This window comes from Lissotriton helveticus, chromosome 12 (genome assembly GCF_964261635.1).
Source record: "Lissotriton helveticus chromosome 12, aLisHel1.1, whole genome shotgun sequence".
NCBI classification, from domain to species: domain Eukaryota; kingdom Metazoa; phylum Chordata; class Amphibia; order Caudata; family Salamandridae; genus Lissotriton; species Lissotriton helveticus.
The window spans coordinates 884,706,069-884,850,247 of record NC_136073.1 but is presented as its reverse complement, the minus strand read 5'-3'; the positions used below and the strand labels follow the sequence as shown (position 1 = coordinate 884,850,247).

Here is a 144,179-nt window from a genome sequence, read left to right as displayed (position 1 = left end):
GACCATCTAGTTCCCAAGCATTACGGTGGAAGCATATTCCTTTCATGCGTTTTTATGACTAGGGGGAGGACACTGCTGAGGCAGCTGCCTCCGCTCGAAGGTGATTCTGCCGTGCCGATCTATTGTTTCAGCCTCGCACGTGCTGGGATCAAGCCCTTTTAAGTTACGATTACGCATCCAATATTATCCTCACACTCTCTCTTCCCTGTTGTCTGACTTCCTTGCAGCTGTTCTTGTCTTTTCCTCTTGCTTATTTACAACTCAAGTGGAATGTACCTAATGGTGGGAAGATGTGCTTTTACAGTTGGAACTGGTGATGTTAATGTAATTATGTTCCGGGGTTCTGAATACATGAAAGCGATCCTTTTGAATTTTACTGTGGGAACTGAGCTGTAACCTTTTGCTTACATATTGTGCAATGACAAGATCTTGTATAAAAGAGAGCGACCCACAAATGCAATTTGAAGCAGACTCTTGGAACCTACACTCTGTTGTACTTCCCATGACTTTTGCATCCCTGCAGTAATAAACGCTGATCTTTGACGCCGAAGGAAGTCTCCCGTGTCTCTGTCTTTAGTGCGCCAGAACAGGTATCCCACGAAGGTTTTAGGTGTTGTTCCCTGGCACCACTGGGCCTTAAATAGCCTAGTCCTTCAGTTGGCGCCCCACGTGGGGCGACATCGGCGGTACCGGTCCAAAGCCTGACGATTGTGAGGAACTTCGTGTGAAATCTCCGAGGAAAAGGTGCACCCCGCTTCATCGATCCTGTTGTCGAAATAAGTGGTCCGAAGATTTTTCCCGCGAAGATTCCCGCCTCCTGACGGCTGCGACGGACTGATGCCCTGACTGTCGACCTGTTTTCTACGCCATAGAATCATGTTCCAACAACATCTGAATGATCTGATGAGAATCGAGATTGACTCCGACTTCGACTAGTTCTTGCCTACATGAGGGCAAAAGGAGCGTCTGAGGTTCCGTGAAAATCGTTACGACGTTTTGGGCATCTGAGGTTCCGTGAAAATCGTTACGACGTTTTGGGCATCGCCGAATATGGACGAGTGTGGTATCTATGAACCGTAAATGACGAGTTTAGTAAGTGTACGCGGTTTCGTCATGCTACTCAGAAGAGTTCGTCTCATTTACAGGTTTCTCCAATGAACCCTCGGGTTCCATTTTAGATACGGCATCCATTTTGTTCCTTGCCCTCACGTAGTCAGCGAACAGGCAACTGCCCGCATCGTGACCCTCTAGTTCCCAAGCATTACGGTGGAAGCATATTCCTTTCATGCGTTTTTATGACTAGGGGGAGGACACTGCTGAGGCAGCTGCCTCCGCTCGAAGGTGATTCTGCCGTGCCGATCTTTTGTTTCAGCCTCGCACGTGCTGGGATCAAGCCCTTTTAAGTTACGATTACGCATCCAATATTATCCTCACACTCTCTCTTCCCTGTTGTCTGACTTCCTTGCAGCTGTTCTTGTCTTTTCCTCTTGCTTATTTACAACTCAAGTGGAATGTACCTAATGGTGGGAAGATGTGCTTTTACAGTTGGAACTGGTGATGTTAATGTAATTATGTTCCGGGGTTCTGAATACATGAAAGTGATCCTTTTGAATTTTACTGTGGGAACTGAGCTGTAACCTTTTGCTTACATATTGTGCAATGACAAGATCTTGTATAAAAGAGAGCGACCCACAAATGCAATTTGAAGCAGACTCTTGGAACCTACACTCTGTTGTACTTCCCATGACTTTTGCATCCCTGCAGTAATAAACGCTGATCTTTGACGCCGAAGGAAGTCTCCCGTGTCTCTGTCTTTAGTGCGCCAGAACAGGTATCCCACGAAGGTTTTAGGTGTTGTTCCCTGGCACCACTGGGCCTTAAATAGCCTAGTCCTTCACTGCAGACTCAGAACCAGGTGCCACCCCAACCGCGACCAGCCGAGGGTAAGCTTTTCTGACCCCCAAAGACACCCCTACACCCGGCGCCCTGCGGGCCCCTGTGATTCCCTTTGGGGTACCTACCTGTGCTCCAAGATCACAAATTACCTCTCGAAGTGCTGGTCGCCCCTGGAGAGTCACTGTCCCTGAGCCTGCAGCCTTTGTTCCTTTGTCAAGATCCTCACTGGATAACATTGAGCGCCCGACGGCTCAAAAGCACCCTGCACCCAGCCGCCCGAGTGCCGCTGGCTGTGACCTCTCTGTCCTATCTTACTTCCGCCCTTGCCCTGAGCAAGTGACCAGGAGCCCAGCTCCCAGAGCCGCGTGGCCCGCTAGCCAGCCGACACCAACCGAAGGCCCCCCTTCCCTCATTGGATAACATTGGGCCTACCTACCTCTGCACCCGGCCGCCCCTGTGCCGCTGGGACTGAACTAACTGTCCTCACCTGACCCTGGGGGACCCCTGAGTCTACGCCCAGAACCCTAACTTCACCAACCAAGTACTCACCTGGAAACCGGTAATTCACTTACCTGCCATTGGATAATATTGACCCATTTTGACTGTGAAGTTTTGAAAACTGAAAATATTCCTATAAAATCAGCCAAAGTCCGAATTCGAAAATACTCCCCTGTGATCAGGGGAGAAGTCAGTACTGTACCTTTCAGCCCAGCACTGAACCGCAAAAGTAATCCCTAGCGGGTTTACGAGTAACCTGCATTTTCTCCATAGAGACCCATTGTCTGCTTTTCTATGAAATTTCTTCTTAGTGTCTACTTTTGAAAACTGCAAATATTCTTTAAAAATTGTATGAAATACTGAAACGTAATTACCTACCTGTTTTGAGTTAAGCCCCCAGTGCTGGCCCTAGGAGACTAGTGCTGGGTTACAAAAGTAACGCGATCGTACTTTGCCTGTAACCTGAATTTCCTCCCATTGGATAACATTGTCAGAATCACCTTGAAAAGTTTCTAAGTGTGAACTTTTAAAACAGCTTTATATTCAGGAAAATTCATCACAGTAACTAAAACGTTTTTGCTAATCTGGTTTCAGCTTAGACCCCAGGACTGAATCTAAGATCTAGTCCTGGAACTATCAAAGTAATCCATAAAGTAATCAACTGTACTTTCCTATGAAAAACCCATTGAGCTCAATGCTAGAGTTTGTTTCAGAACTGTGTTGCTTATTATCTATCCTGTATTTATTGTGTGTACAAACTTATTGCTCCTCGAAGTATTTACATGAGAGTACTCGTACCTTGAAAAGTATGTTTTTATAACTGTTGGTTCTAAAAATAAAACAACAATATCTGAGGATATAACAACAATTGGCCTGGAGTTCAGTTCTTGAGTGTGTGAAACCTTTTGCTGACTGAATGTATACAACAAATGCTTTACACTGTCCTCTGGTACTGCCTTACTGCTCGACCAAGCTACCACTTTGGAGAGTAATGTCAGTTCTGACTTTAACCTCTGTTATACCGCTGGGGTTGGTGGACTCTGTACACACTGTACTTCCTTCTAGTCCAGTATATACAGAGCCACTTTCTCACACCTGTGGTTTATGATTAAAGAACTTTATCTTCTTCTGAGTTTCTACTCCACACCATGTCCCTGGTGTAAGTCTTGGACTGTCTCGTTTCACTATTATGAGGTTGGACATTCCTAAGGGAAAGTCCTTGGTGTATTTGTGGTTCATCAGCGAGGTAAATATTCAGGATATCAAGGGTGAAAGCCCCTCATTGTTACAATCTGAGGTCAGCATGCCCTGAGTGCCCTGTTCACACTCACAATCAATCACAAATGGCATTATGTTGGACCTCATGTAGAGTTTGATGGACAGGATAGATACTATGTCCACCAAACTGGTAGTCCACCGGTTCTGTTTACATTTAAGTGGACCATCATGTCTCCACCAGTGGTGTCCATGTTTGTTCTGATGGTGGAAGTCTTACACCATTGACCGAACGTACTGTGGACCAGGGATATATGACGTTACAATGCATACATTTACATCGCTGTACATTACATCGTTATAATGACTTGCGTTGGAGGGCGCTGGACTTAGGAGTAGTATAATTTACTATTCCAACTCCAGTCTATGTACAGTAGGGAAGGTGTTTGATAGTAAATTATACTATTTCTTGTCCTAGAGCGCCATCCAGCGCAAGTCGTTGTAATGACTTGGGTTTTAAAAACCGCAATGTAATGGCATCGCGAAGTAATCCCCGCGTTGTAAACTATGTTTCCTGTGGACTAGTGGTGTAAGTACATCAGACTATTCAAACTATTTATGGTGAATGTTCTAAGATACCTTTTTTCTGTTAAGACCCCTGAGCAGAGTGTGGTAGTTCCAAACAGAAAATTAAATTCCTTCATCCCTGGGGGAGAAATCCTAGTGTGTCGGGCTCACTAGTGCTTTGTTGTAGTAAAACACACACCCACTTTGGGAGTTTGTTTGTGTACAACAACAAAAAGCTTGCTAAGTGGCCGTATGAAGCATGGTGACATCTTACCAAAACTTTCAATGCTTTTAAGGGCGTAGAGAACGCTGCAGGACTATTGGAGATCTCTAAATATGGATGGCTGTAGTGCAAGAGGGCAGTGGGGTATATCCCTCTGCTGTTGTGGTGCAATGGAATAAAGCCCATCGGAGTCTAAATGACCACCTTACCTTTGTTTTCACTGCTATGAATGCACAGACCTCAGTTCTTTACCGAACTACAGTGTCTCTTATTTTATGTTTTTTTTATCACCAAGAAGACATTCAATGCTCAACAACAACTGTTGACACTTGCCCTGTAGGCTTGGTAACACCATCCAACCCCTGACCACAAGACATATCAACAACATCATGATCCTGCTGTACCACCCAGTTGATGAAACACTTTGATTCACTGGCCCCTTACCTGGGAATTGTTATTGAATCCTTCTTTGCTTAAAGCAATTTGGCCCACTCGCCTTCTGGATTCTTAGCATTCCAGGTTTTACGCACCCACACAAACAAACGTAGCTGCTAATTAACAGAAACTACTGTTTGCTCAAGACCTCACCTATTCAGCCAAGCTGATTCTGTTCGGCTTTTCGATAGAGCTGATCATAGTATACATTTAACCCATCTTTTAACCTATCCAGGCCATTGTGTGGCCTTCCTTGAGTTGACACAGCTTTTATCCAATCACACAGAACAGATCAAGCTTGGCAACTTTGTCTCCAAAATCCTTCTTTAACTGCAGAGCCCATAGAGGGCATCCTTATCTACACTCATGCTAGAAAATAATATGATGCTCCAGAGACCCAAGCAAGGATATGCAACTCTATTTTCAGCTCTACGTGAGTGTTGTCCAAGGCTGAGTTCTGTGACAAGCAATCTGAATCCTTTGGGAGTGAGATCCAATGAGCAACAAATGTGCACTCCTGGGTACTGGGAGTGCTTCAAGGAATGAATGAAATGCATTATCTTATAGTGGCCAGTGCTGATCTTTATCAGATTTCTTGTTCTTTTACCTGCAGATTATTTCCAAATCCTTATTAACATCACAATGGGTCAATTCTTGGGGCTATACAACAGTTACATATGCAGAAAAAAGATGACACGTTTTCTGTTCTGTAGCCTGATATGTCCTCAGGCCTTATCAAGGCAGTGCCCTAAACTTAAGTCAGGTACCTCAGCTCTATTGTAGTACCATCTCAATGTCACACAGAGGAAAGCCATTGCCCGAGACTTGGTTTTCCCACATGAAATGTGTGGTATTCTTTGAGCTGAGTGTAGGAGCACTCAGTGAGAATGTGATTATGTGAGGGTAACAGCACAAAGGTGAAAAACATAGATATCTAGGAACACTCAGGAGTATTTGGCAGTGAAGTAGCTGAGGTGTTTTCTTGGCAATAAAGCTAATACAGTAAACCAATCCTGGCTTAGGTATATTCTTGGAAACCCTTCCATTCATCCTTTATATGAAATCCACTCTAGCTGTAAGTGAGACAAGCTTGGTAAATAAATACCACAGTGACACGTTTAAACCACTAGTGAAAAGAATGTTGCAGTCACTGGCGTAACATAAGGCCCAAACATGAAGGACCAGCTGAGACAGGGTCTCAGGCCCCCACACATGAAGCACCAGCTGAGATGGGGTCTCAGGCCCCCACACATGAAGAACCAGTTGAGAAGGGGTCTCAGGCCCCCACACATGAAGGACCAGCTGAGACAGGGTCTCAGGCCCCCACACATGAAGCACCAGCTGAGATGGGGTCTCAGGCCCCCACACATGAAGAACCAGCTGAGATGGGGTCTCAGGCCCCCACACATGAAGAACCAGTTGAGAAGGGGTCTGAGGCCCCCACACATGAAGGACCAGCTGAGATGGGGTCTCGGGCCCCCACACATGAAGGACCAGCTGAGACGGGGTCTCGGGCCCCCACACACATGAAGCACCAGCTGAGAAGGGGTCTCGGACCCCACACATGAAGCACCAGCTGAGACGGGAACCCGGGCCCCCACACATATGAAGGACCAGCTGAGACGGGGTCTCGGGCCCCCACACATGAAGGACCAGCTGAGACGGGGTCTCGGCCCCCACACATGAAGGACCAGCTGAGACGGGTCTCGGGCCCCCACACATGAAGGACCAGCTGAGACGGGGTCTCGACCCCCACACATGAAGGACCAGCTGAGACGGGGTCTCGGGCCCCCACACATGAAGGACCAGCTGAGACGGGGTCTCGGGCCCCCCCACATGAAGGACCAGCTGAGACGGGGTCTCAGGCCCCCACACATGAAGGACCAGCTGAGACGGGGTCTCGGGCCCCCACACATGAAGCACCAGCTGAGATGGGGTCTCAGGCCCCCACACATGAAGAACCAGTTGAGAAGGGGTCTCGGGCCCCCACACATGAAGAACCAGTTGAGAAGGGGTCTGAGGCCCCCACACATGAAGGACCAGCTGAGATGGGGTCTCAGGCCCCCACACATGAAGGACCAGCTGAGACGGGGTCTCCGGCCCCCACACATGAAGCACCAGCTGAGACGGGGTCTCGGGCCCCCACATGTGAAGGACCAGCTGAGACGGGGTCTCGGGCCCCCACACATGAAGGACCAGCTGAGACGGGGTCTCGGGACCCCACACATGAAGAACCAGTTGAGAAGGGGTCTGGGGCCCCCACACATGAAGGACCAGCTGAGATGGGGTCTCAGGCCCCCACACATGAAGGATCAGCTGAGACGGGGTCTCCGGCCCCCACACATGAAGCACCAGCTGAGACGGGGTCTCGGGCCCCCACATGTGAAGGACCAGCTGAGACGGGGTCTCGGGCCCCCACACATGAAGCACCAGCTGAGGCGGGGTCTCGGGCCCCCACACATGAAGCACCAGCTGAGGCGGGGTCTCGGGCCCCCACACATGAAGGACCAGCTGAGACGGGGTCTCGGGCCCCCACACACGAAGGACCAGCTGAGAAGGGGTCTCGGGCCCCCACACACATGAAGCACCAGCTGAGACGGGGTCTCGGCCCCCACACATGAAGGACCAGCAGAGACAGGGTCTCGGGCCCCCACACATGAAGGACCAGCAGAGACGGGGTCTCGGGCCCCCACACATGAAGGACCAGCTGAGGCGGGGTCTCGGGCCCCCACACACGAAGGACCAGCTGAGACGGGGTCTGAGGCCCCCACACATGAAGGACCAGCAGAGACGGGGTCTCGGGCCCCCACACACATGAAGGACCAGCTGAGACGGGGTCTCGGGCCCCCACACACATGAAGGACCAGCTGAGAGGGGGTCTCGGGCCCCCACACATGAAGCACCAGCTGAGACGGGGTCTCCGGCCCCCACACACATGAAGGACCAGCTGAGGCGGGGTCTCGGGCCCCCACATATGAAGGACCAGCTGAGACGGGGTCTCGGGCCCCCACATATGAAGGACCAGCTGAGACGGGGTCTGAGGCCCCCACACATGAAGGACCAGCTGAGACGGGGTCTGAGGCCCCCACACATGAAGGACCCGCTGAGATGGGGTCTCGGGCCCCCACACATGAAGGACCAGCTGAGACGGGGTCTCGGGCCCCCACACATGAAGGACCAGCTGAGACGGGGTCTCAGGCCCCCACACACATGAAGGATCAGCTGAGACGGGGTCTCGGGCCCCCCACACATGAAGGACCAGCTGAGACGGGGTCTCGGGCCCCCACACATGAAGCACCAGCTGAGACGGGGTCTCGGGCCCCCACACATGACGGACCAGCTGAGACGGGGTCTCAGGCCCCCACACACATGAAGGACCAGCTGAGACGGGGTCTCGGGCCTCCACACACATGAAGGACCAGCTGAGATGGGGTCTGAGGCCCCCACACATGAAGGACCAGCTGAGACGGGGTCTCGGGCCTCCACACACATGAAGCACCAGCTGAGACGGGGTCTCGGGCCCCCACATGTGAAGGACCAGCTGAGACGGGGTCTCGGGCCCCCACACACATGAAGGACCAGCTGAGACGGGGTCTCGGGCCCCCACACACATGAAGGACCAGCTGAGAGGGGGTCTCGGGCCCCCACACATGAAGCACCAGCTGAGACGGGGTCTCCGGCCCCCACACACATGAAGGACCAGCTGAGGCGGGGTCTCGGGCCCCCACATATGAAGGACCAGCTGAGACGGGGTCTCGGGCCCCCACATATGAAGGACCAGCTGAGACGGGGTCTGAGGCCCCCACACATGAAGGACCAGCTGAGACGGGGTCTGAGGCCCCCACACATGAAGGACCCGCTGAGATGGGGTCTCGGGCCCCCACACATGAAGGACCAGCTGAGACGGGGTCTCAGGCCCCCACACACATGAAGGATCAGCTGAGACGGGGTCTCGGGCCCCCCACACATGAAGGACCAGCTGAGACGGGGTCTCGGGCCCCCACACATGAAGCACCAGCTGAGACGGGGTCTCGGGCCCCCACACATGAAGGACCAGCTGAGACGGGGTCTCAGGCCCCCACACACATGAAGGACCAGCTGAGACGGGGTCTCGGGCCCCCACACATGAAGGACCAGCTGAGACGGGGTCTCAGGCCCCCACACACATGAAGGACCAGCTGAGACGGGGTCTCGGGCCCCCACACATGAAGCACCAGCTGAGGCGGGGTCTCGGCCCCCACACATGAAGCACCAGCTGAGACGGGGTCTCGGGCCCCCACACACGAAGCACCAGCTGAGGCGGGGTCTCGGGCCCCCACACATGAAGGACCAGCTGAGACGGGGTCTCCGGCCCCCACACACATGAAGGACCAGCTGAGACGGGTTCTCGGGCCCCCACACATGAAGGACCAGCTGAGACGGGGTCTCAGGACCCCCCACATATGAAGGACCAGCTGAGACGGGGGCTGAGGCTGGTGTTTAACCACTGCTATAATTGAGGGGCAGCATGCCCATCACTTCCCTGAACCCTGGTGTCACTGCACATGCTACTGTAATGTAATTTACAGGACTCCAAGTTCCTCATTCTAGTCGTCTTTCCATCTCACCTTCCTATGTTTACCCCGCTCTCCACTCTTCTGCTTTATCCATTAATTATTCCCTCTCTCTCCCCTTCCTCAGCTTCTCTCTTCTCCCTCTTGCATCTCCCTCTCATCCCCATCCCCTTCCTCCCTTCTCTCCTTATTCCTGGTTCCTTCCTCTTGCCCATGTTACTCATCTTATCTCTTTTCTTTTGCTCACTCAAACTTACTTCTTTCTCCCATTCCATCACCTTTCCCCCACCCCTTCTTTCACCCTCTCCTTTTCTTTCATCCATTTCCTCTCTTCTCCAGTGTTACCTTGTTCTTCACTCCCTCTCTACCCCTCCCCCTGAAAAGTAACTTCAGCTAAGCCCTGGCATGCACTGTGTCTGAAAAACAAAAACAACATATCATTAGGTGGTGCAGAACAGACTGAGCCCCCTCTCCCCTCTGGGCTGCACCGGCTGCACCAATGATAGCTGCACCCCTGAAACTGCCCCTGCAACTGCCCCTCTTTCAGTAGTCCATGTAGGGTCCCCCTAAGATTTGATTCCAAGTAGAAGTGGGTGAGCCACTGAAAGCTCGAGCCAGGGTCGAACCCGGAAGCCTGGCTCTGGATCAGCTCGTGGTCCTGTTGGAACCTGGAGCCCATAAGGAGCCGAGCCTGCGGGTGTCTTGTGCCCCCCTCGCCCCCTACCCATAATATGACATTACAGCCAGACCTGCAGACTTTGGAACTGGGGAACTAGTTGGATTCTTGGCGTCAGCTCAACATGCTGTGATTTTGAGCCAGTAACTTAATCTCCCTGTGCTGCCAACACTAATGTGATCTGGTGCAATGTAACTGGTGCTCACCTAAGTGCTCCAATGCCTTAGGATCAGGTAGAAACTAACAGCTTTACATTTAAAGGAAATAGAAATAGATACCCATTAAGTGGCTGATTTGTAACTTGTGAAACCAGAAAACCTGGATAAATCTCAGACCACTTAAATTGTGTGAACCTAGGCAAATATTTTATTTCAGCAAAACTCATTTTTCTTGACTATTGTATAATAAAGCACTTTCTAAAATGTGAGGTCAGAATACTAATTTTACAATGCAGAACAAGCTGAGGGTGCAAAAAACCAGCGCGAGAAACACAACGTGACAAAGTCTGCCCTCTCGCAGATCTCCGCGGAATCTTGCAGGGTTTTTATACAATGCTGCAGAATTCCTCGAAGTGAAGCACTGCGAGTTCCGTCCACCCCTACGGGCAGATTAGCAGGGATGCACCAGTTATTTTGTGTGACGTAAAAAAAAACTTGCGCCACCATGGATGCGCCGCATTTACAATGCAAAAGACACACAATTGATGGACGGAAAGCACAACGAATCAAAACATTCACCCCCAGTCAAGAGATCTGGGTTAAATCCATCATTCCTTTGCTCACCATGCCACCCTAGTTTAGACCTGGCCATATGCAAATCAGTCTTGACCCTGTGCCTCATGGGAACAGTCCAGCCTGAACTGCCAAGCCAGGTCCTTCCTGGACCGGAAACAAGCAACCTGCTTTGGATCGCTTCCAAGGTTCGCACCAATATGTTTTGGTTCTGATGGATCTATTTTCAAGCTGGCCTGTGGTGAAAGTGTTGGATAGTACTGATACTGATGTGGTTTTAAAGTTTCTTGATGACATTTTTGTTTCTGAAGCGATACAAAAAGGGATGATGGACGGAGAGCTTGAGTCCCTTGCTCACTTTGCCACTGGATTCAAGCAAGCCGGGCTGAAGACGGCTGGAATGCCAGAAACCGGTCCTCGGGAGCTTGTTTCCGGTCCAGGGAAGGCATGGCTTGGCAGTTTGGGCTTGACTGTTCCCATGAGGCAAAGGGTCAGACTGATTTGCATATAGCCATGTCTGAACTGGGGTGGCAGAGTGGGCAAAAGAACGGTGATGGATCAAACCCAGATCTTTTGACTGGGTGCGAGTGTTTGATTGGTTCTGATGCTCCGTCCATCACCACCTCCTTTTGTACCATTTTTGTTTCTGAAGGCATTCCTGCGTGCTTGTTGAGTGATAATGGTGTTCAATTTCTCTCCAAAAAGGCCAAGATTTACTTTGAAAAGCTGGGCATCAGACATAGGACTACATCTCTATACAATTCCTGTGGAAATGGTATGGTGGAACGGTTTAACAGGATGTTAAAGGGCACCATCCAGTTAGCTGTGAGTGCTAGTGAAGACTGGATCACTCAGATTGGAAAGATGGTTTGGGTTTTTGGTGTCACTAAATCTGAAGCCACGGGGTGACCACCTTTCTTGATAATGCGGGGGCACAGACCTAGGTCCAAATTCCATCCTGAGTGGTTATTTGCATCTGGTGTGGAACAATGGTCAAGAGAAGAAGTAGGGAATAGAATGGAGAGTATGCATGACAAAAGCAAGAAGTATTTTGATGGTAAACATGGTGTGAAACCACCCCAGATTGGTAATGGTGATTGGGTAAGCGATAAAAAACCTGAATTTGTAAGTAAGTGGAAGTTGTGGAAGTCTGACAGAATGCTGTTAGGCTTAGAAACGTGAAAGTTTGGAATTTAAAGAGAGTGGCCAAATGTGGTAATGTGGAGGAAGGTGAGGATGCCAGTAGTAATTTCGAATGGATGGATGATGGTGAAGCCAAGGGGTCTTCTAATAGTCATAGTGATGATCCACTTACTGCTCCTAACTCTGCCGCGAGGGAGATAACTCATTCTTGCCACTGGAGTTAGTAATGAGGTTATTCCTGACACCAACCAGGATTTTGCTAAAAAAATTGTAAGAGGAAGGAAGGCTTTGGCTTGGCTGAAGGACATTGTGGTGAGCAATTCATAACCTTAAATACAATATATGGAATGAGCAATTTATTTATTAACTGCATTTTTATTCGCGATTTCAGTAGTTATTCAATTGCATTGCAACTGTTTTTTTAATTTATTTTTTTTATTATTATTATTTTCCTTGTTAAAGGAGGGGGGAATGTTGTGTGTTACTTAGTTACCAAGAATGCTTTGTTAGCAGCATTGCTGGAATGTTTGTATTGAAGAGGAAGGAGGTTGATGGATCAGTGGGTGGAAGGACGCCAATGGAGCAGGTGGTGTCCTCCTGTGCTCCTCAGCAATAAAGGCTTTTACCTCAATCTGCATCCAGTGCCTTATTTAACCTACACCCATGCTCATTGCCCTCACAATATATATACAGGCACCGTGAAGAGGGACCACCTGCAGATTGCCCCATGAAGGGGGAGGGTCCCTGTGTCAGCCCCCCTCCTCCCTGCACACTGCCCTCCTGTGTCTCTGTTTCACTCCCTCTTTCTCTTGTTCCCTTCCTACCCCTCCCCCACTCATAAGTTTCATTTCTCTTCTGTTACCGCAAGAGTTTCACTTCTGCCTCCTGGCCTTTCAGTCGCTTGAATGAAAACACCTCGACCCCGGAACAGGTTTTTCCAGCCGCTCCCCTGCTCCCTCCTGCCGGAGACCAGAGGACTGGCTTCTGGCCACAGGGAGAGGGGCAGCCGCAGCATCACTGTGTCCCGTTAGGCCCTCTCATTCATTCATCCATCCATCCATCCATCCATCCATCCATCCATCTCTCTATCCATCTATCTATCTATCTATCTATCTATCTATCTATCTATCTATCTATCTATCTATCTATCTATCTATCTATCTATCTATCTATCTATCTATCTATCTATCTATCTATCCATCCATCCATCCATCCATCCATCCATCCATCCATCCAGGGCACACGTCCTAAAAAACAGAGGTGGGGGGACTAACCTAGTTAAGCAGTATGCAAAATGACAACACTGCGCGCAACATCATGGTGTGCGACATCACGGCGCATAACATCACACATGGCATCACAGGAATTTGCATCATAGAAAGTGGCATTACAAGCCACGACTTAACAGGAAGTGGCATTACAAGCCACGACTTAACAGGAAGTGGCATCACAAGAAGTGACATCATCCCTCATGTTTAGCAGGTCTATCATGTGTACCTTTGAGCACATTGCGCGGATAATAGCTCTGCGAGCTATGGAAGATGATATGTGACCTACACCTTGCAATCCCCCAGTTTTATGTAATACATCCTGTATATTCAATCACAAATGTATATAATTGATTTTTACATGTAATATGCACGTGTTTATGTAAAGCGCTCTGACACCCTGCATTCTGTGTCTCTGTTTCACTCCTTCTTTCTCTTGTTCCCTTCCTACCCCTCCCCCACCCTTAAGTTTCCTTTCACTCCTGTTACCGCAAGAGTTTCACTTCTGCCTCCTGCCCTTTCAGTGCTTGAATGAAACCGCCTGGACCCCGCAACAGGTTTTTCAAGCCGCTCCCCTGCTTCCTCCTGCCGGAGACCGGAGGACTGGCTTCTGGCCACAGGACAGCATCACTGTGTGAGGCCCTGTCCTTTATCTATCTATCTATCTATCTATCTATCTATCTATCTATCTATCTATCTATCTATCTATCTATCTATCTATCTATCTATCTATCTATCTATCTATCTATCTATCTATCTATCTATCCATCCATCCATCCATCCATCCATCCATCCATCCATCCATCCATCCATCCATCCATCCATCCATCCATCCATCCATCCATCCATCCATCCATCCATCCATCCATCCATCCATCCATCCATCCATCCATCCATCCATCCATCCATCCATCCATCCATCCATCCATCCATCCATCCATCTATCTATCTATCTATCTATCTATCTATCTATCTATCTATCTATCTATCTATCTATCTATCTATCCATCCATCCATCCATCCATCCATCCATCTATCTATCTATCTATCTATCTATCTATCCATCTATCCATCTATCCATCCATCTATCTATCTATCTATCTATCTATCTATCTATCTATCTATCTATCTATCTATCTATCTATCTATCTATCTATCTATCTATCTATCTATCTATCTATCTATCTATCTATTCATAAGCAGTTTGTTCCCTGACCCCAATGTGTGTCAAAGCGCTTCACAGAGGAACGTGCCCATACATATACTTAGACAAGTGAATGAAGCATGATGTAAAACAATATTATATAACAATGACATGTATAATGTAATATGCAGGAGTTAAATGGGGTGACATACATTTGCACAGTGGATATCAAACGTTAAACTCGATACCTTGTCAAAAGCAGCAGCACCTGCTCCGAAAGTAACAACAAAGTTACAGCAAAGAGAGAAAGATCGTTCACACAGGGAAATGCTGTTGAAATAGCTCCTTTTCATTATTTATAAAAATCATAGTATGGAATTGTCTATTTTTTCTTTTTGTTGTTGTAATTTTCTAATTCATTTATAGTGAACTGGACAACCTGAATGCTCCAAACGAGCACCAGATTTTGTTACACTGGGCCTGATTTATTTTATTATTATTTAGACAGGGGGAGACTTAAGTGATTTGCACAGAATCACAAGATGTTGAGCAATAAGCTGGGACTGAACTTGGGGGCATATTATCAAGGGCTATATCGCCGCTTTAGCAGGACTTTTTCCCGCTAAAGCGGTGATATTTTTATCGCCCTATTAGCAAGGTGTCACTAACAGCAGTTAGCAACAGCTTGTAGGCGATAGCGACCAGTTGGGGGCCCGCTTTGCATGTCAGCGATATTTATCGCTATTGACATGCAAAGTGGGCGTACCCAACCTGTACGCGACTGAAAGCAGTCGCTAACATCGCTATCGCCTATTAGCCAGGCAGGCGCAGCGATGGAAAAATTTGCGCTAAGCGCGAATATCGCTGAAAACGAATGCCTACTCAGACCAGTTCTTAGGCATTATATCCAATGGGAGGTGGATATTCTGGCTAATTCCCCATTGGTGATATTCACGCATTTCGCTGCTAACGCTTGAAATTTTATCGCATTTGAGATAAATGTTGCTAATAGCACGTTATCTCTGCGATAAAATCAGGTGAAGCACGGCGATAGAAAAAATGTCACTAAGCTTAGTTAGCGATAAATATCGCTACTTGTTGATAATATGCCCCTTGGATTCCCAGGTCTAAGTTCTGTAGCGTACCTGTTACATTCTCACTGGCATTGCTGCAAGGACTCACGACCCTTGTGTCATCACCTCATGCTCCATGCCGGCACCATGCGTGTTTTCAGATGTACCCTATATTCTAATTAGAGTGTTGTTGAGTGTTCTGCTTGGCGTGGGCAGTTGTATCTGTTCGCAGGAGGATGCACTGATGTGCCGCAACAAATAAACTAAGAACATTATTTGATTTTCTGGATTCATTCACAACAGTACCTCTTTGTGAAGTGAGTTAACCTTCAGGTGATGGTGGGACATCCAGTTTTGGGTTTCCTCCTGACCTTTGGCCACAAACTAAACATATTTACTGGAGGATATTTTCAGATACAGTTGAGTGTCATCTGCATATATGTGATATGAGATGTTAGAGCGACTGACAGTCAATGCTATAGGTCCCGTGCAGAGTAGGAAGAGGCTGGAGGAGAGGACAGAACCCCGGGGAACCCCTTCTTGGGTCATGGTAGAGCCAGGGAGTATTTTTGCTGATTCTGGAAGAAACAAAGAGTTTCTGCCCAAACTGGGGGTATATTTACAAGAAACTGCCGCATCTATATAGATGCGTCAGTTTCCCTGCACCTGAGTTAAAAACCCTTACGCCACCTTAGATGCGCAGTATTTGCAATATAGGGCACTATGGCGTAAGGATTCACAGATGCGTCAGAAATTCTGACGCATCTGTTGGTGGAAAAGGCGTGCATTGCTGGAGTGGTGTCGCAAGCATGACACAACTCCAGAAATGTGTGTTGTGGCCTATTTCCAATACACTGCTTCACTCCTTATGCATGCTTCAAGCAGGCGTAAGGTTTTGACACAGTGGCGTCCTAAAAGTCACGCAGTGAAATCTTGTAGATTTCACTGCGTCACTTTTACAAGGCTTTTCCTGCATGGGAACGCCTACCCTGCATACATTATACCTGATGCAGGTATATTGTCACGCAGGGCTTTACAACGTGACGCATCTCCCAAGATACGTCACGTTGTAAATGTGCCGAATTTTTTATGGCACCGTTGCATCACAAAAGTGATGCAACGGCAGCTTAAAAGTGACGCAAGGGGCTTGCAAATCTCTAAGATGCAAACCCCAGAATGTTGCAGGAGTAGCACACACAGGTAACAGTCAGTTCCTTGGTGCTGGAATGTCCCTAGGACACTATTACAGAATCGAAAATTTCAGGCCTCATAAAAACCCCTTTGTCATGAAAATGTTTAGTTTCACTGGTCATGCAAATGCAGGTTTGCATCACAAACCCTTCTCAAAGCAGCATTTGATCCTCGGGTACTGTTCTCCATGGAGTGGCAATGCAAGAGAGCCATTGAAAGACTTTTAATACCATCCACATCTTTTGCAACAGATACAAGCACTTTATAATAAGTCCTGTGCTAAACTGGCTTATCTGGGTCTACACTATTTAGGAACAGTTTTAGCTAGGTATATGATTTTTACAATGCTATTCCTGTTACAGTGAAATAGACAGAAAAACAATTAAGGTATCATCCTTTCATTTTTATATCAAAATAAAATTTTTATTTATAATTATTTTCGTTTTGTATATATTAGCACATTATGACATTTTTACAAATTTATATATCCAAAATACATGATAGACGATAAAGATGATGGAGGCAGTGCGGCAGGTGTCAAACTACGCGCGTTTCGGCAAACGTGCCTTCATCAGGTAGCCGTCTATTGCACTAAAATGAACACATAATCAAACAAACATATAATCAGAAACATTATATAAAAAGATAATTTTTGATTAACTATAGGATGATTACATCTTAAATTGTATGTGTTTAAATGTCTTTTCACTGTAAATATCTGGGTCTACAGTCATCTAATTTCCCGGTACTATGTGGCACCCGTCAGGGATGCCCTTTGTCACCCTTATTATTTGCCTTATATATAGAGCCTTTTCTTTCCCGCCTGCAAAATGACCTGCGAATAAGGGATTTTAAATCGGGTCCGAATTCTTTAAAGGTAGTCGCTTGCGCAGACGATATAACGTTTTTCTCAACAGAACTGGGAGAAGCGTTGAAAACAATAACGGAAAAAGCAGAAAAGTTTGGGGCAATATCTGATTAGAAACTAAACGTCGATAAGACACAAGTTCTCCTGAACCATAAAACAGAGAGGTCAGTACCTGGCACTTGCCCAACCGTAACCTATTTAGGGGTTAAAATAACAGCATGGATTAATCAAATATTAACACTAAATTACGATGTATTATTAAAAGAGACGAGTAGGTCCTTAAACAAACGGCACACACTACTGATTGGGATAATTGGCAGAGTTAACATTATTAAAATGAGAATTCTACCTAAATTTCTTAATCTTTTCCGTGCTATTCCTCTCCGCGTTCCAAATATATATATTTTTTTAATTGGATGGAATATTAAGCAGCTTTATATTGGGATATAGGAAGGCAAGGCGAGCGATAGATCGGCTAAAACGTCCTTTTGGCCAAGGTGGTTTAGAATTCCCAGACTTTAAAATATATTTTTGGTCAGCTTGTTTCACTCGATTACGCAGTCTTATTAATCCAGACAATACCATTTTTAGTCATAGGCTTATTTTGGGGGAAGAGAATCATATGTTTTTATACAGTCTTAATGATCCCAATTACTTTAAAAGGGTCAAATGTAAGACTATACGAGATGAAGTATGTACCTGGCGTTCAATATTAATAAGTAAGAATATCTCATGCTATCATAAGGAGCTACCTCTTTGGCAGAATCCAGGATTGCCTGAGATATTCCATGATACAGCTGGTAGGAAATGGGACAGCAGTGGAGTTAATTGTATGGGGGATCTACACGACTATAACGGTTTTCTCTCATTTGAGAGCTTACAGAAAAAACATAAGCTACCAGGGTCCATGCTTTTTAAATATTATCAGATTCGAGATTTTTTCCTGAAACATTTAAAATTGGGGAATACAAAAGATTCTGAGATTTGGGGTCTTCTCAATGCCGGGGGATTAAAGTCTCTGATAAGCAGAGTATATAAATGGTTTAGCGTTGGGTGACCTGACGACGGTGATAAATTGGCGGAAAGGTGGAGCGGGATATTGGAAATAGCGGTAACGGCTGGTACAATTTTACAGGCACTTAACACCATAGGTAAGGCCGTACATGCGACTAATTTGAGGCTGCAACAGTACCGTATGATTTGTCTTTTATATTATACTCTTGACAGGATTGCAAGATGGTCCCAGGGTAATAATGCTAAAACTGACCGGACAAAATGTCCAAAATGTGACTTATATGCGGCAGATATGAAGCATATGTTCTTGACGTCTCCTGAATTAACAACATTTTGCCAGAAATTTGAGGCTGTTCTAAATCAAAAACTAGGGATAGGAGTACCTTTACAGATGTTATGTTGGGATAGAGTTTCAGAAACTTAAATTGTAATAGCTTGGTCTCTATTTTGCTAGTAGCAGCAAGAATAGTAATTGCTAGGGTGTGGACATCCCCGAAACCTCCAACTGTGATGGACTGGCGGCTGTTAGCAAGACAGATCTATGATATGGAATTCTCATTGGCTGGGTTGAGAGGGATTCGTTCGATGCCCAAATGTATGTCAATATGGGGCGTATTTTTGAATGAAAGTGTAAAGCGCTAAAACCTGCTAATAATTGCTTTAAAAAACATTTTTCTCCATCTACTCTTTACTTCTCTGTACCCTATTAATCGTCCTTTTTTTTAGTTAAGTTTTTCCTGAAGGATTATATCAGATGTTTTGTTTATATGTACCGTATTCTGATGCCTTTATCTGTTCAATAAAAAAAATATATAATTTTCTTTATTTTTTTTTTAAACCATCCACATCTTCCACTGACCAAGGAAGCTTATCTTAGTCCCCATCCCACAGAAATCTTGGAAAACAGGGGCCTCAGCATGGAAAGCATTATCACTAAGCACAATTAGTAAAGCACCCTTCCTGCCACCCAGATCTGTGCAGGAATTGCATTTACTTACTGACATACTCCTCTACAATTGACTGTGACCCTCATGTTTACTCACAAGTTTCTGCAGTAGGAGCTTTAACCGACTGAGCCCTTTTAATGGAGTCAGAGTCTGTAACCTAAAGGATAAGCAACTGTCTCTGCTGTAGGAGCTTAGATGCCCAGTTGAAAATAACTTGTGACCTCACACTTAAGAATGTCTCTACACTCATTATATGAACACACTGTGCTGACTCTGAAAGATTGGAACCAGTGATCTACAGAATACACATCAGGTCCTTGAAGAGGCCACTGTCCTTATCTAAAATTAGGCCTGGGCATGAAATTCCACTCTGCTCGGGGAGTTTGCAAAGTTTTTCCCACTCCGCGTTGCGTGCGGAGTTCTAAGTTTTCTCTTCGCACACACTCGCCAACATGAAGCCAGCGAGTGCGTGTGAGGAAATTCTTACTCCAGACCACCTCCCGGTGAGATTTCTCAATGCGGGCGGTTTTCTGCTCACGTCGAGATACTTTCCGTTTGCGCTGACAAAGCTGCCGCTCGAGCTGAACATCTACTCGAAATGGCAGAAAGAAGCAGCGCCCTCTTGCACAGTGCATAGTGCCGTTCATGCCTATTTTCCAGTGCGGGACAAATACTCAGTGCTAAAATCCGTATGAACGGCGCAACCTAACGCACTCCGCCACTTGTGGAACTCTGCGTAGTGCAGTAAAGTTGTTGAACCACTTCACAGAGTTCCCCGTTGCAGAACTCTGCGAACCCCACCCACGCCTGCAACATACAGAACACATAAATACACCAGGTAGTTTTATTTATAGTTGCCTCCTTTTCTCTTTACTCTCCTTTTTTTTTTAATTAAAAGTTTTTATATTTTCCAACTTAAATCTGCAAATGTTACAGCACATTTGTTTACAGCTTGACATACATATCATATTATACCTTGAAAATCCGACAACACAGAATGTAAGCAGAAAAAAAAAAGATCTATCCTGGAGCATCCCTATCCCAAGCTTACTGCCCTCCCCATTCTACTCTTCCATAATTCTATAGGATGCCAGATCTTCACGCCTAGTGTTCTGGCTCTCCGCCCCTTCCTACCATATATTGCACTTTCCAGATTATAGGTGGAGAGTAGCCGAGCTAGCCAAATTTGAAAGGTTGGTCGGAGCTCTATCCAACCAGGCTTTAGCTATGCAAATCCGTAATACTGTAATGGAGACAAACATGAACTCTATGGAATGTCCCTCTCCCTCCCTCGTCAGCCCAAGCAGTATCAAATCCGAAGAAATTTCTACTGGAATCCCTAGTGTACCTCCTACAAAAGACTTTATTGCCGCTATTAATGAGTACAGTTGTGGACACTCCGCAAACATGTGGACTATATCCGCATTAGTTGAGTCGCAGCGCGGGCAGGTTGAGGTGCCACCCCATTGCGCTATTCTAGCAGGGGTATAATAAAGTGAAAACAGCGTTTTGTAGTGCTGTGCCTGAAGCGTGACTGAGCATAGCACCGAGCAGCCTAAGTCTAGTGAATCCTGAAAATTCTCTTGTGAGGAGCCTATTTTCTCCCCCCATTTTGTGGCATACTTTCCCCTGTCATCTTCTTTCAGTGTATACAGTTCTGCGTACAGCTGCCGGATCGTGCAGTGCTGGCCACGCTGTATATACTCCATTATTTTGCACTGCCCAAACCCCAGTGTACCTCCCTGCTTGTTCATAAAGTAACTTCTCAGCTGAAAATACTTAAAGAAACTCCTTCCGCCTAATTTGTATTTTGTTTGTAACTCCTGAAACAGAAGAATGCCTCCCTGATCGCAGAGATCCCCTATTTTCCTAATGCCCTTCTCCTCCCATTCTCTCATAACTGGATCCCTGAATATATCCCCCGGAAATGAGAGATTTGTATATAACCGAGTGTACCTGTTGTATCTCCCCAATCCTAGTTTTTTGGACACTGCTGTCCACACCTTGTAGGCTGCTTTCAGAGTCTTGAACCTCGTGTGCTTAAAATAACTGAAGTCAACTGTGTTTAAAAAGGCATTCTTCGCATCCCCCCCCCCATCAGTGCAATATATACATTCGTGAAGGTAATTCCAGTGCCCCCTTGATCTTGAGCCCCTCCCCCTATCATCCCCTGGAAGTACTGCAGGGCTGCTGCCCAGTAATACAGTCTAAAATCTGGAGCGCCCCAGCCCCTTTTCCCTCTTGGTAGTGTGATGTACCGATACGCTCTCCTCATTTTCATTTGCGCCCAGATAAGTCTCTTGAGGATTAATTCCAGTTTGGTAAACCAAATGTGTTCAAAGAAAAGCGGGATGGCTCTAAAAATGTAAAGAAATTTGGGGAAGGTAATCATCTTTATAGCATTTATTCTGCCCATTTAAGTCGGGTGCAAATTATGTATTCTTTCGGTATTTTTATTCACTTTTGTTATTAAGGGATCCATGTTTATCTCAACCAACTTATCCAGATCCGTGGTAATTTTAATCCCTAAATAAGTTGCCTCTGAGACTATCCTATTGTCCTGATATACCATGCTATTATTCTGTACTATCTGTGTCTTCTCTTTATTTATTGAGTACCCCGAAATCCTACCAAATAGCATTGCCTCCTGCTCAATTTCCATGATAGCCCTCCCTGGGTCTGGTGTAATGATTGCCACGTCGTCTGCGTAGGCAAAGACTTTGTATTCCCTAGTGTGCACCTTAACCGGAGCGATATTGTTATTGCCTGCAAACCTCCGTAAAATAGGGTCTAAGTATAGAGCAAACAATAGGGGCGAAGCGGGGCAGCCCTGCCGGGTTCCTCGCCCTATCCTTACTATTTCCGTATATCCTTTATTGATCCTAATCCTTGCCGTAGGTTCAGCATACAAGGCCTGAATTGCTTTAATGAACCCCTGGCCAATCCCAGACCAGGCCATCACCCTCCACAAGTAGTTCCAGGAGACCCTGTCGAAGGCCTTCTCTGCGTCGAGGAAAATGGCCGCGGCAGGGTCTCCCGCAACTCCCCCGGCATCAAATATGGTGATCATTTGCCGTGTATGTTGAGTGGTTCCCTTCCCTGGGATAAACCCATGCTGTGTATCACTAACCAAGCTCTCGATAACCCTGCTCAGTCTTTGTGCCAGTGATTTAGAAAAGATTTTAGCGTCCGCATTCATGAGCGTGATTGGCCTATAGGACCCTGGTTCTAGTGGAGGCTTGTCTTTTTTGAGTATAACTATAATATCTGCCCCCGCCCAGGAGGAGGGAACTGATAACCCCTGCTGTGCCTGACCAAGAGTCTTATGCATATCTTCCCCCAGCACGTTCCAGAAAGTCTTATAGAATTCTGCTGGGATTTGGTCCGGACCAGTGGCTTTTCCCGAGGGGAGTTTCTGGATAGCTTCCTGAATTTCTTGTAATGTTAACGGTTGATCTAACTCCTCCTTCCCCTCCTCTGTTAATTCTACATGTGGTATCCCAGACAGGTATTCCATAATCTCGGCAACCACATTGGGGGGACCCTGATTGTATAATGCCTCATAAAAATTCCTAAAGGTCTCTCTGATCTCTTCCACCTTGTTTGTGACCCCACCTGTCCCATCCTTGATTTCTTTTATCTCACCCATAGCCGAGCTTTGCCTTGCTCTGATTGCGAGCACATGCCCAATCCTCTCACTGTATTCATAGCATTTTTCTTTATTGGCAAGATACCTACCCGCGGCCTTTCTCGCTATGTTTTCGGTGGCTTCTGCCTTAGCTACTTCCATCTTTAATAAGAATTCCTCTAGCGGATCTTACTTTACTGTAGCCCCAATAAGAAGTTCTTCCAGATCTGCCAGTTCTTTGATCTTTTCCTCTACCATACTCCTTTCCTGCCTATCTCTATGCAATGTGTAGCTCAGGGTTTCCCCTCTCACTGCAACTTTGAACGCATCCCAGGTTACGCCCGGTGAGGCTGTTTCCCTATTTATCTCCCAAAATAATGCGATCCACCATTGCATATACTCGAGATAGCCTTCCTCCCTAAGAAGCCCCCTCTCAAAGGTCCATATGCTCTCCTTCCTGCTTTTATTCTTGTGAGCTAGTGATAGAATGAGTGGGTTGTGATCTGATACTATTCTTGGTGTCCTTTCCAGCTGGCTGCAGCTTACTAATGAACTTGAGACAAAAAAGTAGTCTGACCTGGCCACCATCCTATGGGGTGCAGAGTAGTATGTGCTCCCTGTACCTGGTGAATTCTTCTGGGCCCACAGGTCTACTAGTGCATTATTTCGTACTAAGTTACCAATGGCCTGGGAAGTCTTCTTCTTCCTTCCCCTGTATGGGCTCACACCCGGTAGACCTAGTCCATCCATGCCATTTATATTAAAGCCCCCACAGCAATTTATGGGTTCAGGCCAAATGGCCAGCTCTGTGTCTAGAAATTGGAAGATATCTGGTTCATCGTCCGTGGAGCTGTACACCGAGACAAGTGTACATCTCCCCGCCTCTGTTTCCCCCTCCACCATCACCAATCTCGCCCATTAATCCACTTTTTTCCTCATGACCCTAACCCCTCCCTTTTTTGCTAGTATGGCCACCCCTCTTGTTTTGGTGCCTTGTTTCGTGTATGCAAGTACCTCAAATCCTAGCTGGTCCAGTAAGTGTCTATTATTCCCTTCAACATGGGTCTCCTGAAGGCAAATTATGTCTAATTTAAGCGTTCTCAACATGGCAGCCACTTTCATCCTTTTGCCTCCCTCATTCAAGCCACAGATATTTATCGAGGCTATCCTTAATGCCATGCATGTTTCCTTGTAGTTTCCAGCTTTACTCCTGCCTTTCTCTGTGTCTTACTCACCCAAAAAATGTGCCTCTGTGTCCTATTGTCTTTGTGCTGTAGTGTACCTTCCACCATCCCCCATCCTCCCCCCCTCCCCCCCCAAACCCTCCTCCCCCCTGTAGAACCCCCCCTCCCTTTTACAGGCAAATAGGTCAGACATGACCTATGTGTGGCTGTAGTGGATTGTAGTGTCGCTACCCTCTCCTGCCTTGACCAAATTCAGGTTTGCTGTGTTACTCCTAAGGTGCCTGAGGTTGTCTTTTCCCTCTGCTACCTTGTCCCCTTCCATTGTCTGTAAGTTCCTCTAAAAACTGGTTAGCCTTTATTTCCGAGAAAATCATCTTGACCTGCCCCCTCGTTATGATTTTAAGTCTTGCTGGGAACAACAGATAGGCTTCTGAGCCTAGACCTTGGAAGATTCTCTTTACTCTCCGCTGTTCTTCTTTTCAAGCTATTGTTTCTTTTTCCCTTTACAGTCTGTTCTTTCAGTGCATTTCATTCTTTTTAAATCTTCATGAGTTTCTCTTTCCTCTGTTTTCCTCTGACTCTACTCTTCTGTTATTCTTGTCTAAATCTGTCCCTTGGATTCTGAATCCTGTGTCATTTCACCTCTCACCCTCGTGTGTTTTCTGTTGGTTTCTTTCTCTTTGTGTCTTTAAAGATCCTCTAATTTCTGTCACCATTTCCTAGCTGTTCCTGTCCTCTCCTTTTTTAGGTCTCGCGCCTGCGATGCATATGGCGAAGCCATATGCCATCGCGCAGGCGCGATACTATAGTCACCGGCTATGCTTCCCAGGAGACAGGAGATGTCACGCGCACGCTCTGGAAAGCGATCGGCGCCGGCCGCGCGCGCGCGTTCCCAATCTCCTGTCTCTCTGGGAAGCACACAAGCAAGCCCAGCAAGCCCCGCCAAGGCACCACGAGCCGAGAATTTGGAAGAAGGGCCCGTTACAAGGCTCGCGCTATAATCGGCCACTGCTGCCAGCTCTGATTGTCTCATTACACAGGTGATTTACCCGCACTTCCTGCCGGCTCGAGGCGGCATATTGTTTACTCAGCACTTGTCACCGGCGCGCGTACATTTTGAAGCCTAGGTAAGGCAGTATGTCAGAGTTAATGCATATCAGTGTGGTTAGAAGCGGCCATTAATTCAGTTTTGAATACGCTGGTGTGAAATTAGGCCTTCGAGCACCGGCGTAGCTAGGGGGGGGGGGGGCGGTCCGCCCCAGGCGGCACTATTTTGAGGGTGGCACTGGCCCGTTGCGGCGGCCTTTATAATTTATTTGGGTACAGTGTCCCAAATAAATTATAAAGGCCGCCGTATTACTTCTGTGAGACTTCGCAATGAACACTGACGTGGGAGCAGCTGGAGCGCAGGCACCGACCGGCGGCACCCGCTGTGAGCTGCATCGGCAAAGGACAAACAGGCAGAGCACCTCTCATTGTCATGCATTTAATGCCACTCTAAAACTCTGGATAGTGCCAGCGCACTCCATTGGCGCTGTGCATGCTGTTCCCCAAAGACGTGCTGCCAGCGGCTGGGCTCGAGCAGTAAATTAATGGTTAACGATGCCTGGCATTGCCTGCTCTCAGCTCTGGAGTGGCTGAGAATGCTGCTAAATGTTTAAAATTTGCCCGGCAGCCTGTCCTTCCTGCATATTTTCTGAGGCCCGCTGGTGCCGCGCTTTTCAGACAAGCACCTCGTGACGTGACCAGGGAGCGTGGACTGCCCTCAGCAGTGCTTGCTTCTGGCTGTCGGGAGCCGGGATTAATAATCCGAATGTGACCGTCACCGGAGTGGAGGAACTTCGAGGTAAAGTGTCATCAGAAGCGGCGCCGCAGGGGACTCAATCTGAGAGTTGAGTACTCGGTGCCGTGCGCTGCTGACTGATCAATAAAACCCCCGGCGTTAGGCCCACATAGAGTGACTAATTAATTTCTCACTCACAGACAGGAGGACACTGAGCCCCTGCGTATCAGAAACAAGAAACATGACATCGTGGTGATGATCGCAGGCGCAAAATGTGGCCTGGCGGGGGACGAGTCCGTGAGTAACATTTAGCTCACTTGTTTATTTGGTATTCTGCACTTTAGCTGAGGAATGTTTAATCTGTTTGGGAGCGGTTTATTTGTTGCACCTTCGCTGTTTGGAGTAATCCGACAGCTTCGGGCGCTTTGTGTACAGCTGGATGTCAATTTGTGCACATACCAACTTATTGTTTTAGTATGAGATAGTGTTTGAGCTTTCTCATATCCCTTTGTGGGGGATCGCTTGTAGTTTTGTCATTCACTGCTGGTTTATACCGTATGAACTAGCGTTATTAGTGAACAATATGTGTAGAAATGCTCACAATAATTGATGTCTTTCCCTATTTATAACTACAAAATACTACAATGCCTTCTCTAAGATCGCTTACAAACAATCAATTACAGGCTAAGTTGTTTGATCTGCTTCATGCTGAAAACGGGTCCCCATCCATAATTAAATCTGGGTATTGGAAGTGCTGTTGGAATTGTATTTGTTCTTTTGTTCCTCTAGATTTTTATCCCATATCGGCGGGCTCCTTGCTCACTTTGCTCATACCTGTGTGATTCACTCTGCACTTATTGCATGCTTGCTACCAGCCCGACATTGTTCTGACACATATTCCCATGAGTGTTCACTTTTGCGTATCGTAATTTGCTTGTCTTTCCTCTTGGTGAACTATAAGGTGTTCTCTGTGTTTACGTTTATAGTAGTATCATTTGTCGGCATTAAAGAAGTATCTTCATGATTACATTTTAACAAATGAATATCTACCTGGCTACATGACAATCATATTTGGAATAATTCTTCACCCCCTGCTCCTCCTGGGCCAATGAAGGCACCCTAGGTAAGTTATGAATGGGGTTAAAACAGACAGGGATAGGCCAGGAGTTTTCATGCATCAAGAAAAAAGATCAAGGTAACCTTGGTGAATAATGGAGTGCTGGAGCGACATCAGAGTTTTGTCTTCTGACAGTTTCTGCTATAGAAAATGAACCATGTATATTCGCAAAACTATTTTAGAGGATTAGCTGCGAGTTACTGCTTTTAATAGGTTAGTGCTGTTCCATTTCTGGTGCTTTGCTGCAGTTTTAAGATCTTCTTAGACTTTCTCGTTGCTCAAATGAGTGCAATTTTTGATAGTTATATGTTTGCTTCATCCTCATTGCTTATTTTTGCGCACAAGAAAGTGTCACTCATAGTTATTAAAATGTCACTCATAATTACTCTGAAATTATCAAAATGTCACACATAGCATTGAAACCTTGGCAGCTATGTATCACGTACAGCGCTTCTTCCTGACTCCTCTGGATGATACATTTGCATAAAGTATGAATATACAAATGAAGTCTTGGTTTTTTGAAAGTATTCTTTTTCATTTCCTTCCGACCAACACGATAACTGTACATTATTTCTGGTGTCCAACAGAAGATCAGTTGATCCCTCTAATCGCAATTCAATTTAGGATTATTTCTCATGGCGAACAGGAACATCTTTCTGTGTTGAATTAAGATCGGGCTGAAAAAGAACTATGGTAAAGTGTATCTATTTCCCCCACACAACACACTCTTCTCAGCCGGGCTTCTTTCCCCCAGGGCACATTGGCAGACTGGCGATTTTCCCAAGAGAGTCAACCTGGGTCCCCTAGAGGCTGGTCTCAGCTCCTGTACACCTGTTCCATTCCACCAGGGTCAAAAAAACGGAAAGTTACAAGAAAAATAGTCCAGCTCTTCGCAGTCTTATAAAAAATCACTTCTGCCTGTCCTCCTTGTGTTTTATTTCTCTTCGTTGTTGCTGCTTTGGAATCTAAGGCAAGGGGGTCTTCATCAAAATCTTAGACCAACAGGTTTCCACTGAAATCTAAGGCACAGAGGTCTCCATTGGAGTCGTAGGCAAATGGGACTTCAGCAAAACGTAAAGCTCAAGGGTTTCCGTCGGTTCTCATTGAAATCTAAGCTGTGATGTTATGAGTGAGATGTCACAAACAGGGTAGGTAGAACTGATGTAAGTTTTGGGTTTCATTCTGCTATTCCTTCAGCGACGTAGCTAGGTGGGGGCGGTTCGCCCCAGGCGGCACTATTTTGGGGATGGGGACTGTCTAGCCCTGGACAGTGTCATGTATGTGCATGTAACTTGCATGATCGAGGTAACTATTAGCGGCGATACTACGTGTCTCTCGGACCTCTTTCAGGTGCTCGCCGTCCTTTTTCCCCAGCACCCCCCCAAGGGGGTGGCAATCTGAAGGATAGCCCCGGGCGCCACAAGCTCTAGCTACGCCCCTGCCTTCGAGTCCGTTATGTATTTGCGATAGTGACAGAAAATGGTTCATACCAGGAGATTCAAATGGGTAGAACTTAACATGCCGGTTCCAAAGTGAAATAAACGGAGCGCATTTACATTTTGTATGCATATCATGTTTGACCTCTCTTACTCATCTATAAAACATAAACTGTAAGACAAACTGGGCATTGCATAACTCCAATATTCCTGGTCCTAAAGTCTGACATTTAACTATTAAACCATGTTTCCTACAAAATAGCATTCTCAAGCAATGAACAACGCCAGCCTTCAACATCTAGTGCAGGTTTGAAAACTCAAGGAGCGAGTCTGCTTTTTATGAGTCCAGTAGATAGCTGCTCTTATCTGCAAGTTACTTCCTTGAAATCTCTGTTTTACTGGCCAGAATATAATTCGTGTTTCCTGAGCAGTCAGTGCTCAATTTATTAGCTTCAGGGGTGGAAAGAGAGATAGCATTAACATACATAAAGACAGACAGACACATACATACATGCGTGCACACGACTGAGAGAACTCCTCTGCTTTCTATGTGCAGTGCTGCTCTGCTAGGTGTCCTCTGCTGATAGTAGGAAGCATGCCAGTCTTGTCTTGCTCGGAGGTCTATTTAGCGATCTCATATGTACACTCTTTCAAGCCTTTTTCACAGCCCAAGCGCAGACATGAACAACCTCTGTTATCTGTAGAATACTACTTTTACGTTTTTTCAGAAATATATTTCAGGAAACACTGCACAAGCTGCATCTATGCAATGAACATTCATAAATTGTACAGAATGAATTACCCATGGGTATATTGCATATAAATCCACTTCAAGACCCAGTCCTTTCGATCGGCTTCCTATTTAGTGATGAGAAAGGCAAAGTCAATAGTGGCTTACCCAAGATCACACAGTGGATACGAACTTGAATGTGCCTACAGCTCAGAATAAGCAGCTCTAAATTTCATACAGGGAACGTAAAATAGTTATTTTGCTTAATACGTACCTACCAAGAGATGCAAATGTAACCAGAAAGTTATAAAGTAAGAGAAATACACAATGTAATTCACTATCTCCTGTTTTCCAGAACATTACAAAGCAAAATGCGCTCAAAGTGAAGGTTTACCCTTTCTCTCCTTCTATATGAAATGTGGGCGACCCCCATTTTTAGGTCGAGCTGATGTGGCATTCATGCGAAGCATGAATGCATCAGCTCGACAACTTATGCTGCCCGTATTTAGGAGAGTGGACAGCTACCAGACGCGCGCTTTGACGAGGTCGGATTTCACATCGGGAGCGAGCGTCTGATAGCTGCGCATGCGCGGTGCAAAGCCCCTGCTCACACACACAGCCAGCCCCCACCCCTCTGCATGCACACAATACACCGGCACGCACACGCACACACACACACACACACACACACACGCTGCCGCCCCCCACCCCCCTGCATACACACAGACACGCAAGCACGGAGCCCCACTCACCGGGACACAGCCAGCCCCCACCCCTCTGCATGCACGCACATACAGGCGCGCGCGCACACACACACACACACACACACATACACACGCTGCAGCCCCACTCACCGGGACTTCTACTCCGCAGGACTCTTCCGACGTCAACGGGCACAGGGACACCGGCACTCCGCTCCTTGGCTTCCCGGGCGGACGCCGGCTGCACGCAGGGCTCTCCTCTCTCTGCACCGGAGCCATGCACCAGCCACTGCAGCCTGCCTCCTGGAAAGCTCCGGTCGCGTGTCCGGCCCCGCCCCCGTCCCGACAAAGGTTGCCTGGCTTCCTGTTGAAGCCGGGCTGCGGCGGTGAGTTTGCTTGTTTTTTTACGTGGTAAAAAGTGAGGCTTTGATTGACGGTGAACACACGTTTCTTATTTAATTCAAGCCAAAAACTTAAACATCGAAGCTCTGAATGTGTGCTCATTTATCTGCAAAGAGAACATATGAGACAGGGAGGAGCACAAATTATGATTGTGACCGTACCGCATGGAATGAAAACGGGTATATATATCTAGCGAGACACACACGCTAAAGTTTTTGCATTACCCGTATCTGTTAACAATTATCACCAAGGCGCACTAATAAAGTATGCTGCCCAAGTAAGGTACACTACGAGCCAGTCCCGGCAAAAATGCAAAACATACATTCGACCGGGGACGGGCATAGCATAAACGTTATGGCGAGAGAGCCCGCATGCCTAACATTTTTCACAGCAGTACTCAAGACGCCTTTCCCCAGTAGCGCGTAAGTCAAAGACCGCGCACCGCCCAAAACTCGATGCAAACTAAACTCCTCACAACCCCAGTGAGCATACCTGAAAACGATGACCCTCTGCCTCAAACAGTCGTCTCCCAGGACGCCGAAGAATCGACCGGAGATGGTCGGGGGCATATCTTCCACATTTAAATGCCTGCTAATGAGCATGCACAGCCCATTCAGTGCACAGGGCAAGAAAAGACGAACACCGGGCAAAAGGAACAAGCATTAGAAATGCAATCGGGCTCGGATTTATTTGAGTTTGAGCTAATGGCATTGTGCATGTGGTGTGTAGTGGAATTATGTGGGTTGGATTGTAGTTTTAGCAATGGTGGCATGCTGTGCTTTAGATGAATATGTTTAAAAGTAAAGTGTACCATACTGCGATTGCTACAATAGTTAATTGTGGATGCGTTAACAATTGATGCGTGCACTGATGGCTGGTGGTGTGTGTGCTTGGTGGAAGAGTGCACTGGCGCCTGGAGGTGTGTGTGCCTGGTGGAAGGGTGCACTGATGGCTGGTGGGTGTGTGCTTGGTAAAAGCGTGCACAGATGGCTGATGGTGTGTGTGTTTGGTGAAAGCGTGCACTGACGGTTGCTGGTGAGTGCGCCTTGTAAAAGCATGCACTGACGGCTGCCTGGTATTGTACGCCTGATGATGTTTGTGCTTGGTGAAAGAGTGCATTGATGGCTGGTGGTGTTTGGCCCCGGTGAAAGCGTGCACTGACGGCTGGTGTTGTGTTGTTGTGTGTGTGGTTGTGTTTGTAGTGGTGAGTCATACACTCCAAATACCACTCAGTGCCACATAATTAAACGCCACATAATTTCAATGCAACGTACACTCCAAATACCACTCTGTGCCACATTACAAGCCACATAATTACACTGCACTCAATGCAACATGCACTCCAAACAATACCACTCAGTGCCACATAATTGCAGGCCACACAATTACACTCTACTAAATACAACATACACTCCACATAATTATATGCTACATAATTACACTGCGCTCAACGCAACATACACTCCAAATACCACTCAGTGCCACATAATTACACGCCACATAATTTCAATGCAACGTACACTCCAAATACCACTCTGTGCCACATTACAAGCAACATAATTACACTGCACTCAATGCAACATACACTCCAAATACCAATCAGTGCCACATAATTACACGCCACATAATTACACTCTACTGAATGCAACACACTCCACACAATACCACTCAGTTCCACATAATTATGCTTCATAACTACATTGCACTCAATGCAACATACACTCCGAATACCACTCAGTGCCACATAATTACACTGCACTCAATGCAACATACACTCCGAATACCACTCAGTGCCACATAATTTCATGCCACATAATTACATTGCACTCAATGCAAAATACACTCCAAATACCACTCAGTGCCACATAATTACACGCCACATAATTACACTGCACTTTATGCAACATACACTCCAAATACCACTCAGTGCCACATAATTACACGCCACATAATTACACTCTACTGAATGCAACACACTCCACACAATACCACTCAGTGCCACATAATTATGCTTCATAACTACACTGCACTCAATGCAACATACACTCCAAACAATACCACTCAGTGCCACATAATTACATGCCACATATTTAGACTCTACTGAATACAAAATACACTCCAGACAATACCACTCAGTGTCACATAATTATATGCTAAATAATTAGACTGCGCTCAATGCAACATACACTCCAAATACCACATAATTACACGCCACATAATTACACTACACTCAATGCAACATACACTCCAAATACCACTCAGTGCCACATAATTACACGCCACATAATTACACTACACTCAATGCAACATACACTCCAAATACCACTCAGTGCCACATAATTACACGCCACATAATTACACTGCACTTGATGCAACATACACTCCAAATACCACTCAGTGCCACATAATTACACGCCACATAATTACACTCTACTGAATGCAACACACTCCACACAATACCACTCATTGCCACATAATTATGCTACATTGTTATTAGTAATATCAATACATCTAAGTCACGTAAATACAACACATATTGCATTACAAATGCTATAGGTGTCACATTTGCGAAAGTTAAAAATATTGGCATTGTAAATGACAAAGCTATTAATTTCGCTATTTTCAAAACCAACAGATAAATATAAAATTTGTCATTTACAATACCAACAGCTCAAACTTTCCTAATGCGAGACCTATTGCATTGCAAATGCTTGTTACTCTTTTCTATTGCTTTACTCTTGCTTGCTGTTACCCTTGTCTTTAAGCTTGTCACAGTCCTCCTCTGTCCTCTTGTACTGTAACTTCGCTCCTTTTCTCTTTCCCCTCTGCTTTTCTTTTTCCTGTGTGGGCTGAGGTGAAGTCACAAGTGCAGCAGTATTATCACATAGAAGGTGAACTTGACTTTGGAAAGACCTCTGTAGAAAGCACACAGGTCACAGCAAAGCAAGAGTGGCCAGGGGGGCACGGAGCTTAGAAAAGAGCTGTGCATTGGCCCTTGTCCCTGTCCTCCTGCCTGTTCCTCTCTATCCACAGGAGCCCCAGCCGTGGGACAGGAGCACCTCCCTACCTGATGCTTTCAGACAGGGGCGGTCGCAGGCAGACAAACACAGTGGAACTTCCCACCCTTGCAAGGCTGTCATTAGTCAGGATAGATACACTCCTGTCACCCTGGAGGTGCTGATGTCTGCTGCTCTTCTCAAAACACCTATGAGTTCACTGTTTTGAAGAATCTCAAACATGCTGCTTCTCAGGTTTTTACGGTCTGAGTTATTGAATCCTGGAGTGCGTACAAGTGAGCTACTTATGGTTTTTAGATGGAATATCGCAGCTATTGTGGGACAAAGGTCATGTCACAAATATCGACAAAATCTTGTGAAGGTAAGTTTTTATATCTAAGTAAAGTTTGACTATATATAACTCCACATATATGTACCTTGACGATGTTTTTTGACACTTTTTATGTGATTTGGGACAGGACTGGGCGAAGTTCGCGGAGTAACTCCACGAAATGACTCAAAAACTCTGATGCGCTACGTGGAGTTCCACAAGCGGCAGAGTGCCTTAGGTCACACCGTTCATGCTGATTTTTAGCACTGAGTGTTTGTCCCGCACTGGAAAATAGGCATGAATGGCACTATGCACTGTGCAAGAGGGCGCTGCTTCTTTCTGCCATTTCGAGCAGCAGCTTTGTCAGCGCAAACGGAAAGTATCTCGACGTGAGCAGACAACCGCCCTCATTGAGAAATCTCAAAAGCATTGTCTTTTGGGGAGGTATCCTTTTGATAAGAGTAAAATATGAGGGCTCTTTGAAATGATTATACAAACAGTGGACGCACTGCTATCCCAGTCCGCTCACATTGTGTCTGCTAATACGTCTTGCAGGTTTCTAGATCAGGTTGACTATACGTCCCTGTTGGTGCTTTACTGGGTTCATCACAAAACGCTGAAACCAGCACCCCCAATGGGGGATGCTGGGACTTGTACTTTAAGTTGTTCAGCTGATACCGTCTGTTACAACGAGCGACCAGGCAGACTGTGCCTTTGTGATCGCTTGTGTTTTTTACTAGTTCATGAATACACTCTGATTATGGGAAGTGTAGCTACACTTACATAGAACTTATATTGGTTTACAAATTTCTATTGATTTCAACAGGGTCAGAGTGATGGACAACGTGATATAATATACGCAGATCCTGTTTACTACAGGTACTTTTTAACTTTGTATGTTGTGCAGTTGCACTTCAGTGGAGAAGTGTGGCTCAATGGTTAGAGCGCAGACCCTGATGCAGAGGTCTGGCCGGGACCAGGATTCAATTCCCGCCTCGGCGGGTCTTGGACTCAATTTCCCTGGACCTGATAATTCTCGCCTCGGTGCCTAGTCTAATCATGGGTCCCACTCTGTGACTCTGGGCAATAGCTTGCTTAATCTCCACAATGGCCCCCACAGCGCTGGGATGCCTGGCTTCACCTTGGGGGTGCCCAGGAGTGGTCATTTCACAGGAAAGCCAGGATGGGTTCCACAGCGGTATGAATACAGCGCTACGAGACCTCTGGGTAGAAGTGCGCTATATAAATACAAATACATAGATACACTTCATGACCTGGGACTTCTTAACTACGATTCCCACCTTGGTTATACGATAACATTGGGTGTCCTTCTGAACCGAGTGAGGCAGGGTTGGATTGTACGCCTGCTATATATGATTCATTTTAAGTCGGATCACTCTTCTCTCTTTCCCCCTGCTACTATCTCCGGTGGATCAACACCGTGACAATATTAATCTGTGCTTGTTACTGCAAGCCCACGCCTTGGACACTTTTACCTATATATTCATTAGGTATGTTATTTTCCTTTATACCCGTTATGGGGGTTATGTGGTGGTTCCCTGTAGAGGGATAGTGTCACTACCTCAGACAATCTGGTGTGACTAAAAGGTATTTTTTGTTCTTGCTCTTGCCACCGGTGTTATTTTGGGTATTTTATATTTCCTTTTTGTTATCCCCGTTCCCCCCCCATCATTTTTCTGTTACAGATTCTTTTGAGGGTACTGTTTAAGTGGAATTTAAATTAGTGCAATCCTTGAGCATCTCTAAGGCGTCGATCACGGATGTAGGACATTACAACGCGGGCGGCCGCGCATGCGCATTTCTCGGGAAAAATGCGCATGCGCGGCCGCCCGCGCATGCGCATTGGTATCCAGGAAAAGGACGCTATTCAAAGATGAAGACCCGGACGAGCCCCGGACAAGGTAAGTGCTTTAAAGTTGTTTTAATCCGTGTAATTGCTTAAATAAAGTATGTAGAGGAGAACGGGAGGGAGGTGCGTAGTGGGGCTACGCGGAGTGCGGGAGTGGGCGTAGCTTCTCGCCCTCTCCGCGTAGCTCCGCGGAGCCCCACTACGCCCCACTACGCCCAGGGTTAGGCTTGATCCATCACCGGTTTTTAGCTCACTGCACCATCCCAGCTCAGAACTTGGCTACATGCAAATTAGTCTGGCCCTGGCCCAGTGCATCATGGGAACAGGGCAGACCAAACTACCAAGCCAATTCTTTACTGGAAAGGAAACAAGCTTCCGGGGACCGGTTTCTGGCATTGCAGCCGTCTTCAGCCCGGCTTGCTTGAATCCTGGTGGTGCAGTGAGCAAGGGACTCATGTCTGAGCATACCCTGCCACACCTGTACTGGCCAAAACAATTCATAAAAGGGGGTGGTGATGGACAGAGTATCTGAATTAAGCAGAACACTCCTACCCAGTCAAAAGATCAGGGCTTGATCCATCACCGTTTTTTAGCTCACTGCACCATCCCAGCTCAGAACCTGGCTACATGCAAATTAGTCTGGCCCTGGCCCAGTGCATCATGGGAACAGGGCAGACCAAACTACCAAGCCAATTCTTTACTGGAAAGGAAACAAGCTTCCGGGGACCGGTTTCTGGCATTGCAGCCGTCTTCGGCCCGGCTTGCTTGAATCCTGGTGGTGCAGTGAGCAAGGGACTCATGTCTGAGCATACCCTGCCACACCTGTAGTGGCCAAAACGATTCATAAAAGGGGATGGTGATGGACAGAGTATCTGAATTAAGCAGAACACTCCTAACCAGTCAAAAGATCAGGGCTTGATCCATCACCGTTTTTTAGCTCACTGCACCATCCCAGCTCAGAACCTGGCTACATGCAAATTAGTCTGGCCCTGGCCCAGTGCATCATCGGAACAGGGCAGACCAAACTACCAAGCCAATTCTTTACTGGAAAGGAAACAAGCTTCCGGGCACCGGTTTCTGGCATTGCAGCCGTCTTCGGCCCGGCTTGCTTGAATCCTGGTGGTGCAGTGAGCAAGGGACTCATGTCTGAGCATACCCTGCCACACCTGTAGTGGCCAAAACGATTCATAAAAGGGGGTGGTGATGGACAGAGTATCTGAATTAAGCAGAACACTCCTACCCAGTCAAAAGATCAGGGCTTGATCCATCACCGTTTTTTAGCTCACTGCACCATCCCAGCTCAGAACCTGGCTACATGCAAATTAGTCTGGCCCTGGCCCAGTGCATCATGAGAACAGGGCAGACCAAACTACCAAGCCAATTCTTTACTGGAAAGGAAACAAGCTTCCGGGGACCGGTTTCTGGCATTGCAGCCATCTTCGGCCCGGCTTGCTTGAATCCTGGTGGTGCAGTGAGCAAGGGGCTCATGTCTGAGCATACCCTGCCACACCTGTAGTGGCCAAAACGATTCATAAAAGGGGGTGGTGATGGACAGAGTATCTGAATTAAGCAGAACACTCCTACCCAGTCAAAAGATCAGGGCTTGATCCATCACCGTTTTTTAGCTGACTGCACCATCCCAGCTCAGAACCTGGCTACATGCAAATTAGTCTGGCCCTGGCCCAGTGCATCATGGGAACAGGGCAGACCAAACTACCAAGCCAATTCTTTACTGGAAAGGAAACAAGCTTCCGGGGACCGGTTTCTGGCATTGCAGCCGTCTTCGGCCCGGCTTGCTTAAATCCTGGTGGTGCAGTGAGCAAGGGACTCATGTCTGAGCATACCCTGCCACACATGTAGTGGCCAAAACGATTCATAAAAGGGCGTGGTGATGGACAGAGTATCTGAATTAAGCAGAACACTCCTACCCAGTCAAAAGATCAGGGCTTGATCCATCACCGTTTATTAGCTCACTGCACCATCCCAGCTCAGAACCTGGCTACATGCAAATTAGTCTGGCCCTGGCCCAGTGCATCATGGGAACAGGGCAGACCAAACTACCAAGCCAATTCTTTACTGGAAAGGAAACAAGCTTCCGGGGACCGGTTTATGGCATTGCAGCCGTCTTCGGCCCGGCTTGCTTGAATCCTGGTGGTGCAGTGAGCAAGGGACTCATGTCTGAGCATACCCTGCCACACCTGTAGTGGCCAAAACGATTCATAAAAGGGGATGGTGATGGACAGAGTATCTGAATTAAGCAGAACACTCCTAACCAGTCAAAAGATCAGGGCTTGATCCATCACCGTTTTTTAGCTCACTGCACCATCCCAGCTCAGAACCTGGCTACATGCAAATTAGTCTGGCCCTGGCCCAGTGCATCATGGGAACAGGGCAGACCAAACTACCAAGCCAATTCTTTACTGGAAAGGAAACAAGCTTCCGGGGACCGGTTTCTGGCATTGCAGCCGTCTTCGGCCCGGCTTGCTTGAATCCTGGTGGTGCAGTGAGCAAGGGACTCATGTCTGAGCATACCCTGCCACACCTGTAGTGGCCAAAACGATTCATTAAAGGGGGTGGTGATGGACAGAGTATCTGAATTAAGCAGAACACTCCTACCCAGTCAAAAGATCAGGGCTTGATCCATCACCGTTTTTTAGCTGACTGCACCATCCCAGCTCAGAAGAACCTGGCTACATGCAAATTAGTCTGACCCTGGCCCAGTGCATCATGGGAACAGGGCAGACCAAACTACCAAGCCAATTCTTTACTGGAAAGGAAACAAGCTTCCGGGGACCGGTTTCTGGCATTGCAGCCGTCTTCAGCCCAGCTTGCTTGAATCCTGGTGGTGCAGTGAGCAAGGGACTCATGTCTGAGCATACCCTGCCACACCTGTAGTCGCCAAAACGATTCATAAAAGGGGGTGGTGATGGACAGAGTATCTGAATTAAGCAGAACACTCCTACCCAGTCAAAAGATCAGGGCTTGATCTATCACCGTTTTTTAGCTCACTGCACCATCCCAGCTCAGAACCTGGCTACATGTAAATTAGTCTGGCCCTGGCCCAGTGCATCATGGGAACAGGGCAGACCAAACTACCAAGCCAATTCTTTACTGGAAAGGAAACAAGCTTCCGGGGACCGGTTTCTGGCATTGCAGCCATCTTCGGCCCGGCTTGCTTGAATCCTGGTGGTGCAGTGAGCAAGGGACTCATGTCTGAGCATACCCTGCCACACCTGTTGTGGCCAAAACGATTCATAAAAGGGGGTGGTGATGGACTGAGTGTCTGAATTAAGCAGAACACTCCTACCCAGTCAAAAGATCAGGGCTTGATCCATCGCCGTTTTTTAGCTCACTGCACCATCCCAGCTCAGAACCTGGCTACATGCCAATTAGTCTGGCCCTGGCCCAGTGCATCATGGGAACAGGGCAGACCAAACTACCAAGCCAATTCTTTACTGGAAAGGAAACAAGCTTCTGGGGACCGGTTTCTGGCATAGCAGCCGTCTTCGGCCCGGCTTGCTTGAATCCTGGTGGTGCAGTGAGCAAGGGACTCATGTCTGAGCATACCCTGCCACACCTGTAGTAGCCAAAACGATTCATAAAAGGGGGTGGTGATGGACAGAATATCTGAATTAAGCAGAACACTCCTAACCAGTCAAAAGATCAGGGCTTGATCCATCACCGTTTTTTAGCTCACTGCACCATCCCAGCTCAGAACCTGGCTACATGCAAATTAGTCTGGCCCTGGCCCAGTGCATCATGGGAACAGAGCAGACCAAACTACCAAGCCAATTCTTTACTGGAAAGGAAACAAGCTTCCGGGGACTGGTTTCTGGCATTGCAGCCGTCTTCGGCCCGGCTTGCTTGAATCCTGGTGGTGCAGTGAGCAAGGGACTCATGTCTGAGCATACCCTGCCACACCTGTAGTGGCCAAAACGATTCATAAAAGGGGGTGGTGATGGACCGATTATCTGAATTAAGCAGAACACTCCTACCCAGTCAAAAGATCAGGGCTTGATCCATCACCGTTTTTTAGCTCACTGCACCATCCCAGCTCAGAACCTGGCTACATGCAAATTAGTCTGGCCCTGGCCCAGGGCATCATGGGAACAGGGCAGACCAAACTACCAAGCCAATTCTTTACTGGAAAGGAAACAAGCTTCCGGGGACTGGTTTCTGGCTTTGCAGCCGTCTTCGGCCCGGCTTGCTTGAATCCTGGTGGTGCAGTGAGCAAGGGACTCATGTCTGAGCATACCCTGCCACACCTGTAGTGGCCAAAACGATTCATTAAAGGGGGTGGTGATGGACAGAGTATCTGAATTAAGCAGAACACTCCTACCCAGTCAAAAGATCAGGGCTTGATCCATCACAGTTTTTTAGCTCACTGCACCATCCCAGCTCAGAACCTGGCTACATGCAAATTAGTCTGGCCCTGGCCCAGGGCATCATGGGAACAGGGCAGACCAAACTACCAAGCCAATTCTTTACTGGAAAGGAAACAAGCTTCCGGGGACTGGTTTCTGGCTTTGCAGCCGTCTTCGGCCCGGCTTGCTTGAATCCTGGTGGTGCAGTGAGCAAGGGACTCATGTCTGAGCATACCCTGCCACACCTGTAGTGGCCAAAACGATTCATAAAAGGGGGTGGTGATGGACAGAGTATCTGAATTAAGCAGAACACTCCTACCCAGTCAAAAGATCAGGGCTTGATCCATCACCGTTTTTTAGCTCACTGCACCATCCCAGCTCAGAACCTGGCTACATGCAAATTAGTCTGGCCCTGGCCCAGTGCATCATGGGAACAAGGCAGACCAAACTACCAAGCCAATTCTTTACTGGAAAGGAAACAAGCTTCCGGGGACCGGTTTCTGGCATTGCAGCCGTCTTCGGCCCGGCTTACTTGAATCCTGGTGGTGCAGTGAGCAAGGGACTCATGTCTGAGCATACCCTGCCACACCTGTAGTGGCCAAAACGATTCATAAAAGGGGGTGGTGATGGACAGAGTATCTGATTTAAGCAGAACACTCCTACCCAGTCAAAAGATCAGGGCTTGATCCATCACCGTTTTTTAGCTCACTGCACCATCCCAGCTCAGAACCTGGCTACATGCAAATTAGTCTGGCCCTGGCCTAGTGCATCATGGGAACAGGGCAGACCAAACTACCAAGCCAATTCTTTACTGGAAAGGAAACAAGCTTCCGGGGACCGGTTTCTGGCATTGCAGCCGTCTTCGGCCCGGCTTGCTTGAATCCTGGTGGTGCAGTGAGCAAGGGACTCATGTCTGAGCATACCCTGCCACACCTGTAGTGGCCGAAACGATTCATAAAAGGGGGTGGTGATGGACAGAGTATCTGAATTAAGCAGAACACTCCTACCCAGTCAAAAGATCAGGGCTTGATCCATCACCGTTTTTTAGCTCACTGCACCATCCCAGCTCAGAACCTGGCTACATGCAAATTAGTCTGGCCCTGGCCCAGTGCATCATGGGAACAGGGCCGACCAAACTACCAAGCCAATTCTTTACTGGAAAGGAAACAAGCTTCCGGGGACCGGTTTCTGGCATTGCAGCCGTCTTCGGCCCGGCTTGCTTGAATCCTGGTGGTGCAGTGAGCAAGGGACCATCACCACCCCCTTTTCTGAATGGGTCATTATAATGGCCTGCTTCTCCTATAAAAATACATATGACACACAGATTACATCTCTACCTCATGTGTGAACTCGTTTTTTCTGGGTGGTTGCATATATGTTTTTTCTAAATTGGTTATCTCTATTCCCCTTTAGAAGTGTGACATGGACTAGAGCTTCTCTATTGTTGTCGCATACTGCAGAAACCTAATATGACCTCTGATAACTCCAAGGTCCGTCCATGCCCTGACTGGCCTTTTGTGAATACGTTGTTTGTGCTTCATCTTTGACTGTCTGGTGACTTTCTTGTTACCTCTCTCTCTTTGCTTGTTACACCTCATAGGACCCTTTTGGATAACGACTGGCTCCAATACCACCGTTCACGCTGCCTAGGACTGTAATAGCAATTTCAACTTACGTATTCTCTTTTCATGAAACTGACGAATTGCAGATATATTTTTGTGGTAAGCAGTCTGTCATGATTTGCATTGTTCTTGGTCAACTGATTTAGTCGCATTGTTCCCGTGCCTCGGGTGGATCAAGAGTAATTCGCTATTCTCACAAAATTTTCTCTTCTTGACTGTTTTCACTTTCCTCCTGGCCTCTGTCTGATTTTTTAACCCCCTTTTTTTGCATCTATACTTTCCTTGATCTGTTCTCCTGTTAGGGACTTTACCCCTTTTTTTCCCCTTTTCTCTAAAGTCCTGACGGGCGCTCTGATTCTTGAGAGATGCAAATATTACACATTAAAAGGTCAGGTGAATAATTGTGTCCGAAGTGCATTCGTTTTAAGTACACTGTTGCTGTCTTGCACCTCATGTTATTTCACAGACATGTTTGACGGTTATATGATGGATGTACTAAGTGCCTCTTATGTTTCCCTAACCAATACATCATTTGGTTTATGACAACATTAAAAATACTGTGACTCTTGTTGTTGTTTTTCCGTTGTTCTTGTGTCATTTTTATGTTTATTGGCATTCATGTCTATATACTATACATGTTGTTTTTATATCTGTTATTTATATATGTGTATGTTTATCCTTGGTTTCAGCCCTGAGGAAGCTCTCAATGTGGGAGCGAAACGCGTTGGCTGATATTCTGATTCAACTGGTTTTAAAATTTTGAAATATTTTTATCTAATAAAGAATTGACTTTTTTCATACATCTTTGGTCTACTGGACTCTGTAAGTTGTGCACCCCCATCATTGTTCAACCAGGTTTGGATACATATTGATAGCACATGCAGGTTCCACCACTGGGACAGGAGGGAATACTATGTTGGAAGTCATTGCCTGTCACCCAAATTGAAATTTTGAATGATCCCCAGGGGCAGTTTGTGGTGGTGATTGGCCAGTGGGAGGGGTGAATGCTTAATCTCAATTCAATTTATGTCCCTCCGAAGCTGCAAGCTCCTACTCTTGACGTGTTGGGCCCCTTACTTCTAGAGCTCCCAGAGGGTAGGCTGACTTTGGGAAGAGACATGAATGATGTGCTCTCCATAGAACTAGATGTAATGGAGGGAGTTGCTTCTGGGAGGAGTCTGGGCCCGTTATGGGACTTTCTCCTGGTGATGGGTTTGAGCGATATATGGCGTCATCAACATCCTGATGTCAAGCAATTTACCCATATGTCGGCGGCTCACGGGAGCCTCACCCGGTCGAACTACTCGATTATGCAGACACACAGCCTGGGTGAGTTCAAGAAGGTCTTACATGTGGCACAGGGAGGATTAGGTCTTTCCCCAGTAGAGGCATTACATTAAGGCCCGATGAGAGACTATGTCTTACCCCCTAAGATCGATCAGTGGATCCTTAAAGATAGGAAATTTAAAACAAGCAAGAGAGAACGGGCAAAGCTATTTTTCAAGGAAAACAGGTGTCAGTGAGTTCACGAACAACACTGTGGAAGGCGTTTAAAGCGGTGATCAGGGGGCATGCCCAAGCCCAGGAGGGAGTTAATAAAAGAGAAAAGAGGCTGTAGTGCCTAACCTTGGAGAGTGACATTCTTCAGTTAGAATCCTGCATCACCAGGGGGGAGATGGCATCGCCAGTAGTGGCACACCAGTTAAGTCTGCACCAGTATGAGTTGTGGATGTTACTCGAGGATAGCGCCAGAGTGCAGGCTCTGGCCACAAAGCGTCGTCTTTAGGACGCTGGCGATAAGGCCAATAAATTACTAGCGTGGCTTGATAAGCGGGATGCTGGAAATAGATGGGTCCTGTAATTAATAGACGGTGAGGGGTAAATGACATGCCATTGGGTCTGAGATAGCTGAGGTGTTTTCAACTTAATACGAGGCACTAGATGAAAGAGTCAGACTGTGCAGATTTTCTAAGGGATATAGCCAGGCCACAAGTATGACCTCGGGGATGGGGAATAGCTCAGGTATTTACAGTTGGGACACGCACTTCAAGGTTATCTCCATGAAGGGCAGGAAGGGAATTAGCGGTTTCAACACGGGTAATACCACATGGGTAGGTTACAACGCAGACGTTACATCATTCACATTGTTACCACGCATGGCATCACATCGCAAGTCGTTTCAACGACTTGCGCTAGATGGCGCGCAGGACCAAGGAATGTGTTGGATTTTAGATCCAACACATTCCCTGCTGTTGCGCTAACTAGAGTAGGAATAGTAATTTATACTATTCCTGAGTCCAGCGCGCCATCTAGTGCAAGTCGTAGAAATGACTTGCGATGTAAAGCCATGCGTGGTAACAAAGCGGGCGATATAACGTCCGCGTTGTAACCTACTGCGTGGAATTTGCTCACGGTATAAAGAGACGTATTCGGGGAGAAATTGGTTGAGGCAGCTCCATTGGAAGATCGATTGCTGAGAGAACCACTGGCAGACAAGGCAATATCACTAATTTATAGGATTCTGGTGAACAATTTTCCAAAATCGCTTTTATCCACACTATGTGTGGGAGGGTATGCTCAGACGTGAGTCCCTTGCTCATTGCACCATCAGGATTCAAGCAAGCCGGGCCGACGAAGGCTGTGATGCCAGAAACCGGTCCCCGGAAGCTTGTTTCCTTCCCAGTATAAGAATTGGCTTGGTAGTTTGGTTTGCCCTGTTCCCATCATGCACTGGGACAGGAACAGACTAATTTGCATATAGCCAGGTTCTGAGCTGGGCTGGTGCATTGAGCTAAAAAACGGTGATGGATTAAAACCATGATCTCTTAACTTGGTAAGAGTATTCTGCATCATTCAGAAACTCTGTCCATCACCACCCCCTTTTTCCAAAATCGCTTTTATCCACACTATGTGTGGGAGGGTATGCTCGGACATGAGTCCCTTGCTCATTGCACCATCAGGATTCAAACAAGCCGGGCCGACGAATGCTGTGATGCCAGAAACCAGTCCCCGGAAGCTTGTTTCCTTCCCAGTATAAGAATTGGCTTGGTAGTTTGGTTTGCCCTGTTCCCATCATGCACTGGGACAGGAACAGACTAATTTGCATATAGCCAGGTTCTGAGCTGGGATGGTGCATTGAGCTAAAAAACGGTGATGGATTAAAACCATGATCTCTTGACTTGGTAAGAGTATTCTGCATCATTCAGAAACTCTGTCCATCACCACCCCCTTTTTCCAAAATCGCTTTTATCCACACTATGTGTGGGAGGGTATGCTCAGACGTGAGTCCCTTGCTCATTGCACCATCAGGATTCAAGCAAGCCGGGCCGACGAAGGCTGTGATGCCAGAAACCGGTCCCTGGAAGCTTGCTTCCTTCCCAGTATAAGAATTGGCTTGGTAGTTTGGTTTGCCCTGTTCCCATCATGCACTGGGACAGGAACAGACTAATTTGCATATAGCCAGGTTCTGAGCTGGGATGGTGCATTGAGCTAAAAAACGGTGATGGATTAAAACCATGATCTCTTGACTTGGTAAGAGTATTCAGCATCATTCAGAAACTCTGTCCATCACCACCCCCTTTTTCCAAAATCGCTTTTATCCACACTATGTGTGGGAGGGTATGCTCAGACGTGAGTCCCTTGCTCATTGCACCATCAGGATTCAAGCAAGCCGGGCCGACGAAGGCTGTGATGCCAGAAACCGGTGACCGGAAGCTTGTTTCCTTCCCAGTATAAGAATTGGCTTGGTAGTTTGGTTTGCCCTGTTCCCACCATGCACTGGGACAGGAACAGACTAATTTGCATATAGCCAGGTTCTGAGCTGGGATGGTGCATTGAGCTAAAAAACGGTGATGGATTAAAACCATGATCTCTTGACTTGGTAAGAGTATTCTGCATCATTCAGAAACTCTGTCCATCACCACCCCCTTTTTCCAAAATCGCTTTTATCCACACTATGTGTGGGAGGGTATGCTCAGACGTGAGTCCCTTGCTCATTGCACCATCAGGATTCAAGCAAGCCGGGCCGACGAAGGCTGTGATGCCAGAAACCGGTCCCCGGAAGCTTGTTTCCTTCCCAGTATAAGAATTGGCTTGGTAGTTTGGTTTGCCCTGTTCCCATCATGCACTGGGACAGGAACAGACTAATTTGCATATAGCCAGGTTCTGAGCTGGGATGGTGCATTGAGCTAAAAAACAGTGATGGATTAAAACCATGATCTCTTGACTTGGTAAGAGTATTCTGCATCATTCAGAAACTCTGTCCATCCCCACCCCCTTTTTCCAAAATCAGATTTTCTAAGGGATATAGCCAGGCCACAAGTATGACCTCGGGGATGGGGAATAGCTCAGGTATTTACAGTTGGGGCACGCACTTCAAGGTTATCTCCATGAAGGGCAGGAAGGGAATTAGCGGTTTCAACACGGGTAATACCACATGGTAGGTTACAACGCAGACGTTACATCATTCACATTGTTACCACGCATGGCATCACATCGCAAGTCGTTTCAACGACTTCCGCTAGATGGCGCGCAGGACCAAGGAATGTGTTGGATTTTAGATCCAACACATTCCCTGCTGTTGCACTAACTAGAGTAGGAATAGCAATTTATACTATTCCTAAGTCCAGCGCGCCATCTAGTGTAAGTCGTAGAAATGACTTGCGATGTAAAGCCATGCGTGGTAACAAAGCGGGCGATGTAACGTCCGCGTTGTAACCTACTGCGTGGAATTTGCTCGCGGTATAAAGAGACGTATTCGGGGAGAAATTGGTTGAGGCAGCTCCATTGGAAGATCGATTGCTGAGAGAACCACTGGCAGACAAGGCAATATCGCTAATTTATAGGATTCTGGTGAACAATTCTCCAGACCCATTGGGGCCATGGAAGGTGGCTTGGGAGAATTACATTGACCAATTGATTATGAAGATTGGGTAATAGCTATACAGGGACCAAGGGAGGTGTCCATATGATCCCCCTTCCGGACGATTAATCTGAAGCTTTCACATAGGATATACAAAGACATCAAGATAGCGTCCCCCACGTGGAACTGAATACTACATTTAAATCCCACACTCATGTTATTCACACCTTACCCTTTCAACCTAAAGGACTGAACCCAGATTATATGCAATATTATAGTATTGTATTGTTTTAGCAGTATGAAAAATATATATTAAAAAACATCACAATACACAGCTCAGTGGATACTAATATTTGATCACACAATTATACCTAGTTGTATCCAAAGGTTATCTACACTTTAAGAATTAAAAACAAATTACATCATCCATGGTACTAATAAATGTTATTACCATTTTATTTTTCAGATCTGGGGCTTGTGGGGCGTCTCTCTACCGCTCAAATGGAGGAGCCACCCAGGTAGGACCTCCCATTGCTGCTGCAGCCGACTGCATGATGTCACAGGAGAGCATGTGCATGCCGGGTGCATGCATACGACTCACAGAACAGACTGAAGCCTTATAACGGACAGGTCACCTGCTTGGACTCTGCACGACTCCTTGCTGCTGGAGTGGGTAAGACTGGTTACAGGCCTACCTGACCCTGGGGGACTCGCTGCTAAGGGCAATGTGGGGCCAAGAAACTTTTGACTATTTTCTAAGCGTCAGAGTAGACTCTTGTGTTAAGGTCTACTAGTAAGCATTCCCGGAATGTCGCCACTTGTGAATGAGGAATAACCCCAACCACATCACGAAGAGTGGATGGGATAATGATTTGCCAATGAAACACTAGAGCCCGACATCAAAGGTAAGTATGTGATTGTTTATAAATGGTGTAACCTTTCTTTAAATATGTAGAGTTAGAAATAAAATACTTCAAAAAATAAATAAATAGGTATTTGACTGGGCATTTAATTCATTGACACTGCTGTGCTCTTTGAGTTCTGAGCCGTGTATTCACACATACTCCGCACCCCCACCACCAGGGGAGCCTTTTACTGCTCGGCCACAGCTGCCACTGAGAGTCATAGTAGACTTGTCCTCCAGGATTATCTGATTGTCATTGTGAGGTGTAAAGCAGGGACTTCAGACATTTACCCATGGATAAAACACGTCAGCTGGTCCATCCTGGTAAAAGGTGTCATTGTGGCAAGCAGTCAAGTGAAAAATATCCTTCAAATTTCTGACCTTTTAAAGGTTCACAGGCCCTACCCACCTCTGCCTCCTGCTGACAAATGTCAATTTTCCCTGCATGCTGTACTTTGGCACCAGATGTCATTGTGGGGGGCTTTATGCCCTCGCCCCATCACACTCCAGCTAACAATCATCTCTTGTAATTCTGCTGTTTCCCCTTCATGCCTCTTGGCCTGCTCCTAACTTAAACTTCCAAAATTTTATAGCACCTTAGCACATTGCATTTGTTATATGGTAACCAACCGCCCTGGTTAGGTCAGCGCAGTCCTGATTTTTTACCAGCTGTCCCTGCAGATTTAGGTATATCAAGAGCAGGTGTCCTGATTTTAAGAGAGGGGCGGTAAAAAATAGAGGAAAGCCAGTTTTTAATTATCCAAAGGCAGGACGAGTTGGTAGGTCCTCTCAGAAATAAATGTAATTAACATGTGTGATGCTGGGTGCAAAAGGCACATTTAGGGGCTGATTCTGATGTGGGTTGGAAATGCTTCCCAACTGAATCGGGTTGGAAATGGTTGCCAACCCACTCGGATCGGGAGAGTCCGACCGACGGAGTACGGTGCATCCGGATGCTTCCCGATACGATTTGGTTGGACTCCCATTGACTTTAATGGGAGTATATGTTCCTAACAGCACCATAATTGGGCCCTCGGTCGGTAAGACATGTTTCCGATCCGATTTGGAAGGAGCAAATGCTGTTAGGAGGCCTTCCTAACCGCATCACAATCAGGCCCTAGGTGGGAAAGCTTTCCAATCCGCATCAGAATCGGGCCCTAAATGTAGTCCAGTAGTACCTCATTGTAGTGAAGTGCCATTTTTTGACATGGTCACCCCCACTTTTTGACTTGGATTTCATGTGATTTCAACTGGAATTGTGCTGAATTCCTGCTAACCAGGTCCCCAGTGTCAGATCTTTCCCAAAATCTGTACAATTGTTTCCCCAATTGGCAATACCTTTAGCAGCCCCTGTAAGTCCCCACTAAATGGTGCCCAGGGCCTGAGGTGCTAAAGAGGGTCCATTGGGGATGGCAGCATGAATTGTGCTACCCTCAGAGACCCTGCACTAACCTCATGCAAACTGCCACTGCAGAGTGAGTGTCTTGGTGCAGACAAAACTGAAAACACTATGTGGCACATCGTGTTTTTGGCCTGAAGACGCTGCATGCAGGATAGATATGGCACCCCTTCTGCAGGCCTTACCAGCCCTAAGGCAGGGTGCACTATCCTACATGTGATGACATAACTGCATGACATGCTATGCCCCGGTACTGGGCAGTTAAATTACTGCTAGCGCAAGTGAACAGGAAAGCAATGTTAGAACATGTGCTGGGTTCTGCTGAAACCGAGTTTCCCAGCGACAGTATGACTTCACTGAAAATATTGATGTTTGATATCAAACATCTCGAATTGATGAACCCACACTGATTCCAGAGTCAGATTTATCAATACATGCTCACAGAGGGCTTCTCAGGCAGGGGCGGCTCTAGGCTCATGGCGGCCCTGGGCAGGGAGCGTAGGTAGGGGGCCCCGGAAGAGGGGGTCTGGGCGGAGCGGAGCGCGGAGGCCAGTGAAGAGGGGAGGGGGGGCTCAGGGTGTTTGGAAGTGGAACAGAGCCGGAGGCCGCCAAATCCCTGCCAGGGGCCGCCACGCAAATATGTATTAAGGATATACATTGGCGTGGGGGGCCTGGGGTTTGGTGGCCCTGTGCAGGTGCACAGCATGCACATGCCTAAGGCCGCCCCTGTCTCAGGGATGCCCCCTGAAAACATACTAGCGTCTGGTGGGCTAACTGATTCGTTTTAGCCAGCCTGACACCAGAGATGGATTCTGGACCCCCAAGGGTCGGGACATTTGTCCTTTGCCCTTGGGAGCCCAGAAACCAGTCCAGCTCTGGCAGGGGGTGCTTTCCACCCACTCCCACAAGATGACCTGCAGATTAGCCTGCCCAGGTGTGGGAGCTTCAAAGCAGCTCCTCGGCCCTTGACGTGCCCCTCTGGTTTCTCTCGCAGGAGAGGTCGCCAACCCCCCTGTCCTGCTCCATTTTTGGTGGGAGGGCAGGGGAAAAATTAGTTAGATTAGGAGGGGTGCCCACATTCAGCCAGCACCACCCCTAGGGTGGGGCCGTCGATGTCGACCCCTCTCTTTAAATTCCTCCATCTTGTCTTGAAGAGAATTAACCAACCAGCGACAGGGTTATGCCCACTTCCCAATGGAAGTGGGCATGTGAGAGTGTAGTCATTCTAAAGGTAAGTAGCCCATTGGCTACTTCCTGGCACTCCCTCTACTGCCCCTAAATTAGGTGTTTAGGTGGCACCCCTGGGCCCAAAACCTTAGATCCTTCTGACCTGAGAAGAAAATGGACACCGAAGAGCCACAAAGAAGAGGGAGAAGAGGACTTGTGACTGACATGGTGCCAAACCTGCCGGTCTGCGTGCTGATGCCGATCACTCCACCAAAGTCGTCTCATCCTGCAGCTGTTCTCCAAGAATCCAGGAGGCCTACCTGCCTTTGACAAAGAATCAGGAACTCCCATGGATTGGTGGGACCAATGCCCTGCACACCGCAAGTAAAAACGACATCCAAAGCAATGACCGAAGAACTCACCACTGGGCCCATCATGGTGGTGGTCCCCCAGTGGAGTGGTTAGAGCCCCCCAAGAGAGAGTAGAAGCTGGCTCTCACCGAAGTTCTGAGCACCAACTGAACTCCCCACGACCTCCGCTCGTGAGGTCCATCGATTCAACCTTTGGTGCAAACAAGGATTGTTGGTAGCCAGTCTGGCCACAGACCCCTTGTCTTCACTCCTGCAAGAGGACACACCACAGTACCTGTGACCGACATCGGAAATAATCCGCTCTTGTTTTTTTTGCGTCACCTGTGTGGTGGCATCGACTGTGTGGCAGAAATTGACTTGGCACAACCACTGCTCCACTGACAGAATAATTGAGGCGAATCTTTGGTGCACCCGCTCCCAGTGACTGACATTTCCACGTGTCCCTGCATCCAGCATCCCTGGGTAAAGTAATTGAGAACTACCTGTTTCACTCAGGTCCTGGAACCCAATGACCAAAACCTAACCCCAAGTGCCCATTGGCACAAGTGTTGCAAAAGCCTGTGTGCTTTAACCCCGACTGCAATGGTCTTTGATTGACAGTCCTGCCTGTCCTCCGTCTCTTATTTGCTTGGAATCTTAAAATAGTTTGACAGTGATATAGGTTACTGCTGACCACTCTGCTCGACAGTCCTGCCCTACTTCCTTAGCCGTTCAAAAGGGGGTGATGGACGGAGCGCTTGAGCAAATCAAACACTCACCCCCTTTCATAGCCTGCAATACTGAAATTGTTTGACGTTGTCGCAGGTTACCACCGTGGATCTATATCGACCATCAGGGTAATACTTGACTGTGCTTAAAGAACTTTCTTCTGCCACTGTTTACAACTGTACGTTCGAAGCCTGCCTGATCTTACAGACTTTGATGCCTAACCTAAAATATATATAGAAATACTTGCTGTTTTTTTATAAAATGGTGTGGATCTCTTTCTTGAGTCGTGTTGTCATTTATTGACCATTGTGTGTATGCTGTGAATGTCTTGCACTCCTCTGTGTTAAGCCTAAGGCTGCTCGACCACACTACTCCTGGCCGAGCTCTTTGGGATTGCATGGCAAGCCCTGTCCACGAGTAAGGGAACCCCTGGACTCTTTACACAGTATATCAAGGCATTGATATAGCACATAAAAAGCCAGGTTCCTACACTCATTGTCTGTGTTCCTATGTTGGTGAGCGCTGTCACTTAACTAATTAGAGGCCTGATTTAGAATTTGGAGTACTTTAATTACTCTATCAGGGTGATGGAGTAAAATACCATGTCGCCCTGATGGAGTGACTGTAAACCATCAAAGTGACAGCACTGTCCTTCAAACTTTTAACCCCTGCCACGCAGGGCTAATTCCCCCGCGATGCAGGGGGAGGTGGGCCGCGCGCGGCGCCGCAGTGCTCGTGACGAGCCCAGCTCATCATGCTGCACAGCAGAGCTGAGCTCGTCACGACTCCGCCCAATACTCTGGAACGCCCGCGCAGGAGGGGAATTAGCCCCACGTGGGCGTTTCGCTGCAGTTATGACGAGCTCAGCTCGTCATGAGCACAGCTCCACTGTGCCTCATGACGAACTGAGCTCGTCATAAGCGCCGAAGGAGTTAACAGAGTCAAAACTGCCCATTATCTTGCTTTCTGGGTTTCAAAATCTGGCCACGCTAATCCATTATTATTTATTTATAGAGTAACCAGGCGTGCTGGATTTGCCGGGACAGTCCCGGATTTTGCACCTGCTGTCCTGGCAGATTTCAGTAAATTCGACTTGTGTCCCGGTTTTCAGAGGGGTTCAACTCAAAACATTGGGAGGCTGGTTAGCAACTGTTATCAGAAAGCAATTAAGGGCCAGATGTACGACGGGATTTTGCATGCGCAAACGGGATTGCAACCCATTTGCGCATGCAACAATCCTGTGGGCCATGTATTAACAGTATTTTGCGAGTTGCAAATAAATTGCGACTCGTAAAATAGTGTTTAGCTACTCGGTATTAGGAAGGGGCGTTCCCTCCCTAATAACGACCCCACAAGTCATGTATGAATGTTTTGCGACTGCAATTGCGGTCGCATAACACTTGCAATTTACTGCCCTCTTCAAGAGAGTGGTAATGCAATCGCAAAAGGAAAGGGGTCCCCAGGGGACCACTTCCCCTCTGCAAATGCAGGAGAAAATATATTTTAGGGGCATGCAGTGGTTCCAGGGCCCACTCCCTGCCCTTAAAAAATTAAACAAAAACGTTTAACTATTTTTTTTAAAGCAGTCCCAAACATGGTGGTCTGCCAGCAGGCCACCATACCTGGGAGTGCCAGCCATTCTCAATGGGGTCAAAAATGGCGAGTGCTTCATGAATATTGATGAGGCATGCAATTTGCGACCCCATTGAGAATCGCAAACAGTGTCTCTGACACTGTTGTACATGTCATTTTGCAAGTCGCAACATAACATGGTCGTACATCTAGCCCTAAATGAGTTAGGCGAGGTTGTCCAGCAGGGCGGCGGTGTTGCAGTCCTTGTTGTTCTCCAGGAGGAAGTTGAGGTCCCCTAGGAGGATGTAGTCTGTGGAGGTGAGGGCGTGCGGACTGATGAAGTCTGCGATGGCTTCGCTGAATTGTGTGCGTGGTCCCGGGGGTCTGTAGATGAGAGTGCCTCTGAGGGTGGTCTTGTGGTCGGTGTGTATCTGGAAGTGATGGTGCTCGGCGGTGGTGAGGGTGTCGTCGGAGTTGGTCGTGATGCGGATGGTGTTTCTGTGGACGATGGCAATGCCTCCTCCGGTTTGGTTGACGCGGTCCCTCCGGGTGATCTTGTAGCCCTCCAGGATGGCTATGGCGATGTCGGGGGCTGAGGAGGCGTTCATCCAGGTTTCTGTGAGGAAGGCAACGTCTGGTGATGTTGTGTCGAGGAGGTTCCAGAGTTCGACGGCGTGCCTGTGGACGGAGCGGGTGTTGAGCAGGATGCACTTGAGGTGGTTGTTGCTGGTGCTTGGCTCGGCGGGTGTGGTGCAGGTTCGGAGGCAGGTGAATTGGCAGGCTTGGCAGGTGAAGGGTCCGTGGGTGCATTTTGGGGTGGCTCGGTAGCAGGCGGGGTTTCGGCCGGCGTTGAGTGCGTGGAGGGTGGTGGCGTCGTAAGTTCGTCGGGTGCGCTGGCATCGTCGAGGAGCAGGGATCCTGGGGCTGGGCGCGGTCCAGGCGCGGACGGGCGTAGACGGGATTGCCTTTGGCGCCCAATCGGCGCGCCCGCTGCGCGCGAAGGCTGCGCGTACTCGTGGGCTCCTTATGAAGCCAAGTGGGAGGGAGGAGTAGCTGGGAGGCGGGAGCGGGGAGGCCAATGGGGTTACGGAAAGAAAAAGGGGGCGGGCCGCGAGGAAGCAGCGGCGGGAAGCGGGGAGCGGGGGGCACACCAGGGGTACAATACTAACGTAAAGGCACAAAATCTATTTAACAGAAATAAAGATAAGTACAATCACGAAATTCACAAAATGAGAGCAACAGCGGGGAAAGAAAGAAACGAGCAGCAGCGGGGGGCACCGAGGCCAGGGGCGAAACTGTGGCGCCGGGGCAGAGACGCGCTACAGCTGGCGAGCCGTGCGGCGTGGGGGGTGTCCTGGGTCAGGATATAAATGTGTGAATGAGCGATATAAATCTGTGGCCCTATATATGTGAAATGCTCCTTTTTTGTTTTAAAAATCTGGTCAAGACATATATATATATGTATTACCTACTGGCGGTCGCCAGTAGGTATATATAGTTAGGATTTTTTCTCTATGGGATTTTTGAAAATTCTATGTCTAATAACTTTGGCGTTTGTGGACGGAATTGGCTGAAATTTTCAGAAAAATGGAACATTTTGTTTCTGAGCAGCCCCTGAAAATTTGGGGGGGGTTCGTCAAGGGGGGGCCGAGAAAAAAGGGGGGTCCCAAAACGTGTTTTTAACATTGAGTTTCCCATAGGGCGGTTGGCCTCACTTTTAGCTCGAACGGCTGAATGGATTTGCACGAAACTTGGCAAAATTGTAGGGACTGGTAGCCCGATGTGCCTTTTGTAGGTCTCAATATATGTGCTTCAGTGGATTTTGAGAAATTAACGTTCAAAAAAAGATATATATCTGTAACAGCGGACCGGTCAGCGCTCCGCTACGCGTACTTTTCGCGCAACGGAGCTTTGTGAAGCGAAGCTGATTGGTTCTCCGGCGTCTGTCAACATTCCAAACAGTCCGTAGCGGCCGCCATCTTGTCTCTCGGTAGGATCGAGAGACAAGAGGAGGCCAAAGCGAAGGGGCAAATGACCATAAGGGGGCATAGTAGATCCTCGCTGACCCTCTAGGTTTGATGCGGAGGTTTTAAAAGGGTCCCGCGGGGCAAAAAAAAATAATAATAATAATAATCGAACGGTTGAATGGATTTGCACGAAACTTGGTAAAATATTAGGGACTGGTAGCCCGATGTGCCTTTGTTAGGTCTCAATATATGTGCTCCAGTGGATTTTGAGAAATTAACGTTCAAAAAAAGATATATATCTGTAACATCGCTCCGCTTCGCGTAACGGAGGTTTGCGAAGCTGATTGGTTCTCCGGCGTCTGTAAACATTGCAAACAGTCCGTAGCGGCCGCCATCTTGTCTCTCGGTAGGATCGAGAGACAAGAGGAGGCCAAAGCGAAGGGGCAAATGACCATAAGGGGGCATAGTAGATCCTCCTTGACCTCTTAGGTTTGATGTGGAGGTTTTAAAAGGGCCCCGCGGGGCAAAAAAAAAATAATAATAATAATCGAACGGCTGAATGGATTTGCACGAAACTTGGCAAAATTGTAGGGACTGGTAGCTCGATGTGCCTTTGCTAGGTCTCAATATATGTGCTTCAGTGGATTTTGAGAAATTAACGTTCAAAAACAAGATATATATCTGTAACAGCGCTCCGCTTCGCGGAGATAAAATTATATCTGTATTACCTAGCTGTTGCTAACACCAGTTAGCGACGGCTAGTAGGAGATAGCGACCATCTTGGGCCCCACTTTGCATGTGAGTGATATTTATCACTAATGACATGCAAAGTGGGCGTGCCAAGATGTTAGCGACTGGAAACAGTCGCTAACATCGCTATCTCCTATTATCAACTTTTGGAAATATTCGAGATAAGCGCGAATATCTCCAAAAAGTAGCACCTGCCCTGAGCAGTTCTTAGCCATGTTATCCAATGGGAGGTGGATAACATGGCTAAGAGCATTAGCTCGGTAATGCATGAATATCGCTGAGTTTTCAGCGATATTAATGCATTGCGGTCGTTTATTATCGTATTTGCGATAAACCTTGATAATAGCAAGGTTTATCTGCGATAATTTCTGACGATGCTTAGCGGTAAAAAAATCGTTGCTAAGCATCGTTAGGGATAAATATCGCTTAACTTTGGTAATATGCCCCAACGTCTGTTAACGTTCGATTTGAAGGAAATCAGGAAGTGTTGAAAAACATTGTCTGCGCCATCTTGTCTTTTTTCAAATGCCACACTTTTGTCGTGCACGGCAGCCATTTTAGATGCCTTGACCAGACCCACTCTCTGCACGCTGTCGATCCTTAGCATGGCTCCCCACCCTCGCAAGCATCTCCCCCAGGCAGTGGTCAGCCCCGCTTTCTGTCTTATGCATGGGTAATAAACCTCCCCCCATCTGCGCTGCTCTTCCCTGAGAATCACACCCTGTGCCCGCCCGACACCTCCCTTTCGCCCTATTCACTACCGCACCCTCTGACACTCCTCTTCCTCTGTGTCCGATTGTCCAGGCCGGTCCTAGGCTATCAGCTAGCCCTGCAGATGTAGTTTATGGCCCCAGCTGTAAAGAATCACCCCTCTTCAAAGGAGTTATAGTAGATCAAGGCCCACACTCGATGAGATTCGTCACAGCAGAAGCGTTCCTATTATCTGAAAACCATCCTGTATTGTGATTGGGGAGGGGACCGAGCCTGAAGCGGAAGATTCCAGGGATGACTCTTTGTACATCAAAGTTTTTACAATTATGTGTCACATTAAAAATATATAGCACTCCGACAAAGTAGTAAGATTATAAAACTTTAATAATTTATAAATATATACAAGAAAACAAAAATAGTAATAACATATAAACATTTTTAGGGAAAAACAACGAAGTAGCGGTCGGCTGTGCGAATAGTCCCAACGCAGCACAACGTCCAGATTTCCGGCGTGGGGCGTCGCGGGGGGTGGGTCATCAGTAGCAAACTGTTGTGCGAATAGTTCCAAGGCAGCAGAACGATGGCACCAAGGTGATGTCCAGTAAGTTGCCGCACTGGTTTTGGTATCCTACAATGCTGCTCCGAATAACGGCGTGGGGCGCCCCGGGGGAGGCGGCGTGAACGGGCCTCTCCAGGTGGAGTGTCATCTGTTGTAGTGGGGCGCCCCTTTACCGTTTCAGTTGCCATTCCGTCCGTTTTTGGTCCACTGTGTCAAAAGCCGCAATTCAGCTGAGTTGCGCCCACTCTTGCGGTGCAGCGATAGGCGGCTGTCACAGGACTCTCAAAATGGCGGCAGGCTCTTTCCTTTTTGGGCCTGGTCCACTGAAATGGCCCTGGGACACCTTGGAAATCGGACGCTTGTCTGCTAAGTCTTGGACCCCATTCTCGAAAGCGTCCCCTCCGCCTTGAGGATTTATCAAAAGTTTTGGGGGCCCCCGACTCCTGTAGGCTTCTGGTGGGGAGCGGTTGCCATGATTGCTCGCGGAATGACCACGACGGAGCTACGAGATGGTGGTGCTCTCATGCTGACGCCAGCTTCAGTCTGAAACATCCAGAAACAAGGTGGGGCTTTCATCGTTTGGGAAAAAAAAAAAGTTTTCATCCAATGAAAAGTGTTGTTTTTAGGTCATATGATCAAGCCTTCCATCATTAGGAAACCAAAAGTAAAATGAACCAATGAAAAGTTTTATAAACAAGTCACATGACCTGTTATGCGGCATAGGGTATAAAATGCGGAGAAAATACGTTGGCACGTGAGGCGGCGTCAGTAGCGGACCGATGTGCGAATAGGCCGAAGGCAACACAACGCGCCAAGATCCGGATGGCACCGAGGTGGTGTCCAGCAAGTTGCAGCACTGGTGTGGCCATCCTATAATGCTGAAAGTCGGCGTGGGGCGCCCCGTTGGCCTGTGAGTTTGCGTCAGTAGCGGACCGATGTGCGAATAGGCCGAAGGCAGCACAACGCGCCAAGATCCGGATGGCACCGAGGTGGTGTCTAGTAAGTTGCCGCACTGGTGTGGCCATCCTACAATGTTGAAAGTCGGCGTGGGGCGCCCCGTTGGCCTGTGAGATGGCGGCAGTAGCGGACCGATGTGTGAATGGGGCCAAAGGCAGCGCAACAATATTTTCGGAATAGAAGACACCACAAGGCGCTGAGATGCCAAGATCCGGATGGCACCGAGGTGGTGTCTAGCAAGTTGTGGCACTGGTGTGGCCATCCTACAATGGTAAAAGTCGGCATGGGGCGCCCTGTTGGCCTGTGAGATGGTGTCAGTAGCGGACTGATGTGCGAATGGGGCCAAAGGCAGCGCAACAATATTTTCTGACTGACACCACAAGGCGCTGAGATGCCAAGATCCGGATGGCACCGAGGTGATGTCTAAGTTGCGGACCGATGTGCGAATGGGGTCAAAGGCAGCGCAACAATATTTTCTGTATGGAAGATACCACTAGGCGTTGAGATGCCAAGATCCGGATGGCACCGAGGTGATGTCTAAGTTGCGGACCGATGTGCGAATGGGGTCAAAGGCAGCGCAACAATATTTTCTGTATGGAAGATACCACTAGGCGTTGAGATGCCAAGATCCGGATGGTACCGAGGTGATGTCTAGCAAGTTGCTGTACTGGTGTGGTCATCCTACAATGCTGAAACTCGGCGTGGGGCGCCCTATTAGCCTGTGAGATGGCGTCAGTAGCGGACCGATGTGTGAATGGGGCAAAGGTAGCGCAAGAATATTTTCTGAATAGAAGACACCACAAGGCGCTGAGATGCCAAGATCCGGATGGCACCGAGGTGGTGTCTAGTAAGGTGCACTGGTGTGGTCATCCTACAATGCTGAAACTCGGCGTGGGGCGCCCGATTAGTCTGTGAGATGGCGTCAGTAGCGGACCGATGTGCGAATAGGCCGAAGGCAGCACAACGCGCCAAGATCCGGATGTCACCGTGGTGGTTTCATAGTTGAGAGGCACTTCATCTGCAGTGGGGCGCCGAGATCCGGATGGCACCGAGGTGATGTCTAGCAAGTTGCTGTACTGGTGTGGCCATCCTACAATGCTGGTAGTCGGCGTGGGGCGCCCCGTTGGCCTGTGAGATGGCGTCAGTAGCGGACCGATGTGCGAATGGGGCCAAAGGCAGCGCAACAATATATTCTGAATTGAAGACACCACAAGGCGCTGAGATGCCAAGTTCCAGATGGCACTGAGGTGGTGTCTAGCAAGTTGTGGCACTGGTGTGGCCATCCTACAATGGTAAAAGTCGGCGTGGGGCGCCCTGTTGGCCTGTGAGATGGTGTCAGTAGTGGACCGATGTGCGAATGGGGACAAAGGCAGCGCAACAATATTTTCTGACTGACACCACAAGGCGCTGAGATGCCAAGATCCGGATGGCACCGAGGTGATGTCTAGCAAGTTGCTGTACTGGTGTGGCCATCCTACAATGGTAAAAGTCGGCGTGGGGCGCCCTGTTGGCCTGTGAGATGGTGTCAGTTGCAGACCGATGTGCGAATGGGGCCAAAGGCAGCGCAACAATATTTTCTACAATATTTTCGGAATAGAAGACACCACAAGGCGCTGAGATGCCAAGATCCGGATGGCACCGAGGTGATGTCTAGCAAGTTGCTGTACTGGTGTGGCCATCCTACAATGGTAAAAGTCGGCGTGGGGCGCCCTGTTGGCCTGTGAGATGGTGTCAGTTGCGGACCGATGTGCGAATGGGGCCAAAGGCAGCGCAACAATATTTTCTGTATGGAAGATACCACTAGGCGTTGAGATGCCAAGATCCGGATGGCACCGAGGTGATGTCTAGCAAGTTGCTGTACTGGTGTGGTCATCCTACAATGCTGAAACTCGGCGTGGGGCGCCCCATTAGCCTGTGAGATGGCGTCAGTAGCGGACCGATGTGTGAATGGGGCAAAGGTAGCGCAAGAATATTTTCTTAAGAGGAGACACTACAAGGGGCTGAGATTCGGTTACCACCGAGGTGATGTCTAGCAAGTTGCCGCACTGGTGTGGCCATCCTACAATACTGCTCCGAATAACGGCGTGGGGTGCCCGAAGGGGGGGGGGGGAGGCGGCGTGAACGGGCCTTCCCAGGTGGAGGCTCGTCTGCTGTAGTGGGGCGCCCCTTTACCGTTTCAGTTGCCATTCAGCTGAGTTTCGGCTGCTCTTGATGCTACAGCGACAGGCGGCTGCAACAGGACTCTCAAAATGGCGGCCTGTTCTTTGGATTTGGGCCTGGTCCACTAAAATGGCCCTGGGACACCTTAGAACTCGGACGCTCAATTTTTTTTCCTTTCCTGTACATGCAAAAAAAGGTAAATGTCCGGTACGTTACACGCTTCATCTGCCACGATGAACTCTCCAGAGGAACCGAAAAAAAATATAGTTATGGTAACTATACCATGCATCGTCATATGGAGAGGTGGCACCAATTAATTATAGTGCTGCATAAAAGAGAGATTTGGAGGAGAACCCCTGACCTGCTAGTACATTCATCAAAGAAGTGGCACTGACAGCATCAGAGGCAAGGGAAACGGTCCCAAATATTTAGAAGAACTTTGGAAAGATTAAAATGACATGTTTAGATTGTGGCAAATTAATTTCATGTGGACAGATGAGTGTTACTCTAATAAATACAGCATATGAACATCATCATAGTCGATGGTTGGTAGAGACATTTTGACTATATCCTGGACCTGCCCGTCCTCGCCCAAAATGGCGCCGGAAAAAATGGGACTCGTAACTCCTTGTTGTGTACTGGTTGCAGAACCTTGAAATCACGAGATACGTATGCAGTTTTGAAGCACATGGCGGGCGGGGACGAGAATTGATTGAATATTTCGACATCCCTATTGATATTAAGTTCTGATGTGTTATTGATTACTGTACTATTGAAAGTTCGAATTAACGTCACCCATGGTACTTGCCCGCAAATGTATATGTAGATAATTTTATTGTAACTGGCCCTGTCGTATTTTAATTATAAAATGTACGTCCACCGATTCCGTAACTGTTAGACACCTTAGTTCTTGCAACCTAATGGCCCGCCCGTTACGTTCCTCTACAGTGTAAATGTCTACTCATCATATACGATTACAGTTTGCTCCGTGGCCGGCCCACGTGGTTATAGGCTCGTATTTGTATAATGAAATTTTCACAATAAAGGTTTTTAAAAGAAAACATGGTAGTAGTATATACATTGGTAAAGTTTTTAATAATAGTCACTGTTTTAGAATCATTAAAAGGCAAGTGAAATAAAGCAGACCAATTACATGAAGGGTAAAAGGTATAATACGAAGGAACGCAGTAAAGATAAATGGTCAAGGGCTGTTGTGTTTTCTACTCCTGCAACATAAAGTGATCGATAAGAATCTCATATTCAGGCGTATCGGCGACTAAGACAGCAGGTCGACCCTCTTTTGCTCAACGGCTCCGTCATGGGACGAAGAAACGCTCTTTTTCTCGAAAAAAGAATATATTTTACTTGCAGGACAGTTGTAAATTTTCCGGGAAAGTACATTAGCCTGGAACATTATAACATATATTTAAGAAAAAATAATGTTCGGAAGTAATAAAAAGCGTAATTTTTAGGTCATATGACCAAGCCTTTCATCATTAGAATAAGAAAAGTAAAATGAACCAATGAAAAGTTTTATTAACAAGTCACATGACTTGTTATGCTTACGTTACGCGCTGCGCGCCCCGGATGACTTCCGGATGCGCTAACGCGGCGCGTCATATGACGCATTACGCGACAACGCAGGTCCAGAATATAGTCAAAATGTCTCCACCAACCAGCAGTCGGAACACAACCCCTTTCAGCAGGCTAAATAGTTCTGTTAAATGACAACAGAAGGGACAGGCAACAAGAACCATCAGTCAAAGAGGGGAGGGCTAGTTCTTCTCTACCGGGTTACATTGGGGCGCTACCGGAACTGATCGAATTGGTAGTCTACAGTGTTTCTGGATGTTTCAGACTGAAGCTGGGGTTAGCATGAGAGCAGCACCATTTCGTAGCTCCGTCGTGGCCATTCCGCAACCAATCATGGCAGCCGCTCTTTATCGTTATTTTGGGCGGGGTGGGTGGCGGAGCCGAGCTGTTTTGCAGCCATCATTGTGTGGAGTTCAGTTCATCTCACTAGTTTTGTATTTGTCATGAGGGGTTGTTCCTAATGTTTCTATTTTAGCGAGGTCAAAAAGAGATCCCATTAGTGGCCTACTGATTTTGCTCGATTCCTTTTCTTTTCTTTTTTTACACGATTTTTCGTTATCTGCAAAGACTAAACAGAGTATTGCGACTCTGTGTTTGTTTGTAAATAGAGAATGAACCAAAGAGAACCAATTCTAAAACAGTAAATACTTGGATAACAATCAATCAAATGGAGAGAGAAGCAGGCACGACGGATTACAACGGGGGCAAAGGCCTGCGTTAACTACCCTTCACTATCTGCAAAGAGAGAGTACTCCTAATAGAAATGAGGGGGGGGGGGGCACCATTCAAAGCAGATCAGTGTGCATAAACACGAAAATGTTTTTAATTACCACGTACTTGACATTCGACAGCTTATGATATTTGCTATTAAAAAAACATTGAAATTCTCTGAAAAAACCATAGGTTATAGACCATATATAGTTAGGAATTAGCATTTACAAAACCTTGAAAATTCACTGAAAAAACCATAGGTTATAGACCATATATAGTTAGGAATTAGCATTTAAAAAACCTTATTTTACTCACACAAAACCATTGAAATTCCATATATAGTTAGTTGCACTAACTATATATCGCGCACCCGCAATCCACTTCTGATCATGTCACATATTACATCATTCATGACATGGTCAGTGACATCACTGATGACATCACTGATTACATCTCAAATGACATCACTGATGACATCACTGATGACATCTCAAATGACATCACTGATGACATCACTGATGACATCTCAAATGACATCACTGATGACATCACTGATGACATCTCATTTGACATTACTGATCACATCACTGATGACATCATTCATGTGATAATACGATGAACCTCTTCAGACTCTAATATAACCTTAGATACACTCAGTGTAAACAGACACTCATAGACTGTCACTCATCCATGGAGTTACTCAGACACTTAGTCAGTCATGCAAAGAATCAATCACACCTCCATTTCCTCAACTATACAGTTATACACACCTTACTTATTCAAACATATACTAAAACATATTTACTCACTTATACAATCCTGGATACAAGTTCACAATGATCCATACAGCCACTCACACATTCACTGGCTCTTATGCACAGTTATTGATATATGTCAACTCTCACATGTACTGTGTTTTACATATGTACTTACTTTGACATGTAGCACTGAGATATCCATTCACTCACCAATACACTCATGCACACAGTCAACCGCCCATACAGCTGTTTCCACGTGCACTTTTGAACCCATACATCCAGTCAATCAACTGCTCACACATCTATGCAGAGAGTCATACACCTCCCAGCCACCCACACACACACTCAGTCTCCCATACAAATGCTTGGGCAACCAATCAATAACCCATACAGTTAATCATATAGCTAATGATCAACACATGCAGCAGTTTACAGAACAACAGACATAATGATGCACAAATTAAGACAGTTTAGTCACTAACCCATGCACTCAGTGAGACACATTTAATCAGTCACTCATACAGTCAGCCATGCCCCTACTAAATCCTTCATCAAGACACTTATACATCCAGTCATTCTTCAATATGTAAGACATATTTTAACTTTACAGAATTATACAGTCACTGGATGTAGTCATCAGTGATGTCATTTGAGATGTCATCAGTGATGTCATCAGTGATGTCATTTGAGATGTCATCAGTGATGTCATCAGTGATGTCACTGACCATGTCATGAATGATGTAATATGTGACATGATCAGAAGTGGATTGCGGGTGCGCGATATATAGTTAGTGCAACTAACTATATATGGAATTTCAATGGTTTTGTGTGAGTAAAATAAGGTTTTTTAAATGCTAATTCCTAACTATATATGGTCTATAACCTATGGTTTTTTCAGTGAATTTTCAAGGTTTTGTAAATGCTAATTCCTAACTATATATGGTCTATAACCTATGGTTTTTTCAGTGAATATATATATACATATATATATTTATTTATTTATCTTTTTAATGGATTTGCCTGATTGCGTAGAGTAAAGAGGGCAGGTGGAGAGATTATTGTGCACCCGAACAAGCTTAGCTTTAGATAAGTCTGTTGGCAAAATACAACTTATCCCAGCTGATTTCCAGGAGGCGAGTAAAGCACGGCTGCTGGCCCATTCCTCGCCACGGATGTGCGCAGTCTATAGCGCCTCGCGCATGAGAGGTTCCATCAGGGAGCTACTGCTCCGCGTCCTCTTTATGCCTCTGTAAACCCCTCCTCCCTGCCAGGCTGGCATCAGTGCTCGGGTTCACCCTGGCTACGGGATGCCCCTGGCTGAGCCCTGAGGCGCCGTCACCCGTTGCTTGGAAGTTCATGGTGAAGCGTCTCCATTGCAGAGGCACGCACCTCCGCCCTCTAGGCGCTGTGCGGTCAGAGAGGCGCTGCAGGTAGGGGGAGTTCATGAGGTCACGGGCGGGTGTGGGCCAGGCATCCCGCCTCATGCCTGCAGAACCGGTTTGCTTCCTCCCTTGGAAGCAGGTAAAGCGCCAACACTTCCTGGAGGCGCTCATTCTGTCGCAGAGCTCCCCGTGGGCACCTCCAGGCGGGACTAACAAGGGACCCGGGTACCGGCAGCTGGAGGCGAGCGCCAGGTCTGAAGAGAGACGACAGCGAGAGGGAAGGAGACAAGAGAGAGGTTGGTACAGTGACAACTGCGTTTAATTCTGAATATTAAAGATAACGGGGGGGGGGGGGGGGGCGGCGCGAGCAGCTCTTTGCTGTCACCTCAGTCCAGGCTGACAAGAAGGCTATTTCAGAACAGGAACCCCGGGCGAGTCCAGCGAATGCACCGGAGGCCTGGGGCACAGGAACCCATATCCGAATAGCACTAAAATCACGTCAGAGACAATGCACATTACACCTCACCAGGAACACCAGTATTGCACCTCTCCCAGCTCCGCCAGTGCACCTCTAGCGAGAGTTACAGCTCCCCCAATTATTCTAACCCTAGGACAGCACATCCATACAGCTCTGCTACAGCGCCGGAGTCCTGTGCATACTTTCCTGGTGCTGGGGACTCCACGACCCTCCCACAGCTCCGCCGGGTGTACCTCTACTGGGAGTTACAGCTCCCCCTGGTATTTTAATACAAGCACAGCGCAGCCATACAGCGCCGAAGTCCTAGGTATGCTTTCCAGGTGCTGCTTTGAACTCCATGACCCTCGCACAGCTCCGCCATTATACCCTGCCCGGGGCTCACATACCCCTCTGCAGTGTCAGTACTGGCAGGGCTTTAAGTGGGATGTAAAATCTGGAGGGTCTCTCAAAGGGGCGTGGCCAATGTAATTAAGGGCATGGCTTAAAACACCTGCACTAAAAATCTGTGCTTAGCATAGTGTGCTGCCTGACTTGTATTTTGCTGTTTCTGTCATTGCATCCAGATATATGATACAACAAGGAACATCAGAACTACAAATCCGGATTATTGGCTTTGTCAATGGTTGTTAGTTGCATAGGATAAATAAACAGCAACTGTGGCTTGTATATAATATTGACAAAGCTTCCACTTAAAGCCCTGCTGACACCACAACAATGTTGCTGCTCCTGAGTTTAAAAAAAGAAGGGAAATCCAGAGAAAATGACTCTTTAAAGAATTTACCGTCCCCATCAACGCTCACCTGGCATGACGTCATGCCGTGACTTCTCCACTAGTGAGAAGTGAGCAGCGCACATCGATGTGCACACCTGGCATGACGGAAATGCCGTAACTTCTCTACTAGTGAGAAATGAAGCAGTGTGAGCAGCGCACAATGATGAGCCTGCTGGCACTGCAGGAGCTCCTGTGCCAGGGCACGAGACAGAGCCTGATAGAGACCCTTAGGAGGTCCCCTTTAAAAAACTGCCGGTGCTCAGCGCCAGTGAGACCCGGCCCACTTAAAGCCCTGGGTACTAGGAGTCATTGATTGCTCTGCCAGTACACCTCAATCCTGTCCTTCAGTTCTCCTGGGTATTCCAGTATTAGGAGCTCCACACAGCTCCGTCAATGCACCTCAATTCTCACCTGAAGAGGTGGCCTTTGGTGCTAAGGGTCCGCTTTGGAAGCGGGGGTCCAGCATTCAAGTGAGAACCCCCAGAAAGGACCCCAATTTGTGATTCTGGGCATCTCACACATTCTCCCTGTGGGTCGATCTTTACACTTCACTTGTTGCGTTGTGAAGATTTGTAGAGCACGCTACCCCCCCCCCCCCCCCCCCCCCGGGAGGGAGCCCTGGTGCAGAGCAGGTGCGTCCAGCACAACCTGGGCCTAGTGGGACTCCCCGAAAGGACAGGTCTTCAGCTTCTTGCAGAATTCAAGTGAGAAGAAGGCTCTTGTGTTTATTGACAGCTCCTTCCATTAGGAGCCATGTAGGAAAAAACTCGCCCACCAGGCCTGGTTTCCCGTATGCGTGGGATGTGAGGAGTCTGGACGAGCAGAGGAGTCTGCAGGTTTGTGAAAGACGATGTGATTGTTGTGAACGGTCTGCAGCCTTCTGGTGAGTGTGTTTTTTTAAATCCCAGCATAGAGGGTGGTCATTTGTTCCCGCTTGCTTGTAATCAGGGCGTGCACTACGGTTTTCCTGGTGCTGTTTGGGAACCATTTGGAAATCTTCGTCATCATCTCCAAGGTATGGAGCATGGGGCGGTGTCAGCGTTGACTCTGGTGGTCCTGTTGAGTTTCTTGTTGATGAGGATCCCAACGTTCTTGTTGCGGGTGGCGGGGGTCTGTGTCGGTCCCAGCTCTGTTCCAAGGCGAAGTGCTCTTCACGAAGATCACGATTTGAGTCTTGTCGGTGTTCAGCTTTAGACAGCTGGTCTTCATACAGTGGCTGATTTCAGTCATGCAGGCATTAAACTTGATCCGAGTACTCAACGTTTTGTCCATGAGGGAGAGAATGAATAAGTGCGTGTCGCCAGCGTAGGAGAGGACGTTGATGTCATGAGGTCGGATGATGCTGACTCGAGAGATCATGTATACGTTAAAGAGGGTCGAACTTAGGGAGGATCCGTGTGTAATTGTGCATTTCCATAGATGTAAATCACTTTTGTGTGCACAGCTTTGCATGTTTCCAAACCCCAGTAGAATAGACAGAGCTTTTTCGCTCCCTGCTAGGCTTGCTCTACATGAACAACAAACAGACATTAGTGTGACCCTCCAGAGCTCTAACAAGGTATTCCAACACTAACCTATCGCACTCGCTGCTATTCCTGTACTATGATTCCTGCGCATAGTTACTGATACGTTTATGCACCTCAATCCTAACCTGCAATGCAGGGACTGGGGACAATAATGCTCCCTGTGCCCTCCTTCAAGCAGCAGGTGTGTGAGGTTAATGAGCTCCTGCTGTGAACCAATGCGTTCATGCGCCCAGACTCAACGCCTCAAGCATATATATCTTGCTGCTAGGGGTGGGCGTAAGTTGCGTAATTCAGGGTAGAGTAATCACGCGGAATTACCTGACAATTCTAAGAGATTGGGCATAACTTTGCAAGAAGAGTAATTCAGCATTTAGTGCTGTTTCTTAGCGGAAAAATGCCTGCTTAAGTCTAAAATGTGCACGAGAAGGCTGCTTGCGCTTGCTAAATGTGCTCTCATGACAGGATATTTCCCCCCAAATCACTCATAAGCAAGAGTAATTGTTTAATTATCGCTAATTCTGTCTGAAATTTCCAAAATTAGTTTGATTACTCCAATGTGATCAAAATTCTGCCCAGACCTACACGCTCCTGGAGGCACAGGTGGCGGGTGCTTGGCAGGGTGGTGTGAGGGTGGCATGCAGGATGGAGCAGGCAGTGGGGGGCATCCGGTGAGAAGCTGAGGAGGGTAAAGGGGAGCAAAAGGTTAGAAGGAGAAGCATAAGAAGAGAAGACAAATAGTAGGTCCCCCCTTACTCCGGTGCAACTTAAATGTGTACTACTCAACTGCAGGTCAGCCAGTAAACATGCCTCAGATATCTTCGACCTCATCCAACACAATGATTTAGACATCATCATCCTCACCGAAACTTGGCTCAATCCCTCCTCCACTCCTATCTTAGACCTCCTAGTGTCTCCTACCTACAACATAATTCGTCTGGACAGAGCTTTGAAGCTGGGCTGTGGCCTAGCTTGTATACATCGGAGCTCACCCTCTGTTTCTCACTCTGAGTCTTGTACGCCATCCTCCTGTGAATAGTTCTGTCTCAACATTTCAAGTAACAACCTGCCAGCATGCAAACCTCACACTTTTTATCACCCCCCCTGGGGACAATCTCCCCTTCATCGAACAATTAATGGAAATCATCTCTGGCAATGTCGACTCCGTAAAGTCCCAAATCTTCCTCAGTGATTTTAACCTTCACTGGTCTAACCTCAATGACCAAGCTGTAACACGCCTTAAATCGTCAAGTGATCATGAGTTGATTCAACACTATGACTGACCAACCCATGTTAAAGGAGAAACTCTAGACCTTATCATCACCAAAGGACACACCATCATGCTGGATACCATTACTCCTTGCGATTGGTCCGACCATCACAGCATCTTCTTTTATATTAACAGGGAGGTGTCTCTGAAGAAGGCTCAACCAAAGAAATCAAAGATCTGGAAAAGGGACTAAGCATGGGCTGAAAATTCGTTCCGCTCGCGGAATTTGTGGATTTTTGGCAATTTCGCAATCCGCAAATTGTGCGAAATTGCCAAACAATCCGCAATTCGCAAGTTCGCGATTTTTTGTTTGTTTGTTCGCACTTCAAAAATACAATCTCGCGCGCGCTGCGTTGACTTACCTTGATTCTGAGTTTCTCGAGTTGTTTTCCTCCCGTGAACAAGATGGGCGCGCCCAAAAACGACCGCATGGGTAAGTTCGCGGTAGCCACGCTGAAAAAAAACAACCCGCGAACACGCAAAAACAAAAAAATCCGCAAGTTCGCGGATTTTGCGGACCGCGAATTCGCTTTCGCACGAATTTGCATACCGCGAATTTGCAAATTTCACTCATACTAAAAAGGGACCTCTGATCTATCGATACAGAAGAACTAGCAACCCACTGTAAAGATGCCCTCTCCGCCATAGCTGACATGTCTGAGGTTCAGGTACTCACGACTTCTACAACTCTACTATATCTAGCATCATGTATTCTATTGCACCACTCCAACATAAAAATGCCTCATCTAAGACATCCAAACCTTGGTTCAACGAAAACTTAAACTCAGAACGACGCAACCTTAGGGCAACGGAACGATCTTGGAGATCCAACCCCTCCTCGGAACAGCTAAAACTCCTTAGAGAGGTTAGAAGTTCCTCCAACAAACTAATCAAGAGCGCTAAGGCAGACTACTTTAGATCCCAACTTGAATAAGCCGCTAATCGCCCCAAGAAACTTTTTGAACCAGTTAAACAGCAATCAGTGAAAGCTCCAAACTGCCATGACCCTGGAGTCAGGCCTCATGCGATGAACTGGCTGCCTTTTTTACTGAGAAATCCAGACTCGTCAATACTGAACTCGCTTCTAAGAATGCTCAATTGCCATCCTATGGCTCCGCATCACCTCCTGCCACCCCAGAGAAGCTCAAACCAATCAGCCTGAGCACCAAGAACAATGCCGCAAGGGGCACCTTTACTTTTTTCAGTAAAAGAGACATCAACAAGATTCTTTAGAGTATCAACCCATCTAATCACTTTAGCGACCCGTTGCCACCTTCCATCTTCAAAGAAATCAAGGATGTCGTCATCCCCATCTGGACAAAGATTATCAACGCTTCATTGTCACAAGGCATGATCCCAGACTGCCTGAAAGCAGCTCAGGTATCACCCATACTAAAAAAAACTAATGCAGATAGTGCTCACCATAACAACTTCCGCCCTATCTCTAACATCCCCACCTTAGCCAAACTCCTAGAAAAATGCGTCCAATCACAACTCTGTGCCCACATAGAGAACTTCCAACTCCTGGACCAGCATCAATCTAGCTTTCGGAGTGGGCACAGCACTGAATCGTCTCTGACTCACGTTATGGATGACATTTTTAAAATGCCTGACCAAATTGAATCTTGCCTACTAATCCTCCTTGAACTTTCCTCTGCGTTTGACACTGTCAATCATGACAACCTCCTATGCATTTTGAAGAACAGGATGGGCCTCTCTGGTCGGGTGTTGCAATGGTTCTCTTCCCTCCTCTACAATAGATCACAAAGAATCAAGGTTAACCACTCTCTCCAGTTTCCATGGGGGTCCCCCAAGGATCCGCCCTACCTCCAATACTCTTCAACTTGTTCTTGGAACCTTTCGCTAATACACTAAATTCCATGAACATTATTTTCCAGATGTATGAGCATGATACGCAACTCTATCTGAAAATATCCTCACCAGATAGCCTCATATCACTCAACACTACTCTAACGTCTACTCAAAACTGGTTAACCGAGAACCACCTCCTGCTTAACACCTACAAAACAGAATTCCATCTCATTTTGCCTCCGAATCACATCCCCAAGTTAGACCTTTGGAAGAACCACCTCATTGCCTTCAACTGCTCCCTCCTCGTCATTGACTCAGCCGAATCTCTCGGAATCACCCTGGACAAGCATTTAAATATGAAGATTCATATCAGCAATGTGTGCAAGGGAGCTAACCACTGATGAGGACACTCAGGAACATCAAACCTTTCCTCCCTCAAGCTGATTTCAATCGCTTGTTTTGCCGAGACTAGATTATGGCAGTGCTACGCTCTGTGGCCTCCCCAAATATACCCTGGGCCCACTAAGGGCATCATTGAACGCTGCTGCCAGACTGTTTACGGGTACCAAATGAAAAGCGCACCTGTCCCCAGTTCTAAAATCCCTTAGTGCCACTATCGGCCCGCACACCAACCCCCCAATAATCATGTTGTACATCAATAAATAAACAGACAAGACAACTTGTTGTTGGGAAAAAGTAACTGCAGGTTTATTAGCATACTTATGCCAAAACATGGTGGGTTAACTTACAGATGATCCAAAGGCAAGCCGCCCCTCGCAGCTTGCCACCTGATAGGCCAAGTGGTTTACACGTTCACAGACGGGTTCCAGCGGATACTCCCTGTCCAATATATAGGGAACCTTGTTGACACACTATCTTTCTAGTCGACACCATCCTGGTGTATATATCAGGGTCTCAAGCGGTTAGCAGGGTCCAGGCTGTTTACGGGTACCAAATGAAAAGCGCACATATCCCCAGTCCTAAAATCCCTTAAGTGGTTGCCCTACGAAGCACGAATACAGCTAAGGATTGCGTGCCTGTGTCACAAAGCCCTCCATTTCAAACGCCCCAGTTATCTAGCGCAAAACTCGAACTATCTGGAGGTGGTAGACCCTCAAGAAGGGCTAACTCTTTCCTCCTGAAACCACAGATCCTTCGCAAAAAGAGAACTTGCCACAGAGCATTCTCCCGCACTGCCCCAAAGACCAGGAACTCTCTTCCACAGGAAGTATGCACAATCCCCTCCACGGTTGCTTTCAAATTGGAAGCTGAAAGATTCTTTATGAACAAATTCTTGCCTTAATTATCTCTGGATCATCTGTTCTAAGGCTTTGGTCTTAAAAACTTACGACCTTGTACCAATTATTGTTTTACTTTTTATTGACCCTTTGGTGTTGTAAATGTTTGGTGTATTATTCATATTTGATGCCGATACTGCAACTTATTACCTTCCTTCCCTCTTATTGTAAAGCGCTCTGATATCCTTTGGGATCATGTTTGCGCTATATAAAACTTGGTAAATAAAATATAAATAAATCAATACATTTACTTTTTATTTGAGCATCTTTCGAACTTCTTTGTCCTCACACGAACTTCTCAAAAGCAGTAGGTTTGTGTAAGTTCAGGCATTACCTGGATACATTTGTGTGGACAAGCTCACACCTCACACACACCCTGACGCACTATTGTCTCGTTGTCAAGGTGACTCGCACGTTCACTCTTGTTGGATTATTGTACACATTTGGTGTCAATATCCACCTTTCTTAGAATTCACAAGTAGTTCAAAGGAAACTCTTGTGAAGACAGCCGCAGATAGTTGTATCAGTGTTTACACGGGTGTAGTGTTTTTTCTTTTCATGTGGGAAGCCCTTTCTGTTCTCTCCCCACTCTTACCTACACAGGAGTACATCTTTGACGTTACCCCAGGCTGGAATGAACTTTACAACCATTTGTAGAGGAACACACACCAGAAACCAGCAACTTATGGGTGTTCGTCTACTTTCAAGGCATCACAACACCTACTCCTTTCCACTGTGTGCAGATACTCACACACTTCAAATGACACCAGGCTCTCACAAGTACACTAGTGAGTAAATCCATTTGTCTGTGTAAAGTCACATCTTGTAAATAACAAAATACATGTTATACTCGTACGAAGAACAGCTGTGCACCTACATTCAATTCAAGTGCGTTCACGGGACCAGGAAGAGGCCCCATGTACATAATCCCAAGTTAATTAGGAAATATTAATGTACTTTTACAAATATGTAAGAGTAGTTGTGCAATTCGAAAGAAATCTGACCGAAATGAAGGAAGGGGACACAGTTTTGATGCGTCCTGTGCCCTCTGGAGGTGTCTCTGCACAGGGGGTTCACTGAATCTAAAGAAACATGCCTAACAATGAATGTAGATTAGACTCATACTTTTCAATTATACGTATGATCACACACGAACGCAGATGGAAAACTCCGATTGCGCCGGACTGTTTTAAATGGAAGATACAGTTCCTTTTCCAAGGGTCTCCCCAGGCCTCTGTCCTGGAACCAGGCCAGGGCCTGTGCACGCTAGCAGCACGGGGTGTGGGTTGGGGGGGTCGCATAAAGGGGTGCTCCTTAAGGAACTAGAAGTGAACACTTGTCTTTGCACAATAATCTAATGTTTTCACACAAGTGCAGTCCTGTGTGAAAACGGCTGCCTGTTGTACTAACGCAGTACAAAAGGGGGTGGTGATGGACGGAGCATCTGAACCAATCAAACACTCACACCCAGTCAACAGGCACTGGGTCAGACTGATTTGCATATGGCCATGTCTGAACTGGGGTGGCAGAGTGGGCTAAAGAACGGTGATGGATTCAACCCAGATCTTTTGACTGGGGGTGAGTGTTTGTTTGGTTCAGATGCTCCATCCATCACCACCCCCTTTTGTACTGCTTTGTTCGCCATAAGTTGGCAGGGTATGCTTGGACGTGAGTCCCTTGCTCACTTTGCCACTGGATTCAAGCAAGCCGGGCTGAAGACGGCTGAAATGCCAGAAACCGGTCCTCGGAAGCTTGTTTCCGGTCCAGGGAAGGCATGGCTTGGCAGTTCGGGCTGGACTGTTCCCATGAGGCACAGGGTCAGACTGATTTGCATATGGCCATGTCTGAACTGGGGTGGCAGAGTGGGCTAAAGAACAGTGATGGATTAAATCCAGATCTGTTGACTGGGTGTGTTTGTTTGGTTCAGATGCTCCGTCCATCACCACCCCCTTTTGTTCCAGCCTGTTGTGCTAACAGCTGGCAGGAATCATAAGTGGGTGCACATTTATCAGTAAATAAGAATGGAAATATTCTAGTTGAAATTGCTCTCTCTGCCAGAGATCACACAGCACATAAGTGTGGAGCTGTTACCAGAAGCCACGCCTCCCGGCCGGTTCCCCCCATCACTAAGCAGCGCCTTTTTGATGCGTGTTACTGTCTTGCCACCCAGCAACAGCTAGCAACAGGGCCCAGGCGTGAAACACCCATTGGACTCAAAGGGCTTCAGCCCCACGCCCGTCGTGTGTGTCCGCCCGGGCAGAGACAGCTTCCCGGGCACACACACAGCTGTACCCGAGCAATTCACAGGTCTTTAAAAGACCATTTGCATGTTAATGAGACTTCCTTGTTGTTTCACCCCTTCTAGGAGCCCCTGAAGCTCGACTCAGCCTATTGCTTAAAATTTCAGCCCCCCCAAAAAAAATTCTTACCCCCCCACCCGAAATTTGGCTCTAGTTGCTCCTCTGACAGGGTCACTATAGCGCCCTGACGACCGTGCCTGACCCGGGGAGAGGTGCTTACGTCTAAGAGCCGAGGCGTCCCCCGGGGGCAGGAGGGTCCTTAGAGCACCTGCGCACTAGGGAGAGGATTAATGGAATCACGGATCAGAGGGTGCACCCCTAGAGCAAGAAAGAACCCCTTTTTGTCAGCGTGTTGGGTGGGGTAGGGTGGGTTTCAGCCACAGACCGTGACATGGCTGGCATTTCATATTAAGTAAGACAGTCACCTCGCAAATATTACACCCCCATCAGACATGATCCCACTGCAAGGTTGAGAACACAGATCGTTTTAATTGTTTCTACTGCCGAAACACAGGGGTGCATTACAAAACTTGAGGCTGACTTCCTAATAAACAAAGACCCGAGAATCCCTTACTTCTATACCCTGCCAAAAATTCATAAAGGAATCTCCCCACCACGGGATAGACCCATAGTTTCAGGGATCAATTCACTTTTGGAACCATTTTCTAAGTTCTGCGATCACTTTTTACAACCTTAAATGAAAAAGACTCCTTCCTATATCCAAGGCACACAGGATATACCGAACATAATAAAATCACACATCAGATAGACCTATTGGTCACCCTGGATGTAGAGGCACTTTACACAAACATAGCACAACAAGCGACTCTAGAAGTCAAAGAAAATACTTTACTAGCAGAGAGTGGACCCCGAACACGCCCATCAGTTTCATAATGGAGTGTGCCACTTTGGCCTTCACTGAGAATTTGTTCCAATATGGAACACAGTGGTACCAACAAACCCAGGGTACTTCCATGGGAAGTACCTTCTCTCTCAGTGTAGCTTGCCTGTACATGTCACACTTTGAGGAACAACACATCTATAACACAACCAACCCATATGACTCCAACATCCTCCATGGCCTAGGTATACAGATTGTATCCTTGGGTCCGATTCACTGAACTAACTTAAGACAAAATCCTAAACTTACTACCATTTTGGTATTCACAGAAGGCACTTGCTCATTTTGGTATTCACAGAAGGCACTTTACTCATTGATGAGTAAGTGCCTTCTGTGAATACCAAAGAGAGTAATTGCTAGTAAGTTTAGGATTTTGTCTTAAGTTAGTTCTGTGAATCGGGCCCTTTGTTTTCTGGAGCAGAGATGTAACAACTTGTGAAACCTTCTGCACGTGGGTCAATACTCTTGACACATATTTGAAATTCTCAAAGACCTTCACAGATAAGGAACTACCATTCCTGGATCTGATGATAAAGAAAAGGGACAATGAGATAATAGTAAGGTACATACAAGCAGCCAACAGACAGAAACAGTCTGCTACTTTACAGCAGCCACCATCGAAAGCTCTACGTGATAATTTGTCTTATGAACAATTCTTATGTATATGAGGCAACTGCAACATAGTGAAGGATTTTGACACACAGTCACAAACATTCGCGGAAAATCTAGGGATCAGACAAAACCCTAATCACCATGTAAAAACAGCACGCAAACGTGCATAGAATTGCAATAGGGAGGTACTGCTAGAACCATGGATAAGACAGCAAGAAGATATCCTAACTTGTGTCACTCCCTTTAAATCACAATCCAACCAGATATACAAGATTATCAACAAACATTGGCCAATTTCAAAAATATAAAAATAAAAATTCAGTCTATCTAATCACCTATCCATGTAGAAAACAGTGGGCCAGATGTACCACCCTAAATTGCAGTCGCAAACGGCCAATCAGTTCGTTTGCAACCGCAATTAAGGGCATGCCATGTACAAACCTCATTTTACTAATCAGTAAAGTTTACCGATTCGCAAAATTAGGTTTGCAACTCGCTATTAGGAAGGGGCGTGCCAAGTGAGTCCCTTCCTACTTGCGACTCGCATTTGTATGTATGAATGTTTTGCAACCACAATTGCGGTTGCAAAACACTCGCAATTTACCACCTATTTCAAGTAGGTGGTAAACCATTCACAAACAGAAAGGGGTCCCAGGGATCCCTTCCCATTTGTGATTGGGTTAAGAAATGAGACAAAAAAGTTTCATGTTTCATTTTTTTTAAATGCATCCCGTTTTCCTTTAAGGAAAACAGGCTGCATTTTTTTTTTTAACTGTTTTATTTAAAAGCAGTCACAGACATGGTGGTCTGCTGACCCCAGCCGGCCACCATCCCTATGTGTGTTAGCCATTCCTAATGGGGTTGCAAATTGCGTCTGCCTCATTAATATTAATGAGGCGCACAATTTGCAGCCCCATTAGAAATCGCAAACAGTGTCTGAGACACTGTTGTACATCCCAATGTGCAAGTTGCAAATTGGTGAGTCGTACATCTGGCCCAGTATGTGGGAATGACTACACGTCCTATTAAATTAAGAATCAACGAACACTGCAGCACAATCCGCTGCAAAACGTCCAACACAAAAATGAGTATGCATTTCCTCACTGGAGGGGGGAGGGGTCACACACCAGATTGCCTACAATGTATTATACTAGAATCACATCCTAATATGAATAAACAAGTATTGTTTAGAAAAGAAAAAGAACATGAATGGATCTTGCGCCTTTCCTCTAATACCATCGATCTGAATGATGACATTCCGTGGCATGAGATGTAGGTACTCCTATCATTGGTTAGACTAGATCAGACCAGGCAGGGACCTAGGGGATCACCAAACACTGTGATGCAACTTGTGGTGATTAACCCCTTTGCTGTGGCAGCAATTCCGCCGCAGCGCTAGGGGGGAGGGGGCCGCGCGGTGCTCCCATGCTCGTGACGGAACCGCTCCGTCACGACCCTCGGGCGTGCTGTGCTTGTGACGGAGTGATTCCATCACGGCCCCGCCCGCTCAATGGAACATCCCGCGCAGGCGTGAAATCAGCGCCGCGCCGGCGTGAAATCAGCGCCGCGCAGGCGCGCCGAGCGGGCCGTGACGGAACCGCTCCATCACCAGCACAGCGCGACCGAGGCTGGTGACGGAGCGGTTCCGTCCCCAGCATGGGAGGGGTTAAAAGACCCGCTCCATCCACAGACACGCCATCGAACTCTGGAACCTGCTCGACACAACTTCACCAGACGTCGCCTTCCTCACGGAAACCTGGATGAACGCCTCCTCTGCACCCGACATCGCCATCGCCATCCCAGACGGATACAAGATCACCCGGAGGGACCGCATCAACCAGACCGGAGGAGGCATCGCCATCGTACACAGGAACACCATCCGCATCACGACCGACTCCAACGAAACCTTCTCCGCCACTGAGCACCTCCACTTCCAGATACACGCCGACCCAAAAACAACGCTCAGAGGCACACTCGTCTACAGACCCCCGGGACCACGAACTCAATTCAGCGACGACATCACGGACTTCATCAGCCCGCACGTCCTCCCCTCCGCTGACTACATCCTCCTAGGGGACCTCAACTTCCACCTGGAGAACAGCAAGGACCGCAACACCGCCGCCCTGCTGGACAACCTCGCCAACCTCGGACTCAAGCAACTGGTCAACACCCCCTCCCACTATGCCGGCCACACGCTTGATCCCGTCTTCTCTTCCAGCAAGCACATCACCTTCAGCCACTCCACCGGACTTCACTGGACCGACCACAGCTGCGTCCACTTCAACTTCAGAAGAACCACAACCCACCACCACCCGCAACAGGTTCCTCACAGGAGCTGGAGCAAGATCACCGCTGAGCAGCTCACCACCTCCCTCAGCCAGAACCCACCCGCCAGCACAACGGACCCCAACGAAGCAGCCCGCAACTTCACACTGTGGCTGACCACCTGCGCCGACGACCTCGCGCCACTGAAGAACCCTCCCAGCAGACCCAGAAGCAAGAAGGCCTCCTGGTTCACCAACGAACTCAAGGACTCCAAGAAGAACTGCCGCACCCTCGAGAAAGCCTGGCTCCGCGACCAGACCACAGACAACATGACCGCCCTCAAACACGCCACCCGCAAGCACCACCAGCTTAACCGCACCACCAAGAAGAAATCACTAAAGGAACGACTGGACAATAACGCCCACAACAGCAAGGAACTTTTCAACATTGTCAAGGAGTTCTCCAACCCCAGCACCGGCAACAACGACATCACTCCTTCACAAGACCTCTGCGACTCGCTCGCCTCGTTCTTCCACCGCAAGATCGCCGACATCCACAACAGCTTCGACGCACCATCCACGCACCCTACCGTCAAATCAACGCCCCCCTCCGCCACCCTCCGCACCTGGACCACGGTGACCACCGAAGACACAGCCCGCACGATGAGTACCATCCACTCAACACCTCCTTCAACACCGCCGCCTTCCCGGAGAGCTGGAAGCATGCCGAGCTCAGTGCCCTACTGAAGAAACCAACAGTGGACCCCACCGACCTCAAGAACTTCCGCCCCATCTCGCTCCTCCCTTTTCCTGCCAAAGTCATCGAGAAGACCGTCAACAGACAGCTGGCCGCCTTCCTCAGGACGAACGGATCCCTCGACCCCTCGCAGTCCGGGTTCAGAGCCAACCACAGCACCGAGACCGCCCTCATCGCAGCCACCGACGACACCAGAGCCCTGCTTGACAACGGGGAAACAGCGGCACTCATCCTCCTGGACCTCTCTGCAGCGTTCGACACTGTCTGCCACCGCACCCTAGTTCAACGCCTAAGCAACATCGGAATCCACGAGAAGGCACTGGAGTGGATCATCTCGTTCCTCGCCGGAAGAACACAGAGAGTCCGCCTCCCCCCGTTTCGATCCGAGGCCACCGAAGTCATCTGCGGCGTACCGAAAGGATCATCACTCAGCCCCACCCTCTTCAACGTCTACATGAGACCTCTTGCAGCCATCGTACGCCAGCACAACCTCAACATCATCTCCTATGCCGACGACACACAGCTGATCCTCTCCCTCACCAGAGACCCCGACACCGCCAGAACTAGCCTACACGCAGGGATGAAAGACGTCGCCGAATGGATGAAGAACAGCCGCCTAAAACTGAACTCAGACAAGACGGAAGTCCTCATCCTGGGACCATCGCCCTCCGCCTGGGACTACTCCTGGTGGCCCCCCGCCCTGGGCACCGCACCCAAACCAACAGACCACGCACGCAACCAGGGCTTCATCCTGGACTCCTCCCTCTCGATGACCAGACAAGTTAACGCCGTCTCCTCATCATGCTTCAACACCCTACGCATGCTCCGCAAGATCTTCCGTTGGATCCCGACCGAAACCAGGAAGACGGTCACCCAGGCGCTCGTCACCAGCCGACTGGACTACGGAAACACCCTCTATGCCGGAACCACAGCCAAGCTACAGAAAAGACTCCAACGCATCCAGAACGCCTCCGCCCGACTCATCCTGGACATCCCCCGATGCAGCCACATCTCCGGCCACCTGAGGGACCGGCACTGGCTCCCCGTCAGCAAGAGGATCACGTTCAGGCTCCTCACCCACGCACACAAGTCTCTCCACGACCTGGGCCCCAAATACCTCAACGACCGCATGACCTTCTACATGCCCACCCGTCATCTACTTTCTATAAGCCTCGCCCTCGCCGCCGTACCACGCATCCGAAGAGCCAACGCCGGAGGCAGATCCTTCTCCTACCTGGCGGCCAAGACATGGAACTCCCTCCCAATCCACCTTCGGCTGACCCAGGACCATCTCGCCTTCAGGAAACAACTCAAGACCTGGCTGTTCGAGCAATAGCGGACCCCCTCCCCCAAGCGCCTTGAGACCCTTCCGGGTGAGTAGTGCGCTATCCAAATGCTATGATTGATTGATTGATTGAAAGACGCACTCACCAACACTCTCACTCTGTCTACCTCATAATAAACCATCAGTGGTTGTGACTGTGAATACATCTTGGGGAGAGGAGTTGGCCTAACGGCTAGGGCGGTCAACCTCACCTCGAACCGGGTTCGAGTCACGACAATTACGCTGAACATCCTGTGATTCTGGGCAAATCACTTAATCTCCCTGTGCCTAACAAAAAAAAACGAATGTGTCCTCATGTAACACAACTGGTGCAATGTAAAGCGCTCTGATACCCAATACCAGGTCAAGTTGGCGCTACATAAAACTCCGTAAAATAAAAAATAAAAAAATCTTACGAAGCAAATAACACATTGTATTGGGCAGCCCACATAGACATTGTCTTAATAACATTATAAACTGCTTCTCTCCTAGACAGCTGGACAGAACAATCCACCCATCGAACATATAAAACCAACTCCTATTGTTTGCAAAACCTTTTTTATATTGAGGATGACCGAGCGTACTGAAGACAGAGACCTTAAAAAAAAACCCATAGAGGCCGTTCATTTGAACACCTCAGTAATGATGATTTAACCGAATTGACCACCCACCCATCAAACAACTGCCCTTGCTCGAAGACCAGCAGAAACTGTTTCCAATTTTAATCACGATTTAGACTTTCACACTGTGAACACGGTTCCAACAACCCCCATTTTTAATGGTTAAAAATAAGTATCTGAAGCCCAAGTATGTATATTGACAATAGGTTAAATTACAGTGATATGCTGGCCGCCACTTTGTCTTGAATTTTTGTTCCGAAAGAACATAAAAAACAGACTAAACCAGTCCAGTCAAACTCAAATCCCCGCTCTAGCGTTTGGAAGTAGGGCGTGCACTACGCCGGCAACACCAGTTCTCTCTTAATCTATCATCAAACTTTGTCAACTGTTCTGCATTGGTCGTACAACTGGTAAGACTAACGGTCGATCACAACTTTAGGGCATGCAATGGCCGATTTCCCTCCGACCTTTCAAAACGCCCCACCTTTGCAAGGTCCGACACCACTAGTAATTTGGATTTTATATTTGTTTCACTGAGTATCTGGGATTACATGCTGGATTTTGGGGTGTCTAATAGGGGTGAAAGTGATCACTATCCTTTGGAATTGTGGGTTGATGTTACTTTGTTCAGTGAACCCCCTCCTTTAACATTAACTGAGGTTTCTAATATGAATCCATGTGATGTGTTTCATGTCAGTAATAATAGGCGTGTACTGAAATGATGTCATGTACTCGAACATGGAAATGCACTGGCAAATGTATATTCAACCTTTGACTCGATTTTTGGGTCTTTAGATGATTGCTCCTTTTCAACCAACTGTTATGATAAATTCATTGAACTCCACCATATATTTTTTGAAAAATTAAAAATATGTTTGACAAAAATGCCAAGGAAAAAACAACAAAATGCGAGGATGGGGTGCCATGGTAAATTATGGTACGATCACTCATGCAGATTAGCAAAGAGGGAACTATTGTTAGCAATAAAGACCAAATCGAAGGATGATGTTAAAGCAGCCAGAGAAACCTATAAGTCCACCCAAAATTACTCAAAAAGGACATGGGAGGAGTCGATTTGGGCAGAGATGCTGGTTGCAGCTAAAGTGAAAGACAATGTTGGGTTTTGGAGGTTAGTGGCCAATGGGTCTCATGCAGGTAGAATTGTGAAGGATGTCTTTTTAGATGAGTTGACTTGGGTAAACCACTTTTCATCTCTTTACAAACAATATGATAACGGGTCTGATGTCACTCCTTGGTCCCCTCCACCAATTGAGTGTATGAATTTCACAATTGACGAGACAGAAAGGGCAATTGCTGATTTGAAAAGTAGCAAAGCCCCTGGTCCCGACAAAATACCGGGTGACCTGTACAAACATGAGGTCGAAGTTTGGGCCCCATACATAAATCATCTATTTAATGCCCTGTCTAGTAAATGTCAATTCCCTGATAGTTGGCGTGCTGCGGAGGTTGTCCTAATATTTAAAAAGGGCAGCAGGCTTGTTCCGTCGAACTACAGACCGATTAGCCTGATGGACATCCTGCAAAAACTCTACTCCAAACACCTACTGTTTCGGATTAATGATTGGCTTGAGGAAAAAGACATACTTACTAAATTCCAAGCCGGTTTCAGGGGCAAGATCAGTACCATAGACCAGGTTTTTAGATTCTGTTGCATATACTGGAAGTATGTGCACATTAGGAAGGGTCGCCTGTACGTCGCCTTCGTGGATTTGAGGGCGGCGTTTGACCTTGTTCCTCGTAACCTGCTGTGGAGGGCACTTAGTGAAGCCGGTCTTCCTGGATGCCTTCTGGCCCAAATAGTCCATCTACATGATGAGAATCATGCTAATATTAGGTGGGGACCGAACGGGGAACTGACACGCGATATCCCCATAGAGCGCGGTGTACGCCAAGGATGCGTTCTGGCTCCCACCTTATTTTCGCTTTTTGTTAATGACATCCCTGACTATCTGAACAACTGTGCTAGCGATTCACCAAAACTCAATGGGGAGTTGGTGCCTGCGTTACTTTTCGCGGATGATACCATCTTGATATCGCAAACTAAGAAGGGTCTTCAGGCCCTTCTGAACTCCTTTAGCACATACTGTATGAAAAAGGGCCTAGAGATAAATGTTAAAAAAACCAAATGTATGGCTCTAAATCCACCCAAGCCTGATAGAGGGACCTTAAGTTTGGACGGCCAGGTCCTAGAAATAGTGGATAATTTTTCCTATCTGGGGGTAGTGTTAGACTCAAACCTAACCTGGAAAGACCAAATCGAGAAAAGTAAAATGTCCTACGCCCATAATGTTAGACCAATTATCAGTAAATTAAATGCTTGCTCAAGCAAAAGTGTTACACCTGCACTTGAGCTATTCAAATTCAAAACTCAGTCTGCTGCCCTTTATGGGGCTGAGATATGGAGGCCATGGTCAAAGGACAGCTTCTACGGATTGGATAATAGATTCATGAGATCAATCGTAAGGGTCCCCATAAGTACACCTTTGATACCACTCCAAATTGATTTGAATTTTAGAAGAACTGATAATCATACAATTTTAAGACCACTAATGTTTTGGGTAAGACTATGGTCTACCCCTGAATTGATTGACTATAGGAAAGGACTCCAGGAGATAATGGGTCTTGACTCTATGCACTCCATCGTATGGCTCAAGCACATTAAAAAATGGTTTCTCATCTTGGGCTTACCACAGTTTTGGGAATGTCCGGAAAGGTTACCGTCTAATGCAAAACCTATGGTGAAACAAGCATTTTGGTCCTTTATCTCCATTCGCTTAGTAAATGGTAATAGTCTTGGCTTCCTTACCAAAAAATGTTTAAACTTCAAGGACGAGCCCCTTTTTGAGGCTTTTCTGGACGAGATTGAGCCTCCGCTTGCGAAGTCTCTATTCTTGAAGTTTAGGTATGGGAATCTTATGACAAGCTGTAACGTTGAACGCTGGTCTAAGAGAAATGGTGATGATAATGACCTTACACAGGGGAAGTGTGTAATGTGTTCAGGCTCCTATATGGAAGACGAGAGCCACATCCTTTTTTTTTGCCAAGCGTATGACAAAGCAAGAAAAAAGTGGATTAAACCACTGTGTAACACCCTAGGAATAAGAACATGTTCCCAGGCCCATAGGATTGCAAAGACTAATAACCTACAAATTGTTGTATTCGGTATTAGTAGATTTCTCCTCTCAGTTTATTTTGCTAGAAGGAAGGTTGGTCAATTATTATGAAAAGTTAAACCATGTACTTACTTTGCCAACCAAATGGTGTATGACTTTGCCCCTCGCTATCAAAATGCATATGGTGATATAACTCATTCTTTTTGTATACATGTATTCTTATTTTGTACGGAAGATAGTTTTAGCACATTTCTTTTAAAAACATATAGGACATATTTTAAATTGTATTATGTAATATATGTGTTGTATAATATACTATATGTTTTATATGTATCTTTTATGGCTGGAATAGTCGAAATAAAGATCAATCAATCAAATAACACATTGTATTGGGCAGTCCACATAGACATTGTCTTAATAACAGTATAAACTGCTTCTATCCTACACAGCTGGACAGAACAATCCACCCATCGAACATATAAAACCAACTCCTATTGTTTGCAAAACCTTTTTTATATTGAGGATGACCGAGCGTACTGAAGACAGAGACCTTAAAAAAAAAACCCATAGAGGCCGTTCATTTGAACACCTCAGTAATGATGATTTAACCAAATTGACCACCCACCCATCAAACAACCACCCTTGCTCGAAGACCAGCAGAAACTGTTTCCAATTTTAATCACGATTTAGACTTTCACACTGTGAACACGGTTCCAACAACCCCCATTTTTAATGGTTAAAAATAAGTATCTGAAGCCCAAGTATGTATATTGACAATAGGTTAAATTACAGTGATATGTTGGCCGCCACTTTGTCTTGAATTTTTATTCCGAAAGAACATAAAAAACAGACTAAAGCAGTCCAGTCAAACTCAAATCCCCGCTCTAGCGTTTGGGAGTAGAGCGTGCACTACGCCGGCAACACCAGTTCTCTCATCATCATCTCTATCATCAACAGGTTAAACACTTCAAACCAACCCGTGCACCGACAACATCGAGTCGGCACACGAGGGGGGGTCGTGAAGAGAGCTGGTCCTGTCCAAAATGTAAGTACGGCATAGCCGACCTCGCATCGCCGAACGGGACTCCCTCTATTCTGAACCCAAAAGGGTTAATTGACCCAGACATTGGTTTTTTCAGCACTCAAACGGCGTGCTATTGTGCATGACACGAGGAGGCTCAAATTTTACCCGATTGGGGTGAGTTACCAACTGTGATGGACTTTTAATACATGTTGTGTTCCTCTTGTGGGGTTTTTATGCGTACAGGTGACATAATTTGACACAAAGCATGCGATGGGTGCGAACAACAAAGCACGCGTTTGGTGCAACAAAATACTCACGTGATTCACAATTTTAGCAAATTGTCATCAACATTGAAAATAATGACTTGGAAGTGTGTAATTGTATTTTTACTGTTTAATATAATGTTTCCGAACTACAGGCCATTGCTAAATAAATCAAAATCAATACCAAAACTAAGGTATGCGTGATTGGGAGCAAATCAATGAACCTATACATTAAAAGGGGTGCTCCTTAAGTAACTATGGAAATATTCTAGTTGAAACTAAATTTGTTCACCGAATACAAAATAAATAATGATGAAAACTAAAAAGACGTGCATTAAACTTAATGTAGACAGATACTGACGGCCTTGTTTAAAAATAAGAAAGTCCCATTAAGCCGAGGGCGTAAATCCCCTATTCAGTTATATAGCGCACTGAATATTCTTTAGGCGCTGATATGAATATAATGGATCTCTGCACAGTCTGCAGTCATCCACAGATCTATGGAACAGTCCGAAGAGCACAATCTGTAGACCTGCTACTTTAGTGATGACTTTGGCAGAGACGGCCGCTCCCAAGGACACCCATCAATCACAGACCGGTTCTGCACTCTTTCATGCCTGCCGGGGGTGAAGATGTTGACGTGGCGGCTGTTTTTCAGCGCCAAGACACCCTTGGGTGAGTGAACGCTTTATAAATACACGTGATGTTATGGACCTGCTTTGATGATATGGTAACAGGCATCCGCCACACATCACACAGCGCGTCAGTGGGGAGCTGTGACTGGAGGCCACGCCTCCCCGCCTGCTGCCCCTCATCTCCAAGCAGCGCCAAGTGATGCTTGTTGCTGGCTTGTCATCGAGCAGTGACTACCGACAAGGTCGGTTTAGCGCCCTGAGGCGCATGCCTGTCCCAGGGGAGAGGCGCTGGCACGGGAGAGGCGCTCACTTCTAGGAACCGAGGCGTCCCCCGGGGCGGGGAGGGTTCTTGGAGCACCTGCGCACGAGTCACCGGATTAATGCAAGCAAAGGTGCAGCCGTAGAGCGAGAACAACCCCTATCCGCACTCAAAACCTAAACAAAGATACAAGCAAAAAAAAAACTCGTAATACGGCAGTGGCTAAAAATATCTGTGCGGCCTCCCTCGCCGGAATCACGGAGTCCTGTTCCGGTGGAGCCGCCGGGACTTTGTGCCTGTCTTGGAGGCCACACACGGAAAGGTTCTGGAGACCTCACCTGGATACTGTGCCTCGTCTGGATATTTGTATCCAGTTCTAGAAGCCTCTTCTGCAGTTTTGTGTCCAGTTCTGGAGGCCTTGTCTGGAGGTCTCTATCCAGTTCTGGGTTCCTTTCTAGAGTTTTGCGTCCAGTTCTAGATTCTTCATCCACAGTTTGTGCCCAGTTTCTATGGCCTCATCTGAAATATTACGCACATCCGGAGCAGTCCTAGACGCCCCATCTGGCTTTTTGTGTCCAGTTCTGGAGGCCTCATTTGGAGTTGTGTCCAGTTGTGGAGGCCTCATTTGGAGTTGTGTCCAGTTGTGGAGGCCTCATTTGGAGTTGTGTCCAGTTGTGGAGGCCTCATTTGGAGTTGTGTCCAGTTCTGGAGGCCTCATTTGGAGTTGTGTCCAGTTGTGGAGGCTTCATTTGGAGTTGTGTCCAGTTCTGGAGGCCTCATTTGGAGTTGTGTCCAGTTCTGGAGGCCTCATTTGGAGTTGTGTCCAGTTCTGGAGGCCTCATTTGGAGTTGTGTCCAGTTCTGGAGGCCTCATTTGGAGTTGTGTCCAGTTCTGGAGGCCTCATTTGGAGTTGTGTCCAGTTCTGGAGGCCTCATTTGGAGTTGTGTCCAGTTGTGGAGGCCTCATTTGGAGTTGTGTCCAGTTGTGGAGGGGCCTCATTTGGAGTTGTGTCCAGTTGTGGAGGCCTCATTTGGAGTTGTGTCCAGTTGTGGAGGCCTCATTTGGAGTTGTGTCCAGTTGTGGAGGCCTCATTTGGAGTTGTGTCCAGTTCTGGAGGGCTCATCTGGCGTTTTGCGTCCAGTTCTAGAGGCCTCATCTGGCATGTTATGCGCAGTTCTGAGGCCACATCAAGAGCAGTTTTAGAAACTGCATATAAAATATTGCGTCCAGTTCTAAAAGCCTCATCTGGAGTTTCTATCCGGTTCCAGGGTCCTCGTCTAGAGCTTTGTGTCCAGTTCTAGATTCTTCATCCAGAGTTTGTGACCAGTTTCTAAGGCCTCATCTGAAATATTATGCACATCGGAAGCTGTTCTAGAAGCTTCATCTGGAGCTTCAAGTCCAGTTTCTGAGGGGTCACCTGGAATGTTATGCACATTTCCGAGGTCACACCTGAGGCTGTTCTAGAGGCCTCATCTAGACTTTGTGTCCCGTGGCCTCACCTGCAATGTTATGCACATCTTGTTCTACCTATAGGCCTCAGCTGGAGTACAGTGCAGTGTTCTAGAAGCCTCATCTGGAGTATTGTGTCCTGTTCTAGAGGCCTCATCTGGAGTATTGTGTCCTGTTCTAGAGGCCTCATCTAGAGTATTGTGTCCTGTTCTAGAGGCCTCATCTGGAGTATTGTGTCCTGTTCTAGAGGCCTCATCTGGAGTATTGTGTCCTGTTCTAGAGGCCTCATCTAGAGTATTGTGTCCTGTTCTAGAGGCCTCATCTAGAGTATTGTGTCCTGTTCTAGAGGCCTCATCTGGAGTATTGTGTCCTGTTCTAGAGGCCTCATCTGGAGCATTGTGTCCTGTTCTAGAGGCCTCTTCTGGAGTATTGTGTCCTGTTCTAGAGGCCTCATCTGGAGCATTGTGTCCTTTTCTAGAGGCCTCATCTGGAGTATTGTGTCCTGTTCTAGAGGCCTCATCTGGAGTATTGTGTCCCGATCTAGAGGACTCATCTGGAGTTTAGAGTCTAGTTCTAGAGGACTCGCCTCAAGTACTGTGTCCAGTTCTAGAGTCACCATCTGGAGTATTTTGTCCAGTTCTAGAGACCTCATCTGGAATGTTATGCACAAATCTGAGGTCACACCTTAAGCAGGCCGAGAGGTCTCAGCAGGAGTATTGCGTCCCGGTCTATAGGTCCATCATCTGGAGTCTAGAGTCAAGTTCTAGAGGACTTGTCTCAAGTTCTGTGTCCAGCTCTACAGTCCTCATCCTGAGGTTTGTGTCCAGTTCTAGAGGCCTCTCTAATGTTTTGCACCATTCCGAGGCCACACGTGGAGCAGGTCGAGAGGTCTCACCTGGAGTCAGCAACATGCGCTCCATTTATTCGATCACTTTCATTAATGTTACCCATAGGCACATGGTGCTCACTCTGGAGTTCTTACTCACTCACTCAAGTAATTGCTCACTCACTGGTTCACACACTCGAGACCAGGGGTGGAAGCTCTGGTATAATTATTTTAAATTTCACTGCAGTTGATAAAAGAAAGCAGGCACCACAGGCCCACATATGAAGCATAACAAAAATTATCAAAGAGTGCAACATGACATTGTTATGACCTTGTAAAATGATAATAGCGTAACCTCAATTAAAAAAAGCACTTTTATTGCTAAATCTGGAGGAAGCCTGGCATACACCTATGTCATACCCTACTTAAAAAAAAAAAAAACACCAATAAACCAACCACAAAATTATCGCTGCAAACTGACAAAGCCTTTCTGTCCAGTAAAAGTCACGCATGGTCGGTGATGCCAACTTACAAGCAACTGAAACCACAACCCTACCTGCAAGAATGCTTCAGAGACCACTACAAGCGGAAACTAACGTCCCTGGGATTGGGGTCCTTTTCGAACAAAGATCTCACTCCAAAATGGCTACAGACTTGGCCAACCCTGGTCTGCCGTCTCTGCGGTAACGGAGCAGAGTCGCTATTACATCTATTATGCAGCTGCCCAGCATTATATCATTTAAGGACATCACTCTTAAGGCCAAACTTAAGAGAAACTCAAATCAGGACCCGCAGAGCGGCCGTCATTAAATGCCTTAGTGGTTCCTCAGTCCAACTGTCTTGTGAGACTATCACATTCTTGACACTACCAGCACAAGATCTTGAAAAGAAGGAAGCAGCAAAATAAGAATTTGGAAAGAAGGGCCTAAAGCAGCCAGCCTTGAGTCCTTTTTAGAATCTTTTTGCCCTGCCCTTCTTTCAAATCTCTCTTTTAGGACAAGCATTATATTTGAAATAGGAGGCATAGACACACTCATATCATTACACGATCTTGGATAGAAAGCCTTAGTGACTTAAGATTCTGGAAAGAAGGTCATCACGTAGCCGGGGCAAACTCCCTCCAAAATGTTTTGCACTTTCTCCTCTCCCCCGCCTCCATCATCTCTAGCACTTTACTTGAAATAGTTCAAGTTCAAGAATTTGTATAGCGCGCTACTCACCCAGAGGGTCTCAAGGCGCTTGAGGGAGGGTGGGTGCATTACTTATCGAAAAGCCAGGTTTTTAGTTGCTTTCTGAAGGAGAGGTGGTTCTGTGTAAGGCGGAGGTGAGTGGGGAGAGAGTTCCAGGTTTTGGCCGCTAAGTAGGAGAAGGACCTTCCTCCCATGGTGGATCTATGGATGCGCGGAATTGCGGCGAGGGCTTGATTGGATGATCGTAGCTGGCGGGTGGGTGTGTAGAAGGACAGTCGTGTGTTGAGGCATTCGGGTCCTAGGTCGTAGAGGGCTTTGTGTGCGTGGGTGAGGAGACGGAACGTTATTCTCTTGTTGACGGGGAGCCAGTGGAGGTCTTTCAGGTGACCGGAAATGTGAGCTTGACGGGGGATGTCCAGTATGAGTCTGACTGAGGCGTTTTGGATGCGTTGGAGTTTTTTCTGTAGTTTGGCTGTGGTTCCGGCGTAAAGGGTGTTTCCGTAGTCCAGTCGGCTTGTGACCAGTGCGTGGGTGACTGTCTTTCTTGTTTCGGTGGGGATCCAACGGAAGATTTTTTTGAGCATGCGTAGGATGTTGAAGCATGAAGATGAGACGGCGTTGACTTGTCTGGTCATCGAGAGGGAGGAGTCTAGGATGAAGCCCAGGTTACGTGCGTGATCTGTAGGTATGGGTGCTGTACCCAGGGCCGGTGGCCACCATGAGTCGTCCCAGGCAGAGGGGGATGATCCTAGGATGAGGACTTCCGTTTTGTCTGAATTTAGTTTTAAACGGCTGTTCTTCATCCATTCGGCTACTTCTTTCATTCCTTCGTGTAGATTGGTTTTGGCGGTGTTTGGTGAGGGAGAGGATCAGCTGGGTGTCGTCTGCGTAGGAGATGATGTTGAGGTTGTGTTGTCGCGCGATGGATGCGAGGGGACTCATGTAAACGTTGAAGAGGGTGGGACTGAGTGATGATCCTTGTGGTACGCCGCAGATGACTACGGTGGCCACTGACCTGAATGGGGGGAGGCGGACTCTCTGGGTTCTTCCGGCAAAGAACGAGATGATCCAGTCCAAAGCTTTTCCTTGTATTCCGACGTTGTTGAGGCGTTGTATGAGGGTGCTATGACAGACTGTGTCAAAGGCGGCGGAGAGGTCAAGTAGGATGAGGGCAACTGTTTCTCCGTTGTCCAGTAGCGTTCGGATGTCGTCTGTGGCAGCGATGAGGGCGGTTTCGGTGCTGTGTTTGGCTCGGAAGCCAGACTGTGAGGGGTCGAGGGAGTTGTTGGATTCAAGGAAGGCGGCGAGCTGACTATTGATGGCTTTCTCAATGACTTTGGTAGGGAATGGGAGGAGTGAGATGGGACGGTAGTTCTTAAGTTCAGAGGGGTCTGCTGTGGGTTTTTTCAGAAGGGCGCTGAGTTCGGCATGTTTCCAGCTTTCCGGGAAGGTGGCGGAATTGAAGGAACAGTTGATAACATCGCGGAGATGGGGTGCGATGATGGAGTCTGCTTTGTTGAAGATGTGGTGGGGACATGGGTCGGTTGGTGAGCCTGAGTGGATGGAGTTCATCAGGCGGATGGTGTCTTCAGTAGTGATTGGGTTCCAGGCGTAAAGGTTGTGAGAGTGCTGTTTTGGTTCGGAGGTGGGTGGAGTGGTCTGTTCTTCGGCTTGGTTTTCAAAGCTGTTATGTATGTCGGCGATTTTGTTGTGGAAGAAAGAGGATAAAGAGTCGCAGAGGTCTTGGGAGGGAGTGATGTCGTTGGTGCTGGCGGTGGGGTTGGTAAATTCTTTGACGATGTTGAATAGTTCCTTGCTGTTGTGGGCGTTGTTGTCGAGTTGATCCTTGAATGCTGATTTCTTGGTGGATCGGTCAATTGGTGGTGTTTGCGGGTGGCGTCCTTGAAGGTGGTCAGGTTGTCAGTGGTTGGGTTTTTTCTCCAGGTTTTCTCGAGGGTACGACATAACTTCTTAGATTTCTTAAGGTCATCATTGAACCAGGGGGCCTTTTTGTTATCTTGTTTGATCTGGTGGTTTTTCAGGGGTGCTAATTCATTAGCGCTGTGGGTGATCCATTGTGTAAGTTTGGTGGCAGCTTGGTTTGGGTCCGATGATATGGTAGGAGGGTTTTGGTTAAGTGATGTGAAGAGTTGGTCGGTGGTTATTTTGTTCCAGTTTCTTCGAGGAATAGGATGTGGGGGGTTGTGGGTCGTGGTCTCTTTGTAGCTGAAGTGAACGCAGCTGTGGTCCGTCCAATGGAGGGCTGTGGTGTGATTGAAGGAGATGTGTTTGCTGGAGGTGAAGATAGGGTCTAGCGTGTGTCCGGCTAAGTGGGTGGGGGTGTCAACAAGTTGTTTGAGTCCGAGATTGGCCAGGTTGTCCAGAAGGGTGGTGGTGTTGCTGTCGTTTTTCTTTTCCAGGTGGAAGTTAAGGTCTCCCAGTAGAATGTAGGTCTCGGATGTGAGGGCATGTGGGCTGATGAAGTCTGTGATGTCTTCGTTGAATTGTGTGCGGGGTCCTGGTGGTCTGTAGATGAGAGTGCCTCTGAGTGTGGTTTTGGGGTCGGTGTGGATCTGGAAGTGAAGATGTTCGGCGGTCGCGAGGTTATCGTCAGAGCTGGTCGTGATTCGGATGGTGTTCTTATGGACGATTGCGATGCCTCCTCCTGTTTGGTTGGTGCGGTCTTTTCGGATGATCTTGTAAGCGTCCGGGATGGCTATGGCGATGTCTGGAGCTGATGAGGCGTTCATCCAGATTTCTGTGAGGAAGGCGACGTCCGGCGATGTAGTGTCTAGTAGGTCCCAGAGTTCAGTGGCGTGTCTGTGGACCGAGCGGGTGTTCAGCAGGATGCACTTCAGGTGGTTAGAGTCGGAGCTGTGTTTGGAGGATGTGGATTTGGTGTGGGTCCTGATGCAGGTGAATTTGCAGGAATGGCAGGCGAATGGTCCGTGGGTGTGTCCAGGGACTGCTTCGCAGCATTGTGGTGAGCGTCCGGGGTTAAGTGCAAAGAGGGTAGCGGTGTCATATGTTATGCGGGCGGGGTGGGTTTTGCGAGGACCAGGGGGTATGGCGCTGGGCGCGGTCCAGGTGCGGACGGGCGTAGACGGGCTTACCTTTGGCTCACCTTCGGCGCGCATAGGGCGCGACCGCTGCGCGAGAAATCATCTGTCATATGCGGATAGTGGAGGGGAGGGGCGAGGGAGGAGCAGCTGGGAGGCGGGAGGCGGGGTGGAGAGCCGGGCAGGGAGGCAGAACAACAACAACAAAAACAAAATGGCAGTCAGCCAAAAGCGAAACAGGGTTGGGGCACAATAAGTTATAAACGCGATGTGAATGGCAGTGGAACCGGCACAAGGCACAATCGGGCACAAAACCAAAATACAGGCAGCACAATTGAGCAGAGCGTTGCAGCGCGCTTTGGAAAAGTAGCGCTACGATAATATGCAAATGAGCGATCGCGGAATAGACGAGGCAGCCCAGCACAATTGAGCAGGTATTTAAAGCGTTATATGTCGATCTAGCGCAACGAGGGTAGTCAATAAGTATTCAATGCAGGCAGAGGTCTGGCAGTGGGCGCTACAATACCAGATGGGCAGGGAGCAGCGTGAGGAGCGACCGCTTCTGAAGCAATCAGGACGGAAATAGAAGGCATGGACATGTTTACATCACTGCTTACAGACATTGTTGCTCCTTGGTACCATACCACGTGAGGGTCACGACTACTAAAAATGCTTTATTGCAATTTTTATTTTGTATGTTTGAATTATGCTGTTTATATTTTGATGGTAAGTCCCACCCTTTTTATGATTTTAACAAATCAAATAAAAGTATTATTATCTATCTACTCTATCTGTTATTCAACAAGACTGGTCATTCACTAACGTGACTGTGTCCCGCCGCCCGGCCTCTGCGGGCAAACATGTTGGGCTCCTAGACCTTCCCCCCGGGGATGATTCCCTTACAATGCATAAAGTTACACCCATGCTGGGGATGGGGGTTATCTGGGGGATATTCTCAGCATGATTGGGGGGGGAGGAGGGCTGGAGTGGGTGGGGTTTCTTTGGGATGTTCACAATTAGTATCTGCTTGCAATTCCATTCCTTCCCCTGTTTACCTTGTCTTCTCCTAGACCGTTTCCCCCAATGTGACATGTGGCAATGCGCACTTTTAAGTGAACAGACTAGTAGGGCAACATGACCAGGGTTAAATGTATCACTTGGAATGTATGCGGTCTTAATGATGCACGTAAGACTAGAATAGGTGCCGCTCAGCAGAGCAGCACAAAGCCCACATTTCCTTCCTACAGGAACTCCACATAACTGAGAACACACACGGGAGGCTGCGAGCGGGTATACAGCCTTTACAACGAAACTTTTACAACGCACTACCATTACAACGCAACTTTTACAACGCAAACCATTACAACGCATAGCGCTGGGGGGCGCTCTAGGATAGGGAATAGGTTTAATGTACTATCCAACACCTTCCCTACTATCGACGGGGACTGGAGAAGGAATAGTAAATTAAACTGTTCACTATCCAGCGCCCAAAAGCATTCTGCGTTGTAATGGTATGCGTTATAAAACTTGCGATGTAAAGGTAGGCGTTGTAAAAGTATGCGTTGTAACGTCATACATCCCTGCGAGCGAAGTAGGTGGGGGAAAAACACACTGCATGCTACTCAAATTATGCATGTGGTGTGGCCATCCTAATCAGAAAAAAGGGCTACACTGGCGCACACGTTCATCAATGTTGGATAAGATGGGCAGATACGTCATGATAGCGGGCTCACTGGGAGGCCACCAGCTTAGACTCCTCTCAATATATGGCCCCAATTCAGATGACCCTAGTTTTTTCACAGAAGTCTGGAGGGTAGCAGACTCACTTGGCCCAGGTGCAATAATATGGGGGGAGATTTTAACGTAGTACTCGCTGACTCCAAAGACAGGTCGGTGAATCCCATCGACCCCACCCTCGCGCGGCAGCACAGCTGCAGGCCATAATAACAGAGGGCGACTTGATAGAGATATGGCGCCATAAAGAATTAATAAAGGAATGAATAAATGAATGAATAAGCATTTATAGAGCACATAGCTACCCTAAGGCATCCCAGCTGTATCTGTGGACGTGGACAGAGAAGGAATCTCTACTGGCTGTCAATTTGGAAAAAACAAGTTTTTAGGAGTTTTCGGAAGGGTGAATGGTTAGACTCCCTACGTAGTAGGAGAGGGAGGGAGTTCCAAAGCTTGGCAGCATTATAGGAGAAAGAGCGGCTGCCACATCTTGCTCTCTTTATTTGTGGAACGACCGTGAGCAAAAGGTTGGCCGAGCAGGGTCTTCTGTTAGGGCACTATGGGACAGCCATTGACTGGTTAATGGGTGGGCCTTTCCCCCAGAAGGACTTGTGGGTGATGCAGAGGGCCTTGATTTTGACTCTATCTACAACAGGCAGCCAATGCAGAGTGTTCAATGCGGGCTTGGCGGATTGCTGATAGGGTATTTTGAGAAGCCAGCAAGCTGCACAGTTTTGAATCACCTAAAGTTTGGAGATGGTGGATTGGGGGGCTCCCAGATAGAGCGCGTTCCCATAGTCCATCCGTGATAGAATCAGTGCCTGGACCATTATCTGCCTAGCAAAGAATGGGAGAAGGGGAAGAATTTTCCCCAGCATCTTCAGCATGCCATAGCATGTGGCTGACAGTTTAGCTGCTTGAAAGTCGAAAGTCAGGGATTGGTCCAGCCATATGCCTAGACTATCTGTTTTTTGGGTACTGGTGGAGGACCAACACAATCTGGCCACAGTAGGCCAGGATTGAAAGTTGGCAAATTGCCTAGGAGCATGAGATCTGTCTTGTTTCCGTTTAGTTTCAGGTTGGAGAGCTCCATCCATTTCGCTACCTTCTCCAGGCCCTGACCCAAGCTAGAGGTCGAGGTTCGTGGGAGGTTTAAGCACACAACAAGTTGTATGTCATCAGCCTAAGCGACTATTTTTATGCCAAATGGACGGACTATCTCTACCAATAGTCACATGTATACATTAAATAATGTAGGGCTCAGGGAAGACCCCTGAGGCACACTGCAGCTAAGTGGCATCCGTTTAGAACAGACACTACCCTCAAAGACCTGGAAGAACCTGTCTTCTAAGAATGACAGCAGCCAGGAACTGCTCACCTCGCCTGATTCCAGAGGACGCTGTTTGGGGCTGCTTATACAGAGGACGCTCCCTGCTTCATTTGTGCCCACACCTCGCAGCACCCGCTATGCGGGTGCTGCTTCGACCGCCTGGATACGGGGAGGTGTTTCCTGCTGCTGATTGGGCTGTGCTAGTGCCTGGGACCACGGAGGGAGAGTGAGCGGGCTAGCGAACGCCGCAGGCACTCAGTTGTCCAGGAGTCCCTGCGAGACCACAACACCTGGTCTGCGTTGCTTGCTCGGCCCCGCCCACCACGGTTCAAAACCCACTAACTCTCCCATTCAAAGCGGGAACTGCTCACCTCGCCTGATTCCAGAGGACGCTGATTGGGGCTGCTTATACAGAGGACGCTCCCTGCTTCATTTCTGCCCACACCTCGCAGCACCCGCTATGTGGGTGCCGCTTCGACCGCCTGGATACGGGGAGGTGTTTCCTGCTGCTGATTGGGCTGTGCTAGTGCCTGGGACCGCGGAGGGAGAGTGAGCGGACTAGCGAACGCCTCAAGGACTCACTTGTCCAGGAGTCCCTGCGAGATCACAACACCTGGTCTGCGTTGCTTGCTCGGCCCCGCCCACCGGCCACCACGAGGGTTATTTAATCAACATTGAATCCCGCTGCGCTGGAGCGCGCGGGAGCGCCGGGCGAAGCCCGGGCAAAGGGCAGGCCCTCTTAGTCCCTCAGAGGCCAGAGGAGGCTGGGCTGGGCCACGGACCTTGGCGGTGATTTTAAGGATCTATGACTTAAGTGAGTCCCATTTAAATGTTACCTGAGTAAAGTGCCTGTGATCATTTGTATTTGTATCCTGATTAGCCTTGTGGAAACTATGTCTATGGTGAAGACAAACAAATCTGCACCTGCCCTCGGAACCATGGATAATTACTTGGTAAAAAAGGTGACCCAAATTAATACCGAGCGAAGGGCTTCATTGGGTCGAGGGAATCATTTTGATGTACATGAAGAGTCGTCTTTCCCAACGGCTGATCTGGTTGTAACTGATAATCTGGATCAAGACAATGGGGGTATTACTATCATAACGGCCGATGCACAGGTCCACGTTGAACCAAATGATGACCGACCTGACTTAACTAACGATACAGTAGAAGAGTTACTACCATCCCCTAGGCCAGTCAGATCATGCAGAAAGCCTCAAACCAAACGTGGGGGTAAGAACAGTAAAAGAAGAGTAGAAAAAAGTCAAACAGCCTCAGATAGTGCTGCAGATATAACTGACCTGCAGGAAGGAAAAACTGTGGATGGTATAAATATAAATTCTGAGCAATTTGCCCTTCTAATCCATACGATGGAAGTTAAGATAGAGGAAAAAATTGCAGAGCTGATGAAACCCCTGATCTCCAAATTAGATACCGTGGCCTTAGAAGTGGTGAGACTGGGTGACTTGTTGGCAACACACTTGGCCTCAGCCGCTGCTGGAAGATCAATAGCGGTGGATAAGAGACCAGCTGCTGAGGGGCAAGGAGCTGGCAGAGTGATCCTACAGCAAACCAGCCAACTATCACCTGTAATCGAGCCATCCCCACCTATGTCTGTCCCTCCAATTACCCGGAATATAAAGGCCACGGCAGACCCAGAGGGAACGCCAGCTCCTATGTATGCAAAGAAAAGCCGCCACGCTAATCTCCCTCCCGATTGCGCACCATATGTGGTTGTTCTTACAAATGTTCCCCCCACTGAGTGTCATTTTCTTCAGTCCCATGAGGAATCTCATGACTCACTAAAAAACAGAACAGTATCATGGCTGAACAAAAACAGTGGGTTCCCAGTTACATTTGCTGATCAAGTTCTGTCAACAAGGAGGGTGAACTGGATTGGAACTTCCAAAAAGACAATAAATGGAGACTGTATTATTGTCAACTTCAAACATCCCCAACATGTTGCCACAGTCGTACTAAGAGCGGCTTCTCTGGTTTACACTATGAACAGTATATGTGTACGTCCTCTTGGTTATTTTTATACCCACTTGATTAAAGCCCCACTGAATCCTGGGTCATTTAGACCATTTACTCCTAATCAGCCGCCGACCCCGAATGGAGCATATCTGTACAATGTTGGTAATTAGTGTGGAAATGGGTTCAACATTGTAACACAGAACAGATATGACACACTTTCAGGTTTAGAGTCCTGTGATTGACTTGAGGAATCTGTGGGTCAGGGAATTGATAGTTTGGAGGAAGTGGGATGTACAGAGATAACCCGTGCAAAAATGAGGCAGAATAATGTAATTTTATGGAACATTGAGGGCCTAGGTACCACGATGAAGGATTGTAATTGACTCAGGTACATTAAGCAGTATCAAATCTGCCTGCAGGAGACTTGGTCTATTGAATGCAATCACTTTTTTGAAGAGTACAAGGCTTTTTATATCCCTGCAGCGGCAACCATTAGGGGCAGACCCAAGGGGGGAATGGTCACGTTTATTCCTGTTGCATTATCTAGCAAAGTTCTTAGAGTGCCAACTTGCAATACTGGTATTATCGGTCTAGTCTTATCGGGGGATAACTGTATGGCTGGTGTGGTAAATTTTTATAATGCTATTAATTCCTGTTCTGCTCCTAGTTAGATAGTAGCATTGAATGCTTTTATCAGCAGTTCAATGAAGGATTGTTCGCATAATCTTTTGATCATGGGCGATTTTAATGTTCATCCCTGCGGGGATTCCCTCTTTAAATGTATTAGGGACCTGCACTGTGCGCGGTCCGAGGGCTTTCACCTAGAACACACAATTGAGGGGGAACATTTAAATGATATGCTTAATGATCTGGACTTAACGGCGACAATGGCTCTGATGGACCCTACTATGCTTTTCGAGACACCGACCTTTAAGGGTCATGGGAGGGGAACCTTCATTGATTATGTATTTTTAACGTCATCAATGCAGTCCTTTGTGGACTCCTTCATTATTGATGACAGTGAATTTAGCAACCACAATCCACTCACTGTACACATGAGAGGCCTATGGTTAGCCAAAGAAGGATCGAAACACGTTACAGGTAGGATGAGTAGGACAGATGGGAGATGGCGATTAAGATGGTCCAAGATCACTCCAGACCTGCTGTACAAAGAGATTAAAGTTGCCTGTGCAGATGAGATCATGGTCTGTACGCAAGAAGGCGCCCAGCCAAATAAAATCCTTAGCGCTTTCCAAAATCTAACGGTCAAGGTCTCAAAGCTGTTAGCTCCTGTTAAGAAGATGGAGATCAAGGGAACTAAATGGTTTAATCATGAATGCTCAAAAGCAGCCAGAAATTTAAGATTAGCACTGGCTACTAAACCAAGAATAAAGACAAATTTACAGATATGCCGGAAGAACTATAAAACTATTATCGCCAGATATAAGGACTCGCTTAGGAAAGAGGCCTGGAGCGAGATTCTTGATCCCACTACCCTGCAGTGTAGTACCAGATTCTGGGCAGTGATGAGGAAACCTTTCTTGGCCCAGGTGCAGGGTGATGGTCTAGAATGTCACATATCTAAGGATGACTGGGAAGAACATTTTAAGAAATTGTATTGTTGCTCGTTGGATGTGTCTCATAACACTGCCCCTTTAGTCAGTGGTGGTGAAATGACAAGGTTTAATAGAGGTGAGGTTATCAAGGGCGTTGTTGGACTAACAGCCGGGAAAGCCCCAGGGCCGGATGGGATCCCGCTGGACTTATTCAAGTCCGAGCCCAACTTCTGGGCACCCATACTAGAGTCTGTTTTTATTGCTGCTGTGAAAGATGGTTGTCCGCAATCATGGGGTGTTTCTACAATTGTCCCGGTCTTTAAGAAGGGGAACAAGGGTAGCCCACATTGTTACAGACCCATCTCACTAATAAACTCCATGGTTTAAATTGTGGGGAGAATGGTACTGCAGAGACTATCTGAATGGGCAGAGGAAAAAAATATTAGGTCCATTGCTCAGTATGGATTCTGTAGCGGTCGTTCTACAATAACCCAGTGCCTGAATCTCTTTTTAATACTAAGCAAGTACACTGTAGTGAAAAGGGGCACTATCCATCTCGCCTTCATGGATTTGTCCTCAGCCTTCTACTGTGTCAACAGGGGAAGGCTGTGGCAGTCCATGAGGGAGAATGGGGTGGATGATGGTCTGGTGTTTTTTTTGGCTGATTTGCATAACAATACCAGAGCTAATGTGAGATACTCCCAAGACCTGCGTGTAACGAATAATTTTAACATTGGAAAGGGTGTTCTCCAAGGATGCATCTTGGCGCCCTTCCTTTTTAATTTTTACATCAATGAACTAGATAACGTGCTTCAGAAAGTTCCGGCAGATTGCCTTAGAGTAGGAAGGCGGGGAATTCCGATTCTCCTGTACGCAGATGATGCGGTTTTAATTTCGAGAACTGAGAAGGGACTCCAATCTCTGCTAAAAGCTTTTAATTTGTTCATGACAGATAGAGATCTTTTGGTTAATAACTCAAAATCATTTGTCATGCAAGTAGGCCAGCCATCAAGAAGAACTTTCACTTTTAAAATTGGTAAAGCTGTAATCCCGTTAACAAAGACATTTTCTTATCTTGGGGTTCTTTTTGACCCTAAACTCAATTGGGCCCCTCACCTTGCAAAAAAGAAAGGAGAACTTGTGCGGGTTAATGCTTCCATTTTTAATTTTGCTGCAAAACTGGGGCAAAAACCTATTTGTGCCATGCTGAAATTGTATAATGCTAAGTCAGTGGCAACTGCCATGTACGGGAGTGAAATTTGGGGGTATCTTGGTAGTGAGCACTTGCAGATCGCTGAAAATTGCTTTTTGAAGCGTCTTTTGTGTGTCCCGGTAGGCACCGCCAACTTTTCTGTACATGAAGAGTTAGGGACTCAATATTTAAGTGATCTGTTCTCTCTACGTCCCTTGATCTGCTGGCTAAAAATGTGGTTGAACCAGGATATTCCACTAACGCCTTTGATTGTGAGGGATTTTCTGTGTCAGGATAATGCAATGTGTACCCCTTGGCTGAAATATTTGAAATCTAACTTTGCTAGGCTGGGTCGCCTGGATCTGTTTGAACATCCAAGCAAAATTGTAAAAGGGGATCTGGAGCTCAATAAACGGGCCTTCCTTCTGGACAGGAGGATCCAGAGAGAGGAAGTGGAGCTTCAGAAACAAAGTGTGAGGAAATTTGCCATGCTGAAAACTTGTGAAACCATAGAACCGTACCTGGCTGGCTCATTGACCTCCCATGAAAAATATCTCCTAATGAGGTTCAGGTTAAATTTATTCCATCATCTGCTGATCAGACCAAAAACAGACATTTTTAACAAATTGGCAGCACCCTGCGGCTGCGACGGAAAGTCTCCGCAGGATATGATGCATTTTATATTTTTATCTAAGTTTTATGAATTCCCACGCAAGCGTTATCTGGTAATACTTTTAAAAAAACTTAATTTTACACATCAGACCGGCGTTAATGTATTTACAACTTTTGTATAGTGACAGTATCCTCCAAATTAAGGAATTTTTAAAACTGACTGTTAAATTGAGAAATTGTTTGGACCAGTAATGACTCACTGTGAATTTTGCATCATTTTATATCTCCATTATTTGTCTTGATCCTATTTTGTGGAAGAAAGTAGATTTTATTTTCACTTTTGGCACTTTACATGATATGTATTTACATCTATCTGTGAGATAATTTTTATACTGTATGTGTACTCTTATGGTTTGCAATATAACCGAAACAAAGTTTTATTGTATTGAACTGACACCAGCCAGGTGGTGATGCCCCCCAGTCACTCCCAGATTCCTGAGTCTAAAGATTAAGATGTCATAGTTAACAGTGTCGAATACGGCGCTAAGGTCCAGGAGAATGATGGCCGCTGCGCCACCTTAATCCAATATTCTTCGGTCACTGCTAACGGCGCCGTTTCTGTTCCTTGTTGGGGACGGAAGCCAGAATGTGAGGTGTGAAGCAGGTTATTTGATTATTTGATTCTAAGAACCCGGATAAGACTGAATTAACATGCCTCTATAGTATTTTACTAATCGATGGGAGGAGGGAAATAGGCCAGTAATCCCCCAGGTGTTCTGAGTCAAGGTTAGGCTTTTTGAGCAATGCTTTGACCATGGCACATTTCTAAGGAGGGGGACAATTCCAGAGGAAATGGATGAATTGACCAATTTACAAATCACTGGGAGGATTGTTCCTGTGGCCAAGTTCAGAGCATGAGGGGGGGTGGGGTCCCTTGCGGAGCCTGATTTTACATGACTCAGGATGGATTCTAGCGATTTAAGGTCCAGCAGAGGGATCTGTTCCAATAGTATTTGCGTGCATGATGTGGACATGACCGTAGGAGACAGATTTCTGTGAGATACAGTGTGTGGAACGGTAAGATATATATTGTGTATTTTCTTGTGGACAAATTCTGCTAGATCATTACAGCAATCGAGGGCGCCCTCTGCAGTGGTTTGTGAGGTGGGAGGCATGATTAAAGTTTTAGCGATGCAGAAGAAATCACCCAGAGGAGATGGGAGACACTTATACGAATACTGCTGAGGCTTCATGGTCTCAGATTACTGTTGGTCTCCTAAGACACGGCATCTTGGGTCATGGAGGTGCAGCATCTGCCCCTCACCCTCTCTGACCACTTTCCAGTGATGCTGGTACTGGACATCCTGGACAACCCTACCCGGGCTTTCGACTGGAACCTCCCGACCAGTGCACTTTGAGACCAGACATTTTGTGAATCCATCATAAAGGCTATAACCGAATATTTCTCTCAATGAAGGCACAGTCAACTCCCCCTCGACCCTCTGGGAAGCCTTCAAAACCGTCATACGAGGTGAATGTATCGCAAAGCAGGTGGGAGTCCTTTGGTCGTTGCGGGGAGACTTAAATAGATTAGAATGGGAAATCCTGGCCCTAGAGCAGGAATTCTTTATAAGCAAAAATATCAACACGCTACACACAATACGCGTTAAACTAGATGAATTCCAAGAAGCGTCCATTAGGGAAACACTTTTCCTCAGTAAGGAAACCAGAGCCTGGCAATACGGGGAGGGGGATCATGCCGGGAAGACACTGGCAGGTTTACTTAGAAAACCCTGGGCCAGCCACTACATTCCCGAGTTACGCACTGCGGACGATGTGCTAGTGGCATCCAAAAAGCAGTTCAGGCTGAAATGACTTCTTTCTACACATCCCTCTATCGTGCCCAACTGGACACAGTGCCTCCTGATGTGGAAGAATTCCTCGACACTCTGCAGCTGCTGTGGCTGGAGGAAATTCACAGGGTCTACCTTGATGAACACTTTACAGAGGAGGAGGTCATTGGAATCATTCGGGCTCTCCCAGGTGGGAAAGCCCCGGGCCTGGATGGCTTATCTTCCGCCTTCTATAAACAGTATGCTAGCTTACTTGCCCCACATCTAATAAACATGTATCAGGTCTCCGTAGAACAGGGAGTCCTTCTTCCATCACTCCGGGAAGCCTTCATCTCACAATTTTTAAACCCGAGAAGGATCCATTAAGGTGTGACTCCTACCGGCCACTCTACGTGATTAATGTGGACAATAAGATTCTCGCCAAGTTGATCGCGGTGCGTCTCCTACCACTGCTGCCTATGGTGCTGTGTCAGGACCAATGTGGCTTTGTCCCTGGCAGATCCACGGCTCATAACCTTCAAATTCTTTTCGGCACGATGCAAGAGGTGGACCTACAGTTGCCGGCAGGCACAATTTTCCAGGACGCCACTAAGGCACTCGATTAACTCGAATGGCCATATTTATTTGCCCTGCTCAGAGACATAGGCCTTAGCCCCAAGTTCATTAGTCTAATAACTCTACTTTTCTCGCTCCCCACGGCGTGCATAAGGGTCAACGGCGTGAGACACGACCCCAACCTGATCATGATCACGCTCTGACCTGATCACTCTTGCATGGGCAGGCAAACAGCTCAGATTAACACGGGAGGTCCTGACCCTTCCATTCGAGAAGGGAGGACTTGGGGCACCAGACTTCGATTTGTATTATTGGTGCACTCAAGCACAATTTGCACATCATTGGATATACCCCACTCAGTTTATGGTGCAGACGGCTCCCGAATATGATCCGGCGTCCCCGCTATCTCTTCCAGTGGCCCTATATCAGACACTACCCCAACCTCGGACTGAGATAGACACGGTGGGATGCATGGTGAGGGCCTGGCATGCACAAGAGGGCGCATCAAGATGCAATGTACGCCCCAATGGGCCCCCTGATAAAGCACCCTGAGTTGCCTTTTTTTGCGGAGGCCGGCCCCTGAGCTAGACTGCGAACCATGCAGCTAACGAAAATGAGAGATGTGTTCCCGGACGACACCTTCGTCACCCCGCATCCAGGGAACAGAAACTGGCCCTAGCAAACTGCTCAGCTGCCCCCACCCCGGGATGAGGGGGTAGTGAAGCCGAGCAGTTTGCGAGGGCCTGTTTCGGCTGATTTTGTTACCGGGGGCCAATATTGCCGACCCCAGGTAACAAAAACGGCCCCAGGGGCCCAAACCCGACCACCACCCTAGTGGCCTACCAGGGAAACGCCCGGTGCCCGCTATGGCCAGTCCGGCCCTGCCCGCAACTACCAGTTACGCGCCTCGCTGTGTGCCCGCCTCCCCTCCTTATTGGCAGCGCCCCCACATTTCAAACCATAGAGAGATTCCTGAAAAATCTATCCCAGCACAAGCTAATAACGCGCCTTTACACAGACATGCAACATACAGTGCCAGTGCACACCCCACGTGCCGTACAGGAGTGGGAGACAGTGCTGAGCATTTCAATCACGCCAGGACAATGGACATTCTGCTGTACACAGGCGTGGGCTCCTTCCCCGAACAAGAGACTGCGCTTTACAGGTTGCCTGCCTGGCTCCAGAGACTAGGCCTAGTCTCTGAAGCGTGCTCTCAGAGATGGGTATCGCCTGATGCGACTTTCCTACACCTGGCATGGGGATGCCCCCGGTTCACCAATATTGGACGACTGTATTTGATGCAATAGATGAAATGACGGGCACACCCGTAGACAGGTCTCCACTTCACGCGCTGCTTGGCAACATGAAGGACCTCCTGAGAGATAGCAGGCGGCTCACTGCGCTGTTCTTGCTACTCGCTAAAAATACGCATTGCAATAACATGGGGTAGGACAAGAGCCTTCTGCCTGGAACAGCTGTCTGCATACTGGGACCTAATGCCTATCCAATCCCGACCTAAAGATAAATGGGGCCGCTGCAATGTACTGTATATATTCTTATTAGACCCATATTATATGGGCCCACACCCAGGTTTACCGGTAATGTGGTGGATTTATCTACAGAGATTTGCGCCTGCCCTGAGGAAGTCGTCGGGTGATTCTCCAAGACGAAACACGTGTCGGCTATTAGCTACATCTGGTGATGTCTTCTACATCAACTTATCCACTATGAATTTATGTATATACTTCTACGTTTGTGATAAGGACAACAGAAAATAAGGAAATAAAGAGAAGAAAATCATTTGAGAACATTCTGAAACTGGACAATCTTATTAGACTGATGATTTAATATGGCTCAAACTTGAATGTTAATTTGCTTTCTGCTCCGGAGCGATATTTTGTTTACCGCTTATCCACTGTGGACATTTAGTTACAGAGGATTTTTGGAACGTGGGTGGCTGTTTCCATTTTGTTCCCTAGAGCAATCACGAGAAATTTTTGGTCATACTTCAACTTAAATATTGGTTTTGCGCAAGGTGTAACCTAGCCACGTTTCTACGTTTATTGAAATATTATTAGTCAGTCTACTGTACCGGTACATATATTTTTTCCGTCTTCTCTCCGTACCTTTATTTGCTGTCCTTTTAAACAGCCAGAGCGGGCCACAGCAAACACAGGGTGTATTGTGTGATATAAATAAACCTGTTGGGTTTCTTTTTTGTGCTTTGTGTACAATACACAGTAGAGAGCCGTCACAATTCTCAAGTATTTACACAGCTTCATCATCGGCATTCAGAACAAAGCAAAGGCAGGCCTGCCTTTTCTACAATCTGTGTTTTTTCAGCTACCACACACAGCATATGGTGCTGTGTTGTGTGTGGTCACCAGGACTGGTGAAACAGCACTGCTGTTGTGCTTGGTTTTCACCAATATAAACGTTGGTTACTTCTCACTTTGGAAAGCAAATTCTACTTTGTGTATTTTTTCCGGAGATCAAAGCGCATTAAAAAAAAGTACGGGAATTGTGATACTGTGTGCAATGGGGGTGGGGTGCGTCAGCCTGCGGTCATAGGTGTGGCTAAAAAAACAAAATATTCTGCAACTTATTTCAATCTTCCACCTTCAGGTAACTACATATAAAATAGGGTGCAGCTTAAATGAAAAGTAAATGCAAGTTATGTTAATCAGTGGGAAATGCACTATCGTACATTTATGAAGCCTCCATTAGCTAATGCACTGCAGAGGTCTGTGTGTAACCAGAGAGCCACTGAAGTGAATCCCGGTTGGTGCAGTGGAGAATAGAGACTTTTGTATGTTTAGTGATATGAGGTTCCATTCTGTGACAGAAAGTATTGTGAATACAAGTCATTATTTTAAGCTTACATTACGCACAGTATAAGATAGGTTGCTACAAAACGTGCAAACAAATTAAGATAAAAATGTGCTTTCAAAATACAGATTTTAGAAATATCCAGATTGTATGTAGTGCCATATATTTTAATTGTCTTTTAAAAGCATACAATTCACAGCTCAGCTGGTAACTATCTTGCAATACCATTCAAAAAGAATAAATCAATGTCATCAGGAAGCTTAGAGTGATTCCATCAATTAAATCCAATACCATCTTCCAAGCACCATTTGCATTTTCAGATTGGTCAGTTGGACACATTTACATTTCTTTCAGGGAAGCAGGCACCCTGGCAGGAAGGCTTGTTTAGTTGTCTGCTCCTCCCTCTGTTTCACAGCACAGGAGCCTCCCTCACATTACACTTCCGGTGCCTTAATTAACCATCCAGGGACAGTTGTCTTTTCAAAAAATGAGGGGAGCTGTTTTTATTAAATTAAAGAAGTATGGGCACATCGTGCCCTTCCGATCCCGCCCACTTCAACCACTGATTTTTGCCCAGATTTAATAAAGGTTTGTGCTAGTGCTTGGCAATGGAAAGCACTTCTGTGCACAAATGCTATTTTGTGGCATAAGTTGGCCCTTGTATGTGCCCACACCTCTTTGTGCCACGTGCCTTTAAGGGGGTACATGCCGGTGGTGGCCATCTCAAAAGCCATAGTCAAATCTACTAAACTAACCTGATCAGCTTTGCCCTAAATCCAAACACCAAGTAAAAGTAGGCTCAAGCAAGGGGTCAAACAAGGGGCCAAGCTGTATAGTGCCTGATATACCTGTGAGTAACGTGTCCTTTTACTCTGTAACACATCTTACATGAACGGCGCCTGTGCGGTACGCTACAAGTATGAACGTCTACACAAGTAACTTGAGTACTTATCCTAGGCTAGGCGCTGCTGGCGCACTTTTGTGCAAGTGCTCAAAGCTGATCATCACGAAGAGCAGCCATATTTAGCAGGAGCACCACCAATGATGTCATCAGCAGGCGACTCTTAACACATCTGTGGATCCATTATTTTCTGCCCCCCGCACAATGCTGCGCTGCCGTTTTTTACGCAAGACTCCATTGATTTAAGGAGAGCAAACCAGGACTCAGATGTCTTCCTATTGTATAGCACCCACTCTGCCTTTCGCTTCACAGCACCGGCACGGGGGAGGGTTAGAGAAAAATGAGAGAGCCGGCCTCACTGGTCGCTTTCCTGCTGCTCCCGCCTCCCGCTACCTGCCTCGCAGCACAACTCTCCCACCGGGACCTTCTTAATGGAGGCTTCAACGCGACCCCAATGCGCAGGTCCCGTGCCAGATCCCCCTGGCAGCTTAGCTTCGCACAGCGGGGGAGTTAGCCCCGCTCGTCATGAGCACAGCGCGACCGGAAGAGGTTAATGGAGCATCTCAACTTCCAACCCCACACAGATTAAAAAAATCACCATCAGAAGCACCCTCACCTAAAGGCCACCAGGACCCCACCCCAGCTGCTGCAATGCCATCCTTGACCTCATTGCCCCAACCGTCATTGCGTCTGAGCATTGCATCTTCCTAAGGAATCTCAACTACCACCTCGACAACCCCAGTGACACCAACACAACTGACCTCCTGGAAAGTATAAACAACATTGTCCTCAAGCAACTTGTCACAGACCCTAACAACATAGCAGGACACAAGCTTAACCCAATTTTCATGTCCAGTGACGGAGTCAAGAACAACCACGTCTCACAGAGCACCTGGACTGACCACTACAGCATCCGCTTCACCATCTCAGGACCTATCAACACTGACACTATGCTCACCAGTTGCATGTGTAGAAAAAGGTATCAGAAGACGAGTGGAACAACTCTCTCAACATCCACCTCCTAGGCACAACATCCAACCCAGAACAGGTTGCGAAGAACTTCACCCAGTGGGTCACAGAATGCACCAAGACAATCACCCCCACCAAGCCAGTCAAATCCATAGAGCCTACCAGAATAGCCAACCTGTTCACCGCAGCGCTGAAATCCACCGAGTGCAACTGCTGGCAACTAGAAAAAAAAGCGGTGCACCAGCAAAGAGACAGGAATCCATACCACCTTTGAGACAGCAACCAACCAGTGCCACTGCCTCCTGAAAGAAACAAAGAAAAATGCCCTAGGAGACTGCATAGAAGCCAGCACAACTGAGGCAAGGAGCTCTTCGCCATTGTGAAGGATTTCTTCAACCCTGCAGTTGCCGAGAATGACATCACTCCCTCCCAAGAATTATTTGACCCTCTGGCAGACTTCTTTTACTACAAGATCTGAGGCATCCACAAAACCCCACTACTTATACCCAACCCTCTGCTGCTGACAGCGTCAGCCTGCTCGAACCCACAAACACAATCCTTTACACCTGCTCACCCATTGGGGCCCTCTCACAACTCAAGACATAATCTCCATCATGAACTCCGTGCACTCGGGAGCACCCACTGACCCCTGTCCCCACATCTTCAACCTCGGGAGAAAGACGTGGCAATGAGCTCAAGAAATACCTGAACACTTCTATCCTTCACTGAGGACTGGAAACATGCTGAAGTGAAGCCCCTCCTAAAGAAACCATCCGCAGATCCAGTAGAACCAAAGAACAACCAGCCCATCACATTGCTCCCCTCTCCAGTGAAGGTTCTCGAGAAGGCAATGACCCGGCAACTCACCGAACACCTGGAATACAACAACCTCCTGGACCCCTCTTAATCTGGATGTCGAGCCAATCACAGCACCGACACAACCCTGATCGCAACCACCAATTACATCAGGGCCCTCCTGGACTAAGGTGAAATGGCAGCTGTCATACTCCTGGGCCTGTCAGCTGCCTTTGTCTCTGTCTCCAGTCACATCTTGATCAAGAGTCCACCATATCTGAATCCAGAGAGATGACCTCAAATGGATCGCCTCAATCCTCATGGAAGAACCCTGAGAATCAGTCTCCCACAGTTCACCTCAGAACCCAAGAAAATCACCTGTGGCGTTCCCCAAGGATTATTCCTCAGCCCCACCCTCTCCAACACCTACAAGACAACCTGGTGCATAGACTCAATATCATCTCCTACGCCGATGACACTCAGCTCATACTCTCAATGTCAGAAGATCCCTCCTCCACCACCAGAATCAACTTTCACAGATCTATGATCAACGTTGTCGACTGGATGAAGGACAGCTGTCTCAATCTCAACTCCAATAAAATGGAAGTCCGCATCTTTGGGAACAATACCTTGCCATGGAACAATGTATGGTGGCCTGCGGAACTCTGCGCATCCCCAGCCCCGATAGATCACGCTCAAAACCTCGGCATCATCTTGGAAAGCAAGATTTCTATGAAGAAACAGGTAAATCCAGTCTCACCCGCCTGCTTCCACAGCCTTTGCATGCTTCGCAAGACCTTCAGGTGGCTCCCAGTCAACACCAGAAGGACCATCGCGCAATCGCCAAAAGGCTGGATTACGTTAAACACTCTTTATGTAGGAATCACTGTACGCCTCCTGAAGAAACTAAAGACAATACAAAACTCGGCGGCACGACTCATCCTCGCCCTACCCAGACGGACCCACATCACTCCCCACCTCAAGAAGCTACAGTGGCTCCTGATCCAGAAGAGATGCCATTCAAGATGCTGACCCACGCATACAAAGCTCCGCATGACGAAGGACCAGTTTACACCAACTAGTGCATGCCTTTCCACCAACCGACAAACCTTCGATCCGCCTCCCTCTTCTTCACAGACACCCCCTGGATTCACCGATGCAACAGCCGAGGACGCTCCTTCTCACACCTAGCGGTCAAAGCTTGGAACAACCCTCCCCTGCACCTCAGGACCCCCTTATTGCTCCGAGAATTCAGGAAAGGACTCAAAACCTGGCTGTTCGAATGAACAGATCACCACGAAACAGTGAGCAACTCCAGTGCCTTGAGACCGTCACGGGTGGTTCGCTGTGATTTATAAACCCTTGATTCGTTGATAGATTGAGAGAGGAAAAGTATAACAGAACAAGTTGGAGAGGAGGGGCAAGTGCTGGCAACAGGCGCCTTCGAAATGCCTGTGCTCCGCAGCTTGTCTGCTTCACAGCCGTCGTGAACACTTCTCTTATCTGCTTGTTAAATAAACAAGCAGATAAGAAAAGTCTTCAGGACAGCCGCAAACTAGGCCATGGGGCTGTCCGAAAAATGGACACGGTGGTACCCTAAAACACTCCTTTGCATTGGGAAGCCAGTGTTTACCATAAACGCTGACGTTACCCAATGGAAAGGAGGGGCGGGGCTTAGAGTCCCTTTTAGAAATCTTGTATTTACAAGATCTCTCGCAGAGGCGGAGTAGGGCTCTGCCCTGCCACGCTCACGAGACCTAAAAATGTATCTGCAGTGAAGGGAGGATGAGTCTATGATCTCAACGGAAGAGGTGAGTTTTCAGTCCTTTCTAGGACTTTACAAGGTCTGCCTCGAGGCGCTAGGTCTGAGGGGGGCTCCAGTAATGAGCCTTGAGAGTGAAATGAGTGGTGCTGTGTAAATGTGTGGGCCTCGTGCACTCTTCCAGAGCCTTTAAAGTGTGATGCTGTTTGCCAATCTCAACGGGAAAGGGCCCGAATGCACGCCCGGTGCTGCTGTGATGTGTGCCACCCCGTGGGTGACAGCTGGGCAGAGAACAGGCCTGCTTTTCACCTTTACTACTCTTGAACTGGCGTAAATCCCGGCGCTGCCTGCTGTTTGCCGTCACCACAAATGCAGAGTCCGGCGCTTGTTCATGTTTGATGCACCTTGTGCTCCTCGGCTCACTACAACCAAAGTCCACACACCGGTTCACACGGGTTAAGCGGGCCTCGCGGGCACTGGGGTGTGCCCCAGATTAAGGGTGTCACATCTTTCTGTTAATCCCTCCTTACAGCGGCTGCTCTAGGAATGACCTCACGAGTCTGACGCACTGCGTGCTCGAGGGCACAGCCACAGCCAGAGGTGACCGTGTGAGCGATGACGCAACCTGCTTAAAGGTCAATGAATACTTGTACCTTCGAGAAAGCTGTGACATTTTTAATTTTTTGCGGGAAAATGGGGTATTTTAAAACGATGTAAGCCGCGTTTATTATCGTTTACCATCGACAAAGTATGAAAATGACCTTACATGAGGTAACCTCGCAGAAAACAGGGGCTCGTCCTAGCAGTTGCACAACCCTGGACAGCAATGGTGCTCCTTGTGAATACTGGTGCATCAGTCGTGCAATTACCGCAGCATTCTTAGATAACCCAGTGATGGCAGGCCCTTCCCCCCTCCAGAAGTCCATAAACTTAAAAAGTAAGGGGCTTATTTATGAGCCCTTGCGTCACTTTTGCACCGCCGTTTAAAAAATGTGCCATGTTGCGTCATATTTACAAAGTGACGCATCTAGGTAGATGCGTCACTTTGTAAACCCCTCCGCCACATTATACCTGCAGAGTGGGAGTTTTGACGCAAGTAAGCCTCGTAGAAGTGACGCAGTGAAATCTATACGTTTTCACTGCGCCACTCCTAGGATGCAAATGCGTCAATATCTTACGCCTGCCTCATGGCAGGCATAAGTCTGACGCAGGCACATTTCAGATGGGACTTGCCCATGTGTAATGACCCATTGATGGAGTTGCGTCACTTTGGTGACACACTCCAGCAATGCACAATTTTTGCGCCTACAGATACGTCAAAAATACTGACGTATCTGTAACTCTATGCGAAATGATGCGTCATACTGTAAATATGACGCATCCAGCATGTCGCAAGAAGGCAGCGATGCGTCACCTTTCATAAATGAGGCCCAATGTACTTTACCCGTATGATTTGTGCAGGATTTTACCTGCCGCGAATCTTGCAACAAATCACCCTTGGGGTACCAAATACTACACGGAGTATGATTCGAGTTCAGTCATAGTCAGTTATTCGCACCTCAACTGGGATATGAGTGACCATGGGAGTGAAATCTGATGGGACAGGAACTGACATGTTCCCTACTCTGCTTGCCCAACTCCATGTGACTCTGGTGTCTTCACTTTTATTTTGGGCTTGGTGTAACGCCTAAGAGCATGTGTGCCGAGGCCCAGGCCTGTCCCTGACCATGCGAGGTCACGGCCTGTCCTGTGACCTGGAGGAGGTGCATCTATTGTGCACTCGTGGTGGGCAGAAGTCTACTGTCCCTGTCCTGAGTTTAGCACTTGCAGCAGTGGTGGCGGCACGCAATGTTTTGTGGCCCTATAGTTGACTAGACCTTGTTTTGTGTGTCCATGAGAGTGTGACCTACTGACCCCTTGTGTGTTAAGTCTCAGTGTTATATAAAAAATAATCAATTAATCAGTATTTGTTGAGCGCGTCTTATCATCCATGAGAATATCCAGGCGCTGAGTCGCTGGGATTAGTCGAAAAGCCAGGTCTTGACTCTTCCTGAAGTCTGTCAGCGAGCGTGATGTTCTAGGGTGGAGGGGAGGGCATTCCAGGAATTGGTGGCGAAGTGGGAAAAGGAGCGGCCTTTCCGCTGTGGCTATCGCGGATGCATGGGGTCTGTGCGAGGGCGAGCGAGGCGGAGCAAAGGTTTCTGGATGATTAGTGGAAATTCAGGTGGTGGATCATGTATGCTGGTCCTTGGTCATGGAGAGCTCTGTAGGCGTGTGCCAGTAACTTGAATTAGCATCTTTTTTTTGACTGGGGAGTCAGTGGAGGTTGCTCAGATGTCGGGTAATGTGGGTGTGTTTGGGTAGGTTTAGGATCAGTCTGGTCACGGAGTCTTGTAGCGTCTGGAGCTTTTTAATGAGTTCGGTAATTCCTGCATACAGTGTATTGCCGTAGTCCTGACGGCTAGTGATTAGGGCTCGTGTGACTGTTTTTCTCATGCTGATGGGGATACATTTGAAGGTTCTTCGGAGCATGCGGAAAGTGTGGAAACAGGTGGAGGAGACTGCATTGATCTGTCTTTTCATGGTGAGTTTGCTGTGCAGGATGATGCCGAGGTTGCTGGCACGGTCTTTTGGAATGGGGTTGGGTCCGAGTACAGCGGGCCACCAAGTGTCGTTCTAGAGGGAGGCGCAGGGGCTAAAGATCAGGACTTTCGTTTGGTCTGTGCCGTCCTTCATCCAGTCTGCGACGTTCTTCATGTCGTTGTGGATGCTGGTCTTACGGGTGGTGGGGTCCGCTGAGAGTGGGAGGATGAGCTGGGCATCGTCGGCGTATGATATAATGTTGAGATCTTGGGTTTTGAGGATGTTGGCTAGAGGCGTCATGTAGGTGTTGAAAAGGGTGGGAATGGGGGATGTACCTTGAGGGAAGCCGCAGATGCCTCTCGTGGGTTCTGAGATGAAGGGCGCTAAGCAGATTCTCTGTGTTCGTCCCGAGAGGAATGATGCAATCCATTTAAGTGCATCTCCCGTGATCCCGTTCCTTGCATGGATCGCGTGCCAAAGTTGAGGGCATATAGTACGTGTGGGAGCAAGAGTCTGCATGTATGAGTTTGAGTATTGAAGCCAGTGGGATCCAATTAGAATTTTCACCAACACCGTATTTCTGATTCATTTCACATGAATGTTCTTAAGGCTCCTGAGAAAATAACTCATGGTGAACATATTCATGGAAATGTAGGACGTTTAAAGATAGTGTCTGGAAATGTCTTTAAAGTGAATCCACAGTTGTAACAGGGAAGCGGACTCTTCGAAGGTCTGGAACGTGCTGCAGACCCAAGGCCATGGTATGGTATATCTGCTGCTCCATAGCTGAGCTCCTCTGAGCACAGGAGGGAAAACAAAGGCACAGAAAGACCTTGTTTGGCACACAGCACACAGTAAGCAGATGCTAAAAACATCTTGGTTTGTTCAAGACTTATGTGTACACCATTGGTGAAGATTTGCAGCTTGGCGCCTTCATGCACAGTAAATAGCCCTAAAAATCAGAAATGGATTTTTAACATAGATTGTTGCAGTAAAAAGGCTTTGTGGCGGGGCGTGACCAAGGCAGCAAGCATGGCGGACGCGGCTTGAGTGAGCTCCGTCCCGCCGGCGCATCATCCTTGCTAAATATCCTGCATCGCCCCGACCTGCGGACTCCCAGACCGAGTGCTTATTTGTCGGTGGTGGAGAGAGTACCCCGGTGGTGATTTGGGCGCACGCAGGGCGTGAATTCCAGCAGCGGAAGCCCTGACGCAGTGAGGCCTACACCGCGCGCCGGGACCTCGAGTTTTGTGGGGTCCGGCCGGAAGGGCGGCGGCGCTAGAGTCTGCCGCGAGAGCTGGGCCGGCTACCCGGAACTGAAGATCCTCGCGCGCAGTAGGAGGAGCCGGGGGCTGCAGAGGGATCCCGTAGCTGACCTGGAGCTGGGCCGCCGGTGATTGCGGGGTAAGCTGCCGGGGGGAGACGAACGACATTGAGGGGGGGACACCATCGGCGACGGGCCGAACCCACTCGGCGGCCAGATCGGACCGCGGGGGCCCAGTGTCCCGGGAGACCTGGGGGGCTCTTGTCTTCGCCCCTTCTCCTGGGAGCGCCCTTCCACATAACCCCCCCCCCTCCTCCCCCGGCGGCTGTGTGCGTGGTCGCCGACGGTGACGACTGGATGCGGGCCTATCCGGACTATAGTGGCTGCAAGCCATAACTGGCACCCGGATCTGAATTGGGCTACGACACTTTAAAACGGCTGAGGCGAGTCCAGATTTCCTCCTGCTGGCCGAAGTCCTGGAGGAGTGCGTGGGCCTCGTGGTGAGGGGCCACCTCGGAACACATAATTTCTGAATCTGTGACCGGTTGCTTACTCGGCGCTGGGGGCACACTAACGTGGCTGGCGCGGATGGCTGTGGTGCACTGAGGGGGTGCAGCACCGTGCATAGCCACACTGCTATCCTCGGACACTTCTCTACATTTCCCCAGTGGCCTTGGCAGAGCGGGAAAGATCCTTCCGGGGGCCCCAAACCGGAGGGGTGAGGGCGACTACCGGTGGCCAGAGAGATCTTGGGCTTCGTACCCTTCGCTCAACATGACGCGGGGCGGCAATAGTGGAGGCACTACGAAACAAGGCCCCATCAACAAATTTACAGGGCCGAGTGGTGGAGCGGGGGCGTCCTGAGGCCGACCGGGCCCGGGCCCGGACAATGCGGCCCTGATGGCGGCTATAACACAATCAAGAGACATGCTGGATGCAAAAATTGGGGCAGTTGGGGCCGATGTCACACTGCTCCGCCAAGACTTACGTAATGCTGTGGCCCGAATAACTGAAACTGAAACCAGAATCACGGAGGCGGAAGACGATGTAGTGATTCTTAAGAAGAAAGTGGCGGCTTTGGAGGGAATACAGAAGGGCCTTGCACTCAGGGCCGAGGACGCGGAAGGGCGGGTCCGGAGAAACAACCTGCGATTCGTGGGTCTGCCGGAGGACTGCGAGGAGGGCAACATGGAGGCATTCCTAACACGGTGGCTGGAGGGGTGGCTCCCCCCGGACTCCCTTTCGCGATGCTTCATAATTGAGCGAGCACACCGAGCACTTCTCCCAAAGCCGCCGGTGGGAGCTCGCCCCCATCCGGTCATTGCCAGACTTCTCAACTATCATGACCGCAACACTATCCTGCGACAAGCACGAGCTAAGGAGCACTTACTGTATGAGAACCACAAAGTCCTGATCTTCCCAGATTACACTAAACTGGTGCAGCAACAACGGCAGTCCTTTACTGCAGCGAAGGCACGGCTGAGAGACCTTAAAATCCAGTACGCCCTGCTCTATCCGGCCCGCTTGCGTGTGATATTGCAGTCCAAGACACAGTTCTTCAATACTCCGGAGGAGGTTTTTGCATGGACAGATGAGACGATCAGGGTCAAGGTGCATACCCCCCGGGCCGCTATTCCGACTCCTCCTCCGCGACGGGGCCCCCGAGAACTCCCAGGAGGTCGCGAAGCAGAAGTAACTGGAGGGCACACTCTCAGAAGAACCAACCTCCCAGGGATGGGGCGACGGGAGGAGACAATGCAGCTGATGTTCCGGCTCCGGGGCCATGAAGACACGACATACTCTGGAACTTTCTAGTGAGCGACCCCGGATGGACACGGAAGGGTCCGGACCCTACCAGAAGTGACAATCAGTATTGACACTCACCACCTAACTGGTTGATTCATGATTACGGTATAGAGGTGGGACGTAGGTCGGGGGATGCCCACGAGTGGGCGGACATCACCCCGAAAGTTAGAGTAGTTAGTTGGGTTAAGGGTTAGTTGGGATCGGGTGGGCAGTTGGTTGGGATCCATTGGAATAGTGGGTCATTAGCCTCCCGTTGGGGGCTGGAGACTGTCTATACTGCGACAGATACTTCAATGTTGCTGAGGTATGGGGAGGAGGGTGGGGGGGAGTTGAGGACAGGGTTGGTGGCGTGGGAGGGGTTGGAGGGTTGTTGGGGGGGGGGTACGGGACAAGGGGGTAGGGGTTGGAGGGTGGGTTGGGGGGGATGGGATAGGATAGTTACTTTCGGCACCGTGCACGTTCGAGTCCGGTTGCTATTGTATGTGTGTGTGGGGCCCCGAATACCCTGGACCCTGGTCTACTCACCCATAGATGGCGGTTGATACCCACGAGACGGGCCTTCCACGGGTGTCATTACATGTAGTGAGTTGGAATGTCCGGGGAATGCTCGACAAAATAAAGAGAGGTGCTGTGCTGCGGCTGGGGAAGAGAGAGCGGGCGGATGTGTTACTCTTACAAGAAACACACCTCCTAGGCAACAAAACAATTAGCTTTCAACGGTATGGCTACCAGCAAGTGTTCCATGCAGGCTTTGTGAGAGGGTCACAAGGGGTGGCAATTCTAATTCATCGCAGACTGCCCTATACACATGAGACGCAATGGGTAGATGCCCAGGGTAGATTTGTTTTTAAAGGAATGGTGGGAGATGAGCCGATGGTCTTTGGCAGTGTGTATGCCCCACCCCCGTTGCAAGAGGCACTCATTGAAAAGTTGTTTGACGTGTGGGCTGACATCCCGAATGTAATGTCGATAGTGGGCGGTGACTGGAATGATGTCATGGATGGACGTATGGATCGGTATAGGTCAGGAGGGAGCCATATAACTGATACCCCCACAAAATTGAATGGCATGGTACGGGGGATGGGCTGGATAGATGCATGGAGGTACCAGCATCCTCATAGCCGCAAATATACGTACGTCTCTGCGGTACATAAGTCCTTTTCCAGACTTGATTACCTGTTTATCCCTAATACCTGGGTGGGGAGGGTAGCTTCCACGTCCATACGGCAGCCCTTTCGATGGCGCCTGTCCACATGGCACCTACAACAGGACGACTATAGGTCGCACATGCGAGAAGCCATATCTCGGTACTGGGACAGTAATGATAGGCCTGAAACGGATGACGTAACCCTTTGGGAATCTTTGAAACCTGTGCTCCGTGGGGTAGATATCGCCTGGTGTGCAGCGGTGCGTAGGACCCGTAGGGGAGCGATAGAGGAGGCTGCGAGGCAGGTTCAGGGCCTAGAGGGAGAAAGCAATGCGGGGGGCAATGCAGATACTGTCGGGCAGCTGCTGCTGATGCAGCAGTCTTACAACTCTCTACTAATGGATGAGGCACGTCAGCTGTGGTTGGCTACGCAGAGTAGAATTTACCAGTAGGGGGATAAATCCAGCACCATGCTCTATAGGCTCTGTCAGGGAGCTTTCTAGGCGCAGTCCTTACCGGGACTTCGTGATGAGGTGGGGGGCCCCGTGACGGCCCCGGTGGAACTGGCGGCCAGCTTTGCACGATACTATGCGGCCCAATATGCCACTCGAGAGGTCATCCCGGAGGAGGAGGTAGATAAATTCCTAGCGGATCTTCCACCGCGGGCTCTTTCTGATGAGGACCGCGACCGGCTGGATCACCCGCTATCAATGGAGGAGTTAGATGCGACGCTCGGAGAACTGAACACTGGTAAGGCCCCCGGGCCTAATGGATTCCCTTGTGAATTCCTGAAGACATTCCACATCCAGCTGGGTACACTCTACAAAAGGGCGCTAGAGGCGGCCAGGGACCGTGGCCGCCTACCGGCAGACTGGTGACATGCCGAGATTGTGGTCTTCTGTAAACCTGGAAGACCCCCGGAGCAACACTCATCATATAGGCTGATATCGCTCCTTAATGTTGAAGCGAAAATACTGGCGAAAGCTCTGGCCAATCGCCTCCTTCCGTACATTGCGGACCTGGTTCATCCCGACCAGGCCGGGTTTATGCCCCATAGAGCGACGAGGCACAATATCAGACGCGCGCAGGTGGTAATAGAGGCGGCCCGGGCTGCCGGGATCCCGACCGCGCTTCTCCTGGCTGACATTGATAGAGCCTTCGATTCGTTAAGCTGGGTCTACCTCCGTGCGCTTCTGGCTCGCCTGAATCTCGGGCCCCGCTTCCTCTCGTATCTGCAATTGACGGCGTCGGTGAGGATAGCCGGAGCAGTATCAGACCCCTTCCCTATCGGCCGAGGCACCCGACAGGGCTGCCCCCTCTCACCCTATTTATTTGCCCTGGCCATGGAGCCGCTGGCGGCATGGGTGCGCATGGACGCGCAGATGCGGGGACTTGAGTGGGAGCGGGGACCGTCCGATCTGATTGTGCTGTACGCGGACGACGTCCTTTTCTTCCTCACAGATATCAATAGATCAGGACCTAGAGTTCTTGAGATAATGCGGGTGTTCGGGGTGGTATCTGGCCTGCACTTGAATATACAGGGATCGCTTGGGCCCGCAATGTGGTGCCTGTTTGGGACCGTGTATGGTCAGATATGAAAACATGGTCCAGGATGCCCCTAAATATATATGGCCGCTCAGCCATTTTCAAGATGGTGGCTCTCCCGCGCCTCCTATTATACCAGTTGCAAAATCATCCATACCCAATTGCGCCGCAATGGTTTAGGCAGGTGAACTCGGCTCTGGGTCAATTTCTTTGGGCCGGTGGGGTGGCAAGAGTGGCGCTCCGCACCTGTTTCCTCTCCACGTATTGTGGGGGCCTGGCGACTTCGGATATTCTGTCCTACTACCAGGCGTCCCACCTGCTGGTGCTGAATGACTGGTGGTATGGGGACCGAGGTGCCCCGGCCTATGCCCTTGAAAGGTACCTGATGGACCCAGATACGCTGCATACCATTCTATACTCGGCAGGCAAAAGGAAAATACTCCCAATGGTTACCCAGGTGGTTTTCCGAGTGTGGCGTGGAGCCTTACGCCGTATGGGGTGGTGGAATAAATTAACGAGAGAAACCCCGCTGTGGCAAAATGGACAACTACCGGCACTGGCGGCCCTACAGGGATTCCGAGGCTGGGATGCCATTGGCATTTCGGCGCTGGGCCACGTCATGAAAGGCACGACCCTCAAATCGTTCCAAACCCTGAGAGAAGAATACGAACCCAATTCTTTAGATACCTACAATTCCGGCATGCCTTGTCCCCCTCTTTGATAGGCTTGGACTCGTTGCCTGAATTTAGTCCCCTTGAAGCCAAGGTGTTTATGGGAGAATTGGGAAATAAGAAAATATCCAATATATACCAAACTCTAGTTACGCACTTCTCTTCTCCACTAGATAAGCTACGCACTGTATGGGAGGAGGACATGGGTACCTTGGAGGAGGAAGACTGGAGGGAGGCCTTGGAGGCTCCGAGAGGGGCGGCAGTTGGCGGCAGTTGCGGTGCGCCTGCGGTTCATCCAGTTTAAATACCTGCATCGTGCCTACTATACTCGAGAACGACTGTGGAGAGCTGGTCTGATTGCCTCTCCCGAGTGCCTGCGGTGTGGGAGCAAGGTGGGCACGTTTATACATGCAGTGTGGTCGTGTGTGAAGCTGGCACGGTTCTGGACTGGTGTATGGAATTGCATGTCCGAGGTGCTGGGTTGGGACCTCCCCCGCTCACCGAAGCTGAGCCTTCTTCACGTTATGGAACAGGTCGGAGGGAACGTTTATAAACGCCATCTGCTGATTCTAGGCCTCACGGTTGCCAAGAGAGATGTAGCTCGGGCCTGGAAAGACCCCAGAGCTCCCCTGCTTGAGGTGTGGAAGAGGGGCTTAGACTTTTGCATGAGGCTGGAACGTCCGGTCTTCGAAGCCAGGGGCTGCCCCCGAAAACACTTTAAAATATAGAAGCAATAGGCAGACTATAGAGGGCTGTGGCTGGAGCCGCCAGCGCCACGAGATCCTGATGTAGAACATTTGCAGGTTAATCCTGGGTGAAGAGGGATACACACTGATTGTGATTTCATGAGATTTTACATTTGGACCATATGGACACTGTGCCGGGGGGGAGGCGGGATCCGGGAGGGAAGGTTCGGGGAGGGTGTGGGGGGAAGGGAGTTGGGGGAGGATTCTTTCATCTCAAACTGTTGATTGAAATGCTACTATGTGATGGTTATTTATTTGCTCACTGGTCCTCTGGTTCATGGGGGGCAGTGTCCTTTTTGTAATGCTTCATCGACATAATAAAATCTGTTCTGAAAAAAAAAAAAAAAGGCTTTGTGTCATGTGTTTGGGAAGATCTTCACAATGTTTCACAACTCTAATTTAAGACTTACAAAGAGAGCATAAGGTGTGGCTAGAGGGTAGGAAGTAGGCAACGGTACAGAAGCAGGGGGGCGAGGAACGGGAAGTTACTAGAGGTAGCTGTATGGGATGGGGAGGTTGGCTAAGGGAAGGAGTGGTTTAGCTTTCTCACTCTTACTCTAGAGGTTCCATGCTGGGATGGACAGGATCATTCGTTACCAAAATGTTTAAAAATCTTTTTTCTTCTGATTGAAAAGTTATTCCTTGATCGTTTTGATGAGGTCGTAAAAAGTAATTCATGGTGGATCGGTGTTGGTTCGGCCACCATGTTCATTTAATACAGATACAGAATGACTGATGGATCCTGGTAAGTTACCTCCACCCGAGTCGGTTTATGATCAGTTCTCAGTACAATCAATTCCCTCAGCGGACCCCTTTTTTGTTTTAAATATGGAGTCTTGTTCAGATGGTTGTGGAGATATCTCTGATTATACCAAGAGCTGCACCCTTAACACATTCAGTCTTTGTCCTCATTCACTTTTTACCCTCTTACCTCCTGCAGGTCAACATGAATGTGGTACACGTCAACCAACCTGTCGCCATGACATCCACGCAGGTCACGGTGATGCGTGGCAACACTTGGAGCAGTGGCATCTGTGATTGCTGCGAGGACTGCGGTGTCTGTAAGTTACACCCCTCTGAAGCTGCGGAAAGAGCCTCTCTTTCACCAACAGGGGGGTCCTCTTCCCCAGTCCTTCCCTTGGTCCCTGGCCCCACATGAGCCACAAAAGATTGGAAGCCAGCAGGGTCTATTGGCTTGATTCAGATCTCGGCGGACGGATCTCCCATCCACGAAAATATGAATACAATTATATCCTATGGGATTTTTTTGTTTCGACGCACCAGATATCCGTCACCGCTGTGACAGAGTAACCCATCTGCCAAGATATAAATCAGGCCCTATGTTCCTTGACACCTGGAGCCACCAGAGATGTTATGAGCCGGTGACAAGGAATGAAATGTGGGAGAGGAGTGCACAGGACAGTCGGGACCACTCTCCTTCTACCCTTGAAGTCCGGATGCAGGCCCTAGAGCTCAGGACCGCAGAGTGTAATCACGAGACCTACTAGCACCAGTGACCGAGAGGGATGCTCTCACGCTGTGGTAAACGCCACTGGAGAGCCGCTTCATCTGGGTAGCCCAAGCGGCCTCTCTTGCTTGTTAAATCAAGAGACCGTGGCATCTGCAGCCCACCAACATTGTTTACACTATGGTACCCGCTATTAACCCCTTGGCTGCGGCGGTAATTCCGCCGCAGCGCTAGGGGGAGCGGGGCCGCGCGGCGCTCCCTTGCTTGTGACGGAACTGCTCCTTCACGAGCCGCGGGCGCGCTGTGCTTGTGACGGAGTGGTTCCGCCATGGCCCCGCCTGCTCAATGGCGCGAAATCAGCACCGGCAGGCGCGGCGGCGGGGCCGTGACGGAACCACTCCATCAGCACAGCGAGTCCGAGGCTGGTGACGGAGTGGTTCTGCCACCAGCATTGAAGGTGTTAAACAGTAACATCATCATGATTCATAGACACACATTAGCAACTATGGTCGTAGGTTCATTTGTAGAATAATAAGTGCTGGGGCCAAACTTTCTTCAAAAGCTGCTGCCAGCGCTGAAGAAGGTCGTGATACCAAATACCAAAGCTATGTGTCTTGATTCTCCCTCGTGATTCATTAATCCATCCTGAGCACTCTCTCCCCCTCAAACTCACTCCTGCACATTTTTCTTTTGTCATTTTTCTCATCTTTCTCTTTCTTACTTTTATGTTTTATTTGTCTTTTGTTCTGGGTCAAAGTCTGTTGAAGAAAAATAAGTGTCGCCCCAAATATAAGTGCCAGTGGGCTCCACCTGCAACCACTGGCTCAAATTAAGCACGAACCCTGGGATCCTTCACCAAGGAGAAGTGGCAGGATTGCGATTCCTCTACTCAGTAGTAGCCACAATGGGATCACTCAGTGTTTTACAGTGGCATGAATGCGATTCGCCTACTCACTAATAGTGGCAGCATCTCTTACTCGATAGCAGTGTTTCAATGGTGACTGCCCTATTCACTAATGGCGATAGTGTTGTGATTGTTCACTAATTAATGGTACCAGGATTTTGATTAATCCTACTCACTAATGAGGGCAGTAGATTTATGGTGAATTTTATAATAGTCTCACTATTGGGAATCCCCTGCATGCTAATGGTGACAGCGGTGGGACCCTTCACTATTTCATGTTAGTAAATTTGCAATTTGTAGATCATCTTATGGCGACAGATTCTTGTTCAACAAGCATTAGGGTTATTTTACTCATGAAATAGGGGATGTAGTGGGAATTTTCTTTAATTACAAGTGGTGGGAGTGAGAATCCCTCAATCACTGACGGTGGCTGCGTGAGATCCTTCCCTTGCTACTCCTGGAAAGATTGTGCTACCCCAATCACTTACATCTCCCTTCAGTCCTGGGATTAGAGTGGCATCATTGGTAGAAAAGTTGTGCCTCTAACTCTGCAATGGCCCTCACTGCTGGAGCTCTGCTGCTGGTGCCCATGGCAGTAATCCGAAAGGAAGTGATGATTAAGGCGGGTCTTCTGAGTGATAGGAAACCTCACAGTCCTGCATTTCAGGTCTGCCCCCAATCTCTGACTGAAGAGACTGAGCTTAGGGTGAGTCTTGAAATAGTGGTAGAATCCTTTGCTCAGGGGCATAACCGAGTCCCCTACAGCCGCAGCGGTGCAGGGGGCGTACCCCACATTGTTCACCTCAAAGGGTGGCCCCTTGGGCTGGCCAGCTGCAATGAAGTAAGACACTCGGGGCCAGATGTACAATGGCCAAAATAGCACCTCGCAAATTGCAAGTCTTTTGCGACCCGCAATTTGCACGCTATTTAGGATGTACGACAGTGTGTAACACACTGTTAACAATTCCCACAGGTGTCGCAAATAGAGAGGGTCATGCATATTAATGAGTCTCTTTCAATTTGCGAACCCATTGGGAATGGCAGGCCCCCCCAGGTATGGTGGCCTGCTGGGCTCAGCAGACCACCATGTCTGGGACTGCTTTTAAAAATTTAAAAAGCAGCCCATTTTCCTTAAAAGAAAACAGGATGCATTTAAAAAAGAAAAAAATTAAACTTTTTAATTTCTTTTTTTTTAAGGGCAGGCAACATGCCCTTACCTGCATTTGCAAAGAGGAAGGGGTCCCCTGGGATCCCTTCCCGTTTGCGACCCCATTACCACCCTCTTGAAGAGCGGCTCTCTTCCACCAGGGGTATCCCTCTGTGCATTCCCTTTCCTCCTGATATCCCTCCGCGGCCCTCCTCCACATGGGCTATCCAGCCTCACCCCTCCCCTAGACTGTAGACCTCAGCTTTGATGACGTCATGTTTATTCCCTCTTTCCCCTGCAGGCTGCTGCGCCTTCTGGTGCTTCCCGTGTTTCCAGTGCCAGACTGTCAGCGAGTTTGGAGAGTGTCTGTGCCTGCCCCTCATGGATCCCTCCTGCATGGGCTACGCTGGCTGCAGCGGCGTCTGCCCACCCATCTCCATGGCGATGCGTACCGGGGTCCGCGAGAGATACCAAATCCAGGTAAGCACAGGGGGGACCTTGAATTAGTCACTCCTTGTCTGCATGGAGCAGTGGGTAAACAAGCTTTACAACGCAACTTTTACCACGCAGTGCCTTTACAACGCAACTTTTACAACGCAAACCATTACAACGCATTGCGCTGGGGGGCGCTCTAGGATAGGGAATATGTTTAATGTACTATCCAACACCTTCCCTACTATCCACGGGGACTGGAGTTGGAATAGTAAATTAAACAATTCACTATACAGCGCCTAAAAGCACTATGCGTTGTAATGGTATGCGTTGTAAAAACCGCGTTGTAAAAGCATGCGATGTAAAAGCATGCGTAGTAATGTCATACATCCGGAGCATTGTGGAGCAGACCTGGCGGGCTTCTTGTCAGGAACGTAACAAAACCTATGGGGCCCGAGCTAGGAATAGTGAGGTGGGGGTCCCCTGCTATAACTATAGCCTCATAGTAGCTACCTACTCTGTAGACATGTTTCACCTCTCTCAACCGCATCCAAGGGACATCAGCAGGAGTTTCAGTAACAGGTTAACAGACAAAACACTTAAGTATGTGTGGTTTACATGCTCTGCACCAGCAAACATGGATACTAGTTATGTGTATTTTTTTAATTATAAAAAAGAATAATTATGAATTTTATTTCTAAAATTGGAGTTTAGAGACTGACTGAATGTGCCCCTCGTCAACAATTGAATAAATGCACATCTAAAAAAAAAAAGGGTTTGTTGGGGGGGTGTTTGTAAGAGATATGCAAATGAAATCTGTCCATCAAAAAGTGAAGACGGGGGGGGGGGGGCAATAATAGTTTGGCAGAGTGAGCTGCTCCCCCATAAACGGAAGAAACGCCCACTGTGCCAATCTAGTGGTTCAACCAGCCACGGCTTGTGTAGGTAAAAGGGGTGCAGCCGGGTGGAGGGGAGGGATTGTGACAGGCGGCGACAAGGGAAAGTTAAATGAATAATACATTTTTCCTTGTCATCGTGTGTCGAAATCGATTTCCCCCCCCCCCCCCCCCCCCCCTCCCCTCCACCCGGCCTCACCGCTCTTACCTGCACGAGCCGCGGCTGGGTTTCACTGGCCATTTAGGTCCCCATCTGAGTGATTCAGTGTAGCACCTGGTAACTCAACCTCCTAGGCATAGCAATAACTCTGAGGACTTAGAGGGAGGTGGAGGAAGGACATCCCTTGCTGATTGCACCAGGGACAGCTGGGGGTACCAGACTTAGGGCCTGATTTATATCTCGGCAGACGGGTTACTCTGTCACAACGATGACGGACATCTTGTCCAACGAAATGTAAATACTTTATAGGATATAATGGAATGTATATTCCAGCAGACGGGTTTATCTGTCCCCATTGTGATGGAGTAACACATCTGCCAATATCTAAATCAGACCCTTAGTGATTGTTTCAGAATGCTCTAGATCAAGTAGCCATCTTTTGTGGCATATTTATTCCTCAGTTTACAGATATTGACAGCTTTGAAGATTATCCCAAGACAGCACCTACAGTGAATAAACATCATATATTGCTAGTTCAAAACTCAAATGGAGTAACACGCTTGACTTGATTGACTGAGTGTTTGAGCAGAACATATAGGGCCAGCTATGCCTGAAGATTGCCTCAATGACAGTGTGGCTTGAAGAAATTAATTGGAGGAGAGTTCAGCAAACGAGTAAGAATCCTAAGACATAGGTGAAAGAAGGTGATCAGAAGTAAAAGACAAACCATATCGAGTGTATGGCTGCCAATACACGTACAGTTACACTTCGGAAGCATCTTTAGGGCCAGGGACTGTGAGTAAATCTTACACGTGGACAGATAGAGTTTTTTTGTGTGCATTGAACAAAGGGTTATATGCATATACATAGAGGAAAGCATTAAACTGAATGTGCTGTGGCAGGGGAAGGCAGCGTAGCCTTTACCAGGCCTATGTGACCTGTTTAGATTCTCAATTGCCAAGGAGGACGCTCACAGCAAGGTTCGGCATACACCAGAGTTCCACAAAGGTGGCCCACATAAAATGTAGAACCATAATCCAGTCATGAGAACATAAATGCATTGACTATTAGCCCTTCTAAGTCATGCAAAATTAGTGAGAAGGCCTTTAACACCCAACTCAACATTCATCAAAGCAAACCCCACCCTGGACCCCTCCCACTCGGGTTTTAAAAGCAACCATAGCAGCGAGACTGCTCTCCTCGCCGCGACAGACGACATCCACACTCTCCTCTACTAAGGCAAAACCGCATCCTTCAACCTCCTGGACCCCTCTGCCGCCTTCGACAGCATCTCCCACCACACCCTCTGCACAAGACTCTGTGACGTCATCATGATTGGCAAAGCCTTAGAGTGGATCCTCTCCTTCCTCTCTGGCTGAACCCATGGAGTGAGGATCCCACAGTTCTCCTCAAAACCTATAGAGGTCAGCTGCGGAGTCCCTCTTCAACATCTGCATGGCCCCGCTTGCAGCCATCACCAGAAACCATGGACTCAACATCGTCTCCTACGGCGATGACACCCATCTGATTCTCTCCCTCACCAATTAACCTACAGCAGCCAAGTGCAACTTCCACGACGGGATGAAGGCAGTCGCCACCTGGAGGAAGACCAGCTGCTACAAACTCAAATCCAACAAAACTGAAGTCCTCCTCCTTGGCTCCACTCCCTCTCCCTGGGATGAGTCCTGGTGGCCCGCAGCGTTCGGAACACCCCTACACCCACAGACCACGCACGCAACCTGGCCGTAATCCTCGACTCCTCGCTCTCAATGATCTTCCTGCTTCCACTCACTCTGCCTGCTTAGGAAGATCTTCAATTTGATCCCCACCGAGTACAGGAGAATGGTCACCCAGGTGCTCACCAGCAGACAGCTGGATTTCGGCAACACACTCTACGCCAAGGTACCACCCAAAAAACTCCAAGTCCGCTAGACTTATCCTGGACATCCCACACCGCAGCCACATCTCCGGTCACCTGAGAGACCTTCCCTGGCTCTCGATAAGCAAAAGAATCACCACGCACACATACAAAGCTCTCCAGAACACTAGACCTGCATACCTTAACCACCGCCTGTCCTTTTACACACCTGCAAGACATCGCTGCTCCGCCCAACTGGCGCTGCCCACTATCTCAAGAATCCGCAAGACCGCGGCTGGAGGAAGATCCTTCTCCTACCTTGCAGGCCTGGAACTCTCTACCTCTGCACTTCCAGCAATCACCCTCACTGCCTCAACTCAGGAAGGACTTCAAGACCTGGCTCTTCGACTGCAGCTGCAGAACACCCCCACCCCCCACCCCTCCCCATCAGCCAATTGAGACCCTATCGGATGATTAGCCGCACCTTATAGAAAGCTTGATTGATTTGGATTATTGTCCTCAGCAGACAGAGCTGATGGAAGTACGTGCATTGATCTGATTAGCGATTGAGAGAAGCAGGAAGCAGAGTATGTTCTCCAGTTTGTTGACTGGGGTTGGAGCAGGTCTGAGTGATGTTGGCCAAAACCAACCATTAATGGCTACCAACCTTCTCATTCTTCACAGGCAAACTCCTGGCCATGTCAGAGTTCAGCGTGAGCTCTTTCTGACTCATCCCTGCCTGGAGGCAGACAGAGACTCAGAAAGTCTGTGAAGGGCATGGCTCAGCTTTTGATCAAGTTGGATAATGCTCTGCATGTTGCTTGCATTGTAAAATAATCTGAAACAGTGGGATCAGCCAAGGTTTGTTAGCAGCTGGGCATTCACATAGAGCAGTGTGGGGAATGGGGAGAATCCACAACGGATAGGAAAGGGTCAAGATCTAAAAAGAGTTAGGGATAAAACCAGTGACCAATCACTCAGGAAAGAACTACTCCAGTAAGACAATGTTCCTGAGGTACCTGTTGCCACTAGGCACTTGGGACAGAAACATACATTTGATGGACTACATCTTTAACATTACTAATCCGGGGTTGGAGTCCCATTGGATCTCAGGAGAATGTTGCCTAGATGAAGAACTTGATTCGCTTAGTTAAAATCCAGGACCCTTAGTTGTTAGCCAGGGGATACACCTTAAGGTGCTGTTGTGTTGTTAGATGAGCTATTACAGATTGTGAAACCTATGGGGAGTGGGTACAGACAGAGACGCAGCAGTGCCACCTGGTGGTCCTTCAGAGTATCCATTGCTATCAAATGCCGTTCCTTTGGCATTTACAACCACACATTTAGACTCACTTTTAATTTTTTTAAAGTACGATTTTCTGCCAGGGGGGCACTACATTTTCCGCCCAAGTCTATGCATTTCGAAGGACAGTTTCAGTCTGACCAGTATTTTAATGACAGAGGGCCTTGTATGATCCGGGGACCAGAAGGAGCCTGCAGTCTCTTTGGTAGCCACTAGGAGTCACAATAGTATTTTTCATTTTAAGAGAACTATGTTAAGTGTATTTATATAATGTATTCCTAGCCTTTGCATGGTCTCGTACAGCTTTTGGAACCTGGGGGCATATTAGCAAGGTCGTGCGATAATTATCGCTCAGCGCTTTTATCGCGAGGATAATTATCGCAGGCTAATGCTGGATTCTATCGTGGAGATAGCGTGCTATCAACAACGCTTATCTCCGAGGCGATAGGAATCCATGCGTTAGCTGGAAAACAGTGTGATTATCACTGGAAAGCCAGTGACAATCACACTGCAACCAGCGAAACCTTGCTGATAGAGCAGGGTTATTTTAGCCTTGTAATCCACCTCCCATTGGATTACATGGCTAAGTCAGGTCTCAAGCAGGCGTTAGGAAAGTAGCGTTAAATGGGGTTAGCGCTACTTTTCTTAACGCTCTGCTTGCTTGCGTGCAGCTTGATAATTGGAGAAATGCCGGATAGCGACATTTCTCCAGTTAGTTTGGCAAGGAACGCCCACTTTGCATCTCATTAGAGATGCAAAGCTGGGCGTTGTTGAAAGGGGCGCTAAATCAGCAAAACACGCAATAGCGTGTCTTTGCTGATAAGGTGATGAAATTATCGCCGCTTTTCGGCCGAAAACGGCCGCAAAAGCGGCGATAATTTGATATCACAACCTTGGTAATATGCCCCATTGTCACAATATATGGCTCTGGGAGACTTGTTGACTGGAGACGGAGTAGGCTGTGGTATTGCATTTGGTTGTGTACAGTGGTAGCTCCTACTGGATAATGGCGGCATGGTTGGAATAGACTGGTGTATTGTTCAGTGTCGGATTGTATTGGGTAAATGACAAAAGATATTACTTTTTGTTTTGGTCTGCTGGGGTGTGAGGTTTTTCCTTGTTCAGCTTCAGGTGTCTCATGGCATGGCCTCTCTGCTCATACTGTGGTTTTACGCCATTACATGTTCATGTGATAAACGTAAGTTGTTTACGATGGTTGAGCTGGCCAATAGTGAGTCAACTAAATAGCTTGGAACAAAGGGGCATATTAGCAAGGGCCGGAGTTAAAATTATTGCCTCTTTATCGTCCGTTTTCGGACGAAAAGCGGCGATAATTTTAACGCCCTATTAGCAAGGACACGCTAACGAGTTGAATCCATGCTTCTACGCCCATTCCCTCTAATGCCCAGCTTTACATCTCTAATGAGATGCAAAGTGGGCGTTCCTCCCCAGGATAACGGGAGAAATGTCACTAAGCGACATTTCTCCTATTTCAAGCCTCACGCAAAGAAGTATAGCGACAAGAAAAGTAGCTATAACCTCTGGTATCGCTACTTTCATTATGCCTGCTTTGAAACTGACTTAGCCATGATATCCTATGGAAGGTGGATATCGTGGCTAAGTATGTGTAGCCCTATCTGCAAGCTATAGACATAAGTTGTGCGATTATCTCTGGATTTCCAGTGATAATCGCACAGTTGGCAGCTTGCGCTCTGAATTTTATCGCTTTGGAGATAGGCGTTGCTGATAGCATGCTATCTCTGCGATAAAATTCAGAGTTGGCCAGCGATAATTATCCTAGAGCTAAGTGCGCTTAGCGGTAATTATCGCAGGCCCTTGCTGATATGCCCCATAGTTGTGCCCATAATGGTGCAACAAGTTGTGTCTATAGTGTACTGTTGGTGTAGTATGATATATCAGTACAAAATGTTTAGACGGATGCCTTACTAAAATTGGACATGATGTACCAAACCATTTTGCAAGTCTCTATGCCTGTGATTCACAAAATAACTTGATTTGGAATCGCAAAATGACTTTTTGTTATGCACTGAACTCCTTTTCTGATTCAGTAACATGTTACTGAATAACATCGCTGTTTTGGAGGGGGGAGTGTGGGGCATACCTTCTAATAAGCTATTCATTAAAGTATGTATCAATGTTTTGTTAGAGCAATCCGGTCCTAAAACATTGAACTTTTACCAGCACCTCAAAGAAGGTATTAACCTATTTGCAAATGGGATCCTTGAGGCCCCTTACTCTTTCTGAAAGATAAATAGTTTATTGGGGAGTAGGCAGTGGTCAGTGGGACCACTAAAAACTCTCAAATAAGCAAACAAAAAACTTTTCTTTTGAAATGCAGCCTGTTTCCTTCCAGGAAAATGGACCACATTCAAAAAGAAAAAAGTTGACTTTATTTAAAATGTGACCACAGACAGGTGTTCTGCTAACCCCAGAAGGCCACCATCCCTGTGATGGCATCCAATCATAGTGAGTTGCAACTAATCACATATCTTATGAATATTGATGAGGTAGGTTGGATTGTGACCCACTACGGTTCGGAATTAGTACATAGGTCGGCCTGCAAATTTCCTTTTCATTTGCAAAAGTTTGGAGCACAATTTCTGACCAGTTTTTGCTAATGGAAATTTCATACCTAAGGCCCTATAAACCTACATAGGTGCAGTGCTGATATCAAGTGACACCTGGTGGTCAGTCACAGTACAGCAAAGCTGAACCTTGTAAGCACTATACATTCTGCTTCACTCCCAGGGGCGGTTTACTGTCTCTCAAGACTTTAATTTTTCTGAAAAGCCTTTATTGCACTACCTGGTTCACTGCAAATAAAATAATATATATCAAGTTTGCAGCTGGATTTTATAGTCCTGGCATCAAAAGTAGATGCTAAAAGTGTTTTATAGTAATATTACATTGAAGTGCAAGAGTAAAATGAACAGGGGTACTAGGGGAACAAGGATGGTAGTTAGGCAAGCAAATCATACTCATGTTGCTTATGGTTGAACAGCTATTTTAAAGAATGGCCAGCAGCAAACCTATCCAGTCAATACAAGCAGGGATAAACCAGAAATGTCTTGGGCCAGGAAAAACTATAAAGACACATTGACTCCGGCCAAATGCACTTGGGAATGAAGTATGTGGGAAGACCTGGTAGGAGAAACTAGGACAGGAGACAACAAATTATTCCAGGGCATAGAGGCCCATGGTGGCCGTCATGCTGTTACCTGAGATATGGGTGGATCACTTTCAGAAGGTACAGGCCACTAAGACGGCTTCTACACTTAGAGGCACAGAAGAAGGCCCCCCTTCTTGTAAAGGAATCCACTCCATTGGCATTTCAACATAAAGACATTCTGGGGGCAATAAAGGCGATTCCACTCCATAAAGCCCCCGGTGCGACTCTATCCCCCTACTTCTACCTGCTTTTTCGTTCCAACTTGGAAGGTGGCTCGATCCCTAGATCTTTACAGACCGCCGAGACTGTACCGATACACAAAAAGGGCAGCAAAGACGATCCAGGGAACTATGAACTATAGACCAATCAGCCTTATCGACACTTCTCATAAGCTATTGTCCTATCTTATCTTAGGGAACATTTATGGAGTGAATTCAGGAGAGCTCTATCTTTTGAGAAATGCAGATGGGCTTTAGGAAAGGATTACTACAACCGATGATCAAATCTTGTGTTTTTGAAGTATTTACTGTTAAACATTAATGCTAGACATGGGCCACTTCTATGTGGTATTTGTTGATTTAAGATCAGCATTTGATTCAATTCCTAGTGCCAAGTGATGGGAAGTGTTGAAGCAGGTGGGTGTCCCTGCTAAGCGTCTGTTAGTTTTAATCAACCTGCTAGAGTCAGATATGGGAATAAAGGCAATCTTACGGAATCTTTTAAGATCGAGACAGATGTTCGTCAGGGGTGTGTTTTGGCACCGACACTGTTTACACTGTACATTAAGGACCTAGTAAAGGCTCTTGATTTCCCTGGCAAAGATGCTCCAAAACAGTGCCCTCACAAAATCGCCACTCTACTTTTTGCAGATGACACACTTTTAATATTCAAAATCCTGTGTAATCTGAAGGCGATAGTAGATCGTTTTTTAAGTTTCTGCAGTGATAGGGGTCTCAAACTTAATATCAACAAAACTAAGTTCATGGTATTCAACTCCTATAAAACAGGAAGGGTGAACATGCTGATGCAGAGGACTGTTCTGGAGCAGGTACATGAGTTTGTGTACTTAGGGGTATGTCTGGCGCACAAGCTGAATTGGTGGTACACATTGCCAAGAGCACCATAAAATTCCAGCAGGAAGCTAGCACAGAGACTAAAATGCATAAGAAAGCACAGGCCTGTTCTCTTGCTTCTGATGTGGAGATTTATAACTTAAAAGTAAGGCTTCCTGTTTTCCGTTTTTAATGATTTTTACAGCTATATACAGACAGAAAAACATTTACTTTCTTGGCTGCATTTATTTTTAAAAGTGGATAAAAATGGAACTTGGGTGCTTTTTGAGTGTTTCTAAATACACTTTGTCATGTAAATGTAAATGTGTTGGACTTGTAAAACGCACAGCTGCCCGTAAGCGTACCGGCGCTGGAGACCGCTGGTGAACCCGTCCTGGCTTTCCCTGTGAGATGGTCCCTTCTGGGTATCTCCAAGGTGAGACCAGGCATCCCCGGCGTCTGTGGGGGGCCGTTGTAGAGATGAGGCAAGCTTAATGCCCAGAGTTGCCGAGTGTGATCCCTGGTTAGAGTAGGCACCGAGGCGAGAATTGTCGAGTCTGCTGACCCTGGTCCACGACCCTGCCGCTTCGGGAATTGAACCCTGGTCCCAGGGCGTTCTCTGCTTCTGGGTCTGCCGCCTCTAACCAGTGAGCCACACCACTAACTGTGTAGATTGATAGGTACCGGGGTTAAAAAAGAAATTAATTTTAGTAAAGAGGCTTATACAGCAGTAGATATGCACAAGGTTGATAGTGAAATGGGCATATTTTCATATAAATGCATTGATTTATCTTCTGTCGGTGTTCATATTACTGAAACCTGGCAGGCATTCAAGCCTGACTGCATATTTATTGGTTAAATAAATGTGGAAATTTACCACTTTCAGCTTTATTTTTTTCACAACACCTATAATAAATATAGATAAATATAGGTAAAGTTGCCAAAATATAAATATGGATAAATACAGACGGAAATGTCCAAAAAATAAATATAAAACTGGGAGCCCTACCTAAAAGCAAAAAGTTCAGTCATACATGTGTCAGAGCTTTGGCAATATGCGAGGGAGAGACAAACTCATTAAGGCAGAAAACAGGGTTGTCAGGGGCCTACTCAATCTTCACCAGAGCGCTCCCCGCCTCCCCCAACTCATAGACATTGGTGTCCATCCGATCAATTTTAGCATGATGGTTTGACCTGTCTTGTACTGGCATAGGCTGTGGTCCACCGACGAGTTGGAATCCTACAGATCGTCCATAAAGGCACATCTAAGTTCCTCTGGTTGTGAGACGATTCCTTGTTTTTTTTATGAGATTGGTTTGCCCTAGAGAAGTGGTTGTTATTGAGGTGGCAAAATATTTGCTTGCAGCTTGGCTCATTCGCAATTGCATTGTCCATTGCTGAATGAGCGATACAACCCTGTTATCCCTCGTTATCCTCTATGACTTCCTTCCATACTGCACTTCAGGGCTTTAAGTGGGATGAAAAAACTGGGGGGGGTCACTTAAAGGGGCGTGGCTGATGTAATTGGGGGCGTTGCTTAAGAGCACCTAAGCTAAAAATTTGTGCCTAGCATAGTGTGCCGCCCAACTTGTATTTTGGTGTTTCTGTCAGTGCATACAGATATATGATAAGTAACATCATACATACAAGTCGGGACTATTGGCTTTGTCAATGGTTGTTAGTTGCATAAGATAATTAAGCTGCAAGTATGGCTTGTTACATATAATATTGAAAAAGCTTCCAATTAAAGCCCTGGTGACCCTACCACAATGTTGCTGCTCTTGCCTTTCAAAAAGAGAAGGGAAATCCAAACAGAAAATGACTCTTTAAAGAATTTCCCTTCCCCCCCCCCAACGCTCACCTGGTATTACGTCATGCCGTAACTTCTCCACTAGTGAGCAGTGTGAGCAGCGCACAGCAATGTGCCTGCTGTCTGGAAAAAATCGTGGGCGCCTGTGCCAGGGCACAAAACAGAGGCCGATAGAGACCCGGTTCGTGGCCTCCTTTAAAAAAAACTGCCGGTGCTCAGACCGGGTGAGACCTGGCTCACTTAAAGCCCTGTTCACTTTGCATTTGTATGTGACTTATCGTAATGGCGGGCAGTTGGCCGGGGGGGGGGGGGGGGGGTTTGGGTCTAGGCAGCCACCCCTTAGAAGTTTCTCTTGGCTGGTATACCCCTCTTGCTCGATTGATCCTCTTGATTATCAGACTTGTGTCTGATAATCGCCGAAACACCGACTCAAGCCCTTATTTCAGATGAACACTTGCACTGCACTTATTTGATCGATGTCATTATAATGAAGATACCCTTTTTAAGAATTTTTACTATAATACGTAAGTGCCCACATTTCCAGTGTGTCTGATGCCTTTTATAGATTGTTCTGGGAATGTTCTCGCAATCCTGATTGTGTCTTTCTCTTTGCGTGCACGGACATCTGCACTTTGCGTTATGATTGATGGCACTTTAGTGTACTTGTGCTCTATGTAATGTATTTTTTAAAATGTTTAGAATGTTTTAGGCCTTTGGCATATGTAAGATGTTTTATTTTGGTTTCATGGATTTTTATATCCGATTGATGGATGGAATAGGGATTTTTCTCTGTTCAAGGGCCCCAGGTGCAGCATTATTGCAATAATTTATATAAAAGTAACTTGTTTCTCTATCTTCTATCCCACACCGCCCTCTACAGGGATCCATCTGCGATGACTGCTGCATGCTGTACTGGTGCTATTCCTGCTCCTGGTGCCAGATGGCGCGAGAGATCAAGAAGAGGAAGCAACCCTTCAACATCGTCACCGCCCAGACTACCACCTTTCAAATGCCCCAGCAAGTAGTCCACCAAATGCCCCAACCCATGCCCCAGCCCTATTCCTATGGCGTGGTTCAGCAGCCTATGTAATGTTGCCGTAAAGGCGGGACCCGCTTGCTGTAGGGCGGGCACTGCTATTCACTCCCCCACACACACACCCGCCACTGTACTCCTGTGAACCCTGTTCCTCAAAGGAGGCATCAGGGCAGGGGGACTAGAAATTTGTTTAATGAGTGAATGTTGTTAAAGATGAGAGCACATCATGCTTACCAAATATTTGAATTTTATATTAATATACACAGCAAAATATTCATGTTTTTAAACACAGGTTTGAGATTAAAGAGAAAAGAAAATATATAGGATGTTGCACTCTTATCGGTTGTTAATGCACTGCAAACACATTTTTTTTTTTGAAATCTGCTGTATTTTCTAAAATCAATAAAGAAAAAATACAGCACGAGTCCATACATACAGAGCGTTCGCTAATTAGGGCCGGCCGCGTTGCTTTCAAATGCTTCTCTGTGCAGGAAAAAAGGAGTAGGAAACTAATGGTAACACAGCATGTCACCTACAACCCTTGTTGGGCCGGCCGCGTGCACTAGTACATACATCAATAGTAGCAGGCTGTGGAATAGTTCAGGACTCATTGAGAATCAGTAACTTTGTAAACATGGCTAGAAGCCCCTAGAAAGTGGATAGCGGTAGATGGACAGGAAAGGATCAAAGAAAAAAGAGGAAAGGAGATAAAGGAGAAGTAGACAGCCCATAGTTTACGGAAATCATGTCAAACCCATGGCCTAGTTACATAGTGGAGTGGTGTGGCTCACTGGTTAGAGGCGGCAGACCCGTAAGCAGAGAACGGGCCGGGACCAGGGTTCAATTCCCGACGCGGCAGGGTCGTGGACCAGGGTCAAAACGGACTCGATAATGCTCGCCTCGGTGCCTACTCAAACCAGGGATCACACTTGGCAACTCTGGGCATTAAGCTTGCCTCATCTCTACAACGGCCCCCCACAGACGCTGGGGATTCCTGGTTTCACCTTGGAGATACCCAGAAAGGGGACCATCTCACAGGGAAAACCAGGACGGGTTCTCCAGCGGTCTTCAGCGCCAGGATACTCCGTGGAGTCGCAGTGCGCTTTACAAGTACACCCACACATTTACACACACACACATTTACATAATGTACATGAATTACATAGTTCTCATGAATTATGGATCTGATGCTGTGGTAATCCTCAAAACAAGTTACATCATTTTTATGTGTACTATATTTAAGGGAAAGAGTACCCCCTAATGTACATTGTAAGAATTCTGCAAGTCACTGAGGCATTCCATGACCATCTAGAGAAAAAATAGACAGAACGCAGGACTCCTTTATTTGGTCCTGGAGCTCCGAGATGACTTGCAATATCCTAATAATGGTTGATGGGGGACTTTATTCCTTATAATACATGGTCACACCATCAATCTTCACACAAACTGCTTAAATCCTCCTTTCTCTTTCATAGAAACAGGTGGGATGTTTGCAGACATGAAGAATCTGCAAAATGTAACAGACCAAAAAGCAGTTAGATATTTGTTGCAAAAATATATTAGAATCAGTTTAATATAAGTCAAATTTAATATATGCACTAGCTCAGAATTTGTATAAAGGGTCATCGAGATCCTCTTTTCTGTAGTCCCTGTAGCATGCACAAATAATCCTATTGCCATACATGTCTGCTTTCTGATGATAACTGTTCATTTAGCAAAACAAGAAGAAAAACCAAGTTTATTTTCCCTTGTAAAAACTGCAGGTCTAACTACACTCCATGATGTGCCTTTCCTCTTAGCTGCTGGCAGCAGTCATTGTGACATCAGAACTCAACTGTAATAACTTATTACAGTTAGGCAACTACGTCATTCTTTTGTCAGCAGTCACCTGTAATAAAGAAATCGGATACAAGCGTTCATACAGGGATTGATTACAAGCTCCCCTGTATTATAAAATGATTATTAGTTTACCTGTGTTTTACAGATCAATCATGGCAATTTGAGGTTGCAGCTAAATGTGTTACATCCTCAGAACCGCTAAATAGCATTATAGCTCAATAATGCAGTGCTGCATCTATGAATATAAATAAGTTATTGTGAGGCAAATTAAAGACTGATGTACATTTTTGTATCAATGCATGAGGCTTGCACGAGGTACTGTGCTAGCCGTACCCGCGGTCCAAAAGAAAGGAGATATTGTTGAACCCCAGGAATCCCTCGCGGTCCAGTCTGCCGCTGGACATTCTGGTCGATATCACCCTCTGCAGTGATTGTTAATCACTGTTAATTGCCCTGACTGTTAATTGCCCACCCCAGTGGCTTGAGCAGAAGCCAAGGGATGTATGGCACAATCATGCATGCTTATACAACCCTGACCATTGCAACGCAGGCAATGCAACGAATGCGTTGTTACCAGGCGTTCCATTACCACGCAAGTCGTTACAAGAACTTGCCTTAGGGAAGCGCTGAACTTTGGAATAGTATTTATTACTGTTCCAACTCCACTCTGTGCAACAGTAGATAAGGTGTTGGATTTAAAATCCAACAACATGTCCTCTAATGCAAGTCGTTGTAATGACTTTCGTGGTAACGGAACACGTGTTAACAACGTGTTTGTTGTATTGCCTGTGTTGTAATGGTACTGTGTAATTCTGGTTGCGTAGGAAAGACGGTTTCCCGAAGGCTTTTAGTGAGGGAGAGGGAACTGAACTGCTGGCAGGGTCTTACAGCATGAGAGCAATATGGTGCCTGTGACTTCACCCAATATGGCAGACAATTATGCCCTTTCCCATTCTCCGCTCTATGCCCTGGTTTTAAACTCTCAGCCAATGCAGAATGAAGGCAAACAATTGATGGTAGTGCCTGCATTCCAAGTGCTCTCATTGGCTCAATCGCCTCATTGCTTACAGGATGCTAACTAGTTGTGTTGCTTTTGGAAGTTTGTCTTTCAGAGTCATTCAACGGTTCATCCATTTTGGCGAGCGCTATGCCTCACAACAATGCAAGATATTCACGAGCAGGCATAGCAAGCATTCGAGCAATGCCCAGTCTCACGGTAACCAATGGGGTGGTTGAATATTCCCTGCAGTCATCAGAGCTCAGCAGCTCCAAAAGGTACAAGCACTTTCTCATAACATTTGTAGTCTGCTAAACTCTGAACCAGTCCCTTAGTCTTCTGGGACTGTACCTCCCAGCGGTCGCCATGTCAAACATCTGAAGAAGGCAGGTTTCAAGATAACAAAACAAAGAGCTTCCTTGGCATCATAGTAAATATTGGCACATAATCTTTGCCTCCAATGATGCCACAGGAAGGGGTGTCAGCTAAATGGGAAAAACTTGCTAAAAGAAAAATGTAATAAAACCACTACAACCCCCCATTTAAATAAGCATGCGCATTACCTTGAAAAATTGGGTTTTTCCTAGCCTGCTTGATGAAAATCTGTAATTTACTACAGACTAGATAGCTAGAGGTGTTGAGAGGGCCCCCACTGGTTGGAGGGCCAATTGCACACTCTTAGGCTATCGTAGTATTTGTTGCAATCCACAGAGGTCTAAATGCCGAGACACCTTCTGGTATTTGTGCGCTTTATAAAATGCATAAATAAATAAACAGAGCCCTGTCTGCAAGTTAGCTTCTAGCCAACCTCACCAGGTGTGAGATTCAGCCAAGCATGAGGAGGGCTCACTGTGACCTCAAAATGTGTGAGCCTCACTCGTGATGAGTGACACTTGAGACCCCTGCAAGCAGGAATTGCTAAAGATCTTAGATTACGGGTGAGGAAAAACTGTTCTCTTTACCCTGACAGATGTCTTCTGATGTTTCCAGCATCTTAGCAAACTTGAGCCCTGGGGTCCAGAGCAGGCTGGCGGACAATGAATTTGAAAAGTAATGACAAATGGAAATGACTGGTTTTCATGAGTTCTTGTTAATACTGATTATTTTACCAATATAAACATACATCTCGCTATCAATATTTTAGAGAAATGATTATATATATATATATATATATTTATATTTAGATGATAAAGAAGAATTATATTTATAATATTTTAATGTAATGAACTAATCAGAACACAGAATATTAAGCAATGTAGTTAAATACATGTAAGACTTTCTGCTGGTACCTGAAGCAGCAGCGGTGTAAAGTCCAGGAAAGCAGGATGAAGAATTGCCTTGAATAATTTCTGGCTCTGATATGCTATTGACTCTGACCCGGCCTTAATTGCCTCTCATATTTCTGTTTTTCAAGTCCCCTTCAGCTCTATTCAAGCAAAAGGACACCGCCCAATTCCAAAGTGGATTTGTTTGAAATTATTACATTCACAACTGAAAAGCATGTTTAGAAGTAACTTATTAGTATCATTTCACTTGCAACTGATTTCTCTGGGACCAATAATGTGGGTGCTGCTGGGCAGGGCCGAGCAATACAATACTCCAATGGCAAAGGAGTGTGGGTGGGAGGTGGAAAGGGTCTCTTTGCCAATAGGCCAACTTTGAACCTTTTATGGCAAACATGCAATCAAAACACAATGGCCATCTGACCATTCTTTAGTCATGACCTTAAGCACAGGGCAGAAACATTCCATTCTGAACATCAAGGGTGACTCCAGCCAGGATACAATAGTTGTGCATGTTCTTAAGCAGCGACAAATCTCTTTTCTATGTTAAAATGTTGCTGTGCTAAGTCAGGGTCTGCAAAGGGGATTGTAAGATGCTGTCCCTGGCAATTATTTGTATGTAAGCACTCTTGGGGCTGGATAGTTGCCTTGCCAATATTTTTCTTGCCAAGGGTTAAACAATTTCCTATTTAAAGCCAGATAAAATTGGTAGAACTTCTGACTGGTGTCCACATCTGGGAGATGAAGTTCCAGGGATATCACTTCCGGTCTCTGGATCAGAAAAGCATTTAACAAGCACACCACCACAGGGCGACAGTCAGACTACCCCAGGTCTACAGTGATATCACTTCCTGTCTCTTGGGTCACAGAATCTGTCAACAGACAGGCTACCCCAGGGCTACAGTGATATCACTTCCTGTCTCCTGAATCACAAAATCTGTCAACAGACAGACTGCCCAGGTATACAGTGATGTCACTTCCTGTCTTCTGGATCACATAATTTGTCAAACAGACAGTCCTAGGGCTACAGTGATATCACTTCCTGTCTTCTATATCACAGGATCTGTCAACAGACCGACTGACCCAGGTCTACAGTGATGTCACTTCCTGCCTCCTGGATCACAAAATCTGTCAACACACAGACTGCCCCATTGCTACAGTGATGTCACTTCTTAGCTCCATATCACAAAGCACCATGCTGTCAGACTGGCACCGGTCTCGACTGATAAACCTTGTTGGATCCAAACCCGCGCGTTGCCCTCAGTGGTGCTTCTTTGTTGATGCCCAGATGTTAGCCAGAGCTCGCCAGCGATCCTACTCGGATTAAATTGCTGAGCTCACGTTGCACCGCTCAGTCTTGCTGGTGGTGGTGACGGGTGCATTGGTCGCAGTGTCGCTGGCTTGGGGTCACTTCTTCCTCATTCTGGATCCTATTGTGGGCACATACCACCTAGTCCATGTTGCCAACTGATGATTGTGGACACACTCACTCCCTTTGTAGATGAGGGTCAGTCATTCTGCATCACGAGGAGAGGAGACCAATCAGAGAGAGTGACACAGAAGAATGAACCCAATGGGACAGCCATGCAGCAATGCATTAGAGGTGTGCCTGTCTGGGCTGGGGGAATGATACAGCTGTCCAGCTGTGGATGTGTGAGAGCTCAGAGGGGGCTGGGATTTATGGAGAATACTCAATTTAACACCCGAATCCACCTATTCTACTTTGTGCCAGTGTTTCTGTTGTGATCACTGCTCATCTGTAACATCCCACAGCTTGAATCTTACCTCCTGCCCCAGCTCGTGATTGGTTTTGTCAGAAATCCCTCGATGCTGGTCTTTATTTTCGACTTCTGGCGTTGCTGTCTCAGGGAACCTCATAGTTCAAGGTCAAAGAATGCTGACCCCCCCTCCCCCCAAGAAGCTTTTGTCCCCACACTTGTCAATGCAGTCAAACACTGACCCCTCAGAACAGAGGGTGGAGAGAGCGATGCAGGGAGCAGGCCATGTTCTGCCCATGAAGGAAGGCTCCTGGGTCATGCTAAGTGAAAAGGAGAGAGATTCCAGAAGCAAGTCTCAGGGGGTGATGGTTGAGTCTGAAGGGCCTTTATTTTATCAAAAGTTCATCACAGCCCCCAACATTTCAAGATTTCAATGTGAAACCCGGAGACTTAAAGCTGTCCTTTGCTCCAGCAATAGCCACGAAAAACGAGAGGAACCCAACCCCCACTCCATTTAAAATAAGCACTATATAAAGTCTAAAGCATTATATCTTTTCACTGTGAATCTGATTCCTGACTGTATATGATGAATTATCCAGTATTTTGATTAAATTATACTCTTGCTATAGTGTGTGTGCTTGTTTATTTAAAATATATTCCAGTGGTATGGTGCATCTGATGAAATGTCTCTCATGGACACACCCAGAAAGGGGCGGGACCCAGAAATAAAATAAGAACTATATAAATTCTAAAGCATTATATCTTTTCACTGTGAATCTGATTCCTGACTACATATGATGAATTATCCTGTATTTCTAATAAATGATATACTCTTGCTTTAGTGTGTGTGCTTGTTTATTTAAAATATAGTCCAGTGGTATGGTGAGTCTGATGAAATGTCTTCCATGGACACCCCCAGAAAGGGGCGGGACCCAGAAACACGTCACTCGTATACGTGCACTCAATAACATCACGCCGTGCAGAGAGAGAGGAAATCTCTACAAATGATCAGTGAGAGACAGACTAATGAAACTCTCATGGACAGGGAAATGGGTCCCTGCCCATGTGGGACAGGGTGTAAGGGCCTGGTGACGTCAGAGGGCTGTTGACCTTCCCTGCCCCCCCCCTCTACATTATTTATTTATTCATTTTTTGTGCTTTATTCCTGGCATGTAAACAAACTATGTAAGTACCTTGAAATTAATTTCTCTAATGAGTTCACTGGATCTTAAAAAGGTTGTGAGTTCTCCCTTGTTCCGGACCACAGAAACACTGAGTCTTCTAGTCGCAGTCAGAGATCAAGTTTTATTGGCAGCTACCAAGTAACAGGTGTCCTAAAAACACGACAGCACGGGTCATGTGTTCTCAGGAGACTGTTTGTTTTTACAGAACCAGCCTTCTCCTTATATACAGAAATAATAGCTGCAAGCAAGAATTCTTGAGTTTATGATATGGCTGTAAACATATTTCTACAATAATACAAAGAGCGAAGTCATGTAAGCAAGCCCACATTTTAGATGTCCAGTTCGTGATAGATTACCCAGCTAGGCCCGGAACTCCCATCAGATATCGATGAAACGCTAATAAAGAAGGGCACCTCCTAGTCATAAAACTGGCCATAAACAAGGAACGTGGACAGGTGTGTGTGTGTGTAGAAAACATGATTTGTACGTAGTGAATGGTTTGTGGTATGTTATGCATTGATGCTATCGTATTCGGCCACTGGGCGAGGAGCTGCCCAAACAGGTTTGGCTGGAGGCAATGGAGTCAATTGGGACAGGTCAGGGGGGAGTCAGGGAGAGGTGGAGGTGTCCTTTTAGATCAGGCTCGACCTTACTCAATTGACTTATCATGAGGGCAAGACACAAGATGGATGCCGTTTACAAAATGGAGTCTAAGGGTTCGGGACGGAAACTACGGTTTAATGGTGTTGGCATCCCTCGATCATGACGCAAATGCATAGGAATGATGTCCTAATCATTATCGGTCTGTTGATACCAAATTCGTCATGGGATATTGATATTTTGTGGCACAGGTATTGGATCTCGATATCGTGATAACAGTAGGGTCCAGAATTTCAGAACCACAGACCCTCCTTTTGCCCTTATGTAAGGCAATAACTCATGTTAATCTGAGTCCAAATCTGTATGAATAAATTCATGGAGATGCTGCTGTAGCATCATTCTGTTGCTCAGTTCGTCCTTTGACACAGGCTTCCTTGTACATGGGGTAGCACAGAGGCCACATAGTGCAGGAGCGCACTGTACACACAGGCAGAACATAAACAGAAGAGCCAAGATCATCCCAATGAAGATCAGTGTTTTCCATCCCCAGGCAGTGATCAGGCCCCAGAACCACCCTAGAAGGGACCAATCTCCTTTTTCCACGTGGGGACACCAATTATTTGCTCGCAGTTATTTTCACTGACCAAGACTCCAGCGGCAGCCTCTCTCTTCCGCCCACATCTAGCCGCACCCGCTCCGCGGGTGCCGCTTCGCCGTGTGAGGCGCAGGGGGCATTGAAGGAGGATCCACAGCTACAGGCGGTACCGGGCGTGAGGCGCTAGCGGGGCTGCGAGCGTGCAGGGACTCCAGGAACCAGGAGTCCCTGCGAGACCGACCTCCAGCTTCCGGTCCGCTCTCCCTGCTGGCCCGCCCCCCGCCCTGTAGAGGATTTAGAAACTTCCCTCGCCACCCTCTCTGTGGGACACCAATTATTTGCTCGCAGTTATTTTCACTGGCCAAGACTCCAGCGGCAGCCTCTCTCTTCCGCCCACATCTTGCCGCACCCGCTCCGCGGGTGCCGCTTCGCCGTGTGAGGCGCAGGGGGCATTGAAGGAGGATCCACAGCTACAGGCGGTACCGGGCGTGAGGCGCTAGCGGGGCTGCGAGCGTGCAGGGACTCCAGGAACCAGGAGTCCCTGCGAGACCGACCTCCAGCTTCCGGTCCGCTCTCCCTGCTGGCCCGCCCTCTACGCCCCTATATCTTTTCACATACCTCCCGCAGCCCGGAGCAAAGACCGGGCTAAGAGTGGGCCGTTTGAGGCCGTTCGAGGACGGCAGAGGACGGCCCTGGCCCATAACCCCTGCATTGTTTTCTAATTTATGCAAGGTAGGCGGACTTGTGAATCTCAACCTATTCCCCAGCTTAGAGTGGCTGGCTATAAGTAATATCATATATTGTATGTGAGGGCTATTTTGCTGCATTTGGCTCCACACAACAGATGTCCACCATGCGCAACAGAACCAGGAGTAACACTAAAAAAGCTGCGGCCGTGGCACAAGTCACTGGGCCTATAGACCATTTTATTTCACGGGTCAATGAAACCATCGACCAAAGCATCATCCTGTTGG

At 47.6% G+C, this 144,179-nt stretch overlaps 1 protein-coding gene across 2 annotated transcripts; it reads left to right on the top strand.

The window, feature by feature from the left end:
- The first annotated feature begins 64,096 nt into the window (after window positions 1-64,096).
- LOC144797755 (cornifelin homolog) lies at window positions 64,097-135,288 on the top strand. Of its 2 annotated transcripts, none has more exons than XM_078668515.1 (4): window positions 64,097-64,432; window positions 120,674-120,794; window positions 123,554-123,732; window positions 134,834-135,288. In XM_078668515.1, the coding sequence occupies exons 2-4, from the start codon at window positions 120,680-120,682 to the stop codon at window positions 135,041-135,043; spliced, it is 504 nt and encodes a 167-aa protein (XP_078524641.1). In that variant the 5' UTR covers window positions 64,097-64,432; window positions 120,674-120,679; the 3' UTR covers window positions 135,044-135,288. The 2 variants fall into 2 exon arrangements, with proteins under 2 accessions (XP_078524641.1, XP_078524642.1); XM_078668516.1 differs by lacking the exon at window positions 64,097-64,432 and adding an exon at window positions 84,151-84,246.
- The last annotated feature ends 8,891 nt before the right edge of the window (window positions 135,289-144,179 follow it).

Coding starts and splice junctions, on each gene's coding strand:
- LOC144797755 (XM_078668515.1), top strand. CDS start 120,680: ATGAATGTGGTACACGTCAACCAACCTGTCGCCATGACATCCACGCAG. Junction 120,795..123,553: donor CTGCGAGGACTGCGGTGTCT/GTAAGTTACACC, acceptor TTTCCCCTGCAG/GCTGCTGCGCCTTCTGGTGC. Junction 123,733..134,833: donor GCGAGAGATACCAAATCCAG/GTAAGCACAGGG, acceptor CGCCCTCTACAG/GGATCCATCTGCGATGACTG.